Genomic DNA, 143,191 nt, shown 5'->3' on the forward strand with positions numbered 1-143,191 from the left:
AGGGGTAAGAGTTAGAGTTTGGGTGTGTGAATCATTTGTAACCACACTTGAGCAATAAAGTGTTCTTTCCACCAAAGCTTCCTTTCTCTTGTGTTCTCTTGTATTCTTAGCTTTCTTGCTAAGTATTGAGGGTTAGGCTGACTTGGTCTTAGCTCAAGAGGTTGAGTAAGTCCGAGTGCCGGCACGGTAGCGTTGGAGTGTGTCCAAGGCCGTGACAATTTGGTATCAGAGCAAGGTTCGAGAGGGAGCACAAGTGGTTTGTGGGTATGGCTTCAAATATCACCATGGAGCATGTTGAGTCACAAAGGGGAAGGGATACTATTCCTTCTCAATGGGGAGGCAAGAAGGTACGTTCTTCAAGTGAGCCTAGAGGTAAGGACTCTAACTTCTTAGAAGAAAGAGTTTCTATGTTGGAAAATGTTCTATCCTCTATGGATGAGCGGTTCCAAAGGATAGAACATGACAAGGAGACCCTCGAGGCTCACGTGTTAGGAGAACTAGATGCTTTCAAAGAAAGCATGCTCCAAATCGAAGAGAAGCTTGAGAATTCCTTGAAGTTATTTGAAGAAGTTCGAGTTTGGTTCGAGGAGGCGAAATCTCGACCAACCATTATAAGGGAGACGACAAAGATTGATCTCCCCAAGCCAAAGGAGTTCAAGGGCGTAAGGGACGCTCGCGAGGTAGAGAACTTCCTATGGCAAATGGAAAGGTACTTTGAAGGCCAAGGGGTGGTCGAAGAAGCAATAAAGGTACGCACTGCAGCTCTCTACCTTTCTGATAATGCTACTTTGTGGTGGAGGAGAAAGTGCGAAGATATGAAGAAGGGTACTTGCAATATAGCCACATGGGAAGATTTTAAAAGGGAGTTGAAAAGACAATTCTTCCCTGAAAATGTGGTTTATGAAGCAAGGAAGAAGTTGAGGGAGTTGAAGCACAAGAGTACAATTAGTAACTACGTAAAGGAGTTCACTACTCTCACGCTTCAAATCCCCAACTTAGCATCAGAGGATGCATTGTTCTTCTTCATTGATGGACTCCAACCTTGGGCAAAGCAAGAACTACAAAGAAGGAATGTTAAGGATGTCGATGAGGCCATCGTGGTGGCCGAATCACTCACTGAGTATCATAGGGGAGATTCTAAACCCAAGTCTTCTTCCAAGCCTAGTTCTACTAAAAGTGGGGGAGACAAGGGAAAAAGTTTCTCAACCAAGAAGGAAGGAAAATACTCTTCAAAGAAAGAGTACGAGGAAAAGAAGAAGGCTTTCGTACCTAAAGGAGGATGCTTCGTGTGCAAGGGATCACACCAAATGAAGGACTGTCCCAAGTTAGGGACTCTGGCATCTATCGCCGAGGAACGAGAGGCCCAAACTCAAGTAACTGAGTGTGTTGGATCCATCCAACACATAAATGCTGTGAAGGGCAAAGAGCCAAGCACTGCAGAAAAGAAAGGCTTGATGTATGTCAAAGCTTTTATCAATGAAAAACCTGTCATGGCTATGATCGACACTGGTGCTACACACAACTTCATCACGCCTGATGAAGCAAAAAGGCTTGGGTTGAAGATCACCGAAAAGAATGGTTGGTTCAAACCCGTGAACACCAAGGGTAAACCCCTTAAAGGAGTAGCAAAAGGGGTTGAGATGACTCTTGGTTCTTGGAAGGGCCTTGTAGATTTCTCAGTAGCACCCATGGATGATTTTAAAATAGTCATCGGGCTCGATTTGCAAAGGAAGGCAAATATAATACCTATGCCATACTACGACGTAGTATGCGTCATGGAGAAAGGGTCTCCATGCATGGTCCCTACAGTCTCTAAAGTTGGAGGACCACCGATACTCTCTGCTATGCAACTCAAGAAAGGGTTCAAGAAGGGAGAGATTACATATTTGGCTCTATTACAAGAGGAGTCAACATCTGAAAGAGAAGACGTTCCTCCCAAAATCAAGGAAGTCCTTGAAGAAAATAAGGATGTGATGCCTCCCGAGTTGCCAAAACAACTACCACCTAGGAGGAAGGTGGACCACAAGATTGAATTGGAGTCAGGAGCAAAGCCGCCCGCCTCAACACCTTATAGGATGGCACCGCCAGAACTTGAAGAATTGAAGAATCAACTCAAGGATTTGCTAGATGCTGGATTCATCCGTCCATCGAAGGCACCTTATGGCGCACCCGTCTTGTTCCAAAAGAAGCATGATGGTTCATTGAGACTATGCATCGACTATCGAGCACTGAACAAGGTAACCATCAAGAACAAATACCCCATTCCTTTGATAGCCGATTTGTTTGATCAACTTGGTAGAGCCAAGTGGTTCTCAAAGCTAGATTTGAGGTCAGGATATCACCAAGTGAGAATTGCTGATGGTGATGAGCCTAAGACCACGTGTGTCACGAGGTATGGATCGTATGAGTGGTTGGTAATGCCTTTTGGCTTGACCAATGCTCCTGCGACCTTCTGTACCTTGATGAACGAGATCTTTCGACCTTACCTTGATCGGTTTGTAGTGGTCTACTTGGATGACATTGTTGTCTATAGCAATACTTTGGAGGAACATGTAGAACACTTACGAACCGTGTTCAAGATCTTGCAAGAGAATAACCTATATGTGAAGAAGGAAAAGTGTTCCTTTGCAAGGGACGAAGTCCACTTCTTGGGACACATCATTAAAGATGGAACTCTCTGCATGGATCAAGGAAAAGTGAAGGCTATCAAAGAGTGGGAACCTCCAAACAAGGTATCTGAATTGAGGTCATTCCTTGGGTTGGCTAATTACTATCGGAGGTTTATCAAGGGATACTCCGCCAAGGCTGCACCATTAACTGATCTTCTCAAGAAGAACCACTCTTGGGAATGGTCAAAGGAGTGTCAAAAGGCTTTTGATGAGTTGAAGGCTGCTATCACAGAAGGACCAGTACTAGCACTACCCGACTACTCAAAGGTGTTTGAAGTCCACACTGATGCTTCTGACTACGCTATTGGAGGAGTTCTGATGTAAGAAGGACATCCTATTGCCTTTGAGAGTCGCAAGTTGAATGATACAGAGAGGCGATACACTGTCCAAGAGAAGGAGATGACCGCGGTAGTGCATTGTCTGAGAACTTGGCGTCACTATTTGCTTGGTTCACACTTCATCGTCAAGACAGACAATGTGGCTACAAGCTACTTCCAAACTCAAAAGAAGTTAAGCCCCAAACAAGCTAGGTGGCAAGACTTCTTGGCTGAGTTTGATTTCGAATTCAAATACAAGTCAGGCAAGACTAATGTGGTAGCAGATGCACTGAGTCGCAAGGCTGAGTTGGCGGCCATTTCTATGGTTGAAGGAGATATTGTGCATACCATCAAGGAAGGGTTGCATCACGATCCATTAGCCAAGAAGTTGGTGGAGTTGGCTAGAGAAGGTAAGACCAAAAGATTTTGGTTAGAAAACGACCTTCTCTACACAAAAGGGAGAAGACTATACGTTCCTAAATGGGAAAATCTGAGAAGGAAGTTGGTAAGAGAATGCCACGACACCAAGTGGGCTGGTCACCAAGGTCAGCGAAGGACCTTAGCACTCATTGAATCTTCTTATTATTGGCCTCAAATGAGAGATGAAGTGGAGAGCTATGTGAAGACTTGTCTTGTGTGTCAACAAGATAAGATTGAAAATAAGACACCAAGCGGGTTGTTGGAACCTCTGCCTCCATCAGAGCGACCGTGGGAAAGTGTCTCTCTAGATTTCATCTCTGCCTTACCGAAGTCCGAGGGGTTTGGATCTATTCTCGTGGTAGTGGATCGATTTTCGAAGTATGCTACCTTTATACCCGCCCCTACTGACTGCACTGCAGAGGAAGCAGCACGACTATTCTTCAAGAATGTGGTGAAGTACTGGGGATTGCCTAAGAGCATCATTAGTGATCGAGATCCACGCTTTACAGGACGACTATGGACAGAGCTGTTCAAACTCCTTGGGTCGGAGCTTCATTTCTCAACAAGCTTCCATCCTCAAACCGATGGGCAAACTGAGAGAGTGAATGCCTTACTTGAGTGTTACTTGAGGCATTTTGTAAGCGCTAATCAGAAGGATTGGACAAAACTCCTAGACATTGCTCAATTCTCATATAATCTGCAAAGGAGTGAGTCTATAGGGAAGAGCCCATTCGAGATTGTGACTGGACAACAGCCGCTTACACCTCACTCTCTTTCTTCCTCTTACTCAGGGAAGAGCCCTGGAGCTTATCATATGATTAAGTCATGGGAAGAACAAGCAGATGTCACTCGTTCTTATCTCGACAAAGCTGCCAAGAGGATGAAGAAATGGGCAGATAAGAAGAGGAGGCATGCAAGCTATCAAGTGGGAGACAAGGTAATGATCAAACTTCTTCCACAACAATTCAAAGCCTTTCGCAAGGTTCATAAGGGCTTAATCCGCAAATACGAAGGGCCATTTGAGATCATTGGACGTGTTGGGGAGATTGCTTACAAAGTACAACTTCCTCCCTCTATGAAGATTCACCCGGTCTTCCATGTGAGTATGCTTAAACCATATCATGGAGACCAAGACGAACCGAGTAGAGGTGACTCAAGTCGCGCTCCGCCTGTGGTAATTAGATCATTTGATAAAGAAATCGAAGAGATCTTAGCTAATCGCATCGTGCGACGAAGAGGAGTGCCACCAAGTATTCAATATTTGATCAAGTGGAAAGAGCTCCCGATAACTGAAGCTAGTTGGGAAGCTCGTGAAGATCTGTGGCAATTCCAAGAACACCTAGAGCGCTATCATGAACAGAACGCGACGAGGACGTCTGCGCATTAGGTGGGGGAGAATGTCACGGTAAATTTTTAGAAGGTTATATTTAACAGTGTTTGTAGAGTTTTCTAGAGTGTTTGAGAATACTCTAGATGGTTCCGGAACGTTCTAGAATGTCCTAGAAGGTTCTGGAATACTCTAGAAGGTTCTAGAAGACTTTAGAAGATCATGGAATATTCTAGAAGAGTGTAGATGTATATAGAAGTATAAAGAGTGGTATGGAATAATCTAGAAACATTTAGAGAGTTGTGGTAGGATAGATATTTGTAAAGAAGGTTCTGGATGATTAATCTGGACCGTTGATTAGATTTAATCCTAACCATCCATTGAGGAGGTGGATGGCTATAAATAGGGGTAAGAGTTAGAGTTTGGGTGTGTGAATCATTTGTAACCACACTTGAGCAATAAAGTGTTCTTTCCACCAAAGCTTCCTTTCTCTTGTGTTCTCTTGTATTCTTAGCTTTCTTGCTAAGTATTGAGGGTTAGGCTGACTTGATCTTAGCTCAAGAGGTTGAGTAAGTCCGAGTGCCGGCACGGTAGCGTTGGAGTGTGTCCAAGGCCGTGACAACAAGTACTAGTTCCGATACAACTGCATGCATTGGATGTGGTGAGATAGGTACGTGGGCATTGGCATGCAGTAGTGGTTTGTGAGGTTGGTTGACGAGTGTTGAATGCTTAAGACGTGTAATCATCACACTACATTGTCTCACATGCCTGCAAATAATTAAAAGTCTCTGCATGTTACTTGCAGTGGCTTCATGACACCTTGCACATAATAATAATAATGGAGTATTACGTTCAAAACATAAACACGCAGCTTATAAATACCGTACCACATTTCCTTGCTTATTGGCAATACAAGCTACTTAATTAGTTAATGTGTGAAGATGTTTTCGGGGGTGACAAGTCTGGTGAACAGGGGACACAAGATTAAGGGCACGGTGGTGCTGATGCGCAAGAACGTCCTTGACGTCAACTCCCTTACCAGCGCTCAGGGACTCATCGGTCAAGGCGTCGGCCTCGTCGGCTCAACCATCGATAATCTCACTGCCTTCTTGGGCCGCTCTGTCTCCCTCCACCTCATTAGTGCCACCAAACCAGATGGTTATGTTGCTCCCTTTTATTTATTTTTTAAATATTATTCGTATATTTGCTAAAATTAACTGTAAATATATTTTTAATTTATTTTTAATATATATTTATATTTTAATATATATTTTATATTGATAATTAATTTTATATTCATTTAACATAGTCTATTCCTTTTAGATTTAGCATAAGTTATTCATAAAAGTATTTTATTTTACTCAAAGGTTTAGAGGTCATACCTCTTTTATTTTAAAACAGATCAAAAGAAAAGTTAGAGGTTATATAAATTTTGTATTGAAAACTCAGGTAGGTACAATTAATTTTATTATTAAATGTTAATTTAGTAGTCTATTAATTTATTCAACGACTTTCATTTATCAAATATATAAAGTGAATTATACGTGAATTTTTACTAAACTCTATACAAATTTAAAAAATATTATTATGTAAAAAGATATATTAAAAATATAATCATAAATTATTGCGTGAAGAAAAGTATAAGAAATATAACTTTTTTTTGTTAGATGGAATTTTAGAAAAAAATAGTTTGATGACTATGGTTATTCTAATTATTTTTTCAAATATAGGTAGACAATAAAAATACTAAATAATTTAAATAATAGATATATCGAATATTTATTTTACTAGGCATATAGATAGTTATTTTAATATTAAAATTTAGGTGGATAATTTAGAAATATGGTGTGGTATGTTTTTATTTGATTGGTAATTATTCATATTGTTTAAGATAGTCATTATTTACCTAGCACTTCATGTTTGTTTTATTATTGTAGAGAATTGGAAGGGCAAAGTTGGAAAGAGTACGTTTTTGGAAGGTATAATATCTTCGTTGCCAACATTGGGAGCAGGGCAATCTGCCTTCACCATTCATTTCGAATGGGATGATGGTGAGATGGGAATTCCAGGAGCATTTTACATCAAGAATTTCATGCAAACCGAGTTCTTCCTCCTCACTTTGACTCTTGAAGACATTCCAAACCATCCAAATCTCAAAATCCACTTTGTTTGCAACTCCTGGATTTATAATGCTAAAAACTACAAAACCGATCGTATTTTCTTTTCCAACAAGGTAATTAAATTAAACTAGTTATTAGTTAACAAATAATTAAAGTAATTAATGAAACAATATGCATCCACGCAGACATATCTTCCAGGTGACACGCCAGCACCACTTGTAAAGTACAGGGAAGATGAATTGGAGAATTTAAGAGGAGATGGAAAAGGAGAGCGCAAAGAATATGATAGGATCTATGATTATGATGTTTACAATGATTTGGGGAATCCAGATAGCAATGAAAAATATGCTCGCCCTGTTCTTGGAGGATCTACTTTACCTTACCCTCGTAGAGGAAGAACAGGAAGGCCACCTACTAACAAAGGTCAATTGTTTCACCTAAATATATAACATGTTTAATTTGTGTTATTAGTGCTAATTAATTTTGCTTTCAACTTAATTAAACAGATCCTAAGAGTGAGAAACGGAGCGATTTTGTTTACCTACCAAGGGACGAAGCATTTGGTCACTTGAAGTCATCAGATTTTCTAACTTATGGACTAAAATCTGTAGCCCAAGATGTGATGCCTGTTCTCACAGATGCATTTGATGCAAATATCTTAACTCTTGAGTTTGATAATTTTGCTGAAGTGGATAAACTCTATACGGGTGGAATTACACTACCTACAAACTTTCTCAGCAAATTTTCCCCTTTGCCAGTACTCAAGGAAATTCTACGAACAGATGGTGAACAATTCCTTAAATATCCACCACCCAAAGTCATGCAAGGTATATATTTATATTTTTATATATGCTACAATTATCTTATACATTGAACAATATTAATGTGGCGAATAATGTGAATATAATTTTAAATAAACTGAAATTATGTGATACATATACAGTGAATAAATCTGCATGGATGACTGATGAAGAATTTTCTAGAGAAACACTTGCTGGTGTAAATCCTAATGTCATTAAGAGTCTTGAGGTAATTCGATTAATTTGTGGTAATAAGTTTTTAGGGAATTGCATTCAATTATAGCTTGGATTTGGTTAATTTTCATGTATGCAGGAGTTTCCACCAGGTAGCAAGCTAGATAGTAAAGTCTATGGTGATCATACTAGTACAATGAAAAAAGAACATTTAGAGCCTAACTTAGGAGGGCTTACTGTAGAACAGGTAATAATATATATCATGGAAATCTATTTGTTTTTTTTTTTTCTTTTAATATGTGGTAGTGATGAACAACTGACAATTAATTAATGAATTTAATTTGGGTGAAATTCAGGCTATTGAGAAGAAGAAATTGTTCATTCTCGATCACCATGACTATCTGATTCCATATTTGAGAAGAATAAATTCAAGCAAGACAAAGGCCTATGCTACAAGGACTATTTTCTTCTTGAAAGATGATGGAACTTTAAAGCCACTGGCCATTGAGTTAAGCAAGCCACATCCTCAAGGAGAAGAGCATGGTCCTGTGAGTGATGTCTATCTACCAGCACATGAAGGAGTTGAAGGTTATATTTGGGTACTGGCCAAGGCATATGTTGTTGTAAATGACTCATGCTATCACCAACTTGTTAGTCATTGGTATGTAATAAACTTAACTAGTTAATGCATATCCAAGTGAATTATTCACATTCATATTAATTTATGAATGACATATATGCAGGTTAAACACTCATGCAGTTGTTGAACCATTTGTGATAGCAACAAATAGGCATCTGAGTGTGGTTCACCCCATTAATAAACTACTTTCCCCACACTACCGTGACACCATGAATATAAATTCACTTGCTCGGAAAGCCTTGATTAATGCAGATGGTATTATAGAACAAACATTCTTGTGGGGTAGATATGCTTTGGAAATGTCTGCTGTACTCTATAAGGATTGGGTTTTTCTAGATCAAGCATTACCTAATGATCTCATCAAGAGGTAATTAATGATGGTCTATATATTTTAATCAACGATATTGTTTAATAGTTAATTTTATTCAAAGTGATAATATTTTCTTATAAAATTTAGAGATTTTATAAATTTATACTCTTATATAATTCATGGACCAGTCAAAGCTTAACAATTCTTTAAGTCAGGTTTATTTTTGTGGACCTTGAACCAAGTCCAAAAAAGAAAAAGAAATAAAAAAATAAATTATTCATTAAACTAATAAATTTTATTGCTTCATCTACCTCTAACTATTTTATTTTGTCGAAAAAATAAAAAGGTTTAATTTTCTTTATTTTGTTTAAAATTTTAATTCTACTTTTGGATTTTTTCAATTTTTAGACTAAAATAATAAGAAGAGGAATACTAAAGGATTATCAAAATTTATTATTTTTGGTCATTATTTAGTTATCAATATTTAAAAATATGAGATAGAGTATGTTGTTGGATTACTAGATTAAAGAAACTAGATTAAAGGAATTGAGTCTATAGTTAAATGATAGCTAAAAAAAATTTTAATAGTCCCTTAACATTTTTCTAATAAAAATAGTAGCATAGTTTAATAAAATAACGTGAATAATTGTAGAACAATTTCTTAACAACATGTGATATATTTAATAAAAAATTGTTTACGCATATTTCATATTTATCTATTTCGTAATTTAAAATATATAATACAAATACTTAGCTAATATTTTCCAATTAATAGTAAATAATAATTATGTACGTAATCATTAAAACTACTCTCATCATTTTAATGAAATTTTTATTTTCGAAATACATTTTATCTAATTAAATAATAAAATTTAAAAAAACTTTGATAATTATTTGAAAAAATATTTTTGAAATATATTTTGTCTAATTAAAAAATAAATTAAAAAAACTTTAATAATTATTTGAAAAAATATTTTGTTAAAAAGAATTAGAAAACACCTTATATTAGATTAATTTAAAAAAAATAGCAATTATTTAATATTTGTCTTTATCCAACTACATATAAAGTTCATATACATGGAGGATTTTTTTGAAAATGTAATTACAGATACAACATTCACCCACCTAATAGAATCATTCATAACTATTATTATTACCACTTGACCTAATAGAATCATTCATAACTATTATTGTTACCACTTGTCCTTTTTACATACGTCAGTCAAAATTTGGTCATTCTTGGCCAAGAACTTCCCATCTATCTATCCTGTATTATCTACAGTTTTAATATGATCAATTATGTTCATTGTTGTTTCACAAGTTCCATAAGGGATATTTAGCAACTTAGCAGTAAAAAATATGTATCATCACATTTAGATTTCATATTCATATAGTAGGAGTTTCTCAGATGAAAGTCGTAACTCATAAACAAGACAGAATCTTCCTCACACACAACTGTCATCTCTTGCTATTATTTGAAAAGTGAAAACCAGAAGCACATTATTCAAATATAATGTAGCACATTACAAATACACATGATATATAAGACTTGAAAAAGCTAAGAAACCACACATTATTAATTCATTATATTGTTCCCTGCATTTAGATAGAGATGCTGTTTGGAACTCCTCTAAAAGTCAACCCTTCATTGCTAGTAGGATGAAGCAGTGTATGGCAATTCAACTGGCCCAATTCTATTACTCAGTCTCCCATCTTTGTTCTTCTCTGTTAGCTTCTCCTCAATCTCATTCAGTTTGTTCCCAAATCTCTGAAATGCTTGTAATGCTCTTGAATCAAATGTCCAATGTGGATTATCCATCTCTCCAAGATACACCTCATCAGAAGCATGTTTTGATAAGATTTCTATGGTTGTAAGGTCAATAAGAGTCTCTAATTTCGGTGTAATTGTTCTCAGATAAGCCTTTTGGTGACTCTTCACCATCTCTTCATACTCTGCAGTGCCTTGTTCAGGAAGCAATCTTCTGCTAAGTGTTGGACGGTTCAGTATAAGCCCTCCATATGGATACTGTCCAAAATTAACGGCTGCATGGAGCGCCGACGTGGTCCATATTATGGTTGTGCATGATTCAACTAACTCTTCAACTGTCTGCATCTTTGGCCACCATGGCTTATCTTTCAAATCACCATGACCTACCTCAACAGCTTCTTTCCACCAATTTTGGAGTTCAGGATCTATTTTGAGATCATTGTCTGTTGGATAGTACAATGAGACATAATCTTGAACCCATTCCTTAATGGCAAACCATATCTCTAGTCCATCAACAGCATAAGGGTAGTCCTCTATTACAAGACGAATTCCATAAGGAGAAGATGAATCCTCCACTGCCATTCCTCTAAATCATCCAAAATATAAAACATGTTACTAAGATCAGTTCATGTTTATAATAGAATGAAGAGTTTTATATTACCTATTGATGAGATCAGCAGGTAGTGCTTGATCAGTGAAAACCCAGTTCTTATAAACAGCTGAAGACATCTCCAGAGAAAACTTGGAGGGCAAGAAGGTTCTTTCTATTATGCCATCAGAATTAATCAGATTCTGCCTAGCAAGTGCATTGATGTTCATAGTGTCACGGTAGATAAAAGTTTATAAATTGGGTGAATCACACTTAGCTGTCTGTTTGTTGCTATCACAAATGGCTCAATAACTGCATGAGTATTCAACCTATAAACACACACACAAAAGCAAAAGAAAAATTAGGACATTATATTTTGGTGATTGAAATATGACAAAATTTTAGTTTATACCAATGGCTCATGAGTTGATGGTAGCATGAGTCATTTACTATGACATAAGCTTTGGCTAGTAGCCAAATTGTGCTTTCAACACCATCCTTTGCAGGTAAGATAACTTTACTGGTAGCACCTGATTCATCTCCATCAGGATGTGGCAAGCTTAATTCAACGGCCACTGGCTTCAGTGTTTCAGAAAAAGGATAGTCCTAGTGGCATATGCCAACACATCATGGTAATCTAATATAAATAGTCTCCGACCATTAATTGCCTGTTGCATAAGTTAAAATTTATTTTAATCACTTTGATTCGCATTAATAGAACAAATATATTGTAACTACAACTATATATTCACCTCTTCTAGTGAGCACCCTTCAAGATCAAGAACTTCTGCAGTTATCTTACTGTTTTGATCACCATAAATTGTGGGATCCAAATTGCTTTTCGGAGGAAACTCCTACCATGTTATATAAGAGGATACTATGTGAGTGAAGATAAAAAAGATTGTTAATGTTACCTTCCTTACAATTACCATCAACTCAATAACTTACTTGAAGACTACGAATCATGCAAGGATTTACACCAGCAATCATTTCTCTTGCGAATTCTTCATCAGTCATCCATGCAGATTTATTCACTACTCATTCAACAACAAAAAGATAAGAAAAAACAAGTATTACTTCAACAAAAGCTTGAGATTTTCTCACAGATACATTGATTTATGACCTTGAGTGATGTGAGGTGGTGGAAACTTGAGGACTTGTTCGCCATCGGTACGGAAGAGTTCTTTGATGACAGGTAAGGGGCTAATTGTGCTAATTACTTCCGTAGTTAGCCTAATTCCGCCTTCATAGAGATCACGAACATCTTGGAAGCTATCAAACTCATTTGGGGTCAAATTCATATCAAACACAGATTCAAAAGCTGGCAGCACATACCGAGTCAAAAACTTTATTGAATTTGCAAGAAAGTCCGAAGATTTCAAGTGTCCAAAGTTTTCATCTCTAGGAACATAAACATCCCCTGGTTTCTCGCTGTTAGGATCTGTTAAGTAATTAACAAATTGCAGGGCATTAAAATTTGAATCAAAAGCAAAATGCATAACAAGAATAAGAATAATACCAACCATTTCTTGCAGGATATCTACCAGTTCTTCCCCTGCGAGGGTAAGGGAAAGTGGTAGAACCTCCAAGAATGGGGCAAGCATGGTTTTCGTTCCGATCTGGATTCCCCAAATCATTGTAGACATCATAATCATAAATTCTTTCATGCTCCTGACGCTCTCCTTTTCCATCACCTCTTAAATTTTTCAGGTCTTCTTCTCTGTACTTAACAAGTGGAGCTGGTGTTTCACTTGGAAGATATGGCTGCACCCCAGCATTTATCTACATTAGTTCAAGAATTAATTTGATAATTGATGATTAAATAGATAGGTACCTTGTTGGAGAAGAAAATGCGTGGGGATTTGTAGAGTTTAGAGTTGTAAACCCAAGAGTTGCAAACAAAATGGATGGTTCCTTGGTTTGGAACATCTTCAAGAGTTAAGGTCTTGAGGAAAAACTCAACTTGCATATAGTTCTTGATGTAAAATGCACCAGGGATTCCCATGCTATCGTCCCATTCAAAATGAATGCTGAATGCACATTCTCCAGCTCCTAAGGTTGGTAACGACACAATAATACCTTCCAGAAATGTATCCTTTACAACTTTTCCGTTGCCATTCTCTGTATCAGAATGATGAACAATGTTATATAATCAGCAAATATTTACAAAAATTTTGCATATAATTTACTCTTATATTTACCAAAATTTATACGCATAAAACAATATAGTTTACACTCATATTTTTTAAAAAATTGCTAGGTCTCAAGAGTTTCTCATTATTGATTATTACCATCGGATTGAGTAGAACTGATGAGCTGGAGGGAGACACTGCGGCCTAAGAAGGCGGTGAGGGTGTCAACGGTGGAGCCAATGACGTTGATGCCGGTGCCAATGAGGCCTCCGATGTTGGCGGTGGCAGCAACATCAGTAAAGGTGTCAACGTTATTTTACATTCTTCTAGAATTAGTGACTCATAGTGTAAATATCATTCTATTAAGAATTCTTGCATTTTGGAAGATTTGATAGATACGACGAGCTGTAGGTAAAATTCCTTTATATATATATACATGACAAGAATTTAAGAATAGCAATGAAAAATACGTTTTTCACCTCTTCTTCTTGTGTCTTTGCATAACATTTGTTAATAATCAACCAACGTTGTGATTACTTTCTAAGCTACAAGGAAACATGACCATATATACCATAATATCAAAGAAAAAAGAAAACACTTCCCCAAGTTTATGCACGAACCTGCTAAAACAAAACTAGCAAACTAACTTGGGTCTAAGGTTCAGGATAATCCGAGAAAATGGGAAACGGACTTTCCTTTATACACAAATTTTTGGAATTCAAACTGATAGAATAAGAACCAAATATCATGAACTAGCAAGAGGATGAACAGAAACAACCAAATATCATGAAATAGCAAGAAGATGAACAGAAACCAAACTGCCGACACAAGATATAGAGCATATACATGCAAACAAAAAATTCCCGAGTGCTGCTACTAGGCACTTAGGAAGCAATATATAAGAGGTATAGCCATCCATCAGAACCTACATCAATCATCTACAAAGACATTGGTTAATACTTTTATTGCTTCGGTTTGAGCTGAAAACTTGTTCAACTAACAAAGTAATACACACGAGCTCTCCAAGTACCGCACAAAAATAGTTAGCACCACTCAAATCATGAGCTCAAACATCTAACAGAGTTAGATATAAGATATAAGATAGAATCTGTAGATGGATGACCAAACTCAGGCACAATATCACATTAAAAGGATATTGAAGTTCTGCAAAACACTAAATGTGCTGACATTATTTTCTCTTTAAAATACTGTATATATAAAATCCAGTTCTACAGCCGTCCATATTATTCATTAGAGATGATTCGACAAATTATATGGTTAGCCTTAGCTATTAATCAAGCTGAAAAAAATTAAACTCAGAATATCAATGGTCTTTCAATAATCAACTCCGCTGCAGCTCACATTTTGCTGTAATCATCTATGTTTTTTTTTTAAATATGAATATATCTCAATAATTAACCGCTCAAAATTGATAGAAGCAACCCAAAATGAAACAAAGATAAAAAATTTAAAGGCTCACGCAAGATGTGCGTAGCGTTTGAAAGCCTGTTTAACCGTCACGACAGTTCCGGCCACCACTACTCCAACTGCGCCTGCCACGGCCGCAGATCTCACGCCTCCCGAAATCCTATACAGCGCTCCGGTGCCGAGCCCCGCCACCACGCTGTTCCACACGTCGTCGGTGTCTCTCGTCTCCATCATTGCGCTCTCAATCCCGGAATAGAGCAACCCTATGATGCCGAGACGGTTCCCCCAAGTACGTCCAGTGTGGCCGGAAGAGTTCAGAATACGGTTGATCCGGAGCTTGAGCGTGTCGCCAGCCTCGAAGGATTTGACGCCGTCTACTAGGCCTCGAGCGCCGCCGCCGATGGCGCCACCGAGGTAACCGCAGCCAGTGTAGAAGGTGAGGTTCTCACCCCAGGATCGACGCTTACGTTCAGCCTCCTCGATGAAGAGGTACTCCGGCGAGGATGGGAGATGGTAGAGGTTTTGATTTGGAATCCCAAGGTCCTTGTATGGGTTGTAGAGGCGGATTTCTTTCTTGGAATCGGTGTCCGGTTCATTATCGGGGGCCTGGTACGCCATAACAGAGGCTTCCGGACTCTAGGGTTAGGGTTTCGGAGCTGAGAGAAACGGTGAAAAGAGGATTTTGAAAGAGCAACGATGCTTTGTTTTCAAGCTTTGCGTTTTAATGCCTAATCTATGGCGCGGCGTTCGGTGTTCGGTTCAGTTAAGTCGGTTTGGGTTTTGGATTAAGGTTTAGGACCTTATCGATTTCAAACCGGACATGTGGTTCCTGAAGGATTTTTTTACTATTAAAAATAATCAAAAATTAAAAATTAAAATTTAAAATATATATTTTATTATTATTTTAATAATATCTATCTATTTTAAAATAACTGAAATATGAATAATAAGTATTTTATTAATTTTATTTTATCATAAATATTTTTATTTTGTTATTATATTTAAATAACTATTATTTTTAAATTTTAATAATTTATTAATTAATTTATATCTATTATACTATTATATACTACAAATATTTATTAAAAATAATATTAATAGATATTATATAATTATAAAAAAATAAGTGAATATATTTTTATTATTAAATAAAAATATAATTAATTTAATAATAAGTGAATTTATAATTAAAATTAAAATAAATTAATTAAAAATAAATTATTTAATAAAAAATATTTATATATATTAATATAATGTTAAAAAGAATATTGTTTATCCTAAATACAGATTTAATAGATAAAATAATCGATTGTTTTTAACAAAATCCATTGAAATAGTGAAAGCAATATACTTTCTCTATTCCAATTATTACTTGGTCAATGATTGTTAAGTAAAATAATGGTTTAATTACTATATTGGTTTCTATAATTTTGCAAAATTTTCAATTAAGTTTTTATACTTTTTTTTTTTTTAATTGAGTCTTTGTATCCAAAATTTTTTTTAGTTGAATCTTTATAAAATTAAACCAATTACTACTAAGAGGGACTTAATTAAAAAAAAAATTAGTGTAGGAATTCAATTAAAAAGAAAAAAAGTATGGAGACCTAATTAAAAATTTCACGAAACTATACAGACTAACAGAGTAATTAAACCTAAAATAATTGATTATAATATTTTACAATCTAAAAAATCATACACACTTTCAAACTATTTTTTTTCTTTTGGATTATATAATAAATAATTAGATACGAAGATACACTGATTTAAGTTATCAAGGAACTTTGGTTATTGAATATTTATATGTTGAGATCATATTTTATCTATTTATTATTATTTGAACAACTATTTCATACTATTGGTATGTCTTGCAAATTATATTTTATTTAAAATAATTGATTTATATTTTATATAGCATCTTTAAAGCATGAACCGCTTTATTCATCCATTAATAGTTGTTAAATACAGTCATGTAAAAAATTCCAATTGAATAAATGTATGAACGTGACTATATTTTTTGAGATGGTTAAACATTCATGTTATATAACACTATTGGTAAAAAATCTTTTTTTTTATAAATAAATAAATTAAAAAAATATTTTGTAAAATAGTATAATTAATTTATAAATTTGCACATAACACTGGTCTCACTCTAATTAAATCTTAAATTTTGATGCGAATGATGAAACAAAAAATTGTTAGGTCAGAAAATTGATTTTTAATAAATATCATTTGAAAAATTATTTGATAGGCAGATATATAGTTGGGATATTCTTTAAAGCACATTTCTACTGCATATGTTGGCTTCTGAAAGTTTGTCTTAAACTCGTATAAACTTGTACGTTCATTTCAGTCTGGGGCATTTCTTTTTCTTATAAAAATAATTTAATATAATATTTTGTTTAGAATAATTATGTGATATATTAATATGTGTATAAGTAATTTATACAACAATATGAAAAAAAAAAAGTAACATTATCATTCTCCTCAAATTATTCATCCATATCATTTTTTAATATTGTTCATCTATATTACTGTCCTTCTTAAATATATCTGACATCTTAAAATTAACTATTAAAAAAATTGATTGAATAAACTAGGTTATATAACGCTGTAACAAAATAAAACCTATATGATAATAAAACCCATATGATGAATAAAGTCTTAGATAAATCTTTTAAACAATCAGTTTTTTGTATATATAAAAAAAAGAGTCCGAGTATGTATAATTAATTATTTTTTAATTAATTAATTGGATAATTCAACCAATTAATTAGATCCCTCTCAAACAATCAATTGGATAAAAAAGTAAAACAATCAATTGCGGTAAAAAAAAATAAAATAAAATCTATCGAACAATTGCAAACAAAAAAATATATTGTTTTACGAACAATTGCAAAAAAAAATTTCACTAACCAATTGATTAACTAAATATAAAAATTGATTAATTTTTTGAACATTGTAAACGGTAAAGGACTTCTGTTCACTAACCAATTAATTACTTCAACATAAAAATCGATTGAATTTCTGTCAATTGCGATTTATGCAACTATGATGATCGCATACCTGCCTATTCATAAACGATGGTCGTCGTTGTAACAAAATTGATAATTACAATGAAAGAAAATTCATAAATGATTACCATTATAAAACTAGATAATTAAAAAATAAATTGATGATAGATTATGAAATTAGTACTTAAAATTGAAAAAGATAAGATTAGAATTTTTAAATTAAAATAAAATTAGAAAAGAGATTGAAGATAAATATTGATAGAATTTAAAAATAAAATTTTTAAGATAAAATAATAATTTATAAAATATAAAATAAATTTTAGAATTAAATAATATATGAAAGATTAATTAATAAATAAAATTAAATAAAAATTATTTAATAATTATTAAAAAATTTAAAAAATATATTTTAATATTAAGATCATTTAATAGTCTAAACATTTTGAGTCCATCAAAACCAAATCCATAAAATTATATATGTCTACTTTAGTCCTAAGTTACATTTGTAGAGTTTATGAAGATTTTGTAAGGTAAGATGAATGAGCTATTACATGTCTCGTATAACTTATAGCTTAAGTTATGATAACTATAATTAATGGTGTTCGTATTTAAACAAACTCAGGCAAAATTGCTCTTGTTCATTCATGTTAAGATAAAATGTATTAGCCCATACCAAAATATTAATAAAAGTACTAATTTAACTCACGTTTATATATTTTATAAACTAAATTAATTTAGGGTTTGACTAGCATAATATATGTATAAACATATGAGTAATGATCCATATTTAAATCTTTTTATGAATAAAGTCCAACTAAGTTAATTAAATAACAAGATTTAGAATAATATTAATTATAACTAATTCTTGTTATATTAGACTAACTTAGTTAAACTTGATTAACAAAAAAATTTAGATGTATAGAATTGTTTTAAATATATATAATAGTTAAACTCATTAAGTTATATAATTTTTAGAAAATTATTTTGAATATTATCATTATTTATTTATTTATTTATTTATGTATTTATTTATTTTATTTTTTTATCTTTAATTGTTCTTAAATTATCTTTTGAGTAAAGGAAAAATAGGTCCTTGACCTTTTTTTCGCGGACATTTTCGTCCTCAATGAATGGAAAATACAATAAAGTCCCTCACCCCTGAAAAACGTGGACATTTGTGTCCTTTCGTTGAATTCAGCCGTTTGCACTTGGACGGAAAAGGCTAAACTGACAGAGTTGGCGCTAAGCTGGCCGTAACATAGGCCAGGTGGCATGGAGCATTTCGTAACAGGACATATAAGTCCCTGGAGACGAAAACGACACCGTTTCGTTTCCTCTCCCAATCCTTCAGATTTGTCTGCCCTAATCCCTCGTCTGCACAAAAACGGAGAAGTGGGTGTTGTGGGGAGTGGGGGCAGAAAGAAAATTCTTCCTTTCAAGGCTCTCACAGTTGCTCACTTTCAGGTATTTCAGCTTCTGGGAACACACAGCAGATGGAGGAACTTGACGTAGACTCTTGCAACCAGAGATACTCACTTCTCTAAGATTTGAAGCTTTTGATAAATCTGGGAGCTCCATTAGGCTTGACGAACCATCTAGATCCACTTTCCTTAGACTTACAAGATTCTGAAATTAACTCATTAAAAGGTAGGTATACATGCATGTGTATGGCATCAAAATAATTTCACAATCTTGTTGGAATTACAAATGAAGAACAATGTTGTCTCTTTCCATACCTATTCACCTTCCCAAAGCGTTTGAATCCACTATCGGGCATTATGATTTCAACAATTCTCTCAACACCAAAAGAAGACGGCAAAGATTTCAAAGGAAACTCATCCCAATGAAAGTAGCTCAACTTCTTTGGCAGGGATGTAATATCTTCTGGAGCACACAACTTTCTTCTGAAATCGGGTGCATGAAATCTAACAAGCTTCAGTTCTGGCATTCTTTCAAATGTCTCAGGGTGCAACTTTATCGTATCAATTTCATACATGTTTAAAGTGATACTTTGAATAGCTTGAGTTTCCTGCATAGTATGTATGTCAAAAGTAATATATATCAAAATGGGACAAAATTACAATCTGGGTAATCTTACACTTACCTTACTGTATTTCAGTACTATATAGGTATCACAAGAATCCCATAGTCTACTGCGTTTTCCTGGATCATCATAGACATTCTTCGCGAACAATTTCACGACCCATTTTTCGAATTAAGTCATGCATTGACACACAATTGTTTGAAATGGAAATAAGAGCTTTATTACAAAGATTTGTCAACCCGATAGTAGTTGTGTATCCACAGCAATCAAGAAGAGATTTTATCTGCTCTTCTTCTGTATTTGTATCAAAGAAACATGCAAGTTCCAAAAATATATTCCGATCATTACGATCTAACTCAATCGCAATATACTTTGGATTTTTTCATCAGGCATCTTTTCAAGTTTGGCCACTTTAAGGAAGGAACCCAAGATTTTTAATGCTAAAGGGAGGCCTTTGCAATAATTAAGCACTCTCTTGGATAACTCAACTTGTTATGCTTTTATAACGCAGTTTTGCTTAAAGGCATTCAAGTTGAAAAGCCGAAGAGATTCATCAGGATTCAATGTCTTAACTTCATGTATATGATATGCATCAGCTGTAGCAAGAACATACTTATCTCTTGTTGTCACTATGATTCTGCTACTTGCCTCAAACCATGTATGTCCTCCACATAAATCTTCCATTTGATCTGAATCATTGACATCATCAAGAACAACAAGAACCTTTGTTCGACTAAGTCCTTTCTTGGCAAAATTAGTTATCCCACCAGGCGTGACAAAGGGACTTGCATCTTCTTCCTTTAGCAGTTTGGAAAGAAGTTCTGTCTTCAAATGATCTATACCATATTTCTCAGCTCTTTCTCTTACATTGTTCAAAAAGCAAAATCCTTCAAATCCATCACACAATCTATTGAAAACTGCAGTCGCAAGAGTTGTCTTACCAACGCCGCCCATGCCCCAAAGGCCAACAATAACAGCTTCAGATTCCATGCACAACGATACTAGCTTTTCAATTGGTCCATGAATTCCAACAAGACCCTGCAAATCACCTTGGGGTGATTGGTTTAACCTTTGTAAGACACGTTTGACAATTTCATCAACAAGGTCAGCATCGTTCCTGCATAATGTATAAGAGGCAAACTTATTAGTATTGTTGTTGTATTGTTTAGTTTAATGAGAGAATGTATTTATCCCTTCCATTAAAATCTCATTTATCAAAATATACCCTAATCTAATAGTGTAGCAGAAGAAACAAAATAATCTATGAAAAAGAAACACTGACCTGAAGCTTGATGACGGTGAATGGAATCCAGACAAGTTGGCAGCTTCCTTGAGAGCATCTCTCCAGATTTGCACCCTATCTGCAAACCTCACCTCATGATTAGCAAAAGCATGGTGATAACTTTCCTTTTGGCGGCGCACCCATGATGGGTCTACATTATGGAAAATAGGTATTATAATTTGACCATTTTGTTTCCTGCATTCCAATATTTTGGCTAGTTCTTCCAAACACCATTGGGAAGATGCATAATCCTGGCAGAATATGATCAAAGCAATTTCTGATTGTTCAATGGCTGCAAGGAGTGAGTGCAATATTTCAGTTCCTTCTCTGAGCATGTAATCCACGTATGTCTTGATGTGCTTGTCCTCTAAAGCCTTGCGCAGATGGCTGAGAAAACCACGGCGAGTGTCTGTGCCTCTGAAGCTGAGGAAGACATCATACTTAATAATCTCAGAAGAAGTATGCGCAGCCATATCCTCTTCCTTGCAAAAATTATCGAAGATCACACAAGTATCTGCTTCATCAACAAACATACATATAAATGACAGGACCTAGGTGAGACAAGAAACTAAGGAGAAATCGAATGAAAATTGTAACGATAAAATTGTGTACAATCTAATTAAGTTGGAGACAAATGATGAAGATCAGAACAGAGGCTGAGGCTGGAGGAGATTGTAGCAGTGTGAGTAGAGTGATGTTCGTTTAGACTTTAGATACATTTAAAAAATTCACAAAGTAAAATCATGCTGATGTACTCATTATTTGTATAACAGTATCTTTTATGTTCACACTTCACAGTAACCAGTACTCCCATTTTAACAATAACTGTTACTAGTAACCAATAGTCCTATTTTAACTTGTTGGATAATTGATCAAGTTTGTTTAAGATAAAGTTAAATTGATTCATCATGCATCATTCTTCAGGAGCTTCATAAAATAAAATTGCAAAACTTGATCAATCTAAAATGTCAGTCGGAAACACATGCATATATGCACATATTAGGTGTTTTAAGTAGAAACAAAAATTACATTGCCAAGACATTCCTTGGCTCTTGCCTATATCACTTGATACATTTGTTGTAAGCCATTGAAGGTGCCCTATACAAACTGAAGCGACTACACTTTTAACAAACGAAATTCTAGAAGTATACAACTATACATAGATCTCGATACTTTTTCTGTTTTGTTTCTAACTTTCTATATATAAAATGTTGAAAACATATTAGCGGAAGATGACTGATCAAGGAGCTTACAGAATCCAGCTACATTTTCACCCCACCCAGGTCTTATCCATTGAAAGAAGTCAGCATGGAGGATGCACTAGACATTGCAGTGTAAGCCCCGAAATAACCTGTGCATGAGAAACAACCAAAGATCAACTGATATTTCATGAAAGTAAGGCTTCAAATTTTGACACAATCCTATTTAAATCTATAATCTTACAATATAATCATCTGAAGGTTTTTCATATTGAGCTCTGAATCATCCATAAATCACTTATCCTAGGCTTCAATTATAATTAAACCTTGAACACTTGTATTATGTGTGGTCAAGTTTATTAGCCTGATGGCGGGTGGAGTGTCGTTGACAAGTGGATAGCGCATTCATCAATTCATTATATGAAGCAAGATCAGGTATGAATCCCCTATCCAACATCTCATTCACCACTGACTCTCCCTCTATTTTCTGGCCCTCTCCTGTGTATCCATTAACCAAAATTTTATATGTCACGTCATCCGGTTCCAAACCCTTGCTAAAAGCAAGTAATCTTAATTTATTTGCTTCCTCTGTTTGTCGCACCTTGCAAATATCCTGAAGCACACAATTGAAAGTAATAACATCTGGTATCATACCCTCTTTAAGCATCTTTTCCACCAATCTCCAAGCTTCTTTAGTCTTCTTTGAGCTTCTCAACCCATCAATCATCACAATGCAAGCAATCAAGCTCGGCACACATCCTTTCTCCCACAACTCATAAATTAGCCCCAATGCTCTATCAACATCTCCATTCCCACACAGAGCATCCACCAAATCAAAATAATCATACCCTTTAGGCAAAACTCCCCTTCTGGAGAAATCAAGTAACAGCTCACACGCCTGCGAAACCTTTCCTTTCTCGGAAAGCCCGTGAACCAGAATCTCACAAGTGACATTGGAGAACTCGCAACCCAAGTCAATCATCTCATGAGCCATCCCAATCCCTTCTTCAACCTTTCCCTCCCTAAACATCTCCTTAATCAAAGTGTTGAAAGTAACCACATTTGGGTCACACCCCATCTTTCTCATCTCCTTGAACATCTCCAATGCCAACCCAAACTTCAAATTCCTACAATAACCACTGATCAAAATGTTAAAAGTGAACAGATCAGGCCTAACCCTAACCCTAACAATCTCATCATAAAACTCGAGAGCCCTATCAAGCATGCCCCATTTCACAAATCCATGAATTATGATATTACAAACTGCAACATTAGGCCTACCGTCGATCAACCTGCACATGGAACGGAACGAGGAGACAGCTTCGTCCAATTTGCCGGCTTTGCAGTAAGCGTGGATGGCGAAGCGGAAGATGGATTCGGTGTGGGGGCAGGAGAAGATGAAGTCGGAGCAGGGACAAGGGTTGGAGGCGATGAAATCGAGGAGGACGCGGTGGGAGAGAGCTAGGGTTTGGGCCATCCAATGGAAAGTGGAGTGGGTGTGGCGGAAAGAGTCGACGAAGGAGGCCCAGGTGAAGACGTGAAAGTCGTAGTGGGAAAAGGAAGGGTGGTCATGGAGCTTGGATTTGAGGAATGGAGGAGAGATTCCGGGGTGAAAGGTGAGGAAAGATGCGTCTTGAGAAAGTTGAGGAGGCGGTGGTATTGGGAGTTGGGGATCGGGGTGAGTGTGAGTGTTGATCTGGCGGCGGAGATGGGAGAGGAGGGTTTGGAAGAGGCGACGGTAGGTGTGGTGGTGTTGCTATTGGTCTCAGCATTTTCTTCAACCCCATTCCTTAACTTGCTCTGTTTCTTCCCTGACCCCGAAACCTGCGTCCAAATAATATGTTGTTACCAAAACAGAAAAATTTATGGGTACTTATTGGGATTATGATTGAATAGTAGATAGTAATGCTCCATGTGAATGTTACTAGCTACTTCTCTAAAAATTTATTGTTTGCAAATAATTAAAGAAAAAATTAATTAAAATGAAAATACCAAAAATTATGATATATTTAAATGTAGTTAGTAAGAATATGTTGTGCTAAATTTGAGCTTATTTGGAGTAGTTTTTATCAATTTGTATGAGAAATTAAGAAATAATGATATTGCAGCATCCAATTACCATTATTATTCATTGCAGAAGAAACTAAAATGGCTTCTTTTCCTTCCATTACTTATGATGTGTTCTTAGCCATTTGGTTAAGGCTTTCAATCAAAAGCAAATTGAAACATATGTAGATTACATGCTGAGGGAAGGAACTGAAATATCACACTCACTCCTCACAGCCATTGAACAATCTCAAATCTCTTTGATCATATTCTCCCAAGACTATGCTTCTTCTACATGGTGCTTGGATGCACAGGAATGATGCTGAATTCATTGAAAAATTTGTGAAACGTGTGTTGCAAAAGTTGAACCAAGCATACCAATGTGATCCAAAATAATTTGTTGGAACTCATGAACCAATTGCAGAACTAGAATCAATATTATGCAGAGAATCGAAAGCTGTTCTTGTTATTGGACTTTGGAGCATGAGAGGTATTGGTAAAACAACTCTTGCAAGTAAGATTTTCAGCATGAATTTTAAGGTATATATTTTTTTTGGAGAATGTAACGGAGAGAGTTCAGAAATATGGCATGACTCATTTGAAGAAAGAGCTTCTTTCTAAACTACTAGAGGAAAAACATGTAGACCCTTTTATCATGCCTGATGGAATAACCAATTTTGCCAAAAGAAGACTTAGTCAAAAGGGAATTCTTCTTGTTCTTGATGATGTCAATGATCCAGACCAATTGCAAGATTTATGTGGGAGAGGATTTGAGTAACAACTAGGGATAAATATGTATTACTTGTTAAACAAGTTGATCACATACATTACATGAGGTTAAGCCATTGAATGATGATGAATCTCTCAAGCTTTTTAATTTGAATGCCTTCAAACAAAACCATGACATTGAAAGAGACCAAGCTCATGCTGAGCTAACCATCAAGCTGGTTAACTATGCTAATGGCAATCCATTGGCTTTAAAAGTTTATGGAAGAAGCAAAGAAGAGTGGGAAATTCAGTTTTTGAGAATTAGTTGTTCTTGGACGAGGTACGGGAAATGTCTGTTGCGTGTTCCTCAAGGTATTGAGTCTCTTTCAGAAGAGTTGAGACTTTTTGAATGAAATGCGTGTGCCATTTAAAATCTTTGCCATTATCTTTTTGTACCGAAAACCTTGTTAAACTTATGGGAAGAGTTTCAAGTATACCGAAAACACCAGTATTTCAGTTATTTTAACCGTTAATTTGAATTATAAAAAATATATAAAATATATATTAATTAAAATTAACCTTAAAAACAATTGAAACACTGATGTTTTAGTACACTTGAAATTTTTTCAAACTTATGGTGATGGATAGCGGGTAGGGGTGGAAAAAGGCCAGGCGGCCTGCCAGGGGCCTGCAGCCTGGCCTGTGTTTGGCCTGGCCTGGCCTGGCCTGTTATAAAATAGGTACAGGCCCAGGCTCTTTTAAAAGCCTTAATACGTTAATAGGCCAGGCCCAGGCTCACTAATTAGCCTTATAGGCCTGTCAGGCCTGCCTGGGCCTGTTAAAATATAATTAAATATATAAATAATTATTTATTATTAATAAAATTATGAGATATTTTAAATTTATTATATTTTATTATAAATATTTTTGTATATTTTAAATACGTTAAAAGTTTAAATTCTTTTATAAATATTAAATATATGACATATTACATATAAATATTTTTATTAAAAAATAATTTTTTAAATAATATTTTTATTTTTGTAAAAAAAAATTATCAGGCCTTTTAACAGGCTTCAGGCCAGGCCAGGTTGAATAACAGGCCAGGCCTAGTACTTTATAAAGAGTCTGTAACAGGCTGCAGGCCAGGCTCAGGCCAATTAACTGTATAACAGGCCAGGCCTGTTAAGAGCAAAGCCTGGCCTGGCCTGGCCTGTTTCCACCCCTAATAGCGGGTTGGAAAAGCTTTGGGTTGGTGTCCAGATGTAAATTTTTTCTGCTCTAGTTAATCTTTTACTCTTTCCTTCTATTATCTATGTGTTAAAGTTTAAAACACAGCTAAAGATAGCCTCTACATTCATTCTTAACTTTCTAAATTTCTAGCATAATTCTCTACCATAATAACATGTCAGCTTAAGTGACAAAATTATCTTTTAATCCTTTCATTTCTAATTAAAATACTTCTCAATCCTTTTATTACGTAATAAATTCGTGTTATTGACATTAATAAGGGTAATTAAATTTTACAATTGTCTTTTATATTCAATCATTTTAATCATTTTATTATGTAATGAATTAGTGTTATTGACATTAATAAGGATAATTAAATTTTACAATTATCTTTTATATATTAACAGTAACTATAATTGTTACTTTAACAATCATAAATAAAAAAATTGTGTTTATTCAACTAACTTCTTTGTGCAGGTGGTGCAGGCGGAAGTCTTATCGGAGAAAATTACAAATTATAGTTTCACTAGTGCTGTTTAGAAAGGGCTCGTCCCACTGAAAATTGAGCTGTTTTCTTGGTTTGTGTTGATAGGCAGAGTGAATACCAAGGATAGGCTTTGTCGATTACATATTATTAACCAGAACGACATTATGTGTGTTTTCTGTTGTAAATCTGTGAAAACTACTTTTCACTTGTTTTTTGGGTGTGAAATCACTTGGCAGGTGTGGTGTGCATGGCTGCGTGCCTTTGGAAGGGAGTGGACTAGTGGAGCACTCCACGCTACACTTTGAAAACTGGACGCAATTATCAATAAGAAAGGATGACAGAAAGAGGTGGTTCATTGAGTTCTTTGCTATTATCTGGACAATCTGGCCAGACTCTTCCGAGATCAGGCCTCAAGTATGGTAGAGACCAGGTCGCTTAAGGTTTCTAAGGATTGGAGTGGTAGTGACCCCTTTAGTTGTTGATGACCATGTCAAAAATGACTAGAGGTGAGTTGGTGTTAGGTAGTGAGTTGCTGCTTATAGTTTTCTCTCATTGCTCCACTGTGTTGCGTTGAGCTCTTTTTATTTAAAAAAAAAATAACATAGATATGTATACATCTAAATCTAAATATATATCTCTAATTCTAAAATATCCATTTATATTCATATAATAAATATTCTAAAAAAATTGAATTTTTATACTATATTAAACAGAGTTCAAAATAGCCTCTTAATAGAAATTATTTTTAATTTTTTATACTATAGTATTTAGATATAATTTAAAAAAATAAATTATAGTGACTATTCAAAAGAATAAAAATAATAATATGAAATTGAATAAATAAATTTAAATTAAGTATTTTTGTAATTTTATTAAAATCTAATTTATGAATACATCATTTAATTTTATAATTATTAAATTTTAAATTAATATTATATCTATTTTATTGTCATCCCCATACTCAATTAAGAAGTTGTGGGTTTGAGTTTCCTATCTTTGGTTAAAAAAAAAAAGACGCGGATTTATTTTAAGATAATGAAATGAAAAAGACTACTTAAGTAAAAACATTTTTATGCAAAAATAATATTTGATAACGATTGAATAATTTGACATATTTAATATAATATGTATTAATATTTTAATATAAGTAGATAATTACTTCTTATATATGTCTCAACTTGCTTTTGGTTTAAAGACTTACCCAATCCATAAAATCATTGGGTTGGAGTCTCTCTTTAAATTCAGGAGAATAATAAAAAGGATTGGCATCATCCCCTTCATTGGAATTGCTATCATTCTCACCTACCCCTTTATTTTTACCAAATTGAATTCATATACATAAGCTTTGTATTTATTTTCTCTAACTCTCTTCCAAATGTAAGATGTCTAGTTCAATATCTTTGATTTGGACAACCAAAGAAAGACATCATACGTAATTTCAGAGAAGTAGCTAGTAATTGCTAGCTTAATGCAGTGAAATGACTGATGATGAATACAATTCTTGAGTGGCGATCAAGTATCGTACTGAAATGTTTTATAGTCTACTTTATTTATTTAACCAAACCTGAAACATACAATCATATGCTATCCTCAAGCGAAAAAGGTAATCCTTTTGGAAATCAAACTAATCACATTGTTCTCAAATTAGTTTTTCCTTATCACTCTCGTTGACCATCGGATTCGAAAAGAATCCCATTATTTTCTTCCCAAGGGCAAGGAGCAGGGACATCAGCACACCACCAGTTGTAGAGGAAGACTTAGCAGAAGTTCCAGTTTCATCGCAGTTTTTCTGGGTGCTCTTTTCCTCTTCTTTCACAAAGTTCAGCATAAGAAGCTAAAGGAGAAATTTCAAAGTTAGTAGAATGTACAATCACATTACAATTCAAGAAAGTAAGTTAAAGAATAAGTCAAAAATTAAAAATTAAATATTTTAATTATAAAATTATTTATCTAAAAAATGTAAAGTAATAGAAAAAATCATGCCAAATTGCCAATAGAAACATGCAGATATGCATATACGTAAAACCTTACACGTATCCTTAAGTTGATGAATTGCCATAATAATTGCACGATAATAGAATCTTGAAGAGCACTATACTTATACTATACGGTACTATTTCCATATGCAGCCACCAATATATAGCTTAGTAGTTAGTACAACATGCATGTTATTTTTATATGCATGACACGAGTTTATATATACGTGGCTGATGGATGCGGTGCACGTCATGCATTTTGAATTTGGAGCTATTCATTTACTATCTATATCTACATACTATTCAATATTCATCAATCATGAGCACATTAATATTTTCTGATCATTGTTTGGGACTTAGGAGCCTCAATCATTGGTTACATTAGTACTATATATACCTGCTATCTGTGTATGTATTAAGAAATAGCTAGATAATAATAATGCTTTTGAAGTGATTAAAGTGTTTTATGTAATTTGAATTGCTTAAGTTTTGAGTGATATATCATTTCTGTGGCTTATCTATCTATCCTGTATTATCTACAGTTTTAATATGATCAATTATGTTCATTGTTGTTTCACAAGTTCCATAAGGGATATTTTAGCAACTTAGCAGTAAAAAATATATATCATCACATTTAGATTTCATATTCATATAGTAGGAGTTTTTCGGATGAAAGTCCTAACTCATAAACAAGACAGAATTTTCCACACACACAACTGTCATCTCTTGCTATTATTTGAAAAGTGAAAACCAGAAGCACATTATTCAAATATAATGTAGCACATTACTAATACACATGATATATAAGACTTGAAAAAGCTAAGAAACCACACATTATTAATTCATTATATTATTCCCTGCATTTAGATAGAGATGCTGTTTGGAACTCCTCTAAAAGTCAACCCTTCATTGCTAGTAGGATGAAGCAGAGTGTATGGCAATTCAACTGGCCCAATTCTATTACTCAGTCTCCCATCTTTGTTCTTCTCTGTTAGCTTCTCCTCAATCTCACTCAGTTTGTTCCCAAATCTCTGAAATGCTTGTAATGCTCTTGAATCAAATGTCCAATGTGGATTATCCCTCTCTCCAAGATACACCTCATCAGAAGCATGCTTTGATAAGATTTCTATGGTTGTAAGGTCAATAAGAGTCTCCAATTTCGGTGTAATTGTTCTCAGATAAGCCTTTTGGTGACTCTTCACCATCTCTTCATACTCTGCAGTGCCTTGTTCAGGAAGCAATCTTCTGCTAAGTGTTGGACGGTTCAGTATAAGCCCTCCATATGGATACTGTCCAAAATTAACGGCTGCATGGAGCGCCGACGCCGTCCATATTATGGTTGTGCATGATTCAACTAACTCTTCAACTGTCTGCATCTTTGGCCACCATGGCTTATCTTTCAAATCACCATGACCTACCTCAACAGCTTCTTTCCACCAATTTTGGAGTTCAGGGTCTTTTCTGAGATCATTGTCTGTTGGATAGTACAATGAGACATAATCTTGGACCCATGTCTTAATGGCAAACCATATCTCTAGTCCATCAACAGCATAAGGGTAGTCTTCTATTACAAGACGAATTCCATAAGGAGAAGATGAATCCTCCACTGCCATTCCTCTAAATCATCCATAATATAAAACATGTTACTTAGATAAGTTATGTTTATAATAGAATGAAGAGTTTTATATTACCTCTTGATGAGATCAGCAGGTAGTGCTTGATCAGTGAAAACCCAGTTCTTATAAACAGCTGAAGACATCTCCAGAGAAAACTTGGAGGGCAAGAAAGTTCTTTCTATTATGCCATCAGAATTAATCAGATTCTGCCTAGCAAGTGCATTGATGTTCATAGTGTCACGGTAGTGTGGAGATAAAAGTTTATAAATTGGGTGAATCACACTTAGCTGTCTATTTGTTGCTATCACAAATGGCTCAATAACTGCATGAGTATTCAACCTATAAACACACACAAAAACAAAAGAAAAATTAGGACATTATATTGTGTGATTGAAATGTGACAAAATTTTGATTTATACCAATGGCTCATGAGTTGATGGTAGCATGAGTCATTTACTATGACATAAGCTTTGGCTAGTAGCCAAATTGTGCTTTCAACACCTTCCTTTGCAGGTAAGATAACTTCACTGATAGCACCTGATTTATCTCCATCAGGATGTGGCAAGCTTAATTCAATGGCCACTGGCTTCAATGTTCCATCCTCTTTCAGAAAAAGGATAGTCCTAGTGGCATATGCTTTTGCATGGGTCTCATTTATTCGCCTCACAAATGGCATGAACACATCATGGTAATCTAATATAAACAGTCTCCGACCATTAATTGCCTGTTGCATAAGTTGAAATTGATTTTAATCACTTTGATTCGCATTAATAGAACAAATATATTGCAACTACAACTATATATTCACCTCTTCTAGTGAGCACCCTTCAAGATCAAGAACTTCTGCAGTTATCTTACTGTTTTGATCACCATAGATTGTGGGATCCAAAGTGCTTTTGGGAGGAAACTCCTACCATTATATAAGAGGATACTATGTGAGTGAAGATAAAAAAAAAGATTGTGATCCTTCCTTACAATTTTCATCAACTCAATAACTTACTTGAAGACTACGAATCATGCAAGGATTTACACCAGCAATCATTTCTCTTGCGAATTCTTCATCAGTCATCCATGCAGATTTATTCACTGCTCATTCAACAACAAAAAGATAAGAAAAAAACAAGTATTACTTCAACAAAAGCTTGAGATTTTCTCACAGATACATTGATTTATGACCTTGAATGATGTGAGGTGGTGGAAACTTGAGGACTTGTTCGCCATCGGTACGGAAGAGTTCTTTGATGACAGGTAAGGGGCTAATTGTGCTAATTACTTCCGTAGGTAGCCTAATTCCGCCTTCATAGAGATCACGAACATCTTGGAAGCTATCAAACTCATTTGGGGTCAAATTCAAATCGAACACAGATTCAAAAGCTGGCAGCACATACCGAGTCAAAAACTTTATTGAATTTGCAAGAAAGTCCGAAGATTTCAAGTGTCCAAAGTTTTCATCTCTAGGAACATAAACATCCCCTGGTTTCTCACTGTTAGGATCTGTTAAGTAATTAACAAATTGCAGGGCATTAAAATTTGAATCAAAAGCAAAATGCATAACAAGAATAAGAATAATACCAACCATTTCTTGCAGGATATCTACCAGTTCTTCCCCTGCGAGGGTAAGGGAAAGTGGTAGAACCTCCAAGGATGGGGCGAGCATGGTTTTCGTTCCGATCCGGATTCCCCAAATCATTGTAGACATCATAATCATAAATTCTTTCATGTTCCTGACGCTCCCCTTTTCCATCACCTCTTAAATTCTTCAGGTCTTCTTCTCTGTACTTAACAAGTGGAGCTGGTGTTTCACTTGGAAGATATGGCTGCACCCCATACATTTATCTACATTAGTTCAAGAATTAATTTGATAATTGATGATTAAATAGATAGGTACCTTGTTGGAGAAGAAAATGCGTGGGGATTTGTAGAGTTTAGAGTTGTAAACCCAAGAGTTGCAAACAAAATGGATGGTTCCTTGGTTTGGAACATCTTCAAGAGTTAAGGTCTTGAGGAAAAACTCAACTTGCATATAGTTCTTGATGTAAAATGCACCAGGGATTCCCATGCTATCGTCCCATTCAAAATGAATGCTGAATGCAGATTCTCCAGCTCCTAAGGTTGGTAACGACGCAATAATACCTTCCAGAAATGTATCCTTGACAACTTTTCCGTTGCCATTCTCTGTCTCAGAATGATGAACAATGTTATATGATGAGCAAATATTATTATTTTTTATCAGTAATAATTTGTAGCAGAAATTCAGGTGCAGTCGACTTCAGTGAAGTTGATAGCTGAGGGTTAGATGATTTAACTAGTTTGACTAAATTTCTATCTAACAGATCTAAGCCATCAACTTCACATAATTTGTACTTATATTTTCATATTTACAAAAATTTTGCATATAATTTACTCTTATATTTACCAAAATTTATACACATAAAACAATACAATTTACACTCATATTTTTAAAAAATTACTAGGTCTAAAGAGTTTCTTCGTTATTGATTATTACCATCGGATTGAGTAGAACTGATGAGCTGGAGGGAGACACTGCGGCCTAAGAAGGCGGTGAGGGCGTCAACGGTGGAGCCAATGACGTTGATGCCGGTGCCAATGAGGCCTCCGATGTTGGCGGTGGCAACAACATCAGTAAAGGTGTCAACGTCCAGGACATTCTTGCGCATCAAGACCACAGTCCCTTTGATCTTGTGGCCACGGTTGAGCATTCCGGTTACCCCTGAAAACATCTTTGAAGTTTGAACTGTATGAAGATTTCAGAAGAAGGAGGAGGATGAGGAAAGTAAGATACTAGGCACTGGTATTTATGGCGGGAAATGATCATGCATGCAAGTGCTAGGTGTCAAACACACTTGATGCATAAGAGGATAAGATAAGAAGCACTTGCCATGCCTTACGCATGCAATAATAAACAATTCTATTTCTCATTGGGAATTGTTTTCCAACCCATAGTGCAAAATTGTTTTACGTAGAGATTCACATTTAATATATATATTGGGTGTTAATTTTGTCCCGTTCTTTGGGTGGCCTCAGACCTCAGTATCAGTATGATCCCAACTTATTATCCTCTGTTGAATTTCTTAATAAAACTTTTCATTGTGTGAATACAGACAATATGCTGATCTTCGTGTTCTCTTCACAATGATCTTTGCTACGTTTTGCATTTTACGTGATGCACGTGTAACTGGAGCCGCAAATGGTTGAAATCATTCAAACGCTGTATTGAAAATCCAGAACTCATGCTCTTGTAAAAAGTAAAACCAACCTCCATAATATTTCCTCATATTCCTTTACAACGGTACCAAGGCAAAAGAAAAAGTAAAAAGGCAGGGGTCAAAAGTTGTTGACCGGTATATATAAGTAAATTTGAATTTTCCTCACTAAGATGGGGAAATAAGGTTTTTAACACACTGAATTCTCTGCCATAACCCCATTAAACAGACCATTTCCTGTGTCCTTTTAAGTTTTTTTTTTTTTGGGTATCTGTTCGTGGGAAATACTGCAATGTTCAATAGTTCTAGACAAGCTATGGTAAGGATAGGGGTGGCAAACGAGCCTAAACCCGCCGGGCGGGTCCGCGTAACCCGCCAAAAAAAGACGGGCCGAGTTGAAAAATTGGGACTGCCAAATAGCAAAAGTCCGCCTAATCCGCACCACTTAAACCACGGGTTTTGGCGGGGCGGGATGGACTTCCCCGCCGGGCTTAGTGTTCTTTTAGTGGGGGTATTTTTATAATTTTTTGCCAAGACCTAACTTTTCCCAACCTAACTTACAAGAGTATGAAGATAAAAATTGAGTGGTTTGAATTATGTTTATATTACTTTGGAAACAATATTTATAATTATATTTTAAATTATATTTTATTTTACTTTGGAAAAAATATTTATACTTATATTTTGGATGAAAATTTAGTTTATAATTATGTTTATTAGATATTTATAATTACAAAGATTTTAATGTTTATGAATATAAAAAATATAATTTTTTATGCCTTTAGAAATTATAAATTTATTAATATGATTGTGAAATTATATATATTATTTAGTAGTTAATAGTAAAAAAAAAGAGTTTTGGCGGACTTAGCCCGCCAGCCCGCAGTTAGGTGAGGCGGGCTGGGATTCTAAGACCGCCTCACTAGGAGGGGCGGGGCGGACCAGCCTGCCAAAAGACGGGCTTCTGGCGGGGCGAGACAGGCTTCCCCGCTTGGCACCCCTGACTAAGGATCTTGCATAACAAATATAGGGCACGAGTTTAACACCATACAATAATGTGCCTACTAAATATTCTGATGGCATGCTAAAACCACGTCGTATAAGTATTTAAGTACCCAAATCAAATCTCAGTTAAGCTTCAAGTTTCATTTTCTGTTGAGTTAAATCTCAAAATTGTTTCTGAACTTGCAATCGAGCCTTAAATTCATCTCTCAACTTAAAACTATCATAAAATTATCCTTAAACTTAACAACGGTTATTCCTAAAGCATTTTCTGACGAATATTCACAAAGAGAATAATAACGTATATAAAAGAAAACCCTAATGGACAACTAATGGCTGTATTTCATAGCAATTACAAGAGGAGATGGTGGTAGTAGTGGTGGTGATGACGGTGATAAGAACTCCGAAGAGAATAAAAAATTTTCGTCCAACCATGTCATCAATCCGTCGCCAGAAAATATCTCATTAAATTCGAAGACAATTTTGAAACAATTTCATCGGAAAATATCTCCAAGACAAATGTTAAATTCAGAGATAATTTTGAGTTGAGGGACAATTTTGAAACTCAGATTGCAAATTCAATAACCACTTTAAGATTGAACTCTTTAAAGTTATTGGAACAACCATCTCCATTGGCCTAAAAAAAATCAAACGACAAACAAACCCACACGAAATAAGCTGCATTCTTTTTCTTTGATTCATTTCTATCACGTTATTTTACATTCTTCTAGAATTAGTGACTCATAGTGTAAATATCATTCTATTAAGAATTCTTGCATTTTGGAAGATTTGATAGATACGACGAGCTGTAGGTAAAATTCCTTTATATGACAAAAATTTAAGAATAGCAATCTTAAAATATACACAATACATCTTTCACCTTCTTCTTCTTGTGTCTTTGCATAATATTTGTTAATAATCAACCAACGTTGTGATTACTTTCTAAGCTACAAGGAAACATGACCATATATACCATAATATCAAAGAAAAAAGAAAACACTTCCCCAAGCTTATGCACGAACATGCTAAAACAAAACCAAGCTTATGCACGAACATGCTAAAACAAAACTAGCAAACTAACTTGGGTCTAAGGTTCAGGGTAATCCGAGAAAATGGGAAACGGACTTTCCTTTATACACAAATTTTTGGAATTCAAACTGATAGAATAAGAACCAAATATCATGAACTAGCAAGAGGATGAACAGAAACAACCAAATATCATGAAATAGCAAGAGGATGAACAGAAACCAAACTGCCCGACACAAGATATACAACATATACATGCAAACAAAAAATTCCCGAGTGCTGCTACTAGGCACTTAGGAAGCAATATATGAGAGGTATAGCCATCCATCAGAACCTACAACAATCATCTACAAAGACATTAGTTAATCCTTTTATTGCTTCGGTTTGAGCTGAAAACTTGTTCAACTAACAAAAGTAATACACACGAGCTCTTCAAGTGCCGCACAAAAATAGTTAGCACCACTCAAATCATGAGCTCAAACATCTAACAGAGTTAGATATAAGATAGAATCTGTAGATGGATGACCAAACTCAGGCACAATATCACATTAAAAGGATATTGAAGTCCTGCAAAGCCCTAAATGTACCGATATTATTTTCTCTGTTAAATGGTTCCTAAAACATGAAAATTCTACTAGTTAACGCTTACAAGAAAAAACGTCTCGATATATAATAGAGAACCATTTCCTTATTCCAACTAATCACGACTCACCTAAATGCAAACTTAATTGCCTATTAAATTAAATACATACTAAAACAAGGATCAACATTGTTTCCTAGCTGCCCATCAAGACATACAATTCAAACTGAATGCATTAGAGTAACATCAGAGAAACTACATCATACTCTGCACAAGCACAAGCGCACAACACAAACAACAAATTTTCTATGCAAATATATATATAAAATCCAGCTCTACAGCCGTCCATATTATTCATTAGAGCTGATTCGACAAATTATATGGTTAGTCTTAGCTATTAATTAAGCTGGAAAAAATTAAACTCAGAATATCAATGGTCTTTCAACAGCAACACCGCTGCAACTCACATTTTGCTGTAATTATCTATGTTTTTTTTTTAAATATGAATATATCTCAATAATTAACCGCTCAAAATTGATAGAAGCAACCCAAAATGAAATAAAGAAAAAAAAATTTAAAGGCTCACGCAAGATGTGCGTAGCGTTTGAAAGCCTGCTTAACCGTCACGACAGTTCCGGCCACCACTACTCCAACTGCGCCTGCCACGGCCGCAGATCTCACGCCTCCCGAAATCCTATACAGCGCTCCGGTGCCGAGCCCCGCCACCACGCTGTTCCACACGTCGTCGGTGTCTCTCGTCTCCGTCATCGCGCTCTCAATCCCGGAATAGAGCAACCCTATGATGCCAAGACGGTTCCCCCAAGTACGTCCAGTGTGGCCGGAAGAATTCAGAATACGGTTGATCCGGAGCTTGAGCGTATCGCCGGGCTCGAAGGATTTGACGCCGTCTACTAGGCCACGAGCGCCGCCGCCGATGGCGCCACCGAGGTAACCGCAGCCAGTGTAGAAGGTGAGGTTCTCACCCCAGGATCGACGCTTACGTTCAGCCTCTTCGATGAAGAGGTACTCCGGCGAGGATGGGAGCTGGTAGAGGTTTTGATTTAGAATCCCGAGGTCCTTGTATGGGTTGTAGAGGCGGATTTCTTTCTTGGAATTGGAGTCCGGTTCGTGATCGGGGGGCTGGTACGCCATAACAGAGGCTTCCGGACTCTAGGGTTAGGGTTTCGGAGCTGAGAGAAACAGTGAAAAGAGGATTTTGAAAGAGCAACGATGCTTTGTTTTGAAGCTTTGCGTTTTTTATGCCTAATCGAACTGCTATGGCGGCGCGTTCGGTGTCCGGTTCAGTTAAGTCGGTTTGGATTTTGGACCTTAGTCGATTTCAAACCAAACATGTGGTTTCTGGAGGACTTTTTTCTGATATAAAATTAAAAATAAAATATTATTTTCAAAAATAAATTATTCTAACTTTAAATTTTAAATTTTGTTTTGTTTTTTTTAACCAAGTTCGCTATATTAACCTTATGATATTATTAAAATCAATTCAACTATGTATCCTTTAAAAGTTGTACAATATTCAATTTTTTATTATAATAATTTTAAAAAAATAAAACAAACACATTGAAAAATTATAAATAAATTTAGTATATTTTTAAAATTAAATACACATTCAAAATATAAACTAAATAAATTTAAATATAAATTTTAAATTTTGTTTCAGATTTAATATATTTAATTATTAATATATTACAATTTAAATACACATCCAAAAATCAAATTAGTTAGAATTCAAAATTTCGAATTTAAACTTCTAAAATAAATCTTACACCATCTTAAATCACTAGTAAAATCTTCACGTAAAGATCCAGAGCTGCAGTGCCTCCCCCTCCTCAACTGTGACCGTTTTCGTCTTCTCCCGCGTTACGCACTTTTCTGCGACGATCTCCTCCTTCGGCGACGCGCACTTCCCCTGCGCATACCCCTGCACTTCCCTGTGTCAATACTTAATTTTGGATGTGTTTATGTTGTTGATTATGTTCTTATGTACATATATAAGTTTTTTTACATGAGTTTTGGATGTGTTGATAAAATATTTAGAGTACATTCTTATAATTTTGAATGTGTATTTGAGTTTAATTTTTCCTGTGTTCAATATGTAATTTAGAACTATATTAACAATAATTTAGATGTGTTAATACATAATTTTGAATATGTTTATTTTGTTTATTTAATTTTAGATGTGTTTTTAACATGAGTTTTGAATGTTTTGAATAAAAAAATTAATTGAAGTGAGTTCAATTGATTTTGAAAACTTCACTTATTTTTTAAAAATTAGTACACGAAAAGAAAAGTTGTTACGAGTTTTATGATTTAGTTTGCAAAAAATTAATGTATTGCAAGTGGTTACAAATTTTACGGTGATAAGTATTCAAAATAAGAGTGGTTCCTTAAAAATAGGAAATATGATAAATTAAAAAATTAAAATAATAAAATATTAGATTTAAATGTTGAATAAAGGCTTAATTTCGTTGTGCAAGTGGCATTTTCCTATTAAGATACGCTGCACCTCCCGGTAGGAGTGAACGTGGATCCGATTGAATATGGCAAAAACTTCGATCCGATCCGCACTCAAATTATCGAATCCAATATCCGCGATTTTTAAACTTGGATTCGATCCGCAAAATATATAAATATTTTAAAAACTTTATTTTTAATTTAAAAATATCAATAAAATACTATTTTTCTACTCTTTTAAACATGTTTACTTTTACTCTTAAAATATCATTAAATATACTTTTCTTAAATAATAAAAATAAAATAATACAACGTATATGATAATTATTAGTTGAAATAAAACATAAAAATAATATTATTTATTTATTTATTTATTTTTGTAGATCCACGGATATGCGGATACCTACAAGAAATTCGCAATTCGATCCGGATAAATACTGCGGATATGCGGATCGGATCCGATCCATGAACACCTCTAACCTCCAGCGAACGCTATAAAATATATAGAGTTCGTCGTACCCCAACAAACTTAAAGCTACTTCTATAAAGACCCACCCCGACAGGAGACGAAACTCAATTCAGGTAGCTTATTCTTCTTTCTGATATTGCTCATCCTTTTAATAAACTCTGTACAATGTTTAGGATTCCGTTGTTATCCATTTATTATGATGGTGAAATAATGCATGATGAAGAAGGTTCTATCGTATTTAGATATGCTCAACCAGTAATTGCATACATGGCACCGGAAGTTAACAGTCTAACCATGTTAAAGAATTTAATATTAAATGCTATTGGGCAACAATAGACAAAAAGAGTAAATAAAATTTACTACCGATATTCGTCCGAAGTAGATAACGTTTTGTTTTACAAAAGGTATGTTGTAGATATTGTGATTCTTATTTTTGTATTTTTTGAATTATAGTTGAGGTTTTGACAGTATTTTATCTTTTTTTTTATTTTGGTATCAGCTACGTGATGACGAAGACATACGTCTTATAAGAGTGTGGCATAACCGTTGGACAAATATTCATCTGTTGGAATTATTCGTTATACTAGTTGAGTTAGGTAGACAAAAGTTATCTGCAGATACTGTTGTTGATAACCCTTTAAGCGGAGCTGTTAGGAAAAATATTAGAAGGACGATAATTGACTTAAATATGTCACCTCAAGATAGTCAAGAGGGCTCAAATATTGAACATTCGGATGAAAACATGATGCAGTCTGATGTTGAAAGTCATGAGGGTTCTGCGATTAGAGACCTAATGACAGATCCGTATCAAGTCAATCCTGATGACATTGAAGATGCTGAGGCTGAACCAATGGAAATTCCCGATGAAGGTGAGGAGGAGGAAGAGATGAACTACTACGGTGACACACAAATTACGCTGAACACAACCTACCATTTTTCGACCATACGACCGGCCGGATCACTTTTCCACTTTAAATCTCGATGCAATGACTTCAGATTGTGTCTTCACTCAATGAGCCCCCCGAAGAGGATCCCGTAAGTGACTTTGATATTGGACAACAGTTTGAAAAAAAGGAGGGAGCGATGTTGGCAGTTAAGACGTATAACATCAGGAGGGATATGGAGTATAAGATAGTAAAGATTGATCAATTAAAATATGTTGCACAGTGCATCCAGTTTGGGTCCGGTTGTGGATGGAACATACGCATATCTTATCGCCGAAAACAGGAAAAATGGGAGGTGAGGAAATACAATGGACCTCACACTTGCTTGCAAATATCGGTGGGCCAAGACCATCGAATGTTGGATTCAAAGTTGATTGCTAAGTACATATTCACCATGGTAAAAGCAAATCCAACCATCAGCATTCGTGTTCTGCAAGGAGGTATGAAGAATCACTTCGGTTGCAAGGCATCATACTATAAGGTTTGGCTTGTAAAGTAAAGAGTCATTGGTAGGATATACGAAGATTCAAAGGAGTCATACAATGAGCTTCCTCGTTGGTTATTCGCTATGCAAATGTACTTACCTGGTAAGATCTGTTACATTGTCTTTTGTTATATATGCTTAACGTAGCTAGACCTCTTCAGTAATAATATCTGTTATTATTTAGGTACCTAGGTTCAACTTGTTACCCAATCTTGGCCTGCTTCAGCTGATACTATGATGTTTCACCGGGTGTTCCGAACATTTCCTCCGTGTGTTGATACTTTTAAGCACTGCAAACCACTTATTTTCATTGACGACACCCACTTGTATGGTAAATATGGAGGAACATTGTTAATGGCAATTCAAACATATTGCCTATTGCATTTGCAATTGTCGATGGTGAAACGAATGAGGCTTGGTCGTTTTTTCTTTCGTATCTAAGGCAGCATGTTACACCCCCAATGAGGCCTGATAATGATTTCAGATAGCCACAAGTCGATTGATGTTGCATTGAATCCCGATGGAAGTTTATGGAAACCCCTGCATGCCTTCCAGGCATTTTGTACAAAACATATAGCTGCCAACTTAATGACTCACTTCAAGAACAAGGACTTGAAGAAGGTTCTCATCAATGCAGCATATTCCAAGTCACAACGGGAGTTTGCTCATTATTTTGGTCGTTTGAGAGGTGAGAATGTTGCCATCACAAATGGCTTAAAGAAATACCTCGTTCACAGTGGACGCAATATGCAGATGATGGCCGCTGGTTTGGTAACATGATAACAAATATTTCAGAGTGTATCAACGCTATGATGAAAGGTTCTCGTAATCTGGCCATCACGAGTCTGGTTAAGTCAACCTATTTCTATTTGGGTGAACTTTTACAAAGAAGGGATCTGAGGCCCATGCACATCTTCAAGTTGGAACAGAATTCTCAGAAATGTTGATCCAAGGCTATAGAGTTCAACTCGAAGCACATTAATACGTTAAATATTTATCAGTTCAATTGGTCGAGGACCACGTTCACCATTGAGGAGTTGGCAGCAGTGCCCAATTCCATGCAGCATAATTATCAAGTTCTACTTGATGATGGTAAGTGTGATTATGGGTATTTCCAAGCTCTTCATACCCCATGCTGACATGTTCTAGCCGTATGCTCCCATTCACGACAAGATTGGAGGCGCTTTGTTCATCCCGTGTATCGCATGAAGGCCGTATTTAAGGTTTACAGATCAGAGTTCAGACCCATAGGTCACGAGGATGACTGGCCTTCATATGATGGACCCGGTATTCGACCGAATCCTAGGATGATGAGAGCGAAAAAAGGTCAGCCCATTAGCTTCAGGATTCATAACAATATGGATGACGTTAAATCCGATAGGGAGAAGAGGTGTGGATTGTATTGTTAGGTCGCTCATATGCGAACGACTTCTACTGCTCTTGATACTGGTGGGGCCTCGTCAAGTCGGCATTAGATATTATTTTACATTTCCGTTGTATGTTCTTGTAACTTTCATTAAGTTAAAACGTTATTACTTATGATGTTTCTCTATGTACTCCAATACAATACCTTATCGAATTTGGTAGACATAATAGAAACACTCTATGAATGTTTTTCCATCCAACATTAACTTAGTAACAAACAATAAAGTATACAATTTGACAACAATAATGATACTGACAACATACTGCTTGATCATGGCATAAAAATATACATTTTTATAATGGTTACAATATCGCAAAATACTACATCATAATAACCGTACATAGTAAGTACCCTACTGTCCACGTTCTCGCCTACCTCCATGTGGTCTTGGATGTCGCCTAAGAGGCACAGCATCCAGACATCCACCTGTGCCACATGGAGGAGGTCTGCGCCATCTGGGATGCTGTGGAAGATGAACCACTGGACGGATTGTCAAGGTGACGTGCCTAGTAGGCGGAGGGTGGTGGGGTGGCGTGCATTTGTGAAAATGGTTGTATCGGGTGTGGATTTGGCACATCATCGAAGAACTCTACACAACCTTCCTGCATGTAGGGGGACAACCAGTCTGGCACAACTTGGTGACCTCATCCATGTCCTGTGTAGTCAACACCGAATGTACGAGAGATCAGTACCAAGAAGCTCGGACGGACTGAACTGGATGTCGAATCAAAATCTAAATTGTCGCTAGTTACTGCCCCTGCCGGTTGCTCTCGGCCTCTGACTAATGTGAATTCCCAAGAAGACAAAGACTCGAATATTCTTCAGGAAGCGGTCCTGACATCGTCCCAACCACCTGCCCACCATCATCGGGAATTTATGCCCGATGTCCACCAGGAGGTGGGCTTACAGAGTCTCTATCGCGCCCGACCACTGCATCCCCCTGCCTCCCTCTCCCTCTCCCTCCAGCACGACGCCCTCTCCTCTTACCTCTCCCTTTTCTGTCCCGAGGCCGCACCTGTGGAAGCTCGCCATCCTCTGATTGATGGAGCTCTGGAGCCTCTGGATGGTGAATGGGGAGGTCATCCCACACAACCCCCGCCCGACAGTAAGTGTGGGTCATCCTGACCAACAAGCTCGATGTGCGCCCATCGGAAGTACTTGGTAAAATATGCACGTGATGGGAGAACATCTATGGAATGATGCACCAGCAGCATGTGCTCTCAGCGAGCATTCCGAAACTTATGCCAGGCCCCCAGAAAGTTAGGATACCACTTGCTCCTACCGAACCTCCCATTATGCCATGCATCTCATCGGAATGTGTTAGAGGCCACCGAACTGCCGCAGGACACGATCAGCATGATGCCACTCGACTTTGGCAAAGCACAGGAGAGGGCATACAACTGCAGCAAAGGCTTCAGACTCTGCGATCCCTGGTGGAAAGATATGTCGCAGCCCTGGGTCAGCGTACGGTGTCCATGCAACCTGTTCAAAAGCACATACACTTATTATATACAACTTCAAATGTTAATTAATTCATTGATGTTAAAACCAAATGATATTCACTTACATTAAGGACTCCTAGTCCATTGTGGAGACGCCGGTAAGTACGAAGCTTAGTCTTGCCTCTGTCATTGTCTGACTGCAACCCCGCTCACCTATAATCTCATGATAGTTAAGACATGACAAACAATTTAAGTAACTTACGATAAATATGCTTAAAAAATATTATACATCTCAACAAGTGGAAAATGGCACGTGACGTATCCCTGAGGCCTCAACAGTGGTATATAGTGATATGTCCATGAAAGTAGCAGACTCTTGCATCTACCTAAATTTTGCTTTTGGTAGTTCGTGGCCCGGCATATCTGGCGGTAAAGCCAGGCCAGCATTGCTGATCCCCAAGATAACCTCTCGCACCGATCAAGGTCCGCCAACAGCAGCAACCATCTAATGTGCACCCTAGTGTCTGAGGCATCCGTAAACAGAATTCCCCCGATCATCTGCATGAGATAACCCCGAGTAAGATGCAGTCGACGCAGTTCAGTTGGGTCTTCCTCCAACTCTCCACACAGTGTTCTGGAATCAGCTGGCTTGACAATCCACTTCATCTGTGACTGTCTATCATTGACAAACCCCAATTTGATGGTTTATCTTGTATTGATTTTAGGGGATTTTATAACCTTTTACCCACATTTATTCAATGAAATAGCATGGTTTTATAACTTCTCCCTTAATTGTGCTTAAGAGTGAAAACATGCTTTCTAGACCTTAAATTAGCTAAATTCAATTCACCTTTGATTCCACTAGATGCCTTGACATGTTTGTTAGTGATTTCAGATTGAAAAGGCTAGGAATAGATCAAAGGAGTGAAGAGGAAAGTATGCAAAGTGGAGAAATCATGAAAAGTCAAAGAAGTTGAACTTGCCCATGGGCGCGCGCGCGCACCAGCGAATCACCCCATGGACGCGTACGCGTGCTGTGCGCGTACGCGTCGGTGCTGTTTTATGATTTTTTTAATGAAAACGTGGCCAACGAATTCTGAAGGGTTGTGGGGCCCAATTGCAACCAACGTTGGCGCCAAAGATGCTATTTAAAGCCAAGGATTAAAGAGCAAAGGGGATTCCAATCATTACACACTCATTAGGATTAGTTAGAAGTAGTTTCTAGAGAGAGAAGCTCTCTCTTCTCTCTAGAATTATGATTAGGATTAGGTTTAGTTCTTAGATCTAGATTTTAATTCATCTTCTTCTACTTCTACATCTCAATTCCTTGTTGTTAGATTCATTCTTCTTCCATTCTTTTATTGTAATTTTCTTTATGTTGTTCTTATATTTTGTTGTAGATCTAGTATTGTTCCTTCCATTTTCTTTCAATTCAATAAGAGGTAATTCACAATAATTGTTCTTCTTTACTTTTCTATTGTTGATCTCTTGTTTTTGTAGTTGCGGATTCCTTTAATTCTTGCATTTAATAATGTTCACTTCTATTGCACTTTATGTGTTTGTTGAAATGTCTCTTTTAGTTTTAGTGTAGAATTTGTTCCTCTTGGTCTAGGTAGAGTAATTAGTGACACTTGAGTTATCTAACTCCTTTGTTGATCGATAATTGGAGAGATTGCTAATTGGTTTGGAGTACACTAAAGCTAGTCTTTCCTTGGGAGTTGGCTAGGACTTGTGGCTCAAGTCAATTCATCCACTTGACTTTCCTTTATTAGCAAGGGTTAACTAAGTGGTAGCAATGAACAATTCTCATCACAATTGAGAAGGATAACTAGGATAGAACTTCTAGTTCTCATACCTTACCAAGAGCCTTTTATAGTTGTTAGTTTATTTTTATTGCCATTTACTTTCATGTCTCTTATCCAAAACCCCAAAACAACTCAAACCAATAACAAGACACTTCATTACAATTCCTAGGGAGAACGACCCGAGGTTCAATACTTCGGTTTATAAATTTAGGGGTTTGTTTTAGTGACAAACAACTTTTTGTATGAAAGGATTAATGATTGGTTTAGAAACTATACTTGCAACGAGAATTCATTTGTGAATTCTAAACCGTCAAAAATCCATTCGTCAAAATGGCGCCGTTGCCGGGGAATTGCAATGGTGTTATGTTATTGGTTATTGTATATATGTGAATAGTGTGAATATGTTTGCTTTTGTTAGCTCTTGCTAGTTTTAGGATTTAATTTTCTTGCTTCTTATTTGATTTTGTTTTCATTTTCCTCTTGCTATCATGAATTCTCATTTTGGCTATGAGTGTGATTACAACTATGTTGTAGGAAGTGGAGATTACAATGAAGAAATGTATCAAAGATGGGACAACCAAAGGTGAGAGGAGCCATATGCATATGATCAATCCTCATGGCAACAACCTCCACCAATGCACTATGAAGAAGAGCCATTCTATGATGCATACCAATCAAATGGCTATGGTGAATCTCCTTGTGATTTTCAAGAACCACCACCATATGCCTATGAGTCATATCCTCAACATGAACTTCAACCACACTCACAAGCCTATTTTCAACAAACACCTCCCTATGACCATGATCCTTATCCATCACACCAACCAACTTTTGAACCATATGAGCCATACATGGAACCACAATTCCAAGATTACTACTCCCAAGAACCACCTCAATACACACCACCACCTTACCAAGAAGAACCACCTTCCTATAATGAACCCTTTCTCCAAAATGATGAACCCTTCCATCCACCCCAATCTCTAATGGATGAAACCCTCGGCGTTCTTCTTCAAGGACAAGAGGAGATGACAAGGGATGTGCAACAATTCATGACCACCTTAGATGAGGTGGTAAACCGGCTAGCATCCCAACGTTTGGACACTCAAGGAACTCCCATGGATACATGTGGAGAATCTAAAGAGGAGCATAGCTTAAAGAAGAGATTGGAAACGTCAGTGGAAAAGGAGGAATGCTACTTTGTGTTAGAACAATTGGAGGAACCTATGACCATTGAAGAAAAGGAAGAAGTGGTTGAAGACTTAGGAGATGCGGAACTTCCATGGGAACCTAGAGTTATAGAAAACCCCTCCAAGAAGATTGAAGTTGATGTTGAGGAGGAATGTGCACAACCTCCAAGGCATATTCTATATGAAGACTTGGAGAGAATGAAGCAAGAATTGAGTTCCCTTGGTGATGAAGATCATGCATCCAATCTTCTTGGTGAAGAATCCTTTGAATTTGAAGAACCTTCTCCCAATGAATTTGAAAGTGATGTGGAGGTAGATTTCTCTCAACCTCCCATTTATGACTTGAGTGATGGAGAAGAGTTAGATGAAGTTGATGAACAAAGGATTGAGAATGAAGAAGTTTGTGAAAAGGTGGAGGTAATCAAGGACGAAAACAAGGGAATGGAGCTTACTAGCACATTGGAAATACCTCTCCCCAAGCCACCACCATCCACTCTCTCATTCAAGTGGGTAAATTCCTTATACTCAAGCTTTATTATTCCCCTTGAATATGGTTTGCTTGAAACGGATGGTCAACTTAGATATATTTGTGGCTTTAATAGTAAAAAGGAGATGGTTAGTGGTTGGAAGCATTATCCTAGGTTCATTATGGTCACATGTCCAAAGCTTGATAGCAAAGGTTGGTGTATAACTAGAGTACACGGGTCTAGAAGGATGTTTGGTCACTTTGTTGAGAATTCACCTTGCTCATCACCCACATGGATTAATGATAATCAACTTGGAGATGGGTGTGAAGACAAAATATGGGATCCGGGAACATATGAGGATCAACATTGGGAGCCCATGGTTTGTGAAGAACTCCATCAAAGCTTGGAGATATTAATCTTGAATGATGGAGCTTATTGGAAGTCCAAGCATTGGTGGAAGTTCCAAGATGAATACAAGCACAAGCCACCTTGATGAGGAGCTCCCCATAAGTCCAACTTAAGGACAATAAATAAAAGTGGTAGGTGGGAGACACCCTACCATGGTAAAATCTTTTCATTTTCTCTTTTGTATATATGGGTAGAATTAGTTTAATTTCATGTTTTGGTAGTTTGTTAAGTGCATTTGATAGTTTAGTATGTTAAATAAGGTTTTATGGTGTTTTGGTAGCTGTTTGGAGGTTTGGAATGCTTGGATTGGTGTAAAAATATACCAAAAATTTTTGAAAAACAGAGCACCATCCACGCGTACGCGCACTGCACGCGTACGCGTACATTGAGCATTTTTGACCATCCACGCGAGCGCGCCATGCACGCGTACGCGTGGGTTGAGAAGTTCCACCTTCCATGCATTAACCCGAGAGTTAGGCCCGCACTGTGCGCGCGTTGTGCCTTTGGCACAACCCCACTTGCGCGTACGCGCACATGACGCGTACGCGCCACTCTCGAAATAAACCATCCGCGCACGCGCGCCATGCGTGCGTACGCGCGGATGCCCTTCCTACACCACATTTCCTTTCTTCTCCTCTTTCTATTTCTTTCCTTCTCCTTTCTTCTTCCCTCCTCCAATCCTTCATCCAACACTTCCAAACACCATGGATAACCATTTATTTTAGTTAGTTAATTAGTTAGTTGGTTAGTTTGTTAGTTAGCTTCAGTTTAGTTTTCATTTTATTTTCTCTCTTTTCATCATAAGTGTTGGATTATTGACTTTGTTTACTATGCATTGCTTCCCCCTTATTGCCTAAATGCTAATTTAGCATTAATGTTTTTAGATAATCTTTGTTGGATCCTATGATTGAGGTTATATTTTGCTACTTGGTTTTGAGTTTTTCATGCTTACCTTTTAAGAATACCAAGTGATAAGAATTGCCTTCGAGCTTGTAACTCTTCTTGAATTACATGATTTGGCCACCATGTGATTTGAGCCTTATTTTGTGATTAGGCAACCTTTTGATGATGGATGATGTTGAGCATTTACCTTAATGCATGGTATTTCATGATCATATGCATCCATATGTGTTTGACTTGAATGCTTTCATGCTTCTTTAATGCTTGTTTTACCTTACAAGTTTACTTAAAGCATCTCAAGCATACTAGAATGAGTAAAGTGCATGCTTCTTTGGTGACATAACTTTTATGCTAATGTGTGTTCTAAACCGCGCAATTTAGAATTCACACACCTATTTGTCATTAATGTCACACTAATTCACTCACTCAATCCTAGTGATTACCTCATTCCAACATTGTATGCTTCCTTGCTTTTATATCTTCTCCTCTTATGGTGTTATATTTTTGTTTTTCATGACGAATGCACCACAAGCAATAACGGAAGCAAGACTAAGAACACGTAGCAATCCGGAGAGTCGCCGTACCCCCTTGCTCATCTTTGAGTGCACCGAGGACGGTGCAAACTTTTAAGTGTGGGGAGGTCGTCCGACCAGTCGGTGATTTTGGGGTGACGAGTTTCTAATTCCAACACTTTTGCATTTCATTTTAAGATTTTAGGATTTTTACTTGTTTTCTTAATTTTTGCATATGTATACACAATAAGCTTAGTCAACATAATGAATTTTCAAGATTTCTATCTATAGGGCACACCAATTGATTTGAGTGAAAACTTTTCATAGAACTTGCTTGAAAAATATATATATTGTGGAGCGTATTTTTGAGCTAAGAACACAAGCAAGTGAGATTTGAGCCTAATGGTGTGGTTACATCTTATAACCACTTATTTTTCCTTCTTGTGTGCATTATTCTCTTTCTATGAATGTAATCTTTGATTTGTTTGATTCTTTATGTCCATTATTTTGTGTATTCATGCATTTATATGATTGAGGCCATCGTTTCATTAGCTCACTTATCCAAATAGCCAACCTTTTATATTCCTTTGTTAGCCAATTTGAGCCTACGCTTAACCCACTTGTTCTTATTTTAGCACATTACAAGCCTTAAAGCGGAAAAACAATAAATGTCCTTATTTGGATCTTTGATTAGCTTAGGCTAGAGTGTGTGAGTATCATTCAAGTGTGGGAATTTTGGGACATTGGGTGAATAAAAGGGTAGTTTTGTATTTTTATTGAAAATATTAGGAATTGGGTACATGCTCATGTATTGATCAAATGTAAAACCTTATGCATTGAGGTTCTTGTATATAGAAAGAAAAAATGAGAAAAACAAAAGAAAAAAAGAAAAGAAAAAATAATATGGAAAAGGAAAAAGAAAAAAATAGAAAAAGAAAAAAAAAGAAGAAAAAGAAAGAAATAAAAAGGGGACAAAATGCCCCAAAGCAAAGTGTAGCTCAATAAAATCAATGCATGAGTGTTGTGAAATGAAAAGGGATACATGAGTATGTGAAAAAGTGAAAAATGGGTAGTTAGGTTAGAACTTAATTGTATAGGATGTCATAGGTTAGGTGGAAAGTTTAAGCTTATCAAAGATTCAAATTTCAAACTCACTTAACCAAATATGCATCCTACCTTGACCCTAGCCCCATTACAACCTAAAGAAAAGACCTCATGATACTTGTATGCATGCATGAAATATATGTCGATTGTTAGAAGAAAAACAAATCTTAGAAAGCATGATTAGGAGAGAATTGAGTGGATCAACCCTAAACACTTGAGTGAATAGAGTGCAAATACATCCGGTGAGGGTTCGATTGCTCAATTACATGTCTCCACCCATGATCATCTCTTTTCATGCAAGTTTGTAAAAATATTTAATAACCCAATTCAATTGTGGATTAGACTTGCTAGTCCTTAGCCCTTGTGCATATATGCTTCTTGGAAATTGATTTATTTTGACCAAGCAATTGCATTCATGTAGATAGTTGCATATAGGTAGATTGCATTTAGTTAGTTCCCATTGAATAAATGCCATACCCTTTGCTTTCTCTTGGTTTAGCATGAGGACATGCTAAGGTTTAAGTGTGGGGAGGTTGACAAACCCCAATTTGATGGTTTATCTTGTATTGATTTTAGGGGATTTTATAACCTTTTACCCACATTTATTCAATGAAATAGCATGGTTTTATAACTTCTCCCTTAATTGTGCTTAAGAGTGAAAACATGCTTTCTAGACCTTAAATTAGCTAAATTCAATTCACCTTTGATTCCACTAGATGCCTTGACATGTTTGTTAGTGATTTCAGATTGAAAAGGCTAGGAATGGATCAAAGGAGTGAAGAGGAAAGTATGCAAAGTGGAGAAATCATGAAAAGTCAAAGAAGTTGAACTTGCCCATGGGCGCGCGCGCGCACTTGGCGCTCGCGCGTACCTACGAATCACCCCATGGACGCGTACGCGTGCTGTGCGCGTACGCGTCGGTGCTGTTTTATGATTTTTTTAATGAAAACGTGGCCAACGAATTCTGAAGGGTTGTGGGGCCCAATTGCAACCAACTTTGGCGCCAAAGATGCTATTTAAAGCCAAGGATTGAAGAGCAAAGGGGATTCCAATCATTACACACTCATTAGGATTAGTTAGAAGTAGTTTCTAGAGAGAGAAGCTCTCTCTTCTCTCTAGAATTAGAATTAGGATTAGGTTTAGTTCTTAGATCTAGATTTTAATTCATCTTCTTCTACTTCTACATCTCAATTCCTTGTTGTTAGATTCATTCTTCTTCCATTCTTTTATTGTAATTTTCTTTATGTTGTTCTTATATTTTGTTGTAGATCTAGTATTGTTCCTTCCATTTTCTTTCAATTCAATAAGAGGTAATTCACAATAATTATTCTTCTTTACTTTTCTATTGTTGATCTCTTGTTTTTGTAGTTGTGGATTCCTTTAATTCTTGCATTTAATAATGTTCACTTCTATTGCACTTTATGTGTTTGTTGAAATGTCTCTTTTAGTTTTAGTGTAGAATTTGTTCCTCTTGGTCTAGGTAGAGTAATTAGTGACACTTGAGTTATCTAACTCCTTTGTTGATCGATAATTGGAGAGATTGCTAATTGGTTTGGAGTACACTAAAGCTAGTCTTTCCTTGGGAGTTGGCTAGGACTTGTGGCTCAAGTCAATTCATCCACTTGACTTTCCTTTATTAGCAAGGGTTAACTAAGTGGTAGCAATGAACAATTCTCATCACAATTGAGAAGGATAACTAGGATAGAACTTTTAGTTCTCATACCTTACCAAGAGCCTTTTATAGTTGTTAGTTTATTTTCATTGCCATTTACTTTCATGTCTCTTATCCAAAACCCCAAAACAACTCAAACCAATAACAAGACACTTCATTACAATTCCTAGGGAGAACGACCCGAGGTTCAATACTTCGGTTTATAAATTTATGGGTTTGCTTTAGTGACAAACAACTTTTTGTATGAAAGGATTAATGATTGGTTTAGAAACTATACTTGCAACGAGAATTCATTTGTGAATTCTAAACCGTCAAAAATCCATTCGTCAATCATCTAGTCCCATAATAGCTCCTAAATACTCCTGACACATCTCCTCAATGGACAATTCTTCATAGAACTGCTCCCATCCATTAATGCATACACTAACTGGCTCTCCATCAATAATGAGCCCCAACTAGTATGCCACGTCATGTAGGGTGATGGTCATCTCCCCACATGGCAAGTGAAACATATGGGACTTAAGTCGCCATCTCTCAATCAGAGCTAAGATTAATGACCAATCATGCTCCCATTCTACCATGTAAGTAACATGCTCGAATCCTGCTCATCTAAGATATGGCCTAATAACCTCAGGTGAACGCCCCAACAATTTCCTCCTGGTATGCAAGACCTTAGGCGCCTCTACCAAATATAATAAATCATTATAACAAAAAAGAATTAACAAGTTACAACATAAATTCAAATTTCAAATATATAAGCGACATGAGTTACAAAGTGTACCACTCAGTAAAGTTTGCTTGCAATGTGGTCAGTTTGGTCCAATCTATACATTGTATCCTCATAACCCAACAATTCTGGCTCCATGACTACACTTTAGCAGAACAAATTAGATTAACTTGTGGTGAAATTAAATGAATTAATTAAATTAACTAAATTTACTAAATCAACTAAACTACATAAAAAATTCACTAAATTAACTAAATTATTTTAAAATAGCTAAATCATGTAAATTAACTCTATCATTGACTTATGAAACTAATTAACATAACTAATAACTTAATCTACCTTGACATATTCAAAAAATGAATGATAAGAAATCAAACAAAAAAGATAAACAATAAAATAGAATTACTTAATACTATCAAACTCAAATAAATAATCAACTGAAGAGCTCACAAACTTCACCAACGATCAATGAAATAACTTTCACAATAGAGAGGGTGAGAATGAAGATAGTTGGAAAAGAAAATTTTGAAATGAAAATGAAAATGACAAGTATAGTGGTCCCCACGCTTTTTTATATTTGGGCGAACTTAAGGTAAAGTTTGTCGGGGATACGTCGAACTCTATATATTTCACAGCCCAGGGGTGCGGTGAACCTTAGTAATATCATAAGGTTCGCCGATGGTGCGGCGAACTTGGTCGAGTTTCCAAAAAAAAAAAAACAAAATTTAGAATTTAAAGTTGGGATAATCTGTTTTTAGAAATAATGAATTTTTTTATTTTATGTCAGAAAAAAATCCAGTTCCTGAATGTTGTTTGACACGTGGCTTTGATTCATGGGAAATGAATAAGGGGTTAGTCATTGTTGAACTTGTAGTTAGGGGTGACAAACAGCGCGAAATCCGAAGGATCGGTTTGTGTAACCCGCCAAAAGGCGAGTTATGCTGAAATTTGAAATCATCAAACTTAAAAAGTTCGCCTAATCCACACCGCCTAATCCGTGGGTTTTGGCGGGCTTTCCCGAGGCAGGGCGAGCTAAATATTTTTTTTGCCAGGACCATTTTTTTACAAATTTCTATGATATTATTAATCTACAAGATGGTGATGTTCTAAATTATATTTTGTATTATGTTTTATGTTTGATTGATTATAAACTTGAAGATGTTTAATTATGTATTTTGGATAATGTTTGTTTTGCTTTGGACAATGTTAGTTTTATTATTTTGTTTTAAAAAACTTGGTTTATGATTATGTTTATTACATATTTATAATTATAAAGATTTTAATGTTTCTAAATTTAGAAATTATAATTTTTTATATCTTTAGAAATTATATGTTTATTGAAATGGTTGTGAAATTATATATCTTATTTAATATTTAATGATTTATAAAAAAATAGGGGTTTGACGCGCCAGTTTACCGTTAGGCGAGACAGGGAAAGAATTTAGAACTGTTTTACTAGGCGGGGTGGACACAGGCTAGCCCCCAGATGGCGGACTTTTGGTGGGATTGGCAGACTTCCTCGTTTGCCACCCCTATTTGTAACATTTTTTTATAGAAAAATAATTATTTGCACCTCAAAATTGCTTGGACGATTTTGTGTTGTTTTTTAAAATTATGGAGACGACAGCGTATCGTTAATATGCGTGGGCATATTGTCCCACTTCATAATTTTAAGACTTAGAACAAATAGGTCATTGACCTTTTGACCCGCATAACATTTATATCTTTGAGGATTTGAAAATATATTCAAGTTCCTGACTTTCTCAAAATCTGGATATATCGATCCCTGAATCTAATTTGTCCCATTTTAAAAACTCTCACACGTGTGCATCTGTATATCGGCCAAGCCAATACAATGGAAGTCATACTTGATTTTTTCGTTGGGTCTGCCAGACCTAAGTGAACAGAGAGATCGATCTGTCCAGATTTTGAGAATGTTAGGGACTTACGTGTATTTTCAAATCGTTAGGGATTTAAATGTCTGCAACCCAAAAGGTTAAGGACCTATTTATCATTTTCTCTAATTTTAAAAAAATCACTAAATTCAATAATTGAGTAATACACTAAATTTTTTTAATATTTTAAAAAATTAATACAAAATTATCACTAAAATCAATTATATTTATGTATAAATATATGTAAATTTAGTACAATTATTAAATCAGTCATTAAAATCAGTTATTGATATAAAATATATATAAAAATTAGTTACTAAAATTAATTATCATTAATTATCAGTATAAAATATATATAAATATAAAATATATATTAAAAATGAGTTAAATTATATAAAACTATGTCAAAAGCTTAAAATTGATAAAATTGTTTATATCTTTTATTATTTCTAATATTATTAAAAATGGTTCATATCTAACATGAAATTGATAAAATTGTGTTGTCCACCTCTATAATTAATTGGACTTTCTTGAATTGCAATGTAACCATACACCTTATTATGTTTTTAATTTCTCCTCTGCTTTCTTATGATGAACTTTGTAAGAGAAAACGAAAAGAGAGCATTGAAAAAATTGCAAATGAATTGAAACTTTTGCTGCTGCTAATGAAGATGATGAAGATGATGAAACAACTATAAAGCATCATCAGATAATAAAAAAAAAGAAGAAGAAAAAAAAAGTCTCTTGTAATAATTATATATTCTGATTTTTATAATACTATTTAATATCGTATTCTCCGTAGTTATTTAAATTTGATATGTATTTTATCATATTAATTAAGGATTTTATACGTACTCTTTAAATATTCTAGTGTATATAAATTATTAAAGTATGTTTATTACAAGTAAATTATATACAACATGTCACGTAAATTATTTTATTATTTCTAATACTATTAAAAATGGTTTATGTCTAACAGAAAATTGATAAAATTGTGTTATCGACCTCCATAATTAATTGGACTTTCTTAAATTGTAATGTGATCATACACTATCATCTTTATTATTTTTTCTTTATCTTCTTATGATGAATTTTGTAAAAGAAAAGGAAAAGAACACCAAGAAAAAGTGATGAAGCTGGTGTAACTGCTGCTGTTGAAAATAATAAAACAACTAGTAAAACATGGTCAGATAGTGAGATAAAGAAGAAAAAAAAAAAGAAGTTGTCTGTCACTTATAATAATTATATATTCTAATTTTTATAATACTATTTAATATCGTACTTTTGTAATTATTTAAATTTGATATGTATTTTATCTTATTAATTAGGTATTTTTTTATGTATTCTCTAAGTACTCTGATGTTTATAAATTATTAGAGTACATCTATCTAGGATAAATGTGTCTAATATTTGATGTTATTACTATTTTCTTTTGAATTTAATAAATTTGTGTCATATTTTTATTTATCTTTTGATTAAAAGGTTTTGAGCATCTCTACCTTCTAAACTTAAAATAATAATATGCTATTCACATCAATAACATGCATGCATGTATATTATTATTATTGTGGTTTAATCCTTTTATCATGAATGATGCATGTAAGAATTGAATATAGAATTAAAACATTAAACATTTTAAAACTGAAAAAATAAATTTTAATTTAGAGTAATACCTTAAATAGGTCTCTAAAAAATTTATGATCTAATTAAGATTTTGACCTTGGCGTTTTTAGTTATATACCAGATATGTTCCTATGACAGTTTGACCTGGTTAATGGCTACTTCTTACATGGAGGTTAATGGGCTGATGTGTTAGATTAATTGCGACGTGTCACTTCTAGGATAATTTGGTCTCTATCCAAATTGGACAAAACAACGTCGAATTGGATCATGAGGCGAACAACGTCATTTCGTGGAGGACAGAGTTGCGAAACGGCGTTGTTTTAAATGGGAACCTATTTGCCTGATGATTGTGCTTTTGTAGGGACCTATTTGCTTGATAAGCTAATATTGAGGACATATCTGACCTATAATTGGTGACATTACCCTCAAATATATTCATTGCCCTTTTTGATTTCATTGAAAATATATATCTGGACTCAGTAGCTTGCAAAATTCTAATCCTCCCTCTCATGACACTCAAATTGAAGATTCTCTTTCATATGTCACAAAAAATGTTTCGAACAATCCTAATGTATGCTAATTTTGAATGACTTAATGTGTATGTTGAAATCTGTATGAAGCATCCTCATAATAATTTTGTTAATTTTAGGCTCAGCAATCTTTTAGACGTCCAAAGCAAACAGTAATCAGAGGCCCAAGGCTCAGGGAAGTGTTAGTACTAAAACCATAGCAGCTGCAACCAATGGCACAACATCTAAATTGTTCAAATTTATTTCAACACCGGGATTGAAGCAGTCTATGAAGAAATGATGTTTTTAAGAATTCCAACACCATATTTTGTCATGTTAGAGGAAATAGACCTTTTGTTGCTTGGGTTGGTTTGTTTTGTTTAGTCTATATTAACGGAAATAAACTTTTTTTGTGTGATTTGGTTTATGTTGCTATTGAACTTAGCTACTTGTGTGGTTACAATATTTTGATTATCAGTTATGTAACCATTTTGATAAATGGATGAAACAAACCAAAAGCAATGTGTTTATTTCATACTATTTCACCACAATTGATTTCATGCATATCCATCTAAATATAATGAGACATTTCAATCCAACAATTTGATAATCAACACAGATTAAAACTTGCCTAAACAACCATTACATACATACAAAACACAACTACAACTACCAATGTCCCAATTATTATACCCCTAAATAAATAGGTCCCCAAACATTAGCTTATCAGGCAAATAGGTCCTTATAAAAGTACAATCATTAGATAGATAGGTCCCAATTTAAAATGGCGTCATTTTGCAACTCTGCCTTTTATAGTGGGGACGAATTTGTCCTCCACAAAACGACGTCATTCGCCTCATGATCCAATATGATGTTGTTTTGTCCAGCTTGGATGGGGACCAAATTGTCCTAGAGGTGACACGTCGCAGTTAACCTGACACGTCAGCCTGTTAACCTCTATGTAGGACGTCACTGTTAGTCTTGACCAGGTCAAACTGCCATAAAAACGTATTTAGTGTATAACTAAAAACGTTAGGGTTAAAATCTTAGTTGAATTTTATTGGGAATAAATCTGTCCGATCATAAATTTTTTTAAGACCTATTTAAGGTATTATTCTTTAATTTAATAATCATGAATTTATGATACAACAATATCCCATCTAACAACATATTAAATGAATTAAAAAAAAAGGCCTGATCACCTTTTGAGAATAAAAAAAGTATTTTCATTTTTATCCTTATTCTTTACCCATTCTATATTTTCATCTAACTACTGACTATAAAATTCTGTGAGAATATATGTGTACTAGTGGGAAAGGAAGATGGATGAAAAAGATTGAGCACAAATGAAAATGTAAAATGATAAATTTACATAGATATGGTGAATTCTCAAATAATCAAGACAACTTTTTTTTGTTTGATAATTAAATCTTCCACAAAAAGTTAAAAGACACTGAGATTAGATTACAACACAACATTAAAAAAAAAAAGAAAACTAAAACAATAAAACAAAGTAAATAATATCTAATGAAATTATCACATGAATTTTAAATTTTTATATTGATTATTATTAAGTTTGAACTAAAAAAAATTCAGGTTGGAGGAAAGATCAAAATCTAAAAGACTATTTTAATTTGTGGTTGTAGTTGACAAATTAATTATGAAAATAATTAATAATAATTACAATTATGATAAATATTAATAATAATTCTTTTTGAACTATTTTAATTTATAAATTAGTTAATATGTATCCTAGAAAAATAGTTTAAACTAAATTTTTTTTACCAATAATAGTCGTAACTTATATTGTTAGAACATATATTAATTAAATTTTTATTTTATATATTTTAATTATTATTTATTGTTATTGACTTGCTGTTGTAATAATAGCTGTTATTCATCTTGTATCAAATCTACTGGTTCTAGATGGGGCAAGCTTGATGTATGGTTGACCAATCTGTGACCACTTGTATGAAAAAATTCATATTTCACTTTTACTATTAAAAATAAATAAATAATAAAAAGTACACATTATGGTACAAAGATTATTTCCTTCCACATGCAACTTTATTATGCACTTTAATTTATACATGTATAGCTAGTTTAAACTTTTAAACTAATTGTAAATAATTTGAATGAGAGATTGTAGAGGTTGTTTCTTAGCTACTTCTTGAATAAAAGATTATAGCCATCAAATTGAACTAGCAGACAAAGTCAAACATTCAGTCTCAAGAAAGATATCAGATAAATAATCAATCAAAAACTGAATGCTTGCGGCGAAAGAATTGAATAGTGTTCAATTTTCTTTGAGGGTGGTTTGCTGGTTGATAACATAGCATGCATATATAACAAAACTTACACGCTGTTGAAGATAATGACATAAAACAAAAACAAACAAGACATTACGCTACACGGTTTTCTTAAAGACATTTATAAAAACCTCTATTTAGAACTAGTCTTTTTCTATTACCTGTCTTTATCATCCTTGTCTTTCTAAGTTTATGCACATAAGTTACTCAAAATTTGTTTTGGGTCTAATTAAACGAGTTGAGTAATATTTGATTGTCTCACGCGGAAAGAATGCCCATGACAGCATCAACCAAGTATCTTTGTACAACTGCACCTATAACATTTTTTTAAACATAAAATGTTCACATTTTATAGCTACTTATATTTTAATATAACATCTTTTGTGGAAATCATGTTAACAAGTAAGAGTAAGAGATATAATATTAATATCATTATCAGATAACATCCACATTATGACCATATGATAACTTATTATAAGTGTATTATTATAGGGAAATTTTTCGAGCCTATTCAAATCTAACAACTTATATTTTGGACCCATTTATATTATATTAAAAATATATTTTTTAATATCTTTATTTATTTTATATGTCACAGCAGTAGAATTTAATTTTAATGCGCTAATAGTATAAACAATTTTACATGATAATCTAATTATATTCATGTGTTTAGATAATTTTTAAATAAAAATTTATAAAATTAGTTACTTTTACTATGTAACAATTGTGATTTATATAAATTTTTATACCAACAATGCATATATTTTAAAAGAAAATGTTAAATTTTTGTTCATCAAAGAAATTTCTATTTCCTTCTCTTTTAACATGAGATTGGATGGTGTTTGATGAATAATTGAGTAACAAAATTCATGGCATGAATTAGGGTAGGGCAATGATTAGTCCCTTGCAAGAATGATGAAATAATATTGGGGGCCAAGTCAAGCAAGCACAACACATACAAGCTTCAATTTGGGGATGCACATGGTTTAGCAGCAATGCAAATACCACCATTGTTTTCCATCTAACTGTCATTCTTCCAAGACAGCCAACACTGAATTGCCATTATTTTATTTATTTATTTATTTATTATTACACATTTCAACATCCCTACACATCTCCACCAATCACATCAATTCATCCACAATATAAGTAAACCAAAATATTCACAAACACACACAAAAGCACAAGACATCACTCAAAGAAACACATATAAAAAGGCCAACATAGAAAAACCATTTAGCAATTACAGAGAAAGTTCAACTTTTTCCACCATGATGGATGAAGTAGTGGACGACACACCCTTCTGGCTCCAAAGTGGCGCCGCCAGCCACCGCAGCCGCCACCTCCGCCGTTCATACTCCATGATATTCAGCTCCGGGGCGGTTCTCATCATCCTTCTGGTGGCTGCAACTGCATTCATCTTAATCATAGCACCTACATTACATTCTTTCAGTTCACACATTCTTAAACCCCAATCAGTGAAGAAAAGCTGGGATTCACTCAACTTTGTTCTGGTTCTCTTTGCCATACTATGTGGCTTCCTCAGCAAGAATAACACCACCACCACCAACGACACCCCACGTTCCTCCTCCTATCAAGATCAAACCTTCATTGAAGCAACGCAATCACAAGACTATGCTAAACAAAACCCAGAAACACCAATGCATTGGTATGAATACTCTGAGAGAACACCCTCTTATAACAGGTTGAGGAGTTTCAACTCCTACCCTGATCTCCGCCAAGAGTCGTGGATCGCCGCCGAAGAACGATGGAGATTTTACGATGATACCCACGTTAGAGGTTACCGCGAGGTGGGCATCGACCACAACGAGAACCGAGAACTCCGTCGCAGGCCGTCAAGACCGGCTGCCGGAGAAGAACAAAAAGAAGAGCAGGGGATCATTAAGAACATTGAAGTTGACACCTTTGAAGTTCGTACGACCAAAGTCCCCAGCTCGCCGCCGGTACCAGCAGCGGTTCCACCATCGCCGCCGGTACCAGCAGCGGTTGCACCATCGCCGCCGCCGGCACCACCACCGTTACCCAGTAAAGATCGTCCAAGACATTCCCGGGTGATTGAGCAGCCGAAGTATAAAGAACCAGGAGTTGAAAGCATAAGACAACGACACTCACCGCCACCACCTCCGCCACTTCCTGCGGTGCACAATAAGAACAAGAGAGGGAGTGCAACTAAGGAGTTCTTCACGTCTTTGAAGGGAAAAAATAGGAAGAAACAAAGGCAGCGCAGCTTCGAGAATTTCGAGAGCATTCTGAATTCTGAACCTCCTCCTACTCTGCCTCCACGACAACCACCACCACCACCACCTATGCCACCACCGCCTTCGGTTTTTCAGAATCTTTTCTCTAAGAAAAGCAAACATAAAAAGGGTCACTCAGATGTTTCATCATCAAGAACCAAACCGCAGGTGGTTGTGGCAAAGGCTAATGTTAATCCCCACCTTAAAGAGAATATCTCAGCTTTGGAAGAAAACGTTATTACTGGTAACGAGTCACCCTTGCTGCCAATACCTCCACCGCCACCTCCGCCGCCATTTAAACTGCCGGCGTGGAAGTTCCTGGTGCAGGGTGACTATGTTAGAGTAGATAGCATTAGTAGTTCAAGTAGTGGTTCGCCAGATTTGGATGAAGATGCTGTGGATTCACCAAGCAGTGAGGCAAGTCAATGGAATAATGATAATAGTCCTTCTCCACAAGGTGGGGATTTAGAACCTGAAATAATGTTGTTCTATCCCAGCCCTGATGTTGATACCAAAGCTGGTACCTTCATTGAAACATTCAGAGCTGGTTTGAGGATGGAGAAGATCAACTCCACCAGGGAGAAGCAGGGGATAGGGAGATCCAATCTTGGACCTTCAACATATTTGGAAAGAAATGGACCCAAGTTGAAGTTACGAAATTGAGATTTTGTCTTTGTTTATCAGATTGTTTTGTTCTTTGTATTCGTTTGTTCATTTCTTTTTTGTTACAGTAAATTGTTATCATGTACCAATTGAGATCAAGTTCGTATAGTATACCACACAGTATAGAAGAACGAGAGTTTTATTTCCTTTGCAATAGATCTCTTGCATTTTATCCCTTTTTAATTTGATCTTAGTTTTCCTTAAAAAAGCATGAAAATGTGGTGACCTGTGACTAAGATTCTCTATTGCATAAAGCCTAAAAGGTAACAGTTGTCTAACAATATAAGCATAAAGAGAACGGTGTTGTGGGTACTGCTTTTGCACTCAAAATTCCTTCCTTATGTTTTGAGGAACTCAAATGTGGCCAGTACAAAACTTTTAGAAAAGAGGATTATGAAGAAAAAATGTTACAAAGAAACTTTTCAGAAAGGGGGAAAACTACTTGTTACTGCTGGATTAATCTGTACTCTATCTTTTTGAGAAACTTTTCAGTAAAATAACTTCAGTCTACAGAATAGAGAGAGAAGGGAGGGAGTATCTTCAAAGACTAAAGCGAGATTCTTTTGTCCCAAGGTTCAAGAATTCTTGAGATGAATAGGATTGGAAACTTCAATCCAAATTATGATCCAGTGGGGTAAATTTATTGAATGAAGCTAACAATACAGTACCAACAAATATAAAGCATATCATGCAGTTCCAATTTGTTCCAATTCCATAAAAATGTAAAACTTTCAACTTTCCTTCAACTCTATAAACAGTTAAACACTCAACAACTGCAAAAGCAAAAATAACAGAAGTAATTTGGCCTCAAGTCTGTAGCAAAAATTACAACTGAAGAATCGTCCTTTGATTGCAGAGTTGTAAGGTAGCTCCTACACTTTGGTTAGAGCATAACATGAATGGGATTTCATAACCCAGTAACAAACCAAAGAGGGCGCATTCCTCGCTTTATCAAACTCATTTGTGCGGGAGAGCTAAACATGCTCAACAAATAAATAGTCTACAACAAAATCAGTAAGCATATTCTACCATAGAGCAGTATACAGAATGCAAGTTATAATACTTAAAGCTAACAAAAAAGACAATAGATTGGAGTGCCTAAAGGAAATAAGCAGCAATGAAGAAGGGAAACAGGACCAAAACTTGCAATGCTGACCTAATGCTTTGGAGCCTTACTCAGCAAATACTTCTTCAACACATCCATAACAGAGCCAAAGTCCGCCTTCACTTGCACCGGCGGGTTAGCATATCTGCAAGCCATCTCCTTGATATCCTTGGAATGATAATCGATTTTGGACTGAGTGAACTTCAACCCATGAGCCGTGCTCACCACCACAGTCCTATCGGTAGGCTTTATAACCCCACTATTCCTCAACTTAAACAATGCAGTCAAAGCCACTCCAGTGTGAGGGCAAATAAACATGCCAGTGGAGTCTGCTTGAGCCATGGCATCCATCAACTCCTCCTCAGTTGCCTCCTCAACAATCCCATTCGAGTTCTTCAAGGCATAAACAGCTCTGTCAATTGAAACAGGGTCCCCAATTTGTATGGCAGATGCAAAGGTAGTATTAGCCTTCACCGCCTTAAAATCTTTCCACCCTGACTTGAAGTACAAATACAAAGGATTGGCATTCGCAGCCTGCGCACAAACGAGCCTGGGAATCTTATCCACAAGCCCCAACTCTTTACACATATGAAACCCTTTGTAAAAAGCATAAATATTGCCAAGGTTGCCACCGGGGACAATGACCCAATCAGGGACCTGCCAATCAAACTGCTGCAGAATCTCAATAGCAGCAGTCTTCTGCCCCTCAAGCCTCAAACTGTTCAAAGAATTCGCCAAATATATCGGCAGCTCGGCCGTAACCTCCCTAATCAGCTGCATACAACCATCAAAATCGGTGTCAATACTCAGAACGAAAGCACCATTTGCAATCGGCTGCACCAACTGCGCAATGGAGATCCTGTTAGCAGGCAAGAACACAATGGAAGGGATCCCCGCAGAAGCGCAGTAAGCAGACAAAGCAGCAGAGGTGTCTCCAGTTGAGGCACAACCAACACCAACCACAGGTCTATTCATCTTCCTCAAGCGGTTCACCTTGTATTAAACACTCAAAATCAGTCCCAAATAACATTACAGGTTGCAGAATAAGCAATGCTAATTGTGTAACTAACTCTATAACAGTTTGATAACTAAGTATCTAAGAACCCTAACGGGAATATGATTATGAATACCTGGCTAACGAGAACGGTCATGCCGAGATCCTTGAAGCTTCCGGTGTGGCTGATGCCGCAGTGCTTGACCCAGAGATCGTTCATGCCGAGGAACTGTTTGCCGAAACGCTCGGCCCAGAAGAGATTGGAGTTTCCCTCAAAGGCACTGACGATGTCATCGCTGTCGATCTCGGGGAGCACCCACTCCTTCTTGGACCAGACGCCGGAGCCGTAGGGCCAGGTGGTGCGGCCGACGCGGGAATCGAAGAGGTTGCGCCAGTACTCGCCGTCGAACTTCTTGAGGGCGGCCATGTCGTGCTGGACGTCGAGGAGGCCGCCGGATTGAGAGCGGTAAACGATCTCATCGAGGGAGTAGGACTCCGTGGAGGAAGGGTCGGCGTTGAAGGGGACGTAGCAGGCTGAGAAGAGGTTGTCGTGGGTGATGTTGTTGCGACGGGCTTCGTCGCGGATGTTCTCGTCGGCAGGGCGGCGCTGCTTGGGGGAGGTGAGAGGAGTGGTGGGCTGGGATTGGGCCTTGATAGGGAAGTGGGTGGGCTTGGGCCTGGGGGGTTGGTGAGTTTTGAGGGGAAAAGGGGAAGATGCGTGGAAGAGGGAGGTAGAAGAAGCAGCAGCCATGGAGGGATTTAGAGCGTGAAAGATGAGAAAGCAGCTCTGAATCTAAATACTTTAAATACTGTTTGCGATCCGCCGCCGCGATTCCACTTTCACTGGATCACTGCCAACTTGCCTTTCACACTGTCGTTTCTTCTTTGTGTTTTGCCAACTGCACTTGACTACTTAGTATTTATATTGGTTGTTTGGGTATCATTATTTTGATAAAATAATATTTTTTTAATAAAAAAAAAAAAAATTTTATTATTTAATATGTTTGACAAATTTTTAGTAATAAAAATAAAAACACTAAAAATTAAAAAAATATTTTTTTTATGAAACTATAATTTATTTTTTTTAAAAGATTTTTTTTCTTAAAATTTTTTTTCAGGTAATAAATAAATAAAAAATTATTTTTATATTATTATATTCAAATATAATTAATAAATAAAAAAATCTTTTTTCATAAAATACCCAAACATAAAATTACTTTAAATTTTTTATAAACTCCTTTAAAAAAAGATAACTAAAAAAAATATTTTTTTTTAAAAACTCATTCAAACAAGACCATAGTATGATTATTTAAAATAATAATTTTCAAGTTTTAAATTAAGATATAATTCAATTTTAATATACGAGTAAATCAGTTTTATACTTTAAATCAATAAAAATAATTATTTTTATATTAATAATACGAATAATTATCTAAAAAAATAAATATAATTAAAATATTAAACAATTTTATAAATCAATATATTTTTAAAATTAAACTCTTAAAATGTTTTTTGTTTATTTTTAGATTTTATTCTTAGATTTTAAAGGTGTTTAAAGTTATAAACTTATAATTATCATATTCAATCAGATATAAACTGTTGGCATTATCTTATTGTTAGCACAAAAGTTTGATGCAGTATAATTGTTTTGACCGTAGTTAATAACAATATAAAATATGATTTTTGATTGACACAATTTAGCTAGAATCGAAAATGAATATTAGATTGAATAAGCCTAATAAGTAATAACATGTGAAAAATATAATTGATGGAAAAAAATGTGAAAACTATTATTTGACTATTATTATGATAAAATATGGACGATTAAACTTGGAGATTAAGTAAAAACAAAAACGTGGGAGAAGAGGCCAAAACTACTCAAGGCAATATAAATTTTTCTCTATAAATAAGAGTGTCAAAGACATTCAAAAGGATTTCAATAAAACATCTCAAGTCATATTAAAATCTCTGTAAGATTCTTTGTCACCATGACAAAAAATATTATAGAATACAGTATAAGTGAGTGTTTGAAATCAATTATTTTCTACTGTTGTTATTTTCTTTATGTTCTTTTCTAGTATATTGTTATTTCGTTCATATTCATGTTCATGTTCAACTTGTTTATTCTTATTACAGATTTATAAGCAGTATTTAGTCAAATTTATTTGATCTTATCTTAATTATTATTCTTGTTTAGTCTTTGACTTATATATTATGGTTAACTTAAGAATTTCATTATTACATTATTTGACAACTCATTCCCGATATTACTATTGATAAGTTCCAAACAAAGTTTATTTTTTTAGAAAAATTATATCTGCTCTTAAATTAAGATTTCTGATACAAACATAAATCAACACCTATATCAAAATATAATAAAAATCAAGCGAAACACTTATCAAATGAAAATAAGAGATTAGAAATTAAGCTCTATTTATATCAGACCATAAGATAGCATTGGATTTCAAATGTAAATTTTAAAAATTTATTCAATATAATCTAAACAGTATAATATATCAAATAAAAGTATAAAATTTATCTCTGAAATTTTTAGATAAAGATGGAGAAATTATACTATTTTAATTATAACTGGTTGACAATATCAAACACTTTTGCTTAAACAATAATGATTGAATGATATTTTTTAATTATTTTATGTTTTTGCTCAGCACTTGTGCTCATAAGAATATATAAGTGAGTCATTATAACACCAAAATGTCAGTTTCGAACATCTGAGGCGTACACTGGGTGCATACCCCAATAGGGATTTTCTAATAGTTTATCTTCCACAGTAGGATCAAGACGATGATAGAAGAACTGGAGTAAAACCACGAGTTGAATACTGTTATTAATGTCGGTGCTTTCTTCCATTACCTTGATCATGTCAATGCAGCATTGCCCGTCGTACCAAAAACTGTTACCGTCAAGCGACATATTCTCGCCTCGCAGCCAATTCCCGTCATAGCTGAAACTTGGGCCATTCATCACTTTAACGCAATACTTATATGAGTAATGTGACAGTTCAGTTCCGTACACTTGGTGAATCCCATAGAATGCAGAGAACATGACATAAAAGATGAATCCCAACAAGCTATCACCTGGGGCAACATCTAGAGTAACGGCCCCTCTTTCTGGGTTTATATATCTGAACCATCCCGCGTCTGCACCTGATAACACACTTAACTTGGGATGATTGTGCCAGTGGTTCCACACAGAAAGAAACTTACCCGTATCCTCCTTAAACCGCCATGGTGTTGTAGCACATGTAGGTGCTGCTGCTAGTGCTCGCTTTAGTCTTCCATAGGCATGTTCCGTGATTCTGTTTCTTGCAGTCCCTTCCAACTTGTTGCAGTTGGTGAAATTGAAGGACATATCCTCAAATTGCTGCTGCTGGATTGCCTCTTCAGCCACAGAATCCAAAGCAGATACAGATACAGTGTGTAGCGAGCGGCAGTCGCGAGCAATTACGCACACAACCGATGCTGGAAGCTCTGCTATGGACTCAAGGCTCTCACAGTCGCCCATGTTCAGGTATTCCAGCTTCTGGGAAGATACAGCAGACGGAGGAACTTGACGCAGACTCTTGCAACCAAAGATAATCAGTTCTCTAAGATTTGAAGCTTTTGATAAATCTGGGAGCTCCATTAGGCTTGACGAACCATCTAGATCCACTTTCCTTAGATTTACAAGATTCTGAAATTAACTAATTAAAAGGTAGGTATGCATGTGTATGGCATCAAATTAATTTCACAATCTTGTTGGAATTATAAATGAAAAACAATATTGTTTCATTCCATACCTGTTCACCTTCCCAAATGTTGGGCCAATCGTGGGGAACTCTCGACCATCGGGGAGACTTCGGGGAGAAATCAAGCGAGAGAAAATAAGATGAGAAGACACTACATCCAACTCAAAACCTTATGTTCTCTCGCTTGATTCCTCCCCGAAGTCTCCCCGATGGTCGAGAGCTCCCCACGGTTGGCCCAACAAAGTGGTATCTAGAGCTTTGGTTGGTTATCTCTGTGCTGATTAAATGGAGGAAAATACTCATGGACCAAATATGGTCAAATTAAATCCCCAAAATTATTCAATTTGAAAGACTCTCATGGAAGATATGTTGTATAGCAAGGACTTGTATAATCCTGTAGAGGGAGATAAATCCAAAGGTACTAAATCTGATGCTGAATGGAAGAAGCTGAATCGGAAGGCAGTTGCTTTGATTAGGCAATGGCTTGATCTTAGCGTGTATCCACATGTTGACACCGAAACGAATGCTGAGAAGATGTGGAAGAAATTGAAGGAGTTATATGAGAGAAAGAATGTGCAAAACAAAGCATTCTTGATTAGAAAGCTTGTCAATATGAAGTATGTTGAAGGTAAATCAATGTCGGAGCACTTGAGCATTTTTCAAGAGACGGTGAACCAACTGACAAATAATAAAATCACTTTGAATGATGAGTTGCAAGCCTTGTTGTTGTTGAGCTCTTTGCCTGATAGTTGGAAAGTTCTGGTTGTGACACTGACTAACTCAACTCCAAAAGGAAAGTTGACGTTAGCAATGGTTAAAGAGAGCATGTTGAATGAAGAAGCCAGAAGAAGAGAGCGAGGTTTGACTAATGCCTCCTCCCAGTCAGAAGCACTTGTTTCAGAGTCATGGGGGAGAAGTCAAAGTAGAAAACCTCACAGTTCTGACAGGTCAGAGAGTCGAAGCAAGTCAAGAGGAAAGTACAAGCCAAGAAAGGAGTTCATTTGTCACCATTGTGGCAAGCTGGGGCATATCAAGAGGTATTGTAGGTTCTTGAAAAGAGAACAATCAAGGGGAAGAAACGAAGACAAAGGTAAAGATAGTGATAAAGAAACTGGTGCTATTGTTTATGAAGATGTTCTTATCACATATGATGAAAATTATGTGAATCTTGTCTGTGATGAAACTGGTGCACGAAATTGTGATCAATACTTTTCACAACTCAAATAATCCCCGGTGATGAACCCAAAAACTTGATGTTCAATACCATGGCATAAACACAACTTCGCACAACTAACCAGCAAGTGTACTGGGTCGTCCAAGTAATAAACCTTACGCGAGTAAGGGTCGATCCCACAGAGATTGTTGGTATGAAGCAAGCTATGGTCACATTGTAAATCTTAGTCAGGCAAACTCAAATGGATATGAATGATGAATAAAACATAAAGATAAAGATAGAGATACTTATGTAATTCATTGGTGGGAATTTCAGATAAGCGTATGAAGATGCTTGTCCCTTCCGTCTCTCTGCTTTCCTACTGTCTTCATCCAATCCTTCTTACTCCTTTCCATGGCAAGCTTATGCAAAGGTTTCACCGTTGTCAGTGGCTACCTCCCATCCTCTCAGTGGAAATGTTCAACGCACCCTGTCACGGCACGACTATCCATCTGTCGGTTCTCAATCAGGCCGGAATAGAATCCAGTGATTCTTTTGCGTCTGTCACTAACGCCCCGCCCTCAGGAGTTTGAAGCTCGTCACAGTCATTCAATCATTGAATCCTACTCAGAATACCACAGACAAGGTTAGACCTTCCGGATTCTCTTGAATGCCGCCATTAGTTCTGGCCTATACCACGAAGACTCTGATCTCACGGAATGGCTGGCTCGGTTGTCAGGCGAGCACTCGGTTGTCAGGCGATCAACCATGCATCGTGTATCAGGAATCCAAGAGATATCCACCCAATCTAAGGTAGAACAGAGGTGGTTGTCAGGCATACGTTCATAGGTGAGAATGATGATGAGTGTCACGGATCATCACATTCATCAAGTTAAAGAACAAGTGGTATCTTAGAACAAGAACAAGCGGAATTGAATAGAAGAACAATAGTAATTGCATTAATACTCGAGGTACAGCAGAGCTCCACACCTTAATCTATGGTGTGTAGAAACTCCACCGTTGAAAATACATAAGAACAAGGTCTAGGCATGGCCGAATGGCCAGCCTCCCAATGATCAAAAGATCTAAAGATCAAAAGATTCCAAAGATCAGAAGATGAAAATACAATAGTAAAAGGTCCTATATATAGAGAACTAGTAGCCTAGGGTGTACAGAGATGAGTAAATGACATAAAAATCCACTTCCGGGCCCACTTGGTGTGTGCTTGGGCTGAGCATTGAAGCATTTTCGTGTAGAGACTCTTCTTGGAGTTAAACGCCAGCTTTTATGCCAGTTTGGGCGTTTACCTCCCATCCTTGTGCCAGTTCCGGCGTTTAACGCTGGGAATTCTGAGGGTGACTTTGAACGCCGGTTTGGACCATCAAATCTTGGACAAAGTATGGACTATCATATATTGCTGGAAAGCCCAGAATGTCTACTTTCCAACGCCATTGAGAGCGTGCCAATTGGGCTTCTGTAACTCCAGAAAATTCACTTCGAGTGCAGGGAGGTCAGAATCCAACAGCATCTGCAGTCCTTTTTAGTCTCTGAATCAGATTTTTGCTCAGGTCCCTCAATTTCAGCCAGAAAATACCTGAAATCACAGAAAAACACACAAACTTATAGTAAAGTCCAGAAAAGTGAATTTTAACTAAAAACTAATAAAAATATACTAAAAACTAACTAGATCATACTAAAAACATACTAAAAACAATGCCAAAAAGCGTACAAATTATCTGCTCATTACAACACCAAACTTAAATTGTTGCTTGTCCTCAAGCAACTGAAAATCAAATAAGATAAAAAGAAGAGAATATGCAATGAATTCCAAAAACATCTACGAAGATCAGTATTAATTAGATGAGTGGGGCTTTTAGCTTTTTGCCTCTGAACAGTTTTGGCATCTCACTCTATCCTTTGAAATTCAGAATGATTGGCTTCTTTAGGAACTCAGAATCCAGATAGTGTCATTGATTCTCCTAGTTAAGTATGATGATTCTTGAATACAGCTACTTATTGAGTCTTGGCCGTGGCCCAAAGCACTCTGTCTTCCAGTATTACCACCGGATACATACATGCCACAGACACATAATTGGGTGAACCTTTTCAGATTGTGACTCAGCTTTGCTAGAGTCCCCAACTAGATGTGTCCAGGGTTCTTAAGCACACTCTTTTTGCCTTGGATCACAACTTTATTTCTTTCTTTTTCTTTCTTTTTCTTTCTTCTCTTTTTTTTCGTTTTTCTTTTTCTCTTTTTTTTTTCGTTTTTCTCCTTCTCTTTTTTTTTGTATTCACTGCTTTTTCTTGCTTCAAGAATCATTTTAATGATTTTTCAGATCCTCAGTAACATTTCTCCTTTTTCATCATTCTTTCAAGAGCCAACATTCATGAACCACAAATTCAAAAGGTATATGCACTGTTTAAGCATACATTCAGAAAACAAAAGCATTGCCACCACATCAAAATAATTAAACTGTTATAAAATTCAAAATTCATGCAATTCTTTTCTTTTTCAATTAAGAACATTTTTCATTTAAGAAAGGTGATGGATTCATAGGACATTCATAACTTTAAGGCATAGACACTAAGACACTAATGATCACAAGACACAAACATAGATAAACATAAGCACTAAAATTTGAAAAACAGAAAATAAAGAACAAGGAAATTAAAGAACGGGTCCACCTTAGTGATGGCGGCTTGTTCTTCCTCTTGAAGATCCTATGGAGTGCTTGAGCTCCTCAATGTCTCTTCCTTGTCTTTGTTGCTCCTCTCTCATGATTCTTTGATCTTCTCTAATTTCATGGAGGAGAATGGAATGTTCTTGGTGCTCCACCCTTAGTTGTCCCATGTTGGAACTCAATTCTCCTAGGGAGGTGTTTAGTTGCTCCCAATAGTCTTGTGGAGGAAAGTGCATCCCTTGAGGCATCTCAGGGACTTGATGATGAGAGGGGTCTCTTGTTTGCTCCATCCTCTTCTTAGTGATGGGCTTGTCCTCATCAATGGGGATGTCTTCCTCTATGTCAACTTCAACTGAATAACAGAGGTGACAAATGAGATGAGGAAAGGCTAACCTTGCCAAGGTAGAGGACTTGTCCGCCACCTTATAAAGTTCTTGAGCTATAACCTCATGAACTTCTACTTCTTCTCCAATCATGATGCTATGAATCATGATAGCCCGGTCTATAGTAACTTCGGACCGGTTGCTAGTGGGAATGATTGAGCGTTGGATAAACTCCAACCATCCTCTAGCCACGGGCTTGAGGTCATGCCTTCTCAATTGAACTGGCTTTCCTCTTGAATCTCTCTTCCATTGGGTGCCCTCTTCACATATGTCTGTGAGGACTTGGTCCAACCTTTGATCAAAGTTGACCCTTCTAGTGTAAGAATGTTCATCTCCTTGCATCATGGGCAAGTTGAATGCCAACCTTACATTTTCCGGACTAAAATCCAAGTATTTCCCCCGAACCATAGTAAGCCAATTCTTTGGATCCGGGTTCACACTTTGATCATGGTTCTTGGTGATCCATGCATTGGCATAGAACTCTTGAACTATTAAGATTCCGACTTGTTGAATGGGGTTGGTAAGAACTTCCCAACCTCTTCTTCGGATCTCATGTCGGATCTCCGGATATTCACTCTTTTTGAGTTTGAAAGGGACCTCGGGGATCACCTTCTTCAAGGCCACAACTTCATAGAAGTGGTCTTGATGCACCCTTGAGATGAATCTCTCAATCTCCCATGACTCGGAGGTAGAAGCTTTTGCCTTCCCTTTCCTCTTTCTAGAGGTTTCTCCGGCCTTGGATGCCATAAATGGTTATGGAAAAACAAAAAGCAATGCTTTTACCACACCAAACTTAAAAGGTTTGCTCGTCCTCGAGCAAAAGAAGAAAGAAGAGAGTAGAAGAAGAAGAAATGAGAAAGAAGGGAATGGCGTTGTGTTCGGCCAAAAAGGGGGAGAAGTGGTGTTTAGGTTGTGTGAAAATGAAGGAGTGAAGATGGGTTTATATAGGAGTGGAGGGGTCATGGTTCGGTCATGTATGGGTGGGTTTGGGAGGGAAAGTAGTTTGAATTTGAAGGGTGAGGTAGGTGGGGTTTTATGAAGGATAGATGTGAGTGGTGAAGAGAAAGATGGGATTTGATAGGTGAAGGGTTTTTGGGGAAGAGGTGTTGAGGTGATTGGTGAATGGGTGAAGAAGAGAGAGAGTGGTGGGGTAGGTGGGGATCCTGTGGGGTCCACAGATCCTGAGGTGTCAAGGAAAAGTCATCCCTGCACCAAATGTTATGCAAAAATGCGTTTTGAGCCAATTCTGGCGTTAAACGCCGGGCTGGTGCCCTTTTCTGGCGTTTAACGCCAGTCTGGTGCCCCTTTCTGGCGTTAAACGCCCAGAATGGTGCCAGACTGGGCGTTAAACGCCCATCTGCTAGCCTTACTGGCGTTTAAACGCCAGTAGGTTCTTCCTCCAGGGTGTGCTGTTTTTCTTCCTGTTTTTCTTTCTGTTTTTGCTTTTTCAATTGATTTTTTGACTTCTCATGATCATCAACCTACAGAAAACATAAAATAACAAAAGAAAATAGATAAAATATAACATTGGGTTGCCTCCCAACAAGCGCTTCTTTAATGTCAGTAGCTTGACAGAGGACTCTCATGGAGCCTCAGAGATGCTCAGAGCAATGTTGGAACCTCCCAACATCAAACTTAGAGTTTGAATGTGGGGGTTCAACACCAAACTTAGAAGTTGGTTGTGGCCTCCCAACACCAAACTTAGAGTTTGACTGTGGGGGCTCTGTTTGACTCTGTTTTGAGAGAAGTTCTTCATGCTTCCTCTCCATGGTGACAGATGGATATCCTTGAGCCTTAAACACAAAGGATTCTTCATTCACTTGAATGATCAATTCTCCTCTATCAACATCAATCACAGCCTTTGCTGTGGCTAGGAAGGGTCTGCCAAGGATGATGGATTCATCCATGCATTTCCCAGTCTCAAGGACTATGAAATCAGCAGGGATGTAATGGTCTTCAACCTTTACCAGAACATCCTCTACAAGTCCATAAGCTTGTTTTCTTGAGTTGTCTGCCATCTCTAGTGAGATTTTTGCAGCTTGCACCTCAAGGATCCCTAGCTTCTCCATTACAGAAAGAGGCATGAGGTTTACACTTAACCCTAAGTCACACAAGGCCTTCTTGAAGGTCATGGTGCCTATGGTACAAGGTATTGAAAACTCCCCAGGATCCTGTCTCTTTTGAGGTAATTTCTGCCTAGACAAGTCATCCAGTTCTTTGGTGAGCAAAGGGGATTCATCCTCCTAAGTCTCACTTCCAAATAACTTGTCATTTAGCTTCATGATTGCTCCAAGGTATTTAGCAACTTGCTCTTCAGTGACATACTCATCCTCTTCAGAGGAAGAATACTCATCAGAGCTCATGAATGGCAGAAGTAAGTCCAATGGAATCTCTATGGTCTCATTTTGAGCCTTAGATTCCCATGGTTCCTCATTGGGGAACTTATTGGAGGCCAGTGGACGTCCACTGAGGTCTTCCTCAGTGGCGTTCACTGCCTCTTCCTCCTCTCCAAATTCGGTCATGTGATGGCTTTGCACTCTCCTTTTGGATTTTCTTCTGTATTGCTTGGAAGAGTACTAGGAGGGAGTTCAGTAATTTTCTTGCTCAGCTGACCCACTTGTGCCTCCAAATTTCTAATGGAGGACCTTGTTTCAGTCATGAAACTTTGAGTGGTTTTGATTAGATCAGAGACCGTGGTTGCTAAGTCAGAGTTGTTCTGCTTAGAACTCTCTGTCTGTTGCTGAGAAGATGATGGAAAAGGCTTGCTATTGCTAAACCTGTTTCTTCCACCATTATTGTTGTTGAAACCTTGTTGAGGTCTCTGTTGATCCTTCCATGAAAGATTTGGATGATTTCTCCATGAAGGATTATAGGTGTTTCCATAGGGTTCTCCCATGTAATTCACCTCTTCCATTGAAGGGTTCTCAGGATCATAAGCTTCTTCTTCAGATGAAGCTTCCTTAGTACTACCTGGTGCATTTTGCATTCCAGACAGACTTTGAGAAATCATATTGACCTGTTGAGTCAATATTTTGTTCTGAGCCAATATTGCATTCAGAGTGTCAATCTCAAGAACTTCTTTCTTCTGACTAGTCCCATTGTTCACAGGATTCCTTTCAGAAGTGTACATGAATTGGTTATTTGCAACCATTTCAATTAGTCCTTGAGCTTCTGTAGGCGTCTTCTTTAGATGAAGAGATCCTCCAGCAGAGCTATCCAGAGACATCTTGGATAGTTCAGAGAGACCATCATAGAAAATACTTATGATGCTCCATTCAGAAAGCATATCAGAGGGACACTTTCTGATTAATTGTTTGTATCTTTCCCAAGCTTCATAGAGGGATTCTCCTTCCTTCTGTCTGAAGGTTTGGACTTCCACTCTAAGCTTACTCAATTTTTGAGGTGGAAAGAACTTTGCCAAGAAGGCATTGACTAGCTTTTCCCAAGAGTTCAGGCTTTCTTTAGGTTGTGAGTCCAACCATGTCCTAGCTCTGTCTCTTACAGCAAAAGGGAACAGCATAAGTCTGTAGACCTCAGGGTCAACCCCATTAGTCTTGACAGTGTCACAGATTTGCAAGAACTCAGCTAAGAACTGATGAGGATCTTCCAATGGAAGTCCATGGAACTTGCAATTCTGTTGCATTAGAGAAACTAATTGAGGCTTAAGCTCAAAATTGTTTGCTCCAATGGCAGGGATAGAGATGCTTCTCCCATAGAAGTCGGGAGTAGGTGCAGTAAAGTCACCCAACACCTTCCTTGCATTGTTGGCATTGTTGTTGTTTTCGGCTGCCATGGATTCTTCTTCTTTGAAGATTTCTGTTAGGTCCTCTACAGAGAATTGTGCCTTAGCTTCTCTTAGCTTTCGCTTTAAGGTCCTTTCAGGTTCAGGGTCAGCCTCAACAAGAATGCTTTTGTCTTTGCTCCTGCTCATATGAAAGAAAAGAAAACAAGAAAAATGTGGAATCCTCTATGTCACAGTATAGAGATTCCTTGAGGTGTCAGAGGAAAAGAAAGTTAGAAGGCAGAAGTAGAAAATTCAAACTTATCAAAGAAGATGGAGTTTGAATTTTGCATTAAGGAATAGTGTTAGTCCATAAATAGAAGGATATGAGAAGAAGGGAAGTAATTTTCGAAAATTGAGTAGAAGATTTTGAAAACATTTTGAAAAACACTAATTGATTTTCGAAAATAAAAGTGGGAAAGAAATCAAGTGATTTTTGGAAAAGAATTTGAAATTAGAAATAAAAAAGATTTGATTGAAAACTATTTGAAAAAGATGTGGTTAAGAAGATATGATTGATTTTAAGAAAAATGTGATTGAGAAGATATGATTTGAAAAACATTTTAAAAAGATTTGATAACTTGGCTAACAAGAAAAGATATGATTCAAACATTAAACCTTTCTCAACAGAAAAGGCAAAATACTTGATATGTTGAATCAAATCATTAATTGATAGCAAGTATCTTTAAAAATGGAAAGAAATTGATTTTGAAAACATATGATTGAAAAGATATGATTTGAAAAAGATTTGATTTTGAAAAACTTTGAAAACTTGAAAAAAAATTGCATTGAAAACATAATCTTCCCTCTTGTGCCATCCTGGCGTTAAACGCCCAGAATGGTGCACATTCTGGCGTTTAACGCCCAAAACTCTACCCTTTTGGGCGTTAAACGCCCAACCAGGTACCCTGGCTGGCGTTTAAACGCCAGTCTGCCCTTCTTCACTGGGCGTTTTGAACGCCCAACTTTTTCTGTGCAATTCCTCTGCTGTATGTTCTGAATCTTCAATTCTCTGTATTATTGACTTGAAAAGACACAAATTAAAAATGTTTTTGGATTTTTAATAGTGAAGAATGATCAAAATGCAACTAAAATCAAATAACAATGCATGCAAGACACCAAACTTAGCAGTTTGTATACTACTGACACTAATGAGACTGCATGTGAGACACACTCAAGTCAAGAGAATTCAAAGATCAGAGCAAGAAAATCATCAAGAATTACTTGAAGATCCTTAAGACATATGAATGAATGCATGCAATTGACACCAAACTTAAAATGAGACACTAGACTCAAACAAGAAACATACAATATTTTTGGTTTTTTTATGATTTTGTAAATTTTTTTTTGTGCTTTTTTTTTTCGAAAATTAAGTGGAAAAGAAAATAAAGGTATCAAAATTCTTAATGAGAATTCCAAGAATCATGCAATGTTTAGTCTAAGACTCCGGTCCAGGAATTAGACATGGCTTCACAGCCAGCCAAGCTTTCAAAGAAAGCTTCGGTCCAAAACACTAGACATGGCCAATGGCCAGCCAAGCCTTAGCAGATCATTGCTCCAATAGCAAGATTGATAGAAATCAACAAGCTCTTGTGATGATAAGTTGAAACCTCGGTCCAATAAAATTAGACATGGCTTCACAGCCAGCCAGACTTCAACAGATCATCATGAAACTCTAGAATTCATTCTTAAGAACTCTGAAGAAAAAAAATACCTAATCTAAGCAACAAGATGAACCATCAGTTGTCCATACTCGAACAATCCCCGGCAACGGCGCCAAAAACTTGGTGCACGAAATTGTGATCAATACTTTTCACAACTCAAATAATCCCCGGTGATGAACCCAAAAACTTGATGTTCAATACCATGGCATAAACACAACTTCGCACAACTAACCAGCAAGTGTACTGGGTCGTCCAAGTAATAAACCTTACGCGAGTAAGGGTCGATCCCACAGAGATTGTTGGTATGAAGCAAGCTATGGTCACATTGTAAATCTTAGTCAGGCAAACTCAAATGGATATGAATGATGAATAAAACATAAAGATAAAGATAGAGATACTTATGTAATTCATTGGTGGGAATTTCAGATAAGCGTATGAAGATGCTTGTCCCTTCCGTCTCTCTGCTTTCCTACTGGCTTCATCCAATCCTTCTTACTCCTTTCCATGGCAAGCTTATGCAAAGGTTTCACCGTTGTCAGTGGCTACCTCCCATCCTCTCAGTGGAAATGTTCAACGCACCCTGTCACGGCACGACTATCCATCTGTCGGTTCTCAATCAGGCTGGAATAGAATCCAGTGATTCTTTTGCGTCTGTCACTAACGCCCCGCCCTCAGGAGTTTGAAGCTCGTCACAGTCATTCAATCATTGAATCCTACTCAGAATACCACAGACAAGGTTAGACCTTCCGGATTCTCTTGAATGCCGCCATCAGTTCTGGCCTATACCACGAAGACTCTGATCTCACGGAATGGCTGGCTCGGTTGTCAGGCGAGCACTCGGTTGTCAGGCGATCAACCATGCATCGTGTATCAGGAATCCAAGAGATATCCACCCAATCTAAGGTAGAACGGAGGTGGTTGTCAGGCACACGTTCATAAGTGAGAATGATGATGAGTGTCACGGATCATCACATTCATCAAGTTGAAGAACAAGTGGTATCTTAGAACAAGAACAAGCGGAATTGAATAGAAGAACAATAGTAATTGCATTAATACTCGAGGTACAGCAGAACTCCACACCTTAATCTATGGTGTGTAGAAACTCCACCGTTGAAAATACATAAGAACAAGGTCTAGGCATGGCCGAATGGCCAGCCTCCAAATGATCAAAAGATCTAAAGATCAAAAGATTCCAAAGATCAGAAGATGAAAATACAATAGTAAAAGGTCCTATATATAGAGAACTAGTAGCCTAGGGTGTACAGAGATGAGTAAATGACATAAAAATCCACTTCCGGGCCCACTTGGTGTGTGCTTGGGCTGAGCATTGAAGCATTTTCGTGTAGAGACTCTTCTTGGAGTTAAACGCCAGCTTTTATGCCAGTTTGGACGTTTAACTCTCATCCTTGTGCCAGTTCCGGCGTTTAACGCTGGGAATTCTGAGGGTGACTTTGAACGCCGGTTTGGGCCATCAAATCTTGGGCAAAGTATGGACTATCATATATTGCTGGAAAGCCCAAGATGTCTACTTTCCAACGCCGTTGAGAGCGCGCCAATTGGGCTTCTGTAGCTCCAGAAAATCCACTTCGAGTGCAGGGAGGTCAGAATCCAACAGCATCTGCAGTCCTTTTTAGTCTCTGAATCAGATTTCTGCTCAGGTCCCTCAATTTCAGCCAGAAAATACCTGAAATCACAGAAAAACACACAAACTCATAGTAAAGTCCAGAAAAGTGAATTTTAACTAAAAACTAATAAAAATATACTAAAAACTAACTAGATCATACTAAAAACATACTAAAAACAATGCCAAAAAGCGTACAAATTATCCGCTCATCAGTGCACAACGATACTAGCTTTTCAATTGGTCCATGGATTCCAACAAGACCCTGCAAATCACCTTGGAATGATTGGTTTAACCTTTGTAAGACACGTTTGATAATGTATAAGAGGCAAACTTATTAGTATTGTTCAGTTTAATATACCCTAATCTAATAGTGTAATGGAAGAAATAAAATAATCTATGAAAAAAATATTGACCTGAAGCTTGACGAGGGTGAATGGAATCCAGACAAATTGGCAGCTTCCTTGAGAGCATCTCTCCAGATTTGCACCCTGTCTGCAAACCTCACCTCATGATTAGCAAGTGCATGGTGATAACTTTCCTTTTGGGTGGCGCACCCATGATGGGTCTACATTATAGAAAATAGGTATTACAATTTGACCATTTTGTTTGCTGCATTCCATTATTTTGGCTAGTTCTTCCAAACACTATTTGGAAGAAGCATAATCCTGGGAGAATATGATCAAAGCAATTTCTGATTGTTCAATGGCTGTAAGGAGTGAATGTGATATTTCAGTTCCTTCCTTGAGGTCGTAATCCACAAATATGTCCATGTGCTTGATCCTTAACCCCTTAAGCAAATGGCTGAGAAAACCACGGCGCGTGTCTGTGCCTCTAAAGCTAAGGAAGACGTCATACTTAATAGTTTTAGAAGAAGCATGCGCAGCCATATTATCGACGAGCAAAGATTATCGAAGATCACACAAGTACCGGCTTCATCAATGAACATACATATAAATGACAAGACTTAGGTGAGACAAGAAACAAAAGAGAAATCGAAAAGTAATTACAGTGAGTAGTGAAATGAAAAATGTTCAATCTAATTAAGGAAGTTGGTGACTAATGATGAAGATCGGAGGCTGAGGCTGGAGGAGATTGAAGCAGCGTGAGTAGAGTGAAGGGTACACAATGGAGTCAAGGCGTGCAATTAAAGCTTAAAAAAGAGAGTTAAAAGTTAAACTAATGTTTGTTTAGGTTGTTAGAAACAAGAAAGTAATCTGAAGTGCGTTACGATCTTTAAAAGATTCCTACAGGAGAAGGAAAACCGTGTAGTATCCTTGGTTGTATTGGTCACCACCTTCAAATGTGCAAAAGAACTTGCTAAGAAACTACGCACGTTTATGAAATTGACAAAAGTAAAATCATGCTGATGTACTTATTATTTGTGTAACAGTATCTTGTATGTTCACACTTCACGGTAACCAATACTTCCATTTGAACAAATCTTTTACTAGTAACCAATAGTCCTATTTTAACTTGTTGGATGATTGATCAAGTTTATTTAAGATAAAGTTAAATTGATTCATCATGCATCATTCTTCAGGAGCTTCATAAAATAAAATTGCAAAACTTGATCAATCTAAAAATTTTAGTTTTTGCCTAATATTTTGCCGAGATCGCTCACTAATTTTTTGCCTTTCCTTACTAAATTTATTTTTATTGCCCAAGGACTGCATCTATGGAGTCTCTTACCACCATGCATGAGTGCAATCAACTCCGAAACACCACCTCTTTCACTACCTTCGTCGTCTTCATCTGAGTCATCTATGGAACCACCATTACCTTCCTCAATAGACGGTACATTCATATTAAGATTTACATCATTTACCGACTCCATGCTCATGCCACCACGAACATCTGAGGCATATATTGGGTGCACACCCCAATATTCTACTTCTTTGTCATCATCTTCCTCAATAGGCTGACTCAAAATAAGACGATTGTAGAAGAACTTGAATGAAACCTTGAGTTGAATATTATTATTATTAGTGTTGGTGTTTTCTTCCATTACCTTGATCATGTCAATGCAGCATTGCCCGTCGTACCAAAAATAGTAATCGTTAAGCCATATATCCTCATCTGGCATCCAATGCCCATCATAACTGAAACTTGGGCCATTCCTCACTTCAACGCAATACGTATATGACACTGAAGTGGCGCTCACTTGGTAACTCCCAGAGTATGCAGGAAAAACGACCCAAAAGATGAAACCCAACAAGCTATCACCTGGGGCAACATCAAGAGTGACGGCCCCGTTCTGTGGGTTTATATATCTGAACCATCCCGGGTCTGCACCTGACAACACATTTAACTTGGGATGATTGTGCTGCTTGCCTGACAGATAACGATACGGGTGCTTATCCTCCTTATCCAGCCATGCTGTTGTAGCACATGTCGGTGCTGCTGCTAGTGGTCGCTTTAGTCTTCCATAGGCATGTTCCATAATGCTGTTTTTTGCATTCTCTTCCAATTTGTAGCAATTGCTGAAATTGAAGGTTATATCCTCAAATTGCTGCTGCTGGATTGCCTCTTCAGCCACAGAATCCAAAGCAGATACAGATACAGTGTGTAAGGAGCGGCAGTCGCGAGCAATTACGCACACAACCGATGCTGGAAGCTCTGCTATGGACTCAAGACTCTCACAGTTGCTCACGTTCAGGTATTTCAGCTTCTGGGAACATACAGCAGATGGAGGAACTTGACACAGACTCTTGCAACCAGAGATACTCACTTCTCTAAGATTTGAAGCTTTTGATAAATCTGGGAGCTCCATTAGGCTTGACGAACCATCTAGATCCACTTTCCTTAGATTTACAAGATTCTGAAATTAACAAATTAACTAATTAAAGCATGTGTATGGGTATCAAATGAAAAAGAATATTGTTTCCATACCTGTTCACCTTCCCAAAGCTTTTGCAATCCACTGTTGGGCATTATGATTTCAACCATTCTCTCAACACTTAAAGAAGGCGGCAAAGATTTCAAAGGAAACTCATCCCAATGAAAATACCTTAACTCGTTCGACATAGATCTAATACCCTCTGGAGCATACAACTTGTTTTTGGAATCGGCTGCATGAAATCTAACAAGCTTCAGTCCAGCCATTCTTTCAAATGTCTCAGGGTGCAAGCTCATCCGGTCAATTTCCGACATGTTTAATTCGATACTTTCAATAGCATCCGTTCCCTGCATAGTATATACGTATGTCAAAATGAAACATATATTATATCAAAGTTCCACCAAATAAATGTGAAAAAAGTAGAATCTGATAATCTTACGCTTACCTTATTGTCTTTCAATACTTTACAGATATCCTGAGGATCCCACAGTCTACTGCGTTTTCCTGGATCATTTAGAGATTCTTCGCGAACAATTTCACGGCCCATTTCTCGAATTAAGTCATGCATGGACACATAACCATTTGAAACGGAAATAAGAGCTTTATTATGAAGATTTGTCAACCCGATAGTTGTTGCGTATCCGCAGGAATCAAGAACAGATTGTATCAGCTCTTCTTCTGTATTTGTATAAAAGAAACATGCAAGATGCAAAAAGATGTTCCGATCATTACGATCCAGTTCATTATAACTCAATCGCAATATACTTTGGATTTTTTCATCAGGCATCTTTTCAAGTTTGAGCAGTTCACTTTCCCACTCTCGTTGAGTTTTTCCTTTAAGAAAGGAACCCAAGATTTTCAATGCTAAAGGGAGGCCTTTGCAATAGTTAAGCACTCTTTTGGACAACTCAACTTGTTCTGCTTCTATAGTGCAGTTTTGCTTGAAGGCATTCAGGCTGAAAAGCCGAAGAGAATCATCAGAATTCAATGTCTCAACTTCATGTATATGATCAGCATCCGCCTTAACAAGCACATGCTTGTCTCTTGTTGTCACTATGATTCTGCTACTTGCCCCAAACCATGTGTGTCCTCCACATAAATCTTCCATTTGGTCTGAATCATTGACATCATCAAGAACAACAAGAACCTTTGTTCGACTAAGTCTTTTCTTGGCAAAATTAGTTATCCCACCGGGCGTGACAAAGGGACTTGCATCTTCTTCCTTTAGCAGCTTGGAAAGAAGTTCTTTCTTCAAATGATCTATACCATATTTCTCAGCTCTTTCTCTTACATTGTTCAAAAAGCAAAATCCTTCAAATCCATCACACAATCTATTGAAAACTGCAGTCGCAAGAGTTGTCTTACCAACACCGCCCATGCCCCAAAGGCCAACAATAACAGCTTCAGATTTCGTGCACAAAGATACTAGCTTTGCAATTGGTCCATGAATTCCAACAAGACCCTGCAAATCACCTTGGGGTGATTGGTTTAACCTTTGTAAGACACGTTTGACAATTTCACCAACAAGGTCAGCATCATCCCTGCATAATGTGTACGAGGCAAAATTATTAGTATTGTTGTTGTTGTTGTATTGTTTAGTTTAATAGTGTGAGAATGGATTTATCCCTTCCACTAAATCGCATTTATCAAAATATACCCTAATCTAATAGTGTTACAGAAGAAACAAAATAATCTATGAAAAAAAAAGATTGCTGACCTGAAGCTTGATGACGGTGAATGGAATCCAGACAAATTGGCAGCTTCCTTGAGAGCATCTCTCCAGATTTGCACCCTGTCTGCAAACCTCACCTCATGATTAGCAAGGGCGTGGTGATAAATTTCCTTTTGGTGGCGCACCCATGATGGGTCTACATTATGGAAAATAGGTATTACAATTTGACCATTTTTTTCCCTGCATTCCATTATTTTGGCTAGTTCTTCCAAACACCATTAAGATTCATAGGCATATGATGGTGGTTGTTGAGTGTCACAAAAAGAGTCATCATAGCCGTTAAATTGGCATGCATTAGGATGGAAACTATACCTATAAGTATCCGGAGGTTGTTGCCAATAGGAGTGATCAATTCCTTGATGCTCCTCCCATCTTAGAGTGTTCCATCCATAATGAGTGTCACCATTGAAGTTCACATTTCCTACAACACAATTCGAACTAAACTCATAGCCAAAATGAGAATTCATAGTGGAAAAACAAATTAAAACTAACAAAATCTAGTAAACAAGCACAAGACAAGCTATTTACAATATTCACATATGTACAATAACCAATAACACAACACCATTGCAAATCCCCGGCAACGGCGACATTTTGATGATTGGATTTTTGACGGTTTAGAATTTCACAAATGAATTCTCGTTGCAAGTATAGTTTCTAAACCAACAATAATTCTTTCATAAAAAAATTTGTTTGTCACAAGTACAAACCCCTAAAATTAATAACCGAAGTATTTAAACCTCGGGTCGTCTCTCAAATGACTTGCAGGGTAGTGTTCTTGTTATTAGTTATGGATTTATTTATTTTGGGGTTTTAGATGAGAAAAATGAATAGCAAATGGTAATGAAATTGTATTAACAAAATGGTCTTGGCAAGGTTTGGTTGTCAAGGGTCTTCATCATTATCACTAGCCACAAGCATGGTAGTTGCAAGGATTAATCTCACTAAGTCATCCTTTAATCAAGTAACAAAAGAAAGTCAAGTGAGTAATATCAATCCAAGTCCATAAATCCTAGCTTTCCACTAATTGGATTAATGAAGGCTAGAGTTAATGGCTATCAACTATCAATCAATTGGACACTAGAAACTCAAAAAATCCTAAGTCACCTTCTCAAGCCAAGAACATAGAATTCTACTCTAACATCCTCTCAAGCATTTCATCAAACACTTGAAGGGTAATGAAAGAAAGCACTTTTATTTGTAAGAATAAAAGGAATCAACAACCAACAATTACAAAGAATTAACAAAACAACAATCAACAACATCACAATCACATGAATTATCTCAAATTGCATTATTAAAAGAAAACAAAAGAACAAAAATATCTCAATTACAAAACCTAGAAACAAAATAAGAGAAATTACAACAAGAGGATAGGGATAGAAAGAAGAACCAAAGTGTAGCAATCATCAATTGAAAGTAGAAGTAGAAGGAGACTTGAATTAAACCTAGAACTATGAGATCCTAATCTAACCCTAATTCCTAATCCCAATTCTAGAGAGAAGAGAGAGCTTCTCTCTCTAACTCTAACTACTTCTAAAACTAAACTATAACTAATGATCAAAAGTATGTAAAGTATGTTGATTCCTCTTCAATCCTTGACTTAAATAGCATCAGAAATGAGTTGGATTGGGCCCACAAGGCTTTTAAAATTGTTGGCCACATTTTGCTTTAAGTGAACCAGGTGGCAGCAACGGCGCGTGCACGTACTATGCGCGTGCGCGCCACCATACGTGTAGCAACTATGGCAAATCTTATATCGTTTCGAAGTCCCGGATGTTAGCTTTCTAATCCAACTGGAACCGCATCATTTGGACCTCTGTAGCTCAAGTTATGGTCGTTTAAGTGCGAAGAGGTCGGCTTGACAACTTTCCGGTTCTTTCATTTCTTTATGAGTTCTCCAACTTTTCATGCTTCTTTCTTTATTCCATTGATCCAATCTTTGCCTCCTAAACCTTAAATCACTTAACAAACATATCAAGGCATCTAATGGAATCAAGGAGAATTAGATTTAGCTATTTTAAGGCCTAAAAAGCATGTTTTCACATTCAAGCACAATTAAAGGAGAATATACAAAACCATGCTATTTCGTTGAATAAATGTGGGTAAAAGGTTATAAAATCCCCTAAATCAAGCACAAGAAAACCCTACAAATGGGGTTTATCAAAGAACCAGACAGAAACGGAAAGAAGAATAAGATGATGAGGTCACAGGATGAACTTAGGTTTTAAAAGGAGGATAAGGACCAAAATGGAGCAAATCAAACCTTAAGCCACGTCATATAACCGTTAGTGTGTCCAGCGTGGCAATATTTGGCCATGTCCCTAACGGCGTCAGTCCTTCGGTGATGGAAATATGGCTAAGGACTAACGTGGTACATTTTTTCGAATCTGGGGGACTAATTAAATGCAATCGGAATTTGGAAGACTAAATTAGTGCAACTCGTCAATCTCAGGGACTGAAATAGGACTTAACTCTCACAAAGTTTATTAGTTTCTTACTTCAACAGAATTAATAATAAGATGATAAACTTATACCAAATCTAACAAAGGGCACGGGCAAGCAAGCAGGAGCAACACGAAGAAAGATAATGAAAGACCTTCCATTTGGGTGTAAGACAAGGCATGGAGCAAAAGTAGCTGATTGAAATAAGAAAAAAAAACCATTAAAATAGAAAAGGTAAAAAATGGAAGGGAAAGATTTCATCATTCTCAAGGTATGATCGTTGAATTAACAACACAAGCTTCAATAGAGAGATGTTAGAGACAGAAAGCATCCTTACAAGAATGGAGTTGCACAACCGAACTGTAGTAAATTGATAAGTCCCAGAAGAATCATTAAATGTCCCTATACATGAAGAACAAAGAAGAAGAAATTAGGGGAAAAAAAGACGAAAATTGACATTGTATACCCATACTATATGTTCCCAAAAGTAGGCATCGAGTAGAGTGGTGATGAACAGTGTGAAAAGAGAGGAATCAGTTTTGTGTTTTCTGCAATAAGAGTAGGAGACACAGAATTTGAATGAGGAATAGAAATTTGGAAATTAAAAAAAGATTACATAGGAGAGAATGAATATGATGTTGGAGAAGATGAAGTGGGTTTAGGATATAGAGAGATATCAAAAGAGTTACCTGCTTTAAGATGTTGAGTCTTTGCGAATCCGTTTCCTATTGACATAGATGTTAGGGATGTGGGAAATGGAAGGCCAAATGTGGGGGGTCCTTCCTCCCTATGCCTTCACCCAACAACGGACAGTTACTGATGGAGAGTTCCCTTAAAGAGCCAGGCAGCCTTATTATCTTCCCCAGCTTAGGGCACTCTGAAATTGATAAGTATTCAAGGGACTGTGACTGTGACACCTCCAGAGATGTCAAATCTTTACGGCTTGCGATTCTGAGATACTTGAGATTTGTGAACGCTGGCAATGCCAAGGATGTAAGTGAATTGCAGCTGTTGTCTATTCTAAGACTCCTTAGTGACTGATGTTGTTGGTGTTGCATTGGGAATTCTACATTCTTGCAATCCTCAATTGATAGCTCTTCCAATGAAGGGGGCAAAGAATCCCCTGGAAATGATATGGCTGATGAGCACTCTGAGATCTGTAGGTGTATGAGAGAGGTTGGTTGGGTGTGGGTCATGGCCTCAATCACATACTCCACCTGCTGCTCTCCATTAACCAATAGTCTCTCCAACATGGAAAGTGGTAGGTCCCGCATTCTTGCTTTCTGTTTGCCATCTATTGTTAATTCGCGTAGGATGGGAGCTCTTGGCAGATAATAACCAAGCTCCTCGCATCTAACAATGTGGAGTGATTTCAAAGACGGAAGGAAAGTGGGCAAATCTCCTCTTAATATAGGACATTTATGTATCCAAAGTTCCTCAAGTTGAGGAAATGGTGCATCATCACATTCATATGACTCCCATTCCCCCCAGTAACTCATATCAGAGAATGAGAGATATTTAAGGGATCGGAAGGGTGTCTTTGGATGATGAGTTGCATCACCCTTATAGAATTCACCACCAATCATATTCACCATATCACAATGTGAAATCTCCGATCTCGTTAGAGCGGGTAACTGTCCAAGTGAAGGAAGCATCATACAATTCCTGCATCGCCTCAGCTCCAACTTAGTAATGTTGTAGTACGAAGAGTGCCCTACCCAATCCGGAAACATGCTACCTCTGTAACCCTTGATGAATAGCACCTTCAAGTCTTTGTGAGGACGTAATTTGTCAAGTACATCTCTTTCACTTCCGGAATTCCAAAACTCTCTATCTTTAAATAATGACCTTGACCACTCCAAATTTAAAGCATTCTGGTGTATTTTCTCATCCATTCTTGCACTTGATGCTTCACCACCATTCTCAACATTCTCTAATTTTGCAAGCGACAATGAGCCATGAAGATTTGCTAGCTCTCCCAATTCTCCAATCCCATTCTCTTCATGTTTGCCCGCAGTATAGTCACTTAAAAATTGCAAATCTTTTAAGTTGCTCATCTTTTTTGGCATATCTACCAAATAAGTGTGGGAAATATCAAGATGACGCAATTTCACAAGATTTTGCATGTTGGAGGGAAGCGTTTTAAGTTCTTTACAGTTTGCCAACTTCAATGTTTGTAAATTGTACAAAGAATTCAAGGACTCGGGCAATGACACGACAAGTGTGTTAGAGAGATTCAAATAGCGCAAGTGGATCAATTCACCAATTGAATCAGGCAATATATCAATTTTAAACGATGCAAATGACAAAACACGTAAGTGCTTCAACTGTGCTAGTAAGTGACAAGTATCAATTCCCTCTTTGTGTTCACGGTATTTCTTGATTTTCAACAGAGTCCTTGCATGACGTAAACTATCACATGCTTCTGAGATCTTTGAGACAGAGTCATTGTCACCGAGATCATATGACAAATGACGAGTTTTAGCATCATGTTTGCCTACATTCTCGACTTCAAAGGTTCTAACAAAGAACTTTTCACCATAGAATCTCGCTATATCATGCATGAGATAGGGCATCACAAATGATTTTTTATAAGCATTCTTTAAAGGTTGAAAGAATGATCGTGCAGCTAAATCATTGAAGTATTTATAACCAACTTCTAAAATGCTTCCACTCTTTGGTTGTTGCAAAAGATCTTCAGCCATCCACAACAATATCAATTCACCTCTATTGAATTCATAATCTTTGGGATATAAAGAACAATAGACAAAGCATCGTTTTAAGTGTGAAGGGAGATAATGATAACTATTTTCAATGCAGGAAGAATCCTACACTCATCTTCAGAAAACTTCCATAGTCTACTGCGTTTTCTTGGATCATTTAGACATTCTTCGCGAACAATTTCACGGCCCATTTCTCGAATTAAGGATGCATTGACACACAATCATTGGAAATGGAAATAAGAACTTTATTACAAAGATTTGTCAATCCAATAGTTGTGTATCCACAGCGATCAAGAAGAGATTTTATCTGCTCTTTTTCTGTATTTGTATCAAAGAAACATGCAAGTTCCAAAAATATATTTCGATCATTACGATCTAATTCATTATAACTCAGTCGCAATATACTTTGGATTTTTTCATCAGGCATCTTTTCAAGTTTGGCCAGTTCACTTTCCCACTCTTGTTGAGTTTTTCCTTTAAGAAAGGAACCCAAGATTTTCAATGCGAAAGGGAGGCCTTTGCAATAGTTAAGCACTCTCTTGGACAACTCAACTTGTTCTGCTTCTATAGTGCAGTTTTGCTTGAAGGCATTCAGGCTGAAAAGCCGAAGAGAATCATCAGAATTGAGAATTCAATGCCTTAACTTCATGTATATGATCAGCATCCGCCTTAACAAGGACATGCTTATCTCTTGTTGTCACGATGATTCTGCTTCTTGCCCCAAACCATGTATGTCCTCCACATAAATCTTCCATTTGGTCTGAATCATTGACATCATCAAGAACAACAAGAACCTTTGTTCGATTAAGTCTTTTCTTGGCAAAATTAGTTATCCCACCAGGCGTGACAAAGGGACTTGCATCTTCTTCCTTTAGCAGTTTGGAAAGAAGTTCTTTTTTCAAATGTTCTATGCCATATTTCTGAACTCTTTATCTTACATTGTCCAAAAAGCAAAATCTTTCAAATCCATTACAAAATATATGGAAAAGTGCTCTAGCAAGAGTGGTCTTACCAACACCACCCATGCCCCAAAGGCCAATAATAGAAACGGCTTCTGATGCCGTGCACAGCAATGATTCTAGCTTTCCAATTGGTTCATGAATTCCAACAAGACCCTGCATCAGATCACCTTGGCATGTTTGGTTTAACTTTTGTATGACCCGTTTGACAATTTCATCAATGAATTCAGCATCATTCCTACATAACATATGAGGCAAACTTCATATTGTTATTGTTGTTGTTGATGGATCTAAATTATATCATAGAAGAAACAAAATAATCCAGGAAACAAATGAAAGAGAAAAAAGAATAAAACTGACCTGAAGCTTGATGATGGTGAATGCAATCCAGACAAATTGGCAGCTTCCTTGAGAGCATCTCTCCAGATTTGCACCCTGTCTGCAAACCACACCTCATGATTAGCAAGCGCATGGTGATAACTTTCCTTTTGGTGGCGCACCCATGATGTGTCTACATTATGGAAAAAAGGTATTACAATTTGACCATTTTGTTTCCTGCATTCCATTATTTTGGCTAGTGTGTTTGGAAGAAGCATAATCCTGGGAGAATATGATCAAAGCAATTTCTGATTGTTCAATGGCTGCAAGGAGTGAGTGTGATATTTCAGTTCCTTCTCTGAGCATGTAATCCACGTATGTCTTGATGTGCTTGTCCTCTAAAGCCTTGCGCAGATGACTGAGAAAACCACAGCGAGTGTCTGTGCCTCTGAAGCTGAGGAAGACATCATACTTAATAATCTCAGAAGAAGCATGCGCAGCCATATCCTCTTCCTTGCAAAAATTATCGAAGATCACACAAGTACCTGCTTCATCAATGAACATACATATAAATGACAGGACCCAGGTGAGACAAGAAACTAAAGAGAAATCGAATGAACATTGTAACGATAAAATTGTGTACAAGCTAATTAAGGAAGTTGGAGACAAATGATGAAGATCAGAACAGAGGCTGAGGCTGGAGGAGATTGTGGCAGCGTGAGTAGAGTGAAGGGTACACAATGGAGTCAACGCGTGGAAACTAATAAACACATAGTACGAGGTTGTTTGCACTTTCCACGAAAGCTCGCTTGTGATTACTGTGGTGGTCGGTCCAAAGAAAGCTTAAAAAAACACAGGAGTTTAAGTTAAAGTAATGTTTGTTTAGACTTTAGATACATTGCGTTACGCCCTTCAAAAGATTCTTACCGGAAACCGTGTCTTATCTTTGGTCGTGTCGGTCAAACATAAGAGTGACCACCTTCAAACGTGCAAAAGAACTTGCTAAGAAACTAGGCACGTTAATGAAATTGACAAAAGTAAAATCATGCCGATGTACTTGTTATACAAATAACAGTATCTTGTATGTTCACACTTCACAGTAACCAATACTCCCATTTTAACAATATCTTTTACTAGTAACCAATAGTCCTATTTTAACTTGTTGGATAATTGATCAAGTTTGTTTAAGATAAAGTTAAAATTGATTCATCATGCATCATTCTTCAGGAGCTTCATAAAATAAAATTGCAAACAGAAGGAAGAACATAATTAAGGTATAAGAGAATCGAAATAGAAGAAGAATGTAGAATCACAGAAAAGGGAGTATCATTGTGATAGTCCCCAAAGCAGTGAAGGATTGTATTATGTAAGTGTGTAAAAGCATATATTAGAAATAACAGAAACCATATTTGGCATTGGAGAGGCCAATTCTCTCCCTTAATTCTATTTATATCATCCTCTCACCTCATTCCTTTATTTTCTTCTTCACTCTCCTCCTATACATGAATTGAAAAGGAGTAATTTTCCCATTCTGCTCTTGATCATCCTTGCTGCTGAGCTGTGTAGCAGAAAGCTCCCTTGAAGAAAAGTATTCCATTTTAAAGTTCCTATTTGTGGAAGAAAGTGGTTCTTCCAGCTCTAGATCACCTTGGTTCTCATCAACTTGAGTTATCTCTGGTCTTCTCTTGGATTTAGTATCCGAGACATATATTGGATGGACACCACACTCTTTTATTCCTGTGGAATTAAGGGAGTAATGGAAATCAAATAATACCTTGTACTTATGAACATTATCTTCATCACTTACTTTGTCTTGTTTCGTTCTCCTCATCATATCAATGCAGCATTGCCTATCATACCACATATACACATTGTCAGATTCCTTATCAACTGCACGGTCATATATCACCCACGAACTCTGATCACGCACGCTTGGACCATCACTCGTTTCAATGAAGTAAGAACATTTCAAACTTTCCGAGCCTAAGCCTTTTTCCTCTCTAGGAGGAAGAACAGCACAGAAGATGAAACCTCGGAACATACTGATACTAGAAGCAAGTAGGACAAGTTCAACAGTCATGCAAGTTTCGGTTGTTCTATAGCTGAACCATCCTGGAACTTGGCTTCCTGGTAAGCAAACATGAACCCTGAGTTCATAATTATTATCAAAGTTTGCATAATAGTACTCATTCCTCTGTGCTGTTGGTAGCCATGCGTTTGCTGCTTGCTGTATTCTGACATAGGCGTTTGCCATAATGGCCTGGATTGTAGCCTTCTCCAACTTAACACAATTGGTAAATGCAAATGTTTTATATCCGAAATTCTCTTCTTTGATTGGTTCAGCCATGAAAACAGTATGTAATGATGTGCAGTTAACAGCAATTAAAACCAAAATGGACAATGGAAGCTCTGGTATTGATTGAAGCTTCTCGCAATTACTCAAGTTGAGGTATTTCAGCCGTGACAGATGCTTAATGCTTTCGGGCAAGCTTCTCACACTGCTGTGACACATTGATAAGTCCTTCAATGATGAAAGCATGCTTATATTGTCTGGCAGCAGAGAAAGGTTGGAACAGTAATCCAGTTTTAGCCGTTCAAGCGGAGCTGATAACACCAATTTGTCTGTGCCGTGGTTAAGCTGTGTCAACGAGAACTCTCTGAGACCAATGCAGCTATGGAAGGAGAGTGTCTTAAGAGATTGATGATGAATGTTGTGCTGGAAACTTCTTAGTTCATTACAATCATTTAGAAAGAGATAACCCAGCTTTTGAGAAGACAAAACAGATTGGGGAACTTGCTGCAGACTCTTGCAGTTGGAAACATTTACTTCTTCAAGATTTGGGGCCTTGGAGAAATCTGGGAGCTCGACTAGGTGTGATGAATAATTAAGATCTACTAGCTTCAGATTTACAAGATTCTGCAGAAGAATTAAAATAAATTCATGAGCCCAGTCTTTTTAAAAAACGATATACATGTGTTTAAACAAAAAAGGAAGTTGCACTGCATACCTGGACACCTTCCCAAAGCTTCTCCAACTGACTAGACGGCATTATAATTTCCACAAGATTTTCCGCACAAAAAGACAATGGTAAAGATTTCGAAGGGTAGTCTTCCCATTGAAAAAATCTCAGCTCATCTGACAAGGATTCAATACCATGAGGAGCACAGAGCCTATGCTCACCATCCCATGAATGAACATTTAAAAACTTGAGCTTGTACATTCTTGCAAATATCTGAGGATGCAAGCTTAGCATGTCAATTTTTGACATGTCTAATGTTATGCTTTCAATAGTTTCAGTTCCCTGCAGCATCAAGTCAAAGTATATTGGAATTACTACAAAACTAACTAATTAAAGCCATCTTTAGTTTATATTTGATAAAGGATATATACTATACTTACCGTGTCATATTTCAATACTTTATAGATATCAGTAGAATCCCATAATCTACTGCGCTTTCCTGGATCATTGGGAGACTCTTCACGAACTACTTCACGTCCCATTTCTCGAAGCAAGTCGTCACTTCACTGCTTAAAATGGAAATAAGAGCTTTGTCTTGAAGAGTTTTTAACCCAATAGCTGTTGAGTATCCGCACGCATCAAGAAGAAATGTGACCTGCTCTTCTGAAACTGTCTTGAAGAAACATGCAAGGTATAGAAAAATATTCCGATCATGACGATCTAGTTCGTAATAGCTCAATCTCAATATATTTTGAATTTCTACATGAGGCATTTTTTCAAGTTTAAGAAGCTGACTTTTCCACTCCTGCTTACTTTTTCCACAGAGAAAGGAACCCATAACTTTTAAGGCTAATGGAATTCCTTTCGCATAGTTAAGAACCCTCATGGATTGCTCAACTTGCTCTGTGTCCATGTAGTTTTGTTTCATGGCATTCAACTTAAAAAGCTCAAGAGACTCATCCTGATTTAATGCCTTAACCTCATGAATATGATCGGCTCTATTCAGCACATGTTTATCTCTAGTTGTCACCATGATTCTACTAGTTAACCCAAACCAATCATGTCCTCCACATAAATCTTCCAGTTGCTTAGAATCACTCACATCATCAAGAACAAGAAGAACTTTTCTGCGACGGAGTCTTCTCTTGGCAAAATCAGTTATCCCAATAGGCATGATGAAAGAGACTACATCTTTTTCTACATCTTTAATGTCCAGCAGCTTAGATACAAGTTCTTTCTTCAAATGATTTATGCCATATTTCTGGACTTTTTCTCTTACATTGTCTAAAAAGCAGAGTCCTTCAAATTCATGACATACCCTATTGAAAACAAAACTAGCAAGAGTTGTCTTTCCAATACCACCCATGCCCCAAAGTCCAATAATAACTACAGCTTTTCATTCCTTGCACAATAATGATTCTAGCTCTGTAATTGGTTCATACATTCCGACAAGTCCTTGTAAATCTCCTTGGCACTTTTCATTCAACCTTTGTAACACGCGTTTGACAATTTCGTCAATAAGAGCAGCATCACTCCTGTACCAAACAAGGTACAATCCAAATTGTTCTTAGTGAATGGGTTTCCCTTAAGTATCACAAAATGATATCCCATTTCTACCACAAGAACTAATATAGTCCATCTTATTTCTCCCTTTAGGGTTAGAAAAACTCTCTTCTTACATTGTCTAAGAACTCAATGAATTTTGGTAACTGATCAAGATCTTCTAAAATGAGAAAGTTGGTAAAGTAATAAAGTGAGAGCTAATCACTCTTAAATTAAGATAGTAAAGTGCACATTTCATGGAAGTTACAAAATTAATGATGATTAACCCTTGACTTTACCACTTTACCAATTTCCTCATTTTAGAGGATCTAAATTCCTAATTAAAACCTGTTTGAATACTAACTTATGACAAAGTAAGGGCTTGTTTGGGTGAGCTTCTAAAAAAAATCTTTTTTCAAGTTATCTTTTTTTTAAAGAACTTATAGAGAAGTAAAAGTAATTTTATGTTTGGATATCTCATGTAAAAAGTTCTTTTTATCTATCAATTATGTTTGGGTATAACAATATAAAAGTACTTTTTTGTTTATTTATTACATGAAAAACATCTTTTTTTTAAAGAAAAAAGATCTTTTAAAGAAAGATGTAAATTATAGCTTTTTAAAAAGATTTTTTTTTATTTTACTAGTGCTTTTACTTTTACTTTTACTATTAGAAATTTGCCAAACACGTTAAAAAATAAAAAAAAATCTTTTTTCATTGAAAAAAAATCTTTTTTTAACAAAATAATGGCGTCCAAACATGCACTAAAAATCAGCAATTTAGCCTCTAAAATTCTAAAAGCATCAATTTAATTCCCGATCAACATATACAGAATATAACTAATAGTTTTGAAATTTGAGGGATTAAAATAAAATACAGTTGCAATTGCATAGTGTAAAAGTAAAAGAACTTGCCCAAAGTTGGATGAATGCAGTCCAGACAAATTGGCAGCCTCGTTGAGAGCTTCTTTCCACATTAGCAACTGCGCCGCCGATGACGTTTTCCGATGGCCGGAAAGTGCATCGACATAACTTCCCCTTTGATGTCGCACACAAGATGGATCTACATCATAAAATATAGGTATTGCTGTTTGACCTTTCTCTTTCCTGCACTTCATTATTTTAACGAGTTCATCCAAGCACCACTTGGATGAAGCATAATCTTGGGAGAATATAATCAAGGAAATCTCTGATTCTTCAATGGCTGTAAGGAGTGAGTGTGATATTTGGGTTCCTTCTCTGAGCTTATAGTCTACATAGATCTCAATCTGTTTTTGGTTTAAAGCCTTAATCAGATGGCTAAGAAAACCACGTCTGGTATCTACGCCCCTGAAGCTAACGAAGATATCATATTTGCTTTCAGAAACAACGGACAGAGAAGACAACGAAGCCATTCTCTTCGATTTCGAGCATACAAACAGCTCTGAGGAGTAAACAAGTAGTCAACAACAATAATTGATGTAATTTCCATCAAACTTCTTCGGTAACAGTGATGTCATGATGTGGTGGTGTCTTTGCTTTGTCAACTAGCACTAGAAAGTTCCCTTGACTTCGTATAATTATCTTTATAATTGATGGAATTGTTAAGATAAGCATGTGGATGACCACGTTGGTTTACCTTTTTCATATTGAAGGAACCTCTCTTCAAGACAATCAAAATAAATCAAGGTTGAAATCAAAACTTTTTTATGTTTATAAATAGTAGTAAGATACGAGACATTTTACATAGTAACAAAAGCAAATGCAATTCTATCTCTCTTTACTTTTAATACTTCTTTCTATATATATATATATATATATATATATATATATACATTACAACATATAATATTATTATTATTATATATATATATAAATCATTATTGAGCTAATTATTTTAATGTTAGAATCTTTTATTTATACATCTTTATTTTATATTTAATATATCTTTTATTTATTTTATAACACGTTATCAGCACAAAACTCTGATCAAATTTTTAGGAAGACTCAGGTAAAATTTTTTATTATGTCGAAGCTCTCTCATCTTGAATTCAATGCTCTTGATATTTCTGGAAACAATTATTTATCATGGATATTAGATGCTGAGATCCATCTTGATTCAATGAATCTTGGAGATACCATTAAGGCTGAAAATAATGCATCCCAGAAGAATAAAGCCAAAGTCATGATTTTTCTTCGTCGTCATCTTGACGAAGGATTGAAAAATGAATATCTCACATTAAAAGATCCTGCAGATCTTTGGAAAGACCTTGAAGAAAGGTACAATCATCAGAAAACGGTGATACTTCCTCAAACTCGATATGAATGGACGCACTTGCGTCTACAAGATTTTAAATCCATAAATGAATATAATTCTGCAATGTTTCGAATCACCTCACGAATGAAATTATGTGGAGAAAAGATAACTGATCATGATATGTTGGAGAAAACTTTCTCAACCTTCCATGTCTCGAATGTGCTCCTGCAGCAGCAGTATCAAGAAAAAGGATTTAAAAAATATTCTGAGTTAATTTCTTGCCTTCTTGTTGCTGAACGCAACAATGAGTTGCTCTTAAAAAATCATGAAATGCACCCGGCTGGTGCCACCCCAATTCCTGAAGTAAATGCGGCAAATTACCTCAGAAGAGGTAAATGGCAAGGTTTTAATAACAAGAAAAATTATAGAAGGAAAAGGAATTATATTCAAAAGAGATGATCTCACCAGAAGTGGGATAAAAAAAGAAATATCGGGCAGAATAAATCAACAGAGGATAAGTGTTTCCGTTGTGGTGGAAAGGGTCATTGGTCACGTACCTGTCGTACCCCAATGCACCTAGTCGATTTTTACCAGACATCTTTGAAAAAGGACGACAAGGAAAAAGAGTCGAATTTTGTTTCAAATGATGCTGAAAATTCCACCACTCATTATGATGTATCTGATTTCTTTGAGGATCCTGAAGAAAATATTGGTCATTTGATCAATGATGGAATAGTTTAATGTGTGAGATTGTTAAGTATTCATGTAAATAAATAATGTAAAGAGCTTATTGTTAAGTTTTATTTTCTATGTATTTAAGTTTCAAATATGATGTATATAAATAATGAAATATTAATGTTTATGAATTTTGAAATCATTAAATATGTCATGTTTTTAAATAAAATTTTAGTATATGACATTATTTTTATGTGCAGTATTTCTTAGAAAAATAATTCCGATCAAGAATTCAATTTAATTGTGCATACTACTCATTTTATTATTATTTGTCTTTAAAGAAAATGGCAAGAATATGTAATGAAGATGTATGCCTTGCGGATAGTGCAAGTTCGCACACTATTCTCAAAAGTGATATATATTTTACCCATCTGGTGCCAAAAGAAGAATGTGTTAATACTATTATTGGCTCAGGCAATGTGATTGAAGGCTTCGGAAGAGCAATAATTTTGTTTCCTGGAGGAACAAAATTCATAATAAATAATGCACTATTATCTACCAAGTCTCGAAGAAACTTGTTGAGCTTTAAAGATATTCACCGAAATGGATATCATATTGAGACTATGAATGAGGGAAGTCATGAGTACTTATGTATCACAACTCATGATTCAAATAAAAAGGTTATATTAGAAACGTTACCCTCACTTTCATCTGGGTTGTATTATACCAAGATTCGTGCAATTGAATCACATGCCACTGTAAACCAGAAGTTTACTAGCCCAAATAAATTCATAACTTGGCACGACCGATTGGGTCATCTGGGAACAACCATGATGAGGAGAATTATTGAAAACTCCCATAGACATTCACTAAAGAACCAGAAGATTCTTAAAACTAGTGAATTTTTGTTGTGCTGCATGTTCTCAGGGAAAGTTAATTTTAAGGCCATCACCAGTAAAGATTGGATTTGAGTCCTCTGAATTTCTAGAAAGGATTCAAGGTGATATATGTGGACCTATTCATCCATCATGTGGATCTTTTAGATATTTTATGGTCCTAATAGACGAATCTTCGAGATGGTCACATGTGTGCTTATTGTCCTCTCGCAACCTGGCGTTTGCGAGATTACTGGCTCAAATTATTCGATTAAAAGCACAATTTTCAGAAAATTCAATCAAAGCAATTCGTCTTGATAATGCTGGTGAATTTACTTCCCAAGCTTTTGATGTTTATTGTATGGCTAATGGAATAAGTGTTGAACATCTAGTAGCTTATGTTCACACACAAAATGGGTTAGCAGAATCGCTTATTAAACGCCTCCAATTAATTGTTAGACCTTTGCTTATGAGAACAAATCTCCCAACCTCGGTTTGGGGGCATGCTATTTTACATGCCGTAGCACTTATTCGTTTGAGGCCAACGAGTTACCATCACTTCTCTCCTATGCAATTAGCTTTTGGCCAGCAGCCAAATGTTTCCCATTTAAGAATATTTAGGTGTGCGATATATATTCTCATTGCACCACCTAATCGCACCAAAATGTGACCCCAAAGAAAATTGGGGATATATGTTGGATATGATTCTCCCTCTATAGTGAGGTATCTTAAGATACAAATTGGAGATGTATTTAAAATCCGGTTTGCGGATTGACATTTTGATGAATCAAAATTTTCAACATTAGGGGGGAGAGAATAAGCTTCCTGAAAAGGAGCTTAACTGGAATGCATCATCGTTGATGCATTTAGATCCTCGATAAAGGCAATGCGAACTGTAAGTTCAAAAGATTATACATTTGCAAAGAATAGCAAATGATTTCCTGATGCATTTTCCGATACAAAGAGGATAACTAAATCTTATATACCAGCGGAAAATGCCCCAATTCGAATTGATGTCCCAGTAGGACAAGTAACCACTGAAGCAAATTCACGCCAGAAGCGTGGCAGGACGGAAAATGCCCAATTCGAATTGATGTCCCAGTAGGACAAGTAGCCACTGAAGCAAATTCACGCCAGAAGCGTGGCAGGCCTGTCGGTTCCAAAGACAAAAATCATCGAAAGAGAAAAGAGATAAATATTATTTCTGTTGAAAAAGACATAGTAGAGACACCTGCAGTTGTCCAAAATTCTGATATAGTTTTAACGCCAGAAGACGTTCAGGTACCTGTAAATTGTGAAAATGACAAGATCTCAATAAATTATGTCTTTACAGGAGAAAAATAGGACCGAAATAAGACAATTGTCAATGAAATATTTGCATATAACGTGGCATTAAATATCATGCATGAAAGTAAGGATCTTGAGCCAAGATCAGTCGAAGAATGTCGACAAAAGGATGATTGGCCAAAATGGAAAGAAGCCATGAAGGTTGAGTTAGACTCACTTGCAAAACGTGAAGTCTTTGGACCCGTAGTCCGTACACTAGAAGATGTAAAACCTGTTGGATACAGGTGGCTATTTGTGAGAAAACGAAATGAGAAAAATGAAGTTGTGCGCTATAAAGCCCGACTTGTAGCACAAGGTTTTTTACAAAGGCCCGGTATAGATTATGAAGAAACGTATTCCCCTGTAGTGGATGCGATAACATTGCGTTATTTGGTCAGTTTATCTGCATATCATAAACTGCATATGCATTTAATGGATGTGGTAACAGCCTACTTATACGGCTCATTAGATCGGGATATCTATATGAAAGTCCCTGAAGGACTAAAGATATCTAAACCATCCAATGAATATTTGCAAGGGCTATACTCAGTCAAATTACAAAGATCTTTATATGGTCTAAAGCAATCTGGACGAATGTGGTATAATTGTCTTACTGAGTATCTGGCCAAAAACGGATTCAATAATGATGATATCTGCCCCTGTGTTTTCATAAAGAAAATTGGATATGGATTCATTATTATTGCTGTGTACGTTGATGATTTAAATATCATTGGGACTCCTGATGAGATTCCAACATTTATAAAAACTCTAAAAGAAGAGTTTGAGATGAAAGATCTTGGAAGGACTAAATTTTGTCTCGGCCTGTAGATCGAGCATACAAAAAATGGGATCTTTATTCATCAAGCGACATACACAGAAAAGATCTTGAAGAGATTTTATATGGATAAGTCACATCCCTTGAGTATCCCAATGATCATAAGATCTTTGGATGAGGAGAAGGATCAATTCCGTCCTAAAGGAGAAAATGAAGATATCCTTGGTCCTGAAGTACCACATCTTAGTGCCATTGGAGCGCTAATGTATCTTGCTAATAATATGTGACCCGATATATCATTTGCTGTGAATTTACTAGCAAGATATAGTTCCTCTCCAACCAGAAGACATTGGAGTGAAATCAAACAAATCTTTCGATATCTTCATGGGACGGTTGATATGGGATTGTTTTATCCCTATGGATCCAAGTCACAATTAGTTGGCTATGCAGATGCCGGATACTTGTCTGATCCACATAAAGGGAGATCTCAAACAGGATACCTATTCAGATATGGTGGTATAGCTACATCTTGGAGGTCCACAAAACAGACGATTGCTGCAACATCCTTTAATCATGCTGAGAGCCTGAGATACTGGCGATTCATGAAACTAGTCGCGAGTTTTTTTGGTTGAGGAGTCTGATTCAATATATTCTATCATCATGTGAACTGATTGATCATAAGATAGCTCCAACTGTCCTGTTTGAAGATAATACAGCATGCATTACTCAACTTAAGGGTGGATACATCAAAGGTGATAGAACAAAGCATATTTCTCCCAAATTCTTCTTCACTCATGATCTTCAAAATCAAGGGACAATTAATGTCCAACAGATTCGCTCAAGTGACAATCTGGCAGATTTATTTACAAAGTCACTCCCAAAATCCTCCTTTGAAAGATTGGTACATGAGATTGGGATGCACCGATTTTGAGACATTAAATGATGTCGGCAAGAGGGGGATCCTGTACTCTTTTTTCCTTGGTCAGATTTTTTTCCCATTGGATTTTTCTTGACAAGGTTTTTAATGAGGCAGTCCCCATCACAAAGGATATTGTACTCTTTTTCCTTCACTAAGGTTTTTTCCACAGGGTTTTCCTTTAGTAAGGTTTTAATGAGGCAATAATCATAAATGATCATCCAAAGGGGAGAGTTAAGATAAGCATGTGGATGACCACGTTGGTTTACCTTCTCCATATTGAAGGAACCTCTCTCCAAGACAATCAAAATAAATGAAGGTTGAAATAAAAACATTCTCATGTGTATAAATAGTAGTAAGATACGAGACATTTTACATATTTACAAAAGCAAATGCAATTCTCTCTCTCTTTACTTTTAATACTTCTTTCTATCTTTATATATATACACATTACAACATATAATATTATTATATATATATATATAAATCATTATTGAGCTAATTATTTTAATGCTAGAGTCTTCTATTTATACATCTTTATTTTATATTTAATATATCTTTTATTTATTTTACAACAGGAATTACTCATTTTTTTGGTTAAATGCTGATCAGATTTTAATTTTTTTTATTGATTAAGTGCGGGCCAAATTTTAATGAAAGTGATGGAATTACTCACTTTTGTTTCACATGTGTTTGAAGTACACACAAAAATTATATTGCCAAGGCATTCGTTGATCTCGCTTGATACATTTATCGTTTGTAAACCACTGATTAACAAACGAAATTCTAGTAGTAATGTAGTATACAACTATACATAAATCTCTGCACTCTTTCTGTTTTTCCTATATATAAAATGAAAAGCATATTTGCGTGAGATTACTAATCAAGGAGGTTACAGAATCCACCAACATTTTCACCACAGCCACATCTTTTTCGATGGAAAAATTTTTGCCCTATGCACTTCATATTTATAACATAATAACTTTCTCAATGCATCTTCATTTGCTCAAAAAGAAAAAGGCTGCTGGTGCTTAAAATTTTATTTTATTAGATAGAGATATTTTATAAAATTATTGCATGATTTTGCAGAAAAATATGCAAATGACGGTTATAATGATATTTTGAATGCTATAACAGAGAAGATAAACATCACGATATATCCTGGTTCAATCCCAAAATAGGATCTACATCCAGTCTCTACCACAACAAATGGTAGAACTTTTCACTATAAACAAATTCAAGTTACAAATACCAATTCAAGCCAAATACAAAAACAAATTTCTCAAATGCCGCTCATGGTTTTTTCTTGATGTTCTCACATCCGAGCATGACAGAAATTGATACTCACTTTCTAAGCTCTCTCTTTCTTATAAATAAAATAACTCATATCAGGTAGCTATCCTAAAATAGAATGAAATGATGAAGAGATGAAAACTCTTAAGAGAAAAAAGATAATTGCACAATATCAGTCAAAATATAGTTTTTCGTTCCTTTTTTCTTTGAACATTGCAAAGTTTGTACATTTTCTGCCTATTTTTGACAGGCTGCTCCAACTGTTTCCTTATCATTGAAGGTGCTCTTGTTGAATTTTGATTGATCTATCGGTCTTAGCGAAATTCTGTTCTACATCATCTACTTCTTCTTTTGATTTTCTATGAGGATGGTGTCTTCCATGAATTCAGCTTTCGTACTGATGCAGAGACCACACCTCGTGAAATCATTCTTGACCAGGTTCCCTTGCTCTCCAAATTGAGCTTACTCCAACTTGGCTTCAATTTGTTTATTGCTGCACCAAAACAAACACATTATAACAACTCATACAATTTTTGCTCAGCACACATTAACTCAACCATAAATGTATGCCATCACAAAGTGAGTTAAGCCCCATTTTGGTCCCTGAGATTAATGAGTTGCACTGATTTAGTCCTCCAGATCCCGATTGCACTTAATTAGTCCCCCAGATTCGAAAAAATGCACCACGTTAGTCCTTAGCCATATTTCCGTCACTGGAGGACTGACGCCGTTAGTGACATGGCCAAATATTGCCACGCTGGACACTAGGAAACGGCGTCGTTTCTAAATTGGCGCTAAAAAATCCCTTTGAGTGATGTCGTTTCTATGCGATGGAAAACAAAACGTTGGCCTCTCCCTCTTTTGTCTCCACTCTTCGTCTTCAACTCCTCCTTGAGTGACGCAGAGGAAAAACGTCTCTCTTCCGTTACTCACTGAAAATAGGAACGAGTAACTGCAATAGGATTCCTGGAGACTGCTGGATCACGAGTGAACACTGTACAGTTGTCTGAGGAGGTACTTTGTCGCTACAAGGAGCTTCTGTTCCATCACCGAGGTTAGTGCAGATTTTAAAATTTTATTTTTTCAAATTTTAGGGAATGCGTTGATGGTTGTTGATCATAGTTTATTGCTTTGTATATTGTTTTTACCTAAGGTTTGTAGTGGAATTTGGGCTAAGGTTTTATTTCGATGTTGTCTGCCACTGTTTTTTGGGGTTTGTCTTCATGCTTTGTTCCGATGGTGGATAAATGTGTTTTATTTCGATATATCTCTCTGTCATGTATGAATGTAGTCGATGAAAACTATCTTAAAAGGATCATTGTGTGGAACTAGTGCTGATTTTTTTTTTTAAATCATGCAGATGGATGTGCACTTAGATATTATGTTCCACCATGGGGGAAAGTTTCAGAAAGATAAAAACGGGATGACTATATATTCTCCTGATAAGAAGGCATGCGTTGGTGACATTGATGTAGATACTTTATATGTTTTTTGGGTGAGAAATTATTATAAAGAACTAGGATATGATAGGATAGGAGAATGTTGGTGGCATGTGCTCGGGAGGATTAGACATTGGGCTAAGAGTTCTGAATTGTGATGATGAGTTGAGAAAGATGTGTTTCATGGGTGAAAAGAATAATGGGCTGGTTAATGAAGAAGAAATGAAGATGTACCTGATCTGTGCAGCCTATTTTGGATGAAATTTTGAATCTTTTTGTGAATCATACTTTTTGTTTTGTAGGTTTTGTGGGCTGAATATTATGGCAGTAGACTTTTAATATATTTGAATACAATATGACAATAAGACGCTCTGTGTCCTTTAGCTAAGGTGTATTTTGGAATTAGCTAAGTTGTCATTAATATGGCAGGATTATTGTTACTTTTGTTAAAAATTATTGATATGGTTATTATTATTATGACAATTTCTTCCAGCTTCAATTATGCTACATCAGATGCATTTTTTGCAATTTTTTTCAACAATTTCATTGAATGACAGAAAACAACTAGGAAATTTGAGAAGGAGAATTTTTCTTTCTTCTAATACATTTTCACACTAAACACAGTAACACAAACTCATCTTCAAGCTTTAACTACCAACATAAAACCAACAACAAATACTATAAACAAAGCCAAAACTAAAATGTACATTTTTTTGGGTTCTAACTTCAGCCTCTATCTTCCCAATTCTCCAAGCCAAATCCACCCTAACTTGGTCACCATCCACAGTAGAAATTACCCTTCCTTTGAGGTCTTCTTCTCCAATGTCAGCCCAGACAAACAAACCACACCACCTCTTACCATTAATATTGTAGTTAGGGCACCCAAAGAATGGCTTGTTAGGGTTAGCCTCTGTTGTGGACCACCGAAGAATAGGGCGGCACCCACACCCACACCACTGTGGAATACCCGATGCTCTACTTCGGCTGGAACTCCTTGTGTTGGACCGCATGGAACTCTGGTTCCCACTTGCAATCATGATGGTAAACTCGGAAGGGAGCAGGAGACGAAGAATGATGATTGGATTTTTGACGGTTTAGAATTTCACAAATGAATTCTCGTTGCAAGTATAGTTTCTAAACCAACAATAATCCTTTCATAAAAAAATTTGTTTGTCACAAGTACAAACCCCTATTAATAACCGAAGTATTTAAACCTCGGGTCGTCTCTCAAAGGACTTGCAGGGTAGTGTTCTTGTTATTAGTTATGGATTTATTTATTTTGGGGTTTTAGATGAGAAAAATGAATAGCAAATGGTAATGAAATTGTATTAACAAAATGGTCTTGGCAAGGTTTGGTTGTCAAGGGTCTTCATCATTATCACTAGCCACAAGCATGGTAGTTGCAAGGATTAATCTCACTAAGTCATCCTTTAATCAAGTAACAAAGGAAAGTCAAATGAGTAATATCAATCCAAGTCCATAAATCCTAGCTTTCCACTAATTGGATTAATGAAGGCTAGAGTTAATGGCTATCAACTATCAATCAATTGGACACTAGAAACTCAAGAAATCCTAAGTCACCTTCTCAAGCCAAGAACATAGAATTCTACTCTAACATCCTCTCAAGCATTTCATCAAACACTTGGACGGTAATGAAGAAAGCACTTTTATTTGTAAGAATAAAAGGAATCAACAACCAACAATTACAAAGAATTAACAAAACAACAATCAACAACATCACAATCACATGAATTATCTCAAATTGCATTATTAAAAGAAAACAAAAGAACAAAAATATCTCAATTACAAAACCTAGAAACAAAATAAGAGAAATTACAACAAGAGGATAGAGATAGAAAGAAGAACTAAAGTGTAGCAATCATCAATTGAAGGTAGAAGTAGAAGGAGACTTGAATTAAAACTAGAACTATGAGATCCTAATCTAACCCTAATTCCTAATCCCAATTCTAGAGAGAAGAGAGAGCTTCTCTCTCTAACTCTAACTACTTCTAAAACTAAACTATAACTAATGATCAAAAATATGTAAAGTATGTTGATTCCCCTTCAATCCTTGGCTTAAATAGCATCAGAAATGAGTTGGATTGGGCCCACAAGGCTTCTAAAATTGCTGGCCACGTTTTGCTTTAAGTGAACCAGGTGGCAGCAACGGCGCATGCGTGTACTATGCGCGTGCGCGCCACCATACGTGTAGCAACTATGGCAAATCTTATATCGTTTCGAAGCCCTGGATGTTAGCTTTCTAACCCAACTGGAACCGCATCATTTGAACCTCTCTAGCTCAAGTTATGGTCATTTAAGTGCGAAGAGGTCGGCTTGACAACTTTCCGGTTCTTTCATTTCTTTATGAGTTCTCCAACTTTTCATGCTTCTTTCTTTATTCCCTTGATCCAATCTTTGCCTCCTAAACCTTAAATCACTTAACAAACATATCAAGGCATCTAATGGAATCAAGGAGAATTAGATTTAGCTATTTTAAGACCTAAAAAGCATGTTTTCACATTCAAGCACAATTAAAGGAGAATATACAAAACCATGCTATTTCGTTGAATAAATGTGGGTAAAAGGTTATAAAATCCCCTAAATCAAGCACAAGATAAACCCTACAAATGGGGTTTATCAACCTCCCCACACTTAAACCAAGCATGTCCTCATGCTTAAGCTAATAGAGAAACAAAGGGTATCAACATTTATTCAATGTAAATAAACTATATGCAACCTAAACTATATGCAACTAAATGCAAAATGGTTTTACCTACTTGGTTAAAAATAAATAAATCCTCCAAGTCATACATGCACAAGTAGGGTCAAGATCATATAACGATTCATGAATCCTACCAATTCAAATATAAAAATTGAAGTTCAAATAGACTTGCAAGAAGAAAGCTTATGAAAGCCGGGAATCAAGGAGTCGAGCATCGAACCCTCACCAGAAGTGTTTGCACTCTAGTCGCTCGGTGTTTGGGGTTGATTCACTCAATTCTCCCCTAATCATGCTTTCCAAGATTTATTTTTCTTCTAACAATCAACGATTATTCAATGCATGCATACATGTATCATGAGGTCTTTTCTTTAGGTTGTAATGGGGTTAGGGTCAAGGTAGGATCATATATGGCTAGTGGACTTAGGATTTGAATCTTTGATTAACTTAAACTTTTCCACCTAACCTATATAATGACCTATACAATTAAGTACTAATCTAACTACCCATTCCTCACTTTTTCACATACTCATGAATTTTCTTTTCATTTCACAACACTTATGCATTGATTCTTATTGAGCTTCACTTTGGGGCATTTTGTCCCCTTTATTGCTTTTCTTTTTTTTTCTTTCTTTTTTTACATACATTTTCTTCTCTTTTCTTTTCTTTTTTTTCTTTTTCACTTTTATTTCTTTTTCTTTTCATTTTCTTTTTCTTTCAAACTATATACAAGAACATCAATGCATAAGGTCTATACATTTAATCAATACATGAGTATGTACCCAATTCCCCAATATAAAAATACAAAACACAAACACCCTCTTATCCCAACCAATGTCCTAAAGTTTTCCCACTCTTGGATGACACTCACACTCACTAGCCTAAGCCAATCAAAGATCCAAATAAAGGACATTCATTGTTTTCCGTTTTAAGGCTTGTAATGTGCTAAAATGAGAACAAGTGGGTTAAGCGTAGGCTCAAAATCGGCTAACAAAGGAGAGTAAAAGGTAAGGCTATCTGGATAAGTGAGCTAATGAAATGATGGCCTCAATCATATAAATGCATGAATACAAGGGATAATGGGACATATAGATTCAAACAAATCAAAGATTACAATCATAAAAAGAGAACAATTACACGCAAGAAGGAAAATAACTGGTTATAAGATGTAATCACACCATTAGGCTCAAATCTCACAAGCTTGTGTTCTTAGCTCAAAAACCATGTTCCAAAATAAATTCTTTCAAGCAAGTTCCACAAATTTTCTTTTTCAAATTGGTAGGGTGCCCTAAAACAGTTTCTTGGAAAGAAAATCATCACCCTAACCAAGTAGTCCTAATAAGAAGGAAGTGGTAAACATATGTACAAATTCTAACTAACATGCAACCTATCATGCAATGCAATAGCTATTCTATCAAAGAAAATAAAAATTTTGGTGTTGAAAAGGAAATTGTTACCCATGGAGATCGGTCGGACGACCTCCCCACACTTGAAGATTGCACCGTCTTCGGTACATGCAAAGAAGAGCAGGGTGGACGGGTTGCTACAATTGATGAGCTCCTCAAATGGTTGTGCGGATGACTTGTTTGTTGCCCCATTTAAAAACTTTTCCTTTTTCCCTCCTTGGTGGCCAACCTAAAAGGATAGAAAAGGAAAGGAATATTAAGCCTATGACAAAGATATTAAAGCAAATAGGATATAGGCGGGGGCTAATGCCAAATAAAGGTATGGTTCTCTACTACATGGTAGCAAAGCATGTAAAAGAGAAAACAATATGAGCCACGGCATATCAACTAACACTTGATGCAAGAGTAAGGTTAAAGCATGAAAAACATATTGAGCATCAAGATCAAATAAGAATTGACACAAACAAGATTAGTGATAAGCATGAGGGCATTTGGTCCCAACCTAACTCAATGATGATGAAGCACAAAAACAAAGGATAATGAGTTAGGAAGGACTAAAGCACTACCTTGTGTGTGGAACAAAACATTTCAATTAATGTTAAACAGGTCACAAAGCACCAAGATAAAGCAAGAGAGTCTCAATAATTGAGTATAAGAATTCAACACCATTATTGAAATGACTTAAAAAAACGAAAACATGCTACAAAAACTAAATGAAAATGGGAAGAGTAGAAGTATGCTAATGTGATAAGCAAAAGAAAATGGAAGGGGAGAAAAAAACTCTTTTTTTTTTTTTTACCGACGCGTGCGCGTCATGCACGTTTACGCGTCACTGGGCATATTGGTTGAAGGACGCGTACGCGCCAGGTGCGCGCACGCGTGCATCGAGTTAGGCCGGAGGCATAATGTCGGCCCAAGTCTGGCACAACTCTCGGGTAAAAGTACCAGGAGTGTGGATCGTGCAATTGATGTGCGCGCGCACAGTGTGCGGGCGCGTGCATGCCAATTTAAGATCATGTGCGCGTACGCGCCAGGTGCGTGCACGCGTGCATAGACTTGTGCCTTAGGCCCAATTTTCGCACAGTGCAGGCCTAACTCTCGGGTTTTTGGCTGGAGGTGAAATTTTGCATCCACGCGTACGCGTACAGTGCGCGTCCGCGTGGATGGTCGAAAAATGCTCAGGTGCGCGTACGCGTTAGGTGCGTGCACGCGTGGATGGTGTTCTGTTTTTCAAAATTTTTCTAAGTTCTTGCACCAATCCAAGCCTTTCAATCCTCCAAACAGCTACCAAAACACCCTAGAACCTTATTCAACATACTATACTACTAACTAAACTCAATAAAACAATAAAAACAAGAAATTAAACTAATTCTACCAATATTTACAAAAGATAAAAATGAAAATGAGAATCTACCTACAATGGCAACTCAATTCACTTATTAACAAAACTAAAAGAGTATGGAAAGAGTTTACCATGGTGGGATGTCTCCCACCTAGCACTTTTATTTATTGTCCTTAAGTTGGACTTATGGGGAGCTTCTTATCAAGGTGGCTTGTGCTTGTACTCATCTTGGAACATCCACCAATGCTTGGTCTTCCAATAAGTTCCATCATTCAAGATTAATAACTTCAAGCATGGGTGGAGTTCCTCACAAGCTATGAGCTCCCAAAGGCAATCCTCATGTATTCCGGGATCCCATATCTGATTTCTACACCCATCTTTGAGTTGATTATCATTATTCCACTTGGGTGGCATAATCTTGGAATTCTCAAAGAAGCTTCCAAACAACTTCCTAGACCCATGCAATTTGGTTCCACACCAACCATTGCTCTTGAATTTTGAGCTTACAACCGTCATGAGCTGAGAATGATGTTTTCAACCACTACACAATTCTTTCCTACTCTTAACTCCACAAAGAGCTCTAAGTTGGCCATCATTTTGAATCAAGCCATATTCAAGCGAGAAAGTAAAGCTTAGGGATAAGAATTTTACCCACTTGAATGTTGTGTTGGATGGTGATTTGGGGAGGGAGACCTCCCCACACTTAGACAATGCAAGGTCTACTTCTTTAGGCTCTTCTTTAGTTGTTTCCACCTCTTCACAAGCTTCTTCAATTTCAACCTTTTTTCCTTTTTCACTTGGCTTGGTGTTGTCTTCAATTACTTCATCTTGCCCAATGGGAGGTGATTCAATTTTGGATAGGAATTTATTGATGAATGAATCCATCTCTTGATCAACCTCTTTATATTCTTCAATTTTGATATACACCATGCCAACTTTTTCCTCTTGGTAGCTCTCTTTCGATTTACTCTCTTTCTCATTGCTTACCAAAGGTATGGGAGGTTGTGCACACTCTTTTGTAACTTCAACTTTATGTCCAATGGGAGAGGATTTCATTGTAGAGAGAAATTCATCCATGATTGAATCCATCTCTTGATAAGCCTCTTCCAAGTCTCCAACGATGATATGCCTTGGAGGTTGCGCACCTTCCTCAACATCGATATCAAGCTTCTTGGAAGAGTCCTCCATGATGCTACATTCCCATGGACTTTCAACATCTCCTAAATCTTCAACCACCTCTTCCTTTTCTTCAATGATCATAGGCTCCTCAAATTGTTCCAACACAAAACTTGATTCTCCCTTCTCTACCGGATTGTCCAATTTCTCCTTCATACTTTGCTCTTCTTTAGGTTTTTCGCATGTGGCTATGAAAGTACCTTGAGTGTTCAAACATTTGTAGGCTACAGCGTGCACTACCTTAGTCAAGTTGGTCATAAACTCAAGTGTGTCCCGTTTCATGGCTTCTTGTCCTTGGAGTAACAAAGTGAGAGAATCGTCTACTGGGGCTTGGGGCGGGGAGGAAGGTTCATTATTTTGGAGAAAGGATTCATAATAGAAAGGTGGTTCTTCTTGGTAAGGTTGTGGAGATTGTGTGTATTGAGGTGGTTCTTGGGAGTAATCTTGATAGGGTTGTGGTGGTTCTAAGGGTTCTTGCTCATAATGGTCATAAGAGTATGGTATGGGGGTTTGGTCATACGATGGATATGGATCATAGGGTGGTGTTTGGTAATGAAAGGCTTGTGAGAATGGTTGAAGTTCATGTTGAGGATGAGATTCATAGGCATATGATGGTGGTTGTTGAGTGTCACAAAAAGAGTCATCATAGCCGTTAAATTGGCATGCATTAGGATGGAAACTATACCTATAAGTATCCGGAGGTTGTTGCCAATAGGAGTGATCAATTCCTTGATGCTCCTCCCATCTTAGAGTGTTCCATCCATAATGAGTGTCACCATTGAAGTTCACATTTCCTACAACACAATTCGAACTAAACTCATAGCCAAAATGAGAATTCATAGTGGAAAAACAAATTAAAACTAACAAAATCTAGTAAACAAGCACAAGACAAGCTATTTACAATATTCACATATGTACAATAACCAATAACACAACACCATTGCAAATCCCCGGCAACGGCGACATTTTGATGATTGGATTTTTGACGGTTTAGAATTTCACAAATGAATTCTCGTTGCAAGTATAGTTTCTAAACCAACAATAATTCTTTCATAAAAAAATTTGTTTGTCACAAGTACAAACCCCTAAAATTAATAACCGAAGTATTTAAACCTCGGGTCGTCTCTCAAATGACTTGCAGGGTAGTGTTCTTGTTATTAGTTATGGATTTATTTATTTTGGGGTTTTAGATGAGAAAAATGAATAGCAAATGGTAATGAAATTGTATTAACAAAATGGTCTTGGCAAGGTTTGGTTGTCAAGGGTCTTCATCATTATCACTAGCCACAAGCATGGTAGTTGCAAGGATTAATCTCACTAAGTCATCCTTTAATCAAGTAACAAAAGAAAGTCAAGTGAGTAATATCAACCCAAGTCCATAAATCCTAGCTTTCCACTAATTGGATTAATGAAGGCTAGAGTTAATGGCTATCAACTATCAATCAATTGGACACTAGAAACTCAAAAAATCCTAAGTCACCTTCTCAAGCCAAGAACATAGAATTCTACTCTAACATCCTCTCAAGCATTTCATCAAACACTTGAAGGGTAATGAAAGAAAGCACTTTTATTTGTAAGAATAAAAGGAATCAACAACCAACAATTACAAAGAATTAACAAAACAACAATCAACAACATCACAATCACATGAATTATCTCAAATTGCATTATTAAAAGAAAACAAAAGAACAAAAATATCTCAATTACAAAACCTAGAAACAAAATAAGAGAAATTACAACAAGAGGATAGGGATAGAAAGAAGAACCAAAGTGTAGCAATCATCAATTGAAAGTAGAAGTAGAAGGAGACTTGAATTAAACCTAGAACTATGAGATCCTAATCTAACCCTAATTCCTAATCCCAATTCTAGAGAGAAGAGAGAGCTTCTCTCTCTAACTCTAACTACTTCTAAAACTAAACTATAACTAATGATCAAAAGTATGTAAAGTATGTTGATTCCTCTTCAATCCTTGACTTAAATAGCATCAGAAATGAGTTGGATTGGGCCCACAAGGCTTTTAAAATTGTTGGCCACATTTTGCTTTAAGTGAACCAGGTGGCAGCAACGGCGCGTGCACGTACTATGCGCGTGCGCGCCACCATACGTGTAGCAACTATGGCAAATCTTATATCGTTTCGAAGTCCCGGATGTTAGCTTTCTAATCCAACTGGAACCGCATCATTTGGACCTCTGTAGCTCAAGTTATGGTCGTTTAAGTGCGAAGAGGTCGGCTTGACAACTTTCCGGTTCTTTCATTTCTTTATGAGTTCTCCAACTTTTCATGCTTCTTTCTTTATTCCATTGATCCAATCTTTGCCTCCTAAACCTTAAATCACTTAACAAACATATCAAGGCATCTAATGGAATCAAGGAGAATTAGATTTAGCTATTTTAAGGCCTAAAAAGCATGTTTTCACATTCAAGCACAATTAAAGGAGAATATACAAAACCATGCTATTTCGTTGAATAAATGTGGGTAAAAGGTTATAAAATCCCCTAAATCAAGCACAAGAAAACCCTACAAATGGGGTTTATCAAAGAACCAGACAGAAACGGAAAGAAGAATAAGATGATGAGGTCACAGGATGAACTTAGGTTTTAAAAGGAGGATAAGGACCAAAATGGAGCAAATCAAACCTTAAGCCACGTCATATAACCGTTAGTGTGTCCAGCGTGGCAATATTTGGCCATGTCCCTAACGGCGTCAGTCCTTCGGTGATGGAAATATGGCTAAGGACTAACGTGGTACATTTTTTCGAATCTGGGGGACTAATTAAATGCAATCGGAATTTGGAAGACTAAATTAGTGCAACTCGTCAATCTCAGGGACTGAAATAGGACTTAACTCTCACAAAGTTTATTAGTTTCTTACTTCAACAGAATTAATAATAAGATGATAAACTTATACCAAATCTAACAAAGGGCACGGGCAAGCAAGCAGAAGCAACACGAAGAAAGATAATGAAAGACCTTCCATTTGGGTGTAAGACAAGGCATGGAGCAAAAGTAGCTGATTGAAATAAGAAAAAAAAACCATTAAAATAGAAAAGGTAAAAAATGGAAGGGAAAGATTTCATCATTCTCAAGGTATGATCGTTGAATTAACAACACAAGCTTCAATAGAGAGATGTTAGAGACAGAAAGCATCCTTACAAGAATGGAGTTGCACAACCGAACTGTAGTAAATTGATAAGTCCCAGAAGAATCATTAAATGTCCCTATACATGAAGAACAAAGAAGAAGAAATTAGGGGAAAAAAAAGACGAAAATTGACATTGTATACCCATACTATATGTTCCCAAAAGTAGGCATCGAGTAGAGTGGTGATGAACAGTGTGAAAAGAGAGGAATCAGTTTTGTGTTTTCTGCAATAAGAGTAGGAGACACAGAATTTGAATGAGGAATAGAAATTTGGAAATTAAAAAAAGATTACATAGGAGAGAATGAATATGATGTTGGAGAAGATGAAGTGGGTTTAGGATATAGAGAGATAGCAAAAGAGTTACCTGCTTTAAGATGTTGAGTCTTTGCGAATCCGTTTCCTATTGACATAGATGTTAGGGATGTGGGAAATGGAAGGCCAAATGTGGGGGGTCCTTCCTCCCTATGCCTTCACCCAACAACGGACAGTTACTGATGGAGAGTTCCCTTAAAGAGCCAGGCAGCCTTATTATCTTCCCCAGCTTAGGGCACTCTGAAATTGATAAGTATTCAAGGGACTGTGACTGTGACACCTCCAGAGATGTCAAATCTTTACGGCTTGCGATTCTGAGATACTTGAGATTTGTGAACGCTGGCAATGCCAAGGATGTAAGTGAATTGCAGCTGTTGTCTATTCTAAGACTCCTTAGTGACTGATGTTGTTGGTGTTGCATTGGGAATTCTACATTCTTGCAATCCTCAATTGATAGCTCTTCCAATGAAGGGGGCAAAGAATCCCCTGGAAATGATATGGCTGATGAGCACTCTGAGATCTGTAGGTGTATGAGAGAGGTTGGTTGGGTGTGGGTCATGGCCTCAATCACATACTCCACCTGCTGCTCTCCATTAACCAATAGTCTCTCCAACATGGAAAGTGGTAGGTCCCGCATTCTTGCTTTCTGTTTGCCATCTATTGTTAATTCGCGTAGGATGGGAGCTCTTGGCAGATAATAACCAAGCTCCTCGCATCTAACAATGTGGAGTGATTTCAAAGACGGAAGGAAAGTGGGCAAATCTCCTCTTAATATAGGACATTTATGTATCCAAAGTTCCTCAAGTTGAGGAAATGGTGCATCATCACATTCATATGACTCCCATTCCCCCCAGTAACTCATATCAGAGAATGAGAGATATTTAAGGGATCGGAAGGGTGTCTTTGGATGATGAGTTGCATCACCCTTATAGAATTCACCACCAATCATATTCACCATATCACAATGTGAAATCTCCGATCTCGTTAGAGCGGGTAACTGTCCAAGTGAAGGAAGCATCATACAATTCCTGCATCGCCTCAGCTCCAACTTAGTAATGTTGTAGTACGAAGAGTGCCCTACCCAATCCGGAAACATGCTACCTCTGTAACCCTTGATGAATAGCACCTTCAAGTCTTTGTGAGGACGTAATTTGTCAAGTACATCTCTTTCACTTCCGGAATTCCAAAACTCTCTATCTTTAAATAATGACCTTGACCACTCCAAATTTAAAGCATTCTGGTGTATTTTCTCATCCATTCTTGCACTTGATGCTTCACCACCATTCTCAACATTCTCTAATTTCGCAAGCGACAATGAGCCATGAAGATTTGCTAGCTCTCCCAATTCTCCAATCCCATTCTCTTCATGTTTGCCCGCAGTATAGTCACTTAAAAATTGCAAATCTTTTAAGTTGCTCATCTTTTTTGGCATATCTACCAAATAAGTGTGGGAAATATCAAGATGACGCAATTTCACAAGATTTTGCATGTTGGAGGGAAGCGTTTTAAGTTCTTTACAGTTTGCCAACTTCAATGTTTGTAAATTGTACAAAGAATTCAAGGACTCGGGCAATGACACGACAAGTGTGTTAGAGAGATTCAAATAGCGCAAGTGGATCAATTCACCAATTGAATCAGGCAATATATCAATTTTAAACGATGCAAATGACAAAACACGTAAGTGCTTCAACTGTGCTAGTAAGTGACAAGTATCAATTCCCTCTTTGTGTTCACGGTATTTCTTGATTTTCAACAGAGTCCTTGCATGACGTAAACTATCACATGCTTCTGAGATCTTTGAGACAGAGTCATTGTCACCGAGATCATATGACAAATGACGAGTTTTAGCATCATGTTTGCCTACATTCTCGACTTCAAAGGTTCTAACAAAGAACTTTTCACCATAGAATCTCGCTATATCATGCATGAGATAGGGCATCACAAATGAATTTTTATAAGCATTCTTTAAAGGTTGAAAGAATGATCGTGCAGCTAAATCATTGAAGTATTTATAACCAACTTCTAAAATGCTTCCACTCTTTGGTTGTTGCAAAAGATCTTCAGCCATCCACAACAATATCAATTCACCTCTATTGAATTCATAATCTTTGGGATATAAAGAACAATAGACAAAGCATCGTTTTAAGTGTGAAGGGAGATAATGATAACTATTTTCAATGCAGGAAGAATCCTACACTCATCTTCAGAAAACTTCCATAGTCTACTGCGTTTTCTTGGATCATTTAGACATTCTTCGCGAACAATTTCACGGCCCATTTCTCGAATTAAGGATGCATTGACACACAATCATTGGAAATGGAAATAAGAACTTTATTACAAAGATTTGTCAATCCAATAGTTGTGTATCCACAGCGATCAAGAAGAGATTTTATCTGCTCTTTTTCTGTATTTGTATCAAAGAAACATGCAAGTTCCAAAAATATATTTCGATCATTACGATCTAATTCATTATAACTCAGTCGCAATATACTTTGGATTTTTTCATCAGGCATCTTTTCAAGTTTGGCCAGTTCACTTTCCCACTCTTGTTGAGTTTTTCCTTTAAGAAAGGAACCCAAGATTTTCAATGCGAAAGGGAGGCCTTTGCAATAGTTAAGCACTCTCTTGGACAACTCAACTTGTTCTGCTTCTATAGTGCAGTTTTGCTTGAAGGCATTCAGGCTGAAAAGCCGAAGAGAATCATCAGAATTGAGAATTCAATGCCTTAACTTCATGTATATGATCAGCATCCGCCTTAACAAGGACATGCTTATCTCTTGTTGTCACGATGATTCTGCTTCTTGCCCCAAACCATGTATGTCCTCCACATAAATCTTCCATTTGGTCTGAATCATTGACATCATCAAGAACAACAAGAACCTTTGTTCGATTAAGTCTTTTCTTGGCAAAATTAGTTATCCCACCAGGCGTGACAAAGGGACTTGCATCTTCTTCCTTTAGCAGTTTGGAAAGAAGTTCTTTTTTCAAATGTTCTATGCCATATTTCTGAACTCTTTATCTTACATTGTCCAAAAAGCAAAATCTTTCAAATCCATTACAAAATATATGGAAAAGTGCTCTAGCAAGAGTGGTCTTACCAACACCACCCATGCCCCAAAGGCCAATAATAGAAACGGCTTCTGATGCCGTGCACAGCAATGATTCTAGCTTTCCAATTGGTTCATGAATTCCAACAAGACCCTGCATCAGATCACCTTGGCATGTTTGGTTTAACTTTTGTATGACCCGTTTGACAATTTCATCAATGAATTCAGCATCATTCCTACATAACATATGAGGCAAACTTCATATTGTTATTGTTGTTGTTGATGGATCTAAATTATATCATAGAAGAAACAAAATAATCCAGGAAACAAATGAAAGAGAAAAAAGAATAAAACTGACCTGAAGCTTGATGATGGTGAATGCAATCCAGACAAATTGGCAGCTTCCTTGAGAGCATCTCTCCAGATTTGCACCCTGTCTGCAAACCACACCTCATGATTAGCAAGCGCATGGTGATAACTTTCCTTTTGGTGGCGCACCCATGATGTGTCTACATTATGGAAAAAAGGTATTACAATTTGACCATTTTGTTTCCTGCATTCCATTATTTTGGCTAGTGTGTTTGGAAGAAGCATAATCCTGGGAGAATATGATCAAAGCAATTTCTGATTGTTCAATGGCTGCAAGGAGTGAGTGTGATATTTCAGTTCCTTCTCTGAGCATGTAATCCACGTATGTCTTGATGTGCTTGTCCTCTAAAGCCTTGCGCAGATGACTGAGAAAACCACAGCGAGTGTCTGTGCCTCTGAAGCTGAGGAAGACATCATACTTAATAATCTCAGAAGAAGCATGCGCAGCCATATCCTCTTCCTTGCAAAAATTATCGAAGATCACACAAGTACCTGCTTCATCAATGAACATACATATAAATGTTTAGAAATCTTTCAAGCACAAGCCACCTTGTAACAGTACAATAATTGTTGACAATACCTATACAGAATATATATTTAGAAGGATTCTGAATATTTGTTTGAGAAATTTTAAACAGTTCCAATAGGATCTTGTGAAATATTTATTTTGTTTATTAGAAATGTTAAACAGTCTCAATGGTTTATTAATTCCTCGTGCACTTTCTAACACCAGCATTGACATAAAATTTATGCAAAAATAAAATTTCCACAAAACACAATGTACTTAATCATTTTTTCTGAATGAATTTTGCTAAAGCAAAATCTGTACCTCAGCAAATGAGTTGAAGTTGTTCCGTGAAGCAATAGGTTCCATGCGTGCCTTTATCTGCTCACATGCATCTAAAACCGCTGCTCCATACATATCAGAACTCGCAGAAGCTGCTGTTGGAGAAGAATTAGGAACCTGATGTTGTAGCAAGCATGAGTATAATCAGAAACTGTAATGTCCCAAGTTTTTTTTACTACCGTACCCTCTAATTTTATCAAAATTCCTAAATTACCCTTATTCTTTCTTCCCAACCCTAACCCTAATTTTATCCATCCTAACCCTCTTCTAACACATACACCCTGAGAATGAAAGAAAGAAACAGCGAGAGAAGAGAACCAAGACGGGAGAGAGAGAAAGAGAAGGAGGTGCCTTCTTGCGTTGCCGTGCCTTGTGGCTGTCGCTGAAGCATCCATCGTCGCAGCGGTTGCCTGGGTCGTCATTGAAAGGAGCCATTGTTAAGCTTGAGAGAGCGAATGAGGGAGAGAGAGAAGGGAGTTCGCGGAGGAGGAAGAACCGCGACGAGGGAAGAAAGGGGGTCGCCTCCATCGCGGACAAACCATTGCCGTTGAGGCCGCCGCCGTCACTGTTGGGGGCCGCCGTCATTGCTGAATGAAAAGGGAGAGTTTGAGTTGGCCAGAGAAGCGGGGAAGAGAGAATCGCGATGGAGGAGCGGTTCACCATCGTCGCGTCTGCTGTTGCAATCAATGGAGGTCGTTGTCAGGGGAGCATCACCGACGTCACCGCTAGTGAACCGTCTTTGGTCTTGCTCAGCCCCACACCCCCCTTCATTCTTGTCTCTGAATCAGCACCATTTTCCCCGTTCTGACTCCATTTGCAAAACTGTAATGCTTCCAACCTTTACTCTGGTGCATTTTGCTCTTTTCTTACATGCTTTATTTAATTGCGATAATGTGTCTCTGTTTTAGTACTATGGTTCTGCTTTTGTTGTGTTTGTGCTGGAGATTATCTTAAGTGCTAGTATTGGTGATATCATAGAACGATTGGAGCTGTTGATGTTATGATTACATCTGCGATCTAGTCCTGGAAGTTGCTGCTACCGTCTAGGTCCAAATTCTCTTTCGTTTCATTCTATTCCAACTTCTCACCTTTTAATTTGGCATTCCGGGCTCGGTCTTTTCGATTTCTTAAGAACAAATTGTGAGTAGACTTTACATTTATAATCGTTAATTATCTTTTTGGTTCATGCTATTCTGAGTTTCTATTTATATTTATAAAATTATTGTCGAAGAACTTTGATTTGAATAATTGATTTACTATAATTGTTAAAAATATGTAATTATTCATTTTATATATTGTAAATTTATTTAAAACATTTGTAATTTTCTTATTCAACTTATATTTGAGTCGGTTAGGTTTGCTTGAGGATTATTTCCCTGATCGCTGATCATGACTCATTTTGGGCGGTAACAGAAACAATACTTCAAGACACAAGAATGAATAATCCAAATGAACCAACAAAAGAACTTTAGGACATTATATTCAACATGTTTATCAACAGAAAGGTTGCAGAAAATCTACACAAGTTTGCCAGGATCTTTAGTTGCTATCCTCTGAAATTAGTTAACCCTCGAATAGAGTAACTTGTTACCTTGTCAGTACTTGTCTCTGATATAAAGACAGAACTTAGGAACTTAGGGGGATGTTGAAAGCGGATGCAGCGATCTGAGCAACTTTCGTATGTAAACATTGCCCCATTTCTACACCCCCATGGGTAACTAAAACAGTTCCATCTGTATAAACATGAACCAGAGCACCTGCCTATAGTAATTAACAACATATTAATTTAATCATCATCACTAATTTGATAATGCAATTCTATCATAAATAACATAGGAATATAAAAGGAAAAAAATCAGATAATATCTCTAATTGACTATTCAACCACATTAAAATCAGAAGAACCAGTGATCACTCTCAGAATTTAAGCCAGATAGAAGCAATCAAAAGTACTAATACAACAGTTCATAGTCATTTTCTGCCTAAAATACATCTTAAAGAGGAAAAAAAAATTTACAGCAACATTTTGACGTTCAAAGAACCACACCAGTTTTACCAATGTATTTGATATTAGCAATACCTTGTACTTCCCAAGAAAACTATGGCGTTGCCCAGTTATCATCATGTCAACATCTCGGTCAAGTGTGAGCCTCACAGGCCGATTTAACAGATATGATGAAACTGAAGCTGCAGCAGCAATAAAGGCTGACCTTGTCTCCTTCCCCCCAAATCCACCACCAATTCGCTTTGTTTTGTACACTACCTTTGACATGGGGAGACCAAGAACATGAGAAACATATTTCTGGTGCTTCTGAGGGGCCTGCAATAACCGATGACCAAACCAGAAAATTTATGTCGCAAAGATAATACATAACTACAACAAGTACACTTTTATATAGTTATACAAGAGTTTAGTTTAAATTTTTCTTTAGTGTGGGATCACTCAATCAATAATGGGGAAAAGTTTATACATAAGAATATAAATGTAAAAAGATTAAATTAAACTCTTGACAGGGGCATATGGACCCCCAAACCTCTTAACCTGGATTGGATCCGTCCCTAGCAATAACACAATGTTATTTTCACAACTCAGTTGCTTCTTTCAAAGTTCAAGCCATACATTACAGGTAACACAAGTCAACACCATTCACGATACTTAGTTGAAGCTTATTCCCATGAAGATATAATAACAAAAAACTATTGTAAAACTCTAGGCTTATCACAACAGAAAAGGGAAAAAGACCAAAAGTGAAGAAAACACCAGCTCCCACAATCATTTTTGTAACAGAAGAACCATAAATAGATTATCAACAATTTTCCTTCCAGTGTTTGAATTCTTATCATCAATATATACTGATCAGCAGTTCTGAACAGTTAAATATATAAGATCACTTGTCCAGTCATATATTGCGGAATTTTTCCAAAAGGAATTTGATATATCAAAAACAAGCTAAATATTCCATACAAATTGGGGCTTTCAAAAAATAAACATTACAAACCTTAGGCTAAGTCAAAAAAAATGTATGACTTACATGAGTAGATGATATCATATGAACTTCATTTCCACCATCCAATGTCCACACCAAACTGCTATGTGGCTCAAGATAGAAGTGTTCCTGACCTCCAATGTGAACTTCCCCTTCAATTATTCTGTTACATTGACCTGACTGAAAACGGTTTCTCGTATTTAATATATAATATTTTGTGAAAACTTAGGCTAGATAACCATAGGATAGATTGGAATTGTATGTTTGTGTTGAATGCTTAGTAAAGTTTATAAAGGATGTTAAATTAGTATGATAATGGGTTGATGATTGTTGCTTTTGGTTAGTAGTTGATGGTGTAGTGAAAATTATGAATTTTGGAGATTGGTTGGTAATTTAGTTGACATGGTATGATTTGTTGATAATGCATGGCAACGTTAATGATTGTATGATATGAGTATAGTTGATGTGGTAAGAGGATTAATGAATGATGACTTTGATAGTGTTAAATAATGTGAAGGATAATGATTTTGATGTTATGATTGAAAATATTGGAAGAAAATGCATGTAAGGTTGAGGTATGCTTGGTTCTGATAGAATGTGAGGTTATGATGCTGAATTCAAAGGTTGTGGTGCTATTTGTATATTTAGAGGGTTAGTATTGAGTTGAGTTGGTGATAATAGAGGTTTATGAGGTTTTATTAAAAAATTTATTTTTGCCCGAACTTCGGCGACCTATAACTTAGCTTCCAGACTCCCAAATTATTTCAAACTTGTTTCATATGAAAATTGGATTTGTGAAGTTTACGGCATTTGAAGAATGGATGAAAAATATTTTAAAACGAAAAAGTTATGTGCATCGAAAGTTTGTAGTGCAAAGTTGAAAATTCTGCAGCATTCAGCATTTTCGCTGTTCTGCATAACTTGTGTACGCGACCACTACATGCGACGCGACCAACCTATTTGGGTTGGGTATCTCGTATACGCGAGCAGAGTGCTTGTGTACGCGAGCATAGAAAATTGTACGCCCACGCATACATGTGACCTTTCAGTAATGCAGTCTCACGCGTACGCGTGACCCCTGTTTTCAGCACACTTGATTTTATGTTTCTAAAACCTAATTTTGAACCTCTAAATCTCTATTTTTACTCCTCGGTGTCCTAAGTCTTAAAATTAATCATAGGAAGGGAGTTGAATATTGAGAGAATAATAATTTGTCAATGAAGAAAGATTGTAAAGGGGGATGTAAGTTAAAAAGTTTAATGGGAAGGCTGGTTCGTAAATAAATATGATTATGGCCCCAGATAGTAGGTAGTGAAAAAGTCCACTTGCTCCAGGTATGAGATGGAAAGAAGAAGTATGAAAACTGAGTTAATTATGAATTTTGGATGAGAGAAAGAGCTCTCAGAGATCTTTTTTCTTTTTGGAAGATACAGGAGCGGAACAATAAACCTCTTATGTCATAATAGATTCGAACACTTGCCCCGGATTAACTTCCGGATCATAATTCGTTAATTGAATTTGAAGATTCATTTTGAATTATTCGATTTTTTAGGTCTTGAATCTTGATTAATTTTTATTTTGAAATGTATCGAAACCCTGTATAGTTAAAAAAAGTGGTATGCTATATTTCCAGGATTGGATTTCATATTTTCTGGTACCTTCAATTTTATGATTGTATTTCAGGCTGAACACAATATTCTTATGCATCCATTTCATATGTTAGGCGTAGCTGGTGTATTCGGCGGCTCCCTATTCAGTGCAATGCACGATTCCTTGGTAACTTCTAGTTTGATTAGGGAAACCACAGAAAATGAATCTGTATAATTGGGTAGTAGCAAGGATGGTGGTTCGTCCCGCTTGCTCTAGGTTAATGTTTGAGATTTGATAACCATGATGATTGATTTAAGCTGAATGAATGTGTGTGCAAGACCCTGGGCAATAGCAAGGATGGTGGTTTGTTTCGCTTGCTCCAGGTCAGAGATTGTGACGCTTGGGTAGTAGCGGAAGTAGTGGTTATTCCACTCGCTCTAAGTTGAGCTTTTAAACACCTGCTTGGGTAGTAGCCGTAGTAGTGGTTATTCCATTGGCTCTGGGTTGAGCGGGTAGTAGCAAGGAGGTTGTAGCTCAAACCCACTTGCTCCGCGATGGGTGTTTCAGTCCATGGTTAACTACCAGGACGTGTCGGGTTGGCTATATAATCGACAAATGATATCATCAGCCATAGGACAGGCATGCATCATATGCATTTGTATGTTTTGATTGCTTGTGCATTAATTGGGCTTGTCAATGTGATTAATTTGCTTACTTGCTAAATTGTTACCTGCTGTATTTGTATTCTACATGTGCTTACTTTGCCTGTTTGTCTGTCTGTGATTTCACTGGGAGTTGGAGGATTGGAGGAAAGGCGGAGAATTGAGGGTTTTGGATAGTATTTAGTCAAGTTTAGGAATACTAGAAAAACCACCCTTATTTATGGTTTTAAGTTTTAATTCTTAAGTTTTATAATTTGAGTGTCGGCATTCTAGGATTGTCTATGGCATTCCCAAGACCTTATATCTTATCTACGTGATACCTTTACCATGTTGAGAACTCCCAGTTACTATCCCATAAGATATTTGTGTTTTTTAGATGCAGGTCGAGAGGCACCTCGCTAGGCGTCTGGAGTTCTCTGCAGTGAAGTGGGATTTTTGGGATTTTACCTCCCTATGTATATATGTTCTACTTTTACACCTCATAGAGGTTTATGGAGAACTAGGGTTGCTTTTATGTATTTTGGGTTATGGATTATATATATATGTCTGTAACTATTCTCTGGCCAGCCTTAGCTTCATAGGCTGAGTCTGGAGCTTGAAATTTTATATCTTGAACTTCTACTCTCTTACTTTCTGTGTGTATATATATATATATATATATATATATATATATATATATATATATATATATATATATATATATATATATAATTGGAAGGGTATAATATACAAGGATTCTTGAAAAAAAAGTAAAGCAAAATCGCAAAATATAAAAGCGTGGCGCTAAAAAATAACGCAACTCCTCGCCACCTCTATTTTACATCCTAGGTGTAAAACTCTGTGTGGTAGGGTGTTACATTGTAGTATCAGAGCAGTTCGTTCTTGTAGAGCCTGAGGGACGGACTGACTATGCTTCTGAGCATACTCTGAGTTGTGTTTATGTGGTACTTTAGATATCTGATTGATATACATAGCATAAAGATCATGAGCATGCATTTGGAATTTTGAAGCACTAGACTTGTGATATTGAGATTGATCACCTTAATATCACTTGTTTAGTGTGAACAGGGACCAGATGGCAACTCGTGAACGTGGTCGCGGTCGAAGGAGAGATAGGGCTAGTAACTCGGAACGTGAGACAACTAAGAATAATCCTACGAACTTTATGACTGTCCTGGAGAACATGGCTGTTGCTATGCAAGCTACGGTTGTGGCATTGGGGAATCAAGCCGGTAATGGGAATGGCGATGACAGAGAAAATGGGCCAATGACCTTAGCAACCTTCTTGAAGGTAAACCCGTCCATTTTTAGAAGGACCACGAACTCCACAGAGGCAGATAGCTGGTTTCAGGAGATGGAATGGGTGTTACAAGCACAACAAGTTCTTGAAACTCAACGTGTTGAGTTTGCAACTTATCAGTTAACGGGTGAAGCCCAGTATTAGTGGCAAGGTACACGACGCATGCTGCAGCAAGACGATATTGCAATACCTTGGAATGCCTTTCAGTTGGAATTCTACCAAAAGTACTTTTCCAATTCGGTCAGGACAGCTAAGGAGCTTGAATTTTTGCAATTGGAGCAGGGTCAAATGTCTATAGCTGAATACACAAACAAGTTTGAGGAATTATGTCGATTCTTCAAGATTTGTCAAGGTGCTTGATGAGCGGATAATTTATACGCTTTTTGACATTGTTTTTAGGTAGTTTTTAGTAGGATCTAGCTACGTTTTAGTATATTTTTATTAGTTTTTAAGCAAAATTCACATTTCTGGACTTTACTATGAGTTTGTGTGTTTTTCTGTGATTTCAGATATTTTCTGGCTGAAATTAAGGGACCTAAGCAAAAATCTGATTCAGAGGCTGAAAAATGACTGCTGATGCTGTTGGATTCTGACCTCCCTGCACTCGAAATGAATTTTTTGGAGCTACAAAAACCTAAATGGTGCGCTCTCAATTGCGTTGGAAAGTAGACATCTAGAGCTTTCCAGCAATATATAATAGTTAATACTTTTCTCGCGTTTTGATGACACAAACTGGCATTCAAACGCAAACTTCCTACCCTATTCTGGCGTTAAACGCTAGAAACATGATAGAAGCTACAGTTAAACGCCCAAACTGGCATAAAAGCTAGCGTTTAACTCCAAGAAAAGTCTCTACACATGAAAGCTTCAATGCTCAGCCCAAGCACACACCAAGTGGGCCCGGAAGTGGATTTCTGCCTCATTTACTTATTTCTGTAACCCTAGTAACTAGTTTAGTATAAATAGAACTTTTAACTATTGTACTAGGGGAGCCGGGGACTTTTGGAACATCTTTGGATCATTTTTAGTCCTTAGACATTGGGGGCTGGCCTCACGGCCATGCCTGGACCATTGTCACTTATGTATTTTCAACGGTGGAGTTTCTACACACCATAAATTAAGGTGTGGAGCTCTGCTATTCCTCCAGTATTAATGCAATTACTACTATTTTCTATTCAATTCAAGCTTATTCTTATTCTAAGATGTTCACTCGTACTTCAACCTGATGAATGTGATGATCCGTGACACTCATCGCCATTCTCACTTATGAACGCGTGCCTGACAAACACTTCCGTTCTACCTACGAAAGCTAGAGTGTGTATCTCTTGGATTCCTGGTCCTTGCGTTTGATTGCCTCTCCTGACAACAGAGCCTTCACTTCCTTGAGATCAGAGTCTTCGTGGTATAAGCTAGAACTAATTGACAGCATTCTTGAGATCCGGAAAGTCTAAACATTGTCTGTGGTATTCCGAGTAGGATCTGGGATGGGATGACTGTGACGAGCTTCAAACTCATGACTGTTGGGCGTAGTGACAGACGCAAAAGGATCACTAGATCCTATTCCAACACAGGTGAGAACTGACAGATGATTAGCCCTATGTAACCTGTAGCTAGACCATTTTCACTGAGAGGACGAGAGGTAGCCATTGACAACGGTGATACCTGAACATACAGCTTGCCATAGAAAGGAGTATGAAGGATTGGATGAAGGCAGTAGAAAAGCAGAGATTCAGAAGGAATAACGCATCTCCATACGCTTATCTGAAATTCCCACCAATGACTTACATAAGTATCTCTACTTTTATTTTATGTTTTATTTATCTTTTAATTATCAAAATTTTATAATCATTTGAATCCGCCTGACTGAGATTTACAAGATGACCATAGCTTGCTTCAAGCCGACAATCTCCGTGGGATCGACCCTTACTCACGTAAGGTTTATTACTTGAACGACCCAGTGCACTTGCTGGTTAGTTGTGCGAAGTTGTGAAAAAGAGTTGAGATTACAATTGTACGTACCAAGTTGTTGGCGCCATTGAGATCACAATTTTGTGCACCAAGTTTTTGGCGCCGTTGCCGGGGATTGTTCGAGTTTGGACAACTGACAGTTCATCTTGTTGCTTAGATTAGGTAATTTTCTTCTTGTTTCAACCCTTATTTTATTTTCAAAAAGTTTTCAAAAATCTTTCAAAATTTTTCTTCTTTTTCGTTTTTCTAAAAATAATTTTCAAAAAATCCAAAAAAATTTATAAAATCATAAAATCAAAAATTTTTGTGTTTCTTGTTTGAGTCTAGTGTCAAATTTTAAGTTTGATGCCAATTGCATTTTTTTTAAAAAATTTGTGCATTTTTCGAAAAATTCATGCATTGCATTCTTTATGATCTTCAAGTTGTTCTTAATGAGCCTCCTTGTTTGATCTTCATATTTTCTTTTTTTTTGTCTTTTGTTATTTTTCATATGCATTTTTTAATCCATAGTGTCTAAACATTGAAAATTTCTAAGTTTGGTGTCTTGCATGTTTTTCTTTTCTTGAAAATTTTTCAAAAATAAGTCTTGATGTTCATCTTGATCTTCAAAGTGTTCTTGGTGTTCATCTTGACATTCAAAATGTTCTTGCATGTTTTCTTTGTTTTGATCTTAATTTTTCATGTTTTGAGTCATTTTTGTGTTTTTCTCTCTCCTCATTAAAAAGTCAAAAAATAAAAAAAATCTTTTCCTTATTTTACTAATAAATTTCGAAATCTTTGGGTTGACTTAGTCAATTTTTTAAAATAAGTTGTTTCTTGTTAGTCAAGTCAATATTTCAATTTCAAAAATTTATCTTTTCAAAATCTTTTTCAATTTTTTCCTTTGTTTTTTCGAAAATTTTAAAAATTGTTTTTCAAAATCTTTTTCTTAATTTCATTTCAAATTTTCAAAAACTTTACTAACAATTAATGTGATTGATTCAAAAATTTCAAGTTTGTTACTTTCTTATTAAGAAAGGTTCAACCTTTAAATTCTAAAATCATATCTTTTAGTTTCTTGTTAGTCAAGTCATTAACTTTAATTTTCAAAATCAAATCTTTCTCAATTCCTTTTTCAAATCTCTTTCAAAATAAATTTCAATCCTATCTTTTCAATCATATCTTTTCAAACATATATTTTTCAAATCATATCTTTTTCAAAATTAATTTCAAAATATCTTTTTCTAACTACTTATCTTTTCGAAATTAATTTCAAAATCTTTTTCAAAACCACCTAACCACTTTTCTCTCTCTAATTTTCGAGAATCACTTTCCTCTTTTTCAAAAATCTTTTTATTTAACTAATTGTTTTAACTTTTAATTTTATTCATTTTCTTAATTTTCAAATTCTAACTAAATTTTAAAATAAAAACAAAAATATTTTTCTTTTCCTTTTAATTATTTTTGAAAACTCCCCCCTCTCTCCTTCTATTTATTTTATTTATTTACTAACACTTGTCCTCCACTCATAAAAAATTTGAACCCTCTCTCTCTCTGAGTTCGAATTTTTCTCTTTCTTTCCTCATTGTTATCCTTCTTCTCTTCTACTCATATAAAGGAATCTCTATACTGTGACATAGAGGATTCCATACTTTCTTTGTTTTCTTCTCTCTCATATGAGCAGGAACAAGGAAAAAGGCATTCTTGTTGAAGCCGATCCTGAACTTGAAAGGACCTTGAAGAGGAAGCTAAGAGTAGCTAAAGCACAGTACTCTGAGGAGGACCTAACTGAAATTTTTGAACAGGAAAAGGATATGGCAGCCGAACCCAACAACAACAATGCAAGGAAGATGCTTGGTGACTTTACTGCACTAAATTCCAACTTCCATGGAAGAAGCATCTCGATCCCTGCCATTGGAGCAAACAACTTTGAGCTAAAGCCTCAATTAGTTTCTCTGATGCAACAAAATTACAAGTTTCATGGACTTCCATCAGAAGATCCTTTTCAGTTCTTAACTAAATTCTTGCAGATCTGTGATATTGTTAAGACTAATGGAGTTGATCCCGAGGTCTACAAGCTTATGCTTTTCCCTTTTACTGTAAGAGACAGAGCTAGAATATGGTTGGACTCTCAACCTAAAGATAGCCTGAACTCTTGGAATAACGGCTTTCTTAGCCAAATTCTTTTCTCCTCAAAAGCTGAGCAAGCTTAGAGTGGATGTTCAAACCTTCAGGCAGAAAGAAGGTGAATCCCTCTATGAAGCTTGGGAAAGATACAAGCAACTGACCAAAAAGTGTCCGTCTGACATGCTCTCAGAATGGACCATCCTGGATATATTCTATGATGGTCTGTCTGAATTGTCTAAGATGTCATTGGACCATCCTGCAGGTAGATCTATTCACCTGAAGAAAACACCTGCAGAAGCTCAGGAACTCATTGAAATGGTTGCAAATAGCCAGTTCATGTACACCTCTGAAAGGAATCCTATGAATAATGGGATGCCTCAAAGGAAGGGAGTTCTTGAAATTGATACTCTGAATGCCATATTGGCTCAAAATAAAATGTTGACTCAGCAAGTCAATATGATTTCTCAGAGTCTGAATGGATTGCAAAATGCATCCAACAATACTAAAGAAGTATCTTCTGAAGAAGAAGCTTATGATCTTGAGAACCCTGCAATGGCAGAGGTGAATTACATGGGTAAAGCCTATGGAAACACCTATAATCCTTCATGGAAAAATCATCCAAATTTCTCATGGAAGGATCAACAAAAGCCTCAACAAGGCTTTAATAATGGTGGAAGAAACAGGTTTAGCAATAGCAAGTCTTTTCCATTATTCTCTTAGCAACAGACAGAGAATTCTGAGCAGAGCCCCTCTTGCTTAGCAAACATAGTCTCTGATCTATCTAAGGCCACTCTAAGTTTCATGAATGAAATAAGGTCCTCCATTAGAAATTTAGAGGCACAAGTGGTCCAGCTGAGTAAAAGAGTCACTGAAATTCCTCCTAGTACTCTCCCAAGTAATACAGAAGAGAATCCAAAAAGAGAGTGCAAAGCCATAACCTTACTTGGTGTGGCCGAACCTAGAGAGGAGGAGGAAGACGTGAATCCCAGTAAGGAAGACCTCATGGGACGTCCTCTGGACAAAAAGGGGTTCCCATTTGAAGAACCTAAGGAATCTGAGACTCATCTAGAGACTATAGAGATTCTATTGAACCTACTTCTGCCATTCATGAGCTCTGATGACTATTCCTCTGAAGAGCATGAAGATATTACTGAAGAGCAAGTTGCTAAGTACCTTGGAGCAATCATGAAGCTGAATGCCAAGTTATTTGGTAATGAGACTTGGGTGGATGAACCCCCCTTGCTCACCAATGAACTGAATAACTTGGTTAGGCAGACATTACCTCAAAAGAAAGAGGATCCTGGAAGGTTCTTAATACCTTGTACCATAGGCACCATGACCTTTGAGAAGGCTCTGTGTGACCTGGGGTCAGGCATAAACCTCATGCCACTCTCTGTCATGGAAAAACTTGGAATCTTTGAGGTTCAAGCTGTAAGAATCTCACTAGAGATGGCAGACAAATCCATGAAAAAGGCTTATGGACTAGTAGAGGACGTGATAGTGAAGGTTGAAGGCCTTTACATCCCTGCTCATTTCATAATCCTAGACACTGGAAGGAGGAGGATGAATCCATCATCCTTGGCAGACCTTTCCTAGCCACAGCAAAAGCTGTGATTGATGTTGACAGAGGAGAGTTGGTCCTTCAATTGAATGAGGACTACCTTGTATTCAAGACTCAATGTTCTCCTTCTGTACACATGGAGAGGAAGCATGAAAAGCTTCTCTCAATACAGAGTCAAACAAAGCCCCCACATTCAAACTCTAAGTTTGGTGTTGGGAGGCCACAACCAATCTCTAAATTTGGTGTTGAGAGGCCACAACCAAACTCTAAGTTTGGTGTTGAGAGGCCACAACCATGCTCTGATTATCTGTGAGGCTCCATGAGAGCCCACTGTCAAGCTATTGACATTAAATAAGCGCTTATTGGGAGGCAACCCAATTTTTATTTATCTATATTATTTTATGTTTTCTTTGGGTTGATGATCATGTGGAGTCACAAAAACAACTACAAAAATAAAAACAAATTCAAAAACAGCATTAAAAATAGCACACCATGGAGGAAGAACTTACTCGCGTTTAAACGCCAGTAAGAGTAGTAGAATGGGCGTTAAACGCCCAGCCTGGAACCATTCTGGGTGTTTAACGCCAGAAATTGGCACCAGACTGGCATTTAACGCCAGAATAGAGCACCAACTTGGCGTTAAACTCCAGAAAAGGTATAAAAAGCTGGCGTTTAACGCCAGAAACAAAGCAGCAGTCTGGTGTTAAATGCCAGAATTGCATTCTAAGGACGTTTTGCACGCCTAAATGGAGCAGAGATGAGAAATTCTTGACCCCTCAGGATCTGTGGACCCCACAGGATCCCCACCTATCCCACCTCCCTCTCTCTCCCCCTCATACATCTCTATAACACTCTACCCAAAACACCACTCACCTATCAAATCCTATCCTCTTCCCTATATTCTCTTCACCAATCACCTCTATATCTCTTCCCCAAAAACCCCCACCTACCTCACTTTTCAAATTCAAACACTTTTCCCTTCCAAACACACCCAATTCCATTCGGCCACTCTCTTTCTCTTTCCCTACAAATACCCCTCTTCACTCCTTCATTTTCACACATCACAACCCTCTCCTACCCCCTTGGCCGAACCTATCTCTCTCTCCATCTCCTCTATTTTCTTCTTCTTCCCCTTCTTTCTTTCTTCTTTTGCTCGGAGACGAGCAAACCTTTTAAGTTTGGTGTAGTAAAAGTATTGCTTTTTATTTTTTCATAACTATTTATGGCACCTAAGGACGGAAAAACCTCTAGAAAGAGGAAAGAAAAGACAAAAACTTCCACCTCCGAGTCATGGGAGATTGAGAGATTCATCTCAAAGGTCCATCAAGACCACTTCTATGAAGTTGTGGCCAAGAAGAAAGTGATCTCTAAGGTTCCTTTCATGCTCAAGAAGAATGAGTATCCAGAGATCCAACATGAGATTTGAAGAAGAGGTTAGAAAGTTCTCACCAACCCCATTCAACAAGTTGGAATCTTAATGGTTCAAGAGTTCTATACCAATGCATGGATCACTAGGAACCATGACCAAAGTATGAACTCAAATCCAAAAAATTGGCTTACAATGGTTCGAGGGAAATACTTAGATTTCAGTCTGGAAAATATAAGGTTGGCGTTCAACTTGCCAATGATGCAAGAAAACGCACGCCCCTACACTAGAAGGGTCAACTTTGATCAAAGGTTGGACCAAGTCCTCATGGACATAAGTGTGGAAGGAGCTCAATAAAAAAGAGACTCAAAAGGCAAGCCGGTTCAATTGAGAAGACCGGACCTTAAGCCTGTGGCTAGAGGATGGTTGGAGTTCATCCAACGCTCCATCATTCCTACTAGCAACCGATCTGAAGTGATTGTGGATCGGGCCATCATGATCCATAGTATCATGATTGGGGAGGAAGTGGAAGTTCATGAGATCATACCTCTAAAACTTTACAAGGTGGCTGACAAGTCCTCCACTTTGGCAAGGTTAGCCTTTTCTCACCATATTTGTCACCTATGCAATTCGGCTAGGATTGACATAGAAAGAGATATTCTCATTGAAGAGGACAAGCCCATCACTAAAAAGAGGATGGAGCAAACAAGAGAGCTCACTCATGGACCTCAACAAGAGCATGAGGAAATTTCTCATCAAAAAATTCCTGAAATACCTCAAGGGATGCATTTTTCTTCACACAACTATTGGGAGTAACTCTACACCTCTTTGGAAGGCTTGAGTTACAACATGGACCAACTAAGGGTGGGGCACCAAGAGCACTCCATCATTCTCCATGAGATTAGAGAAGATCAAAGAGCTATGAGAGAGGAGCAACAAAGGCAAGGAAGAGACATAGAGGAGCTCAGGCGTTCCATTGGACCTTCAAGAGGAGGAACTAGCCGCCATCACTAAGGTGGACCCGTTCCTTGATTTCCTTGTTCCTATTTTTCTGTTTTTTGAATTTGATGCTTTATGTGTTATCCATGTTTGTGTCTTCATTACATGATCATTAGTGTCTAGTGTCTATGTCTTAAAGCTATGAATAATTCCATGAATCATTCACCTCTATTAAATGAAAAATGTGCCTAATTATAAAAGAACAAGAATTACTTGGATTTCAAATTTTATCTTGAAATTAGTTTAATTATTTTGATGTGGTGGCAATACTTTTTGTTTTCTGAATGAATGCTTGAATAGTGCATATTTTTTATAGTGAAGTTTATGAATGTTAAAATTGTTGGCTCTTGAAAGAATGATGAACAAAGAGAAATGTTATTGATAATCTGAAAAATTATGAAATTGATTCTTGAAGCACGAAAAAGCAGTGAAAGAAAAAAAAATGGCGAAAAAAAAGAAAGAAAAAGAAAAAGCAAGCAGAAAAAGCCAATAGTCCTTTAAACCAAAAGGCAAGGGTAAAAAGGATCAAAGGCTTTGAGCATTAATGGATAGGAGGGCCCAAGGAAATAAAATCCAGGCCTAAGTGGCTAAATCAAACTGTCCCTAACCATGTGCTTGTGTCATGAAGGTCCAAGTGAAAAGCTTAAGACTGAGTGGTTAAAGTCGTGATCCAAAGCAAAAGAGTGTGTTTAAGAACTCTGTACACCTCCAACTGGGGACTTTAGCAAAGTTGAGTCACAATCTGAAAAGGTTCACCCAGTTATGTGTCTGTGACAATTATGTATTCGGTGGTAATACTGGAAAACAAAGTGCTTTGGGCCACGGCCAAGACTCATAAAGTAGCTGTGTTCAAGAATCAACATACTGAACTAGGAAAATCAATAACACTATCAAAAATTCTGAGTTCCTATAGATGTCAATCATTCTGAATTTCAAAGGATAAAGTGAGATGCCAAAACTGTTCAGAAGCAAAAAGCTACTAGCCCCGCTCATCTAATTGGGACTAAGTTTAATTGATATTATGAGATTCATTGTATATTCACTTCTTTTTATCCTATTTTGTTTTCAGTTGCTTAGGGACAAGCAACAATTTAAGTTTGGTGTTGTGATGAGCGGATAATTTATACGCTTTTTTGCATTGTTTTTAGGTAATTTTTAGTATGATCTAGCTACTTTTTAGTATATTTTTATTAGTTTTTAAGCAAAATTCACATTTCTAGACTTTACTATGAGTTTTTGTGTTTTTCTGTGATTTCGGATATTTTCTGGCAGAAATTGAGGGACCTGAGCAAAAATCTGATTCAGAGGCTGAAAAAGAACTGCTGATGTTGTTGGATTCTGACCTCCCTGCACTCGAAATGGAGTTTTTAGAGCTACAGAAACCCAAATGGCACGCTCTCAATTGCATTGGAAAGTAGACATATATGGTTTTCCAGAAATATAGAATAGTTCATACTTTTCTCGAGTTTTGATGACACAAACTGGTGTTCAAATGCAAACTTCCTATCCTATTCTGGCGTTAAACGCCAGAAACATGATAGAAGCTGTAGTTAAATGCCCAAACTGGCATAAAAGCTGGCGTTTAACTCCAAGAAAAGTCTCTACACACGAAAACTTTAATGCTCAGTCCAAGCATACACCAAGTGGGCCCGAAAGTGGATTTCTGCCTCATTTACTTATTTTTATAACCTTAGTAACTAGTTTAGTATAAATAGAAATTTTTACTATTATACTAGGGGAGCCGGGGACTTTTGGAACATCTTTGGATCATTTTTAGTCCTTAGACATTGGGCGCTATCCTCACAGCCATGCCTGGACCATTATCACTTATGTATTTTCAACGGTGTGGAGTTTCTACACACCATAGATTAAGGTGTGGAGCTCTGCTGTTCCTCGAGTATTAATGCAATTACTACTGTTTTCTATTCAATTCAAGCTTATTCTTATTCTAAGATGTTCACTCGCACTTCAACCTGATGAATGTGATGATCCGTGACACTCATCACCATTCTCACTTATGAACGCATGCCTAACAAACACTTCCGTTCTACCTGCGAAAGCTAGAGTGTGTATCTCTTGGATTCCTGGTCCTTGCGTTTGATTGATCTACATCACCTTTAATCAAACACTTGTCTGTATTGGGGTGAAAACTTCCAGCATTGATAGCTTCTTTTATTGACAGGATGGCTGGTAGATCTTCATACTTGACATTAACTTTTCTTGCTGCTGTCTTTGCATTTTCATGTGTATCGGCCACCACTACTCCAATAACCTGGAAAATTTATATCAATTCCATAGACTAATAATGGAAAAGGCTAACCCAAGACTAAATATTCCACAAGAATATATCATCAACTCTATAAAGGGCCAGCCACTGATACCAAGATCTGGTAAAACATATACTTAAATTGAAAAGTAACCATCAATAGGTAGATGAATGAACATCCTAGAATGATTATTGATTGGGAAGGGGAAAGCACATAGAAGTGAGATTTTAAAGGAGATATTTGTTGTATGGCTAGACCCTAAGCTATGGTGTAGAAAATATTCCAGATTAAGCACACCATAAGAAGGAAGCAAGAGAGTTCATTTCCCTTTGACTCTTCAAGCTCAAATTATAATAAACTAGAATATGACACGCGTGATACGTAGGACGGTAAATTAATGATAGTATATAATAAATATTAAAAATTGTTATATTTTGTAGAAATAAATTAAATATGTGTAAATTGAAGTTAAATTTAAAAGGTCTTTTATTTAAATTTAATTTGTAGTACAAAAGATTTGGATGTTGGAGTTGTATAAAGTGATATTTTTATTTGGTGGTTTGATTTTTGTATTTGTTTTAGTTAATAGACTTAGTCATCTTATGTGGCGCTCGTCCTCTTTTTTTGTTAGTTGTTAGAGTTGCTGCTTTCTTTTTGTTGTTGTAGGTTCTTTTGAAGGCATGTTCTTTATAAATTGTTAAGTTTGATGGACTTTCTATTGTGTTATTTGGTTCCATCTTTGTATGTAAGTTCTTCTTCCGAAGATGTGTCTTGAATTTGTATGGTTTTCTTTCTCCTCAATCTCTTGATGGGGTGGTGTTTCAATGTCATTATTTTTCTGGAATGTCATTAGATTTAAAACAGTTGTGCCAATAAGTTTTTTGCTTCACCATCAAATAGTACAAAAGTTGTTGTAACACTTTGATCTGAAATCTTTAATTGAATTTTGAACCTAAAATAAGTATTGGGTTAGCAACTAATAATTTGATAGATGAGATTACAAAAAGTATATATAGTTACCTTATTGTTGGATATTGTGGTGTTTGATTACATGTGCCACAAATGTAGTTGTTTTTTTTTATATGCTTTCTTCTGACACTTTTTACATTTAACATAGTTCCATCTTAATTTGTCATCAATTTCGTTTATAGTTGCTAAAGTTGTAAAGATCTTTTCCTATTCCAATATTCAATTTATATTATCATTAGGTATATGATATTTGAGTAAGAATGAATGTATGATGCATGTTGTTTTTTTTTTTGTCATACCTGATCATCATATTTTCATTGCATGGCCGTTAGATCTTTGATAGTTATTCGATTTCTAATCGTTCTGCTCTGAAAGAATGATACTCTATTGAATAAGTCTGAGATGTGTAGTTCGAAAATAAATTTTTTGTACTAAATTTGATGATATTTGAAGGAAAGAATAATGATAAGAGACTTATATATGTAGTTTAAATGGTATGGAATTTGAATACTTATAACGTAAAATTTATTATGATTAATAATATTATTATGACATTTGTAATATGGATGTTTATTACCTTTAGTGAGTTATTTATAAAAATTAATAAATTAATTGTCGCGGTTATAAATTTATTATATTCTTTATAACGGTAAGATATAATAAATATAGGAATATGAATTCAATGTATTTATAGGTTACAAATTTATTGTATTCTATTTTTTAGTTTTTTATTTGTATATTTTATTTTTTTACTGATTTGGACATAATAGTTAATTTGGCAATAATTGAGTGGTTGATTCTAAAGTTTTGCCAAGTAAGCGATATTGCTGACATGACATTAGTAGGAGGAAAGAAATGTCTCAAAAATAATGTGAATAAACTTAGAGTAAAGTATCATTTTTGTTCTCAACATTTTGGGTTAGTCCCAAAATTATCCCTAATGTTTCAATCGTCCTATTTAAGACCCTAACGTTTCAAAACTGACTAATGTTGTCCTGCCGTTAAGGATCCGTTAACAGAATTAACGGCGGGACAAAATTAAGACGATTTTGAAACGTTAGAGACTTAAATAGGACAAAAACGTTGGGGACAAAAATGATACATAGAAATAAATTTTAATTTTATCCTTCAATAATATCAATTTTTTACTATACATATTATGCATTTATTTTTTAATCACATCTAAGTAAAATACACTTAATCATATTACTTTTATTTTAAATAAATTATTTTTTTATATAACTTTACTCTTAAAGATTTTTAGTTATCATGAAATATTTGTAGAATAACTAGTATATAAACTTGTAGAAAAGAAAAAAATAATATATATACAATAAAATATAAATTATACATTTTGTCTCTAATGTATCAAAATTATTTAAAATTATAAAAAAATAAATTTATTTAAAATAAAAGTAATGTGATTAAGTATGATTTATTTAGATGTAATTAAAAAATAATTGAATACTATGTACAGTAAAAAATTAATATTATTGAAAGATAAAATTAAATTAAAATTTATTTTCATGTATCATTTTTGTCCCTAACGTTTTCGTCCTATTTAAGTCCCTAACGTTTCAAAATCATCTCAATTTTGTCCTGCTGTCAATTCTGTTAACGGATCCCTAACGACAGGATAACATTGGGTCAATTTTGAAACGTTAGAGACTTAAACAGGACGATTGAAACGTTAGGGACAACTTTGGAACTTATCCCAAATATTAGAAATATCTATTTTTATATATTAAGAATAGGCTAGTCAAAAGTTAGATATTAGTCGGTAAGTTATATATCTGACCCATACAGGTTACACAGGTTACACAGGCTCCTCATCATAAGCAACATGCCCAATTTTCTATTGTATTGTATTGTTGATTCAACGTCGCTTGTTTACCGTGTAGTCCATGTATATATAAGGATAGTTGGAAGGGGTGTTCTAACTAACTGATTGGGGAAGCTAACAGACTGAGCTCATAACAACAATCTCTAACTGACTTTAACGAAATGCCAACTGGAGCCTTGCCTGAATGCACTGTTACTCTGTCATCATCCCTGCTTTGAGATTCTTCTACTTCTTCCACCGTCAAAAATTTGGTGCGGTATTTTATAACCCACACTACTAACCGGCAAGTGCACCGGGTCGTACCAAGTAATACCTTACGTGAGTAAGGGTCGATCCCACGATTGATGGATTAAGCAACAATAGCGTTTGATAGGATTAGTTAGGCAAACAGAAAAAGGGTGTTGGATGTTCAATAAGGTTAAGTTGAAAATAAGACAGAAATGAGTTGGGAATAAAATATTTGAGAGAAGAGTTAAGGCTTCAGAGTTATCTATTTTCCAAATTGATTTTTATCACTAACTAATTTAATCATGTAAGATTTAATTTCATGGCAAACTATATATGACTAGACCCTAATTCCTTAGACCTTCATAGTCTCCTCTAAAATTCATTAATTGCCAATTCCTTGGTCAATTAATTCCAATTAGAGGGTGATGATCAATTTCTAGTTTATATGCCAAAAGAATCCTAATTATCCAAAAATAAGGGGAATATATGTCACATATCCCATTAAATACAAACAATTAGAAATTCAGTATAATATGTTTTCAAGTTGTTGTTCAAGTAAAGAGCTTTTCCAAGTTTTACAAGAACTCAATTAGAACATGGATCATACTTCCGTTTCACCCAATATTCATAAAATAAAGAACGAAAACAATTATTGAAATATAAATCAAAACATGAATAAAATTAGAAGGATCAAATGGATCAATCCATAAAAATAGCCAGAGCTCCTAATCTTAACAGTTGAGGATTAGTTGCTCATGGTTCAGAGAGAAAAATTTAAAAACACAATAAAATACCCAATAGTAAATATATATTTTAAAAAAATGCTTTAGAGATTAAATTTTGATGTAATTTTTTGCAAGCATGATTATAGAAATAAGATATTATTATCTTTAAAATTTGGTGATTTTTTGGTAAGTATATATTTTTTTATAATTTTTTGTTAACAACCAATAATACTTTTAAAAAGTCACAAAAAATATATACTTAACAAAAAATTACCAAATTTTAAGGATAATAATATCTCATTTTTTAATCATGCTTACAAAAAATTGCTTCAAAATTAAATCTCTAATGTATTGTTTGAGAAATACATATTTAATGTTAGTTTTTTTGCAAGATTATCTAACATTAAATATGTATTTCTCAAAAAATACATTAGAGATTGAATTTTGATAGATTTTTTGCAAGCATTATTAGAAAAATGAGATATTATTATCTTTAAAATTTGGTAATTTTTTGTTGAGTATATAATTTTTTATAATATTTTTGTTAATAACTAATAATACTTTTAAAAAATCACAAACAAATATATATTTAGCAAAAAATTACCAAATTTTAAGAATAATAATATCTCATTTTTCTAATTATGTTTGAAAAAACTCACATTAAAATTTAATCTCTAAGGTATTTTTTGAAAATAAATATTTACTGTTAGGCATTTTTGTTGTATTTTTAAATTATTTAAAGGCATTTTTGTCGATAATAAAATTCGGATATATTTTTGTCAACGTTTGAATAATTCAAAGACGTTTTTGGTGGTTAACCCAATTTAATAATGTAGTGATAGTAAAAAGAGTTACTATTCTTTATGTATTAGGGTTTAAATTTCTCTACATATATTTATATTATTTGTATTTTTATTTAATTTAGAGTTTTTATTTTACATTTCTTTTTTTAAGATTAATTTTAACATTTATAATTATATAAAAAATACTTTAATATTATTTATGATAATATTATTTTTTCTAATTTTATTTAGTTATTTTTTTATTTTTTAATTAATTTTTATCCGTATTATTATATAAAAATACTTTAATATATTTTAAATTTACATAACAAAATTGTTAGTACAATTAGCTTATATTATTTTATTCATATTTTTTAATGATATAAAACATAAAAATATAACTTATTGTCACATAAATATTTAATAAAGTAAATTAATTAATAAAATATTTAAAAATATATAATTTTATATTTTATTAAATGTAAAATCATAAAAAATTATAAAAATGAGATAATTCTTTTATTTGATAAGTATTTATTAATTTTTTAATTAAAAAACTAATTATAATTATATCTATTATCAAATATATAGCATTATATTTAATTATACAAGATTTTAATTTTTGACCCCACCACTCTTAGATTCTTGGATCCGTCCCTGGTTCGAGCGGGAATAAACGTCCCTACGTGTGTGGTTGGAGGAATATTAGAGTATTCCCAGAAATATTTAGATTTCCCATGTTTGTTTCAAAGTTTTAAAATAAATTCCCAGACAAGTTTTGTTCCTTGGAATCAAAATCCCACTAATTTAATTCTCATCTCTCCTTGGTTATCTTTGATTCAAATGGAAATGGAATGTGTATAACAAAGTAAAAGGATTAAAATATCTTTGTTAATTTCACTCCAACTTTTCTTTCCAGATTTTTTCCAATTCATTTCAAACAAAATAAAATCTTAGCAGAGAGCCCCTCCTCCTTGAAAACCAATCTCTAGCGAGGCTTTTCTTCAAATTCACAGAGGTTCCACCGGTGTCGGCGCCGCCTCGCCGCCGATTTGGATTTGCACGGCCACCACGCTCCTTATTCTAGAAGGAAATCGTTCGCGTTCATGCTCATCATCACAGCTCATCTTGGTTCACCGCCACTGCGTTTTCGCCGCCATCATCGCGACTCTGTTCGGATCTTCCGCGTTGTGTGGTTGTGCGTGGCCTCTCTCCTCCATCTGAGCTCAGTTGCTCGCGCGTCTCTCACTTCTACGTCTGCTCGAGTTGTGCTTCGTGTTCGTGTTGTCTCCCTCGCCTCTCTCCCTCCTCGCATCTTCCTGTTCCTGTTCATCTTTTTTAAGAACAGGTTTGTTCTAGGTTTGAAATATTATTAACTTAATTTGTTTGGAATTGGAATGTGATTTCAGTTTCAGTTCTGACCTCATTGATTATAGTATTTAATAGTGATTAATATCTTGCTTTGATTAGGGCTAATACTTCTTCCTGTCTACTCATTCCGGTTTTTATGATAATGATTCATGTTTGAAAGGATTTTTAGAAAAAAAAAAACATCAATTCAATTTGTGAATAAGTTATATGATTCTGCTGGCTGTGACATTTTGTTATATGAAACAAGTTTTTCTTTTTTTATAAATATGTTATGTTTTTGTCAGGCGTATGTCCATTGAGTTGCATGATGGAAATTTCTCCAATGTTGTATTTGAGAGTTTGCTACTATGGTTGTTATTTTTTTGGACCATGCTTGATTGAGTGATTTCTTTGGACTTATGTTGTATGTATTTGATTCCCAGTTGTGAAGCAAAAGAAGATTTTTTATCAGACAAAAGAATTATTAATCCTGCTCTTGATATCATGCGGGCTTCAACAAGTAAACATAATTATGAGTGAAATGAAATGATGAATCATCAATATAATATAACTATCTCATTAAATTTTGACTTGACTATCCAATTTGCAATTTGTATCACTAATAAGTACTCTTCCTTAATTTGAGTCAGAGTTTGCATTTTAGTTTAGTTGGTTCCAAGTCATTGTTATTGCATCATCATATAAATGACTCACTACTCAAGTCAAGCCATAGATTTAATATAAACCATAATTCGCATCAATACCATCTTTCACTTCCTTTATTTCGCATTAACATTTCTTTCCTATGAACATAAGTTTTTTTGTTTTCACAATTCGCACCAATACCATCTTTCAACAAGAAATTATAGCTGTTGCTGCTTCTAATTGAGCATTTTTTTCTTTTTGGTATGTTGATGTTTCATTCTCTTTCTCTCTTTTCAGTTTTGCTTTGATGATTTGATATGTGAGAATTTTAGATTGGTTGGAGTTTTATGTCAAGCTTTCTCTTTCTCTTTTTTAAAGTGAACTAAAGAACAAACAGATTCATAGTTTAAATCTGAGGTTCCACTTAAAAGGAAAAGTTCTATTTCAACGGAGAGATTGGTAGTAAAATCATTGATTGAATTAGTTTAGATTTTTTTTTTGGTCTGGGTTTTGGTTCATAGTTATGTTATAATTGTTGGGCCAACTGTGGGGAGCTCTCTACAACCAGGGAGATTTCGGAGAGGAATCAAGTGAGAGAACATAAGATGAGAAGACACCACATCCAACACAAAACCTTAAGGCGTCAAGTTAATGGGTCTCTCATCTTATAAACTCCTCACTCTTCCTTGCTTTCTTTGATGTGGGACTAACTTCAACACTCCTCATACTTGCAACACTAACAATCTCTCCCTCAAGTGTGAGCCTCCATATCAAGCACCAACTCCCCTCTAGCTCCTCCACCACCACGAGTATTCGTCCATCACACCGCCGCAAAACACCGCGAGACATGCCGCCCGGACCACCTTTGCCGGGAAGACTTTCGATGCTTCACCTTGAATACTCCTTAAAACCACCAGACTGATTAACCATCGGCTCTGATACCACTTATTGGGCTAACCGTGGGGAGCTCTCTACAACCGGGGAGATTTCGGGGAGGAATCAAGTGAGAGAACATAGGATGAGAATACACCACATCCAACTCAAAACCTTAAGGCGTCAAGTTAATGGGTCTCTCATCTTATAAACTCCTCACTCTTTCTTGCTTTCTTTGATGTGGGACTAACTTCAATACTCCTCACACTTGAAGCACTAACACTTGAGGCTAAGTTCTCCATATTTTTTGCACCAGTCAGAAACACTTAAAGCTTGTATCTGAGTTTTCTTTTTCCTCTATACCTTTTGATTAGATAGTGTTGTGAGGTGTAATTAAATATTTGTTTTGAAAGTGTGGGTGTACTGGGGTGCCGGTGTTAGAGAGAAAGAAGTCTATGTGTTGTAACAATTTTCACATAGTGATATTCTCTGGTTGTCATTTGACAACGGCCGTGGTTTTTTCTCCAGTAATTGGAGTTTCCACGTTAAATTTTTGTGTTGTGATTGTATCTATTTTATTTTTCTGTGAAAGGTATTTTCTCAAGGGGGAATGGTGTATTATTCCCAACATGTGGTATCAGAATTTCGGTTCGGTGGAATTTATTCTTAGTATGCTCTATGGTTGCAGTCTAATCTGACCTTCCACATCAGAAAAGAATTTTGTCCTGTGGCTTGAGGTTGATCTTTGGTTGCTGTTGTTGTTGCTGGAAGGTAGTGTGACACTGTGAGAGTGCAGTTTGAAAAGGTTCTGGCTAAGGAAAGACTTGGTATTTAAGTGTGTCCATTGTGACCCACCTCTCTTTCCTGGGGACCCTTCCTAGTGCACGATTTACAGTTGAGTTATACTATTCCAGTATACGGTTGCAACAATGTCAGGATATTCAAGTGCTGTGAAGCTTGAAATAGAGAAATGTGATGGAAGAATCAATTTTGGCTTGTGGCAAATACAAGTCAAGGATGTG

General features: G+C 36.3%; 14 protein-coding genes, 2 long non-coding RNA genes, 1 other non-coding gene and 3 pseudogenes across 24 annotated transcripts; 5 read left to right on the top strand and 15 right to left on the bottom strand.

Moving 5' to 3' along the window:
• The first annotated feature begins 5,156 nt into the window (after window positions 1–5,156).
• On the top strand, window positions 5,157–13,653 carry LOC112706548 (linoleate 9S-lipoxygenase-4). 2 transcript variants are annotated; one of them, XM_025757914.3, is made up of 9 exons: window positions 5,157–5,891; window positions 6,671–6,966; window positions 7,039–7,276; window positions 7,360–7,680; window positions 7,797–7,882; window positions 7,967–8,074; window positions 8,184–8,488; window positions 8,571–8,834; window positions 13,395–13,653. In XM_025757914.3, the coding sequence occupies exons 1-9, from the start codon at window positions 5,675–5,677 to the stop codon at window positions 13,438–13,440; spliced, it is 1,881 nt and encodes a 626-aa protein (XP_025613699.1). In that variant the 5' UTR covers window positions 5,157–5,674; the 3' UTR covers window positions 13,441–13,653. The 2 variants fall into 2 exon arrangements, with proteins under 2 accessions (XP_025613699.1, XP_025613700.1); XM_025757915.3 differs by lacking the exon at window positions 13,395–13,653 and adding an exon at window positions 10,384–10,726.
• Window positions 10,219–13,570, bottom strand: LOC112706547 (seed linoleate 9S-lipoxygenase-2-like; annotated as a pseudogene).
• Window positions 13,654–14,576: 923 nt separating the features above from the next.
• Window positions 14,577–15,312, bottom strand: LOC112706550 (mitochondrial import inner membrane translocase subunit TIM23-1). Its single transcript, XM_025757919.3, has one exon. The coding sequence runs from the start codon at window positions 15,310–15,312 to the stop codon at window positions 14,743–14,745; it is 570 nt and encodes a 189-aa protein (XP_025613704.2). The 3' UTR covers window positions 14,577–14,742.
• Window positions 15,313–18,773: 3,461 nt separating this feature from the next.
• LOC112706549 (TMV resistance protein N) lies at window positions 18,774–24,105 on the bottom strand. Of its 5 annotated transcripts, XM_072200914.1 has the most exons (7): window positions 22,475–23,344; window positions 22,285–22,382; window positions 21,032–21,545; window positions 20,363–20,866; window positions 19,810–19,887; window positions 19,442–19,734; window positions 18,774–19,331 (listed from the first exon to the last, which is right to left on the bottom strand). In XM_072200914.1, exons 3-5 carry the CDS (start codon window positions 21,502–21,504, stop codon window positions 19,827–19,829), a joined length of 1,038 nt encoding a protein of 345 aa, XP_072057015.1. In that variant the 5' UTR covers window positions 21,505–21,545; window positions 22,285–22,382; window positions 22,475–23,344; the 3' UTR covers window positions 18,774–19,331; window positions 19,442–19,734; window positions 19,810–19,826. The 5 variants fall into 5 exon arrangements, with proteins under 5 accessions (XP_072057015.1, XP_072057014.1, XP_072057016.1 ...); XM_072200913.1 differs by having other exon boundaries at window positions 18,774–19,734; XM_072200915.1 differs by having other exon boundaries at window positions 18,774–19,734; window positions 19,810–20,043.
• On the bottom strand, window positions 19,068–19,701 carry LOC140174685 (disease resistance protein ADR2-like). Its single transcript, XM_072200175.1, has 2 exons — window positions 19,450–19,701; window positions 19,068–19,331 (listed from the first exon to the last, which is right to left on the bottom strand). The coding sequence occupies exons 1-2, from the start codon at window positions 19,699–19,701 to the stop codon at window positions 19,068–19,070; spliced, it is 516 nt and encodes a 171-aa protein (XP_072056276.1).
• Window positions 24,106–29,377: 5,272 nt separating the features above from the next.
• On the bottom strand, window positions 29,378–33,110 carry LOC112706546 (seed linoleate 9S-lipoxygenase-2). The gene is made up of 9 exons (XM_025757913.2): window positions 32,800–33,110; window positions 32,182–32,468; window positions 31,870–32,110; window positions 31,470–31,787; window positions 31,294–31,379; window positions 31,102–31,203; window positions 30,713–31,017; window positions 30,369–30,632; window positions 29,378–30,294 (listed from the first exon to the last, which is right to left on the bottom strand). The coding sequence occupies exons 1-9, from the start codon at window positions 33,032–33,034 to the stop codon at window positions 29,541–29,543; spliced, it is 2,592 nt and encodes an 863-aa protein (XP_025613698.1). The 5' UTR covers window positions 33,035–33,110; the 3' UTR covers window positions 29,378–29,540.
• Window positions 33,111–36,418: 3,308 nt separating this feature from the next.
• Window positions 36,419–37,471, bottom strand: LOC112706552 (mitochondrial import inner membrane translocase subunit TIM23-1). The gene has a single exon (XM_025757921.3). The coding sequence runs from the start codon at window positions 37,275–37,277 to the stop codon at window positions 36,708–36,710; it is 570 nt and encodes a 189-aa protein (XP_025613706.1). The 5' UTR covers window positions 37,278–37,471; the 3' UTR covers window positions 36,419–36,707.
• Window positions 37,472–59,511: 22,040 nt separating this feature from the next.
• LOC112706553 (uncharacterized) lies at window positions 59,512–61,558 on the top strand. Its single transcript, XM_025757922.3, has one exon. It carries the CDS (start codon window positions 59,755–59,757, stop codon window positions 61,402–61,404), a length of 1,650 nt encoding a protein of 549 aa, XP_025613707.1. The 5' UTR covers window positions 59,512–59,754; the 3' UTR covers window positions 61,405–61,558.
• Window positions 61,559–62,093: 535 nt separating this feature from the next.
• Window positions 62,094–64,404, bottom strand: LOC112706554 (threonine synthase, chloroplastic). Its single transcript, XM_025757923.3, has 2 exons — window positions 63,640–64,404; window positions 62,094–63,502 (listed from the first exon to the last, which is right to left on the bottom strand). Exons 1-2 carry the CDS (start codon window positions 64,252–64,254, stop codon window positions 62,561–62,563), a joined length of 1,557 nt encoding a protein of 518 aa, XP_025613708.1. The 5' UTR covers window positions 64,255–64,404; the 3' UTR covers window positions 62,094–62,560.
• Window positions 64,405–74,748: 10,344 nt separating this feature from the next.
• Window positions 74,749–74,856, top strand: LOC112708561 (small nucleolar RNA R71). Its single transcript, XR_003156415.1, has one exon. It is a non-coding gene; the product is annotated as a small nucleolar RNA R71 (small nucleolar RNA).
• A 5,024-nt stretch (window positions 74,857–79,880) lies between these two features.
• On the bottom strand, window positions 79,881–86,690 carry LOC112706556 (disease resistance protein RPV1). The gene is made up of 7 exons (XM_025757926.3): window positions 86,240–86,690; window positions 85,888–86,098; window positions 83,418–85,744; window positions 83,091–83,241; window positions 81,819–82,914; window positions 81,427–81,720; window positions 79,881–81,355 (listed from the first exon to the last, which is right to left on the bottom strand). The coding sequence occupies exons 5-7, from the start codon at window positions 82,749–82,751 to the stop codon at window positions 80,123–80,125; spliced, it is 2,460 nt and encodes an 819-aa protein (XP_025613711.1). The 5' UTR covers window positions 82,752–82,914; window positions 83,091–83,241; window positions 83,418–85,744; window positions 85,888–86,098; window positions 86,240–86,690; the 3' UTR covers window positions 79,881–80,122.
• On the bottom strand, window positions 86,291–88,255 carry LOC112705132 (putative disease resistance RPP13-like protein 1). Its single transcript, XM_025755991.1, has one exon. It carries the CDS (start codon window positions 88,253–88,255, stop codon window positions 86,291–86,293), a length of 1,965 nt encoding a protein of 654 aa, XP_025611776.1.
• Window positions 88,256–88,337: 82 nt separating this feature from the next.
• LOC112706559 (disease resistance protein RPV1-like) lies at window positions 88,338–90,409 on the bottom strand (annotated as a pseudogene).
• Window positions 90,410–90,819: 410 nt separating this feature from the next.
• Window positions 90,820–93,763, bottom strand: LOC112705133 (disease resistance protein RML1A-like). The gene is made up of 3 exons (XM_072200919.1): window positions 92,951–93,763; window positions 92,559–92,852; window positions 90,820–92,467 (listed from the first exon to the last, which is right to left on the bottom strand). Exons 1-3 carry the CDS (start codon window positions 93,050–93,052, stop codon window positions 91,016–91,018), a joined length of 1,848 nt encoding a protein of 615 aa, XP_072057020.1. The 5' UTR covers window positions 93,053–93,763; the 3' UTR covers window positions 90,820–91,015.
• On the bottom strand, window positions 93,074–93,876 carry LOC140173148 (disease resistance protein RPV1-like). The gene is made up of 2 exons (XM_072200176.1): window positions 93,166–93,876; window positions 93,074–93,079 (listed from the first exon to the last, which is right to left on the bottom strand). Exons 1-2 carry the CDS (start codon window positions 93,874–93,876, stop codon window positions 93,074–93,076), a joined length of 717 nt encoding a protein of 238 aa, XP_072056277.1.
• On the bottom strand, window positions 93,791–95,445 carry LOC140173138 (putative disease resistance protein At4g11170). The gene is made up of 2 exons (XM_072200920.1): window positions 94,967–95,445; window positions 93,791–94,045 (listed from the first exon to the last, which is right to left on the bottom strand). The coding sequence occupies exons 1-2, from the start codon at window positions 95,443–95,445 to the stop codon at window positions 93,907–93,909; spliced, it is 618 nt and encodes a 205-aa protein (XP_072057021.1). The 3' UTR covers window positions 93,791–93,906.
• On the top strand, window positions 94,983–95,788 carry LOC140174817 (uncharacterized). Its single transcript, XR_011864707.1, has 2 exons — window positions 94,983–95,132; window positions 95,415–95,788. It is a non-coding gene; the product is annotated as an uncharacterized lncRNA (long non-coding RNA).
• A 16,084-nt stretch (window positions 95,789–111,872) lies between these two features.
• On the bottom strand, window positions 111,873–115,889 carry LOC112705134 (putative disease resistance RPP13-like protein 1). 3 transcript variants are annotated; one of them, XM_072200918.1, is made up of 3 exons: window positions 113,738–115,889; window positions 113,385–113,449; window positions 111,873–113,241 (listed from the first exon to the last, which is right to left on the bottom strand). In XM_072200918.1, the coding sequence occupies exon 1, from the start codon at window positions 115,751–115,753 to the stop codon at window positions 113,789–113,791; it is 1,965 nt and encodes a 654-aa protein (XP_072057019.1). In that variant the 5' UTR covers window positions 115,754–115,889; the 3' UTR covers window positions 111,873–113,241; window positions 113,385–113,449; window positions 113,738–113,788. The 3 variants fall into 3 exon arrangements, with proteins under 3 accessions (XP_072057019.1, XP_025611777.1, XP_072057018.1); XM_025755992.3 differs by having other exon boundaries at window positions 113,385–113,596; window positions 113,738–115,888; XM_072200917.1 differs by having other exon boundaries at window positions 111,873–113,449.
• Window positions 115,869–118,068, bottom strand: LOC112706557 (disease resistance protein RPV1-like; annotated as a pseudogene).
• A 141-nt stretch (window positions 118,069–118,209) lies between these two features.
• Window positions 118,210–119,263, top strand: LOC140174816 (uncharacterized). Its single transcript, XR_011864706.1, has 2 exons — window positions 118,210–118,772; window positions 118,927–119,263. It is a non-coding gene; the product is annotated as an uncharacterized lncRNA (long non-coding RNA).
• The last annotated feature ends 23,928 nt before the right edge of the window (window positions 119,264–143,191 follow it).

Source organism: Arachis hypogaea, chromosome 8 (assembly GCF_003086295.3).
Source record: "Arachis hypogaea cultivar Tifrunner chromosome 8, arahy.Tifrunner.gnm2.J5K5, whole genome shotgun sequence".
Classification (NCBI taxonomy): Eukaryota; Viridiplantae; Streptophyta; class Magnoliopsida; order Fabales; family Fabaceae; genus Arachis; species Arachis hypogaea.

Excerpts from the sequence above, each read along its gene's own strand:
- LOC112706548 (XM_025757914.3), top strand. The coding sequence starts at position 5,675 with ATGTTTTCGGGGGTGACAAGTCTGGTGAACAGGGGACACAAGATTAAG. Across the intron at positions 6,967-7,038 it reads GTATTTTCTTTTCCAACAAG|ACATATCTTCCAGGTGACAC; the intron begins GTAATTAAATTA and ends GCATCCACGCAG. Across the intron at positions 8,489-8,570 it reads CACCAACTTGTTAGTCATTG|GTTAAACACTCATGCAGTTG; the intron begins GTATGTAATAAA and ends ACATATATGCAG.
- LOC112706550 (XM_025757919.3), bottom strand. The coding sequence starts at position 15,312 with ATGGCGTACCAGGCCCCCGATAATGAACCGGACACCGATTCCAAGAAA.
- LOC140174685 (XM_072200175.1), bottom strand. The coding sequence starts at position 19,701 with ATGTATGAAATTGATACGATAAAGTTGCACCCTGAGACATTTGAAAGA. Across the intron at positions 19,332-19,449 it reads GATTCAAACGCTTTGGGAAG|AATCTTGTAAGTCTAAGGAA; the intron begins GTGAATAGGTAT and ends AGTTAATTTCAG.
- LOC112706549 (XM_072200911.1), bottom strand. The coding sequence starts at position 23,707 with ATGGCCCAAACCCTAGCTCTCTCCCACCGCGTCCTCCTCGATTTCATC.
- LOC112706546 (XM_025757913.2), bottom strand. The coding sequence starts at position 33,034 with ATGTTTTCAGGGGTAACCGGAATGCTCAACCGTGGCCACAAGATCAAA. Across the intron at positions 32,469-32,799 it reads CAGTTCTACTCAATCCGATG|AGAATGGCAACGGAAAAGTT; the intron begins GTAATAATCAAT and ends ATTCTGAGACAG. Across the intron at positions 32,111-32,181 it reads GCATTTTCTTCTCCAACAAG|CCATATCTTCCAAGTGAAAC; the intron begins GTACCTATCTAT and ends TATGGGGTGCAG.
- LOC112706552 (XM_025757921.3), bottom strand. The coding sequence starts at position 37,277 with ATGGCGTACCAGCCCCCCGATCACGAACCGGACTCCAATTCCAAGAAA.
- LOC112706553 (XM_025757922.3), top strand. The coding sequence starts at position 59,755 with ATGATGGATGAAGTAGTGGACGACACACCCTTCTGGCTCCAAAGTGGC.
- LOC112706554 (XM_025757923.3), bottom strand. The coding sequence starts at position 64,254 with ATGGCTGCTGCTTCTTCTACCTCCCTCTTCCACGCATCTTCCCCTTTT. Across the intron at positions 63,503-63,639 it reads TGACCGTTCTCGTTAGCCAG|GTGAACCGCTTGAGGAAGAT; the intron begins GTATTCATAATC and ends GTTTAATACAAG.
- LOC112706556 (XM_025757926.3), bottom strand. The coding sequence starts at position 82,751 with ATGGGCGGTGTTGGTAAGACAACTCTTGCGACTGCAGTTTTCAATAGA. Across the intron at positions 81,721-81,818 it reads AAGTATTGAAAGACAATAAG|GGAACGGATGCTATTGAAAG; the intron begins GTAAGCGTAAGA and ends TATACTATGCAG. Across the intron at positions 81,356-81,426 it reads AGCTTTGGGAAGGTGAACAG|AATCTTGTAAATCTAAGGAA; the intron begins GTATGGAAACAA and ends TGTTAATTTCAG.
- LOC112705132 (XM_025755991.1), bottom strand. The coding sequence starts at position 88,255 with ATGGCTGAAGATCTTTTGCAACAACCAAAGAGTGGAAGCATTTTAGAA.
- LOC112705133 (XM_072200919.1), bottom strand. The coding sequence starts at position 93,052 with ATGGGACGTGAAGTAGTTCGTGAAGAGTCTCCCAATGATCCAGGAAAG. Across the intron at positions 92,853-92,950 it reads AAGTATTGAAATATGACACG|GGAACTGAAACTATTGAAAG; the intron begins GTAAGTATAGTA and ends TTGATGCTGCAG. Across the intron at positions 92,468-92,558 it reads AGCTTTGGGAAGGTGTCCAG|AATCTTGTAAATCTGAAGCT; the intron begins GTATGCAGTGCA and ends ATTCTTCTGCAG.
- LOC140173148 (XM_072200176.1), bottom strand. The coding sequence starts at position 93,876 with ATGGGTGGTATTGGAAAGACAACTCTTGCTAGTTTTGTTTTCAATAGG.
- LOC140173138 (XM_072200920.1), bottom strand. The coding sequence starts at position 95,445 with ATGGCTTCGTTGTCTTCTCTGTCCGTTGTTTCTGAAAGCAAATATGAT. Across the intron at positions 94,046-94,966 it reads CTGCATTCATCCAACTTTGG|GAGTGATGCTGCTCTTATTG; the intron begins GCAAGTTCTTTT and ends TGTTTGGTACAG.
- LOC112705134 (XM_072200918.1), bottom strand. The coding sequence starts at position 115,753 with ATGGCTGAAGATCTTTTGCAACAACCAAAGAGTGGAAGCATTTTAGAA.